The sequence below is a fragment of the Eschrichtius robustus genome, chromosome 11 (genome assembly GCF_028021215.1).
Source record: "Eschrichtius robustus isolate mEscRob2 chromosome 11, mEscRob2.pri, whole genome shotgun sequence".
NCBI lineage: Eukaryota > Metazoa > Chordata > Mammalia > Artiodactyla > Eschrichtiidae > Eschrichtius > Eschrichtius robustus.
Window position 1 is genome coordinate 88,989,486 of NC_090834.1, and position 121,896 is coordinate 89,111,381.

Below are 121,896 nucleotides of genomic sequence, written 5' to 3' on the forward strand. Positions count from 1 at the left end.
GCTCTCTCTCTTTCCAATGAGTCACCATGAATAAGACATATTGCCTCTCTGTGTCTTTCTGAAAACTAGAAAAAAAAAAATCTTAATTTTGCATACAAGGTTCCTTTGTGGATCTGAAGTGAGAGTTATTCCACAACATTTACTGAGCTCTTCCAATAGACTTGACAGTGCCCATTACATTGTCAGCTCGTTGAGAACAAACTTTTTGTACTATCACATTTTCTAAAGTTCCAAAATTATTTATTGAATGAATAAATGGTGACAGATCCTAGTGACACAAAGACGAATAGAGAACTGATTTCTGAAAAGTTCAAAGTTAATGGTAAAGAATGTGTACAAAACTACAAAGTGGTATACAAGATTTTTTTTTTTACTATTTTACCTTTTAAATACAGTGATTCACTAATTCATTAATTAGATTTGCTAACTCTTCCCACCTCATTCCCAAGGGGATGTGCAGATGCTTTAAAAAATCATCAAATATAAAAGGATAAAATATAGATAAGAAAATTAGGGCAAAGGGAGAATAAAGGTCAGAACAATGATTTATTAAACTATAACTTAATTGCAGCATACCTTGGCTTTTTAAAGCTGGTATCTTCACTTAAGGTAATTAATCTATCACTGCCAAGATTTCTAGAAGCAATAAAATCTGTTAACTTAGTCACCTGTAGTTTTGCCATAAATAAGTTCACTCAGATTTCACTCTACATATCAGTTGGTAAGAAAGGTCCTGGAAACCGCACCTCCTCCAATTAAGTTAAGTTGGCCAGTTCAGTCTAGGAATGTAGCCACTCTGTATATGGTGATCAGGTGGGAAGCAGTGGAGACCAGCAGGTAAAAACTGGAAAGCGGCTAGTAGCTAAAAAACAAACTTCAGGCTCATGACTCTATCACTTACTAGATATATGACCTTGAGCAGGTCATCTTTCTTAGCCTCAGTTTCCTTATCAATAAAATGGGTGAATAATAATACTGGCAACACATGTAAAAATGCTCATCATCACTAATTATTAGAGAAATGCAAATCAAAACTACAATGAGATAATACCTCATACAGGCCAGAATGGCCATCATTAAAAAGTCTACAAATAATAAATGCTGGAGAGGGTGTGGAGAAAAGGGAACCCACCTACACCGTTGGTAGAAATGTAAATTGGTGCAGCCACTATGGAAAACAGCATGGAGATTCCTCAAAAACTAAAAATAGAGTTGCCATATGATCCAGCAATCCCACCCCGGTCATATACCCAGACAAAACTCTAATTCAAAAAGATACAGGACTTCCCTTGTGGTGCAGTAGTTAAGAATCTGCCTGCCAGTGCAGGGGACACGGGTTCGATCCCTGGTCCGGGAAGATCCCACATGCCACAGAACAACTAAGCCCATGCGCCACAACTCCTGAGCCTGCTCTCTAGAGCCCACAAGCCACAACTACTGAGCCCACATGCTACAACTACTGAAGACCACGCGCCTAGAGCCTGTGCTCCGCAACAAGAGAAGCCACCGCAGTGAGAAGCCCGCGCACAGCAATGAAGACCCAACACAGCCAAAAATAAATAAATAAATAAATAAATTTATTTTTAAAAAAAACAAAAAGAAAAGATACATGCATCCCTATGTTCACAGCAGCACTATTTACAATAGCCAAGACATGGAAACAACCTAAAAGTCAGAAAGAGAAAGACAAATACCATATGATATCATTTATATGTGGAATCTAAAATACAACACAAATGAACCTATTTATGAAACAGAAACAGACTCACAGACATAGAGAACAGACTTGTGGTTGCCAGGGGTGGGGGTGGGGAGGATTGGAAGTTTGGGATTAGTAGATGCAAACTATTATACATAAGATGGATAAACAACAAGGTCCTACTGTATAGCACAGGGAACTACATTCAATATCCTGTGATAAACCATAATGGAAAAGAATATGAAAAAGCATATATATATGTATAACTGAGTCATTTTGCTATACAGCAGAAATTAATACAACATTGTAAATCAACTATACTTTAATAAAATTAAAAAAAAAATAGTACTGGCCACATAGGGCTGTTGGGAGAATTAAATGAGATAATCTGCATAGCACATAGTACATTTTCCTAAGTGTTAGCTATTATCACCATTGTAGTGAAGAGAAGATGGACTGTGGGAGGGAGAGGGTCTCTGGATCTTTGGCAGGTGTAATTTTATTGTAAGTCTGAGTAAGTGGGTATTAATTAGGACACCTTGGTGGCAAGTGGAATGTAGGTAATACTGATAGTTTGAAAATTATTAATGTGCTTTTACATTTAGTTTGTCAGAGTACACGATCTTCACCTTAGTCTTCCTGAGGCATCCTTCTGCCTAGGGAGATTAAAAGTGTTGCAGAGGAATGCAGAGACAAAAACCAGCTCTGGCACTCGAAAATAGGATTTCTCTGCACTACTCTAGCTTTGCAAGTCAGGCTATTAAGAGAGGATTGCATACCTTCCTTTACCTCCATTTTATTTAACAAGGTCTCGGCTTGTTGAGTTCCAAGGAAGAAGAAGAAGGGAAAGCCTGCCCTTTCTTGGCCCCAGAAGTGTTATTAGAGGGAGGATAAAGAATAGGAAGCAAACCAAGTGTTTAAACGTGGGGTCCAGTTTTCCCTCTCTGGGCTTCAGCAAGAGTGTTTCGCCCTGCTGTCCGTTTGGGGCTCTGGGAAGGAGGCACCTTGACAGCTGTTCTAAAGCAACTAGGAGAGCGGTCACATCACATCCACTAAATTTGGTAGCTCAGCTGGGTCAGACAGAGGCAGTCTGGAAGTGTAGGTTTTCTGAGTTGCTCTCAAGCATCAAGGGGCTGCGGTAAGCCTGCTCTGCTGGAGCAAGGCCATTCCCCCCATCCCAGAAGCTGGTGGGACACCAGAGGGAGTGGACCACTGACTGGGGGCCAAATGGAGGCTGAGACAGAAGCTCATGGGTCTGCAGCCAGGAATGATGAGAAGAGGCCACGACAGCAAAGAGGAGGCCTGACTGTATCCTCCACTACAACCCCCCTCACCTCCCCCCAGTAATGTTGTTGAAAGAAGTTTGTTCTGTATGACCTTAACCCCTTAACCACTCTGGGCATCCAGCTCCTCATCTATAAAATGAAGAGGTAGTTGGTATAATCTCCAAAGCTCCCTATAAGTCATGAAATTCCATGATTCTACCATTTAAATCAATGTCAAATCTTCTCCTAATGCATACAGTTTGTAATATTAAGACAACCTAATCAAAGTCACAGACTAAACCTGGTATCCCATGAAAAGGAGTTATAAGGCCTCATACTTAATAAATTTCAGACATACTATTAATACCTTGATAAAAATATCCTCTGTTATTATATTCAAGTGAAAGATTAAACAGAATTAACGAGCTTCAATTTTATTAATTTCAAGGTCAGATGTTAAAACTCTATATTCCTTACTACTCAGCAATAAAATGCAGCAAACTATTGATACATAGAACAACATGGATGAATCTCAAAATAATTATTGAGTGAAGGAAGCCAAACACAAAAGAGTATGTACTGTCTGATTCCATTTGTATTAAACTTTCTGTCCATAATGACAGAAGGCAGATCAGTGGTTGCTTGGGAGGGGGGTTCACAGAGGGGATTACAAAAAGGGCTTGAGGAAACTTCTGGCGGTGGTAGATGTGTTCACTATCTTGATTATTGGTGATGATTTCATGAGTGTATGTATATGTTAACTTAGGAAATTGTACGCTTCAAATATGTGCAGATTATTGTATGTCGTTCATACTTCAGTAAGTCTGTTTTTAAAAAGATTACACTTTACAAAGCAAAAGAAACTTTATATTATTCCTTCATTTGTCAATCTCAGTAAGAAATATATGCTGTAATAAAAATTTTAACTCTTAACTATTATATATGAGGAGAAAAAAGAAAACAGTGAAAGAGAGTATATGAATATAATATAATATATATACACAATACATAATGTGTATGATTACATGGACTCCAAATAAGTTCTCACCCTTTAATGGGTCGCAACACTGAAATCAGATTAGCTAGACTTGACTAGAAAGTGGTCATCCCACAAAGTAATAAAATATTAAATCATAAGATGCCATGCAGGGGGCTTCCCTGGTGGCACAGTGGTTAAGAATCCGCCTGCCAATGCAGGGGACACAGGTTCGAGCCCTGGTCTGGGAAGATCGCACATGCCGCGGAGCAACTGGGCCCATGAGCCACAACTACTGAGCCTGCGCATCTGGAGCCTGTGCTCCACAACAAGAGAGGCCGCGATAGTGAGAGGCCCGCGCACCGCGATGAAGAGTGGCCCCCGCTCATCGCAACTAGAGAACGCCCTTGCACAGAAACGAAGACCCAACACAGCCAAAAATAAATTAAAAAAAAAAAAAAAAGATGCCATGCCTTTCTGAAGTATATATGGTCCAAGATACTTAAACTTCAAGGATTTAAATAACCATGTTGTCATTTGCTTAGGTTATGCTTAATCAGTACTGAGATGATGTTCACTTCCTTTTGGATGCTTTGCCTGCAACTATAGTAGGTTTTCACCAGTGAGCAGTTATGTATCAGGTATAGTCACCAGGTGTAAATGGCAGGTCTTCCACCTCAGATGTGGGTAACTGAGAGAGAGCAGCAGAAACGAGCACTCACCTTTAAAAGACTAAATGAGAACTCTTTAAAATGACATTTATCAATATTGGTCATGTTCATTTGTTTTAATTTTAAAAGCAATTTTAGAAATCAATATTGAAGAATAATTTGATTCTTTTCTTGCAAATTCCTAATTGTTACAACTTTTGGTCCTCTTCTTTGGAAAGAAAATCTTTTAAGAAGCAAGCACTGCAACTCACAGAGAGAGCATGAGAAAAGTGTGTCAGAGTCACGAAATACACAAGTCCCTTGTTCTGAAGAAATGTGTGGATTTGAAAAGATTAGCAGAAGACCAGCTCAATTCATGTAATGGCATACACATTCTTAGTAAAAAATTCAAAATGCTTTTTTTTTTTTTAACATCTTTATTGGAGTATAGTTGCTTTACAATAGTGTGTTAGTTTCTGCTGTATAACAAAGTGAGTCAGCTATGCGTATACATATATCCTCATATCCCCTCTCTCTTGCGTCTCCCTCCCACCCTCCCTATCCCACCCCTCTGGGTGGTCACAAAGCCCTGAGCTGATCTCCCTGTGCTATGCGGCTGCTTCCCACTAGCTATCTGTTTTATATTTGGTAGTGTATATATGTCCATGCCACGCTCTCACTTCGTCCCAGCTTACCCTTCCCCCTCCCTGTGTCCTCAAGTCCATTCTCTACGTCTGCGTCTTTATTCCTGTCCTGCTTTGTGTTTTCAGGGTGCTAAGCTAGTGTGCAACAAGATTAAGGCCATATCCATTAGACTTTGCATGTCTGGAGTCTAAAGTTGATTTTAGATTCTACAGTTTTCTTCTTTTATAGGCAGTGAGATTTTCAAAGCTGTGTTTCAGGGCATGTGGTAACTCAGTTTTTGTAGGGATGGGTCAACAATTCCAGCTATATTTCGATTCACTGAAGGACCCCTTCATTCTGGAGTAGTTGATAACTTAAAACTCGCAAGGTCAGGACTATCCATATCTCATCATCCTGTCATTAGATGAATAGCAATGGAGAATGAGCCAGACTACCAGCGAGGGAGAAGAGTTTGCTGGAATATGGATGAGAGAGAAAAAACATATGAAGTTACCCTATTTGGGAAGGTGGGTGGGAACTCTTGGGAGGCTAGGACAAAGTGTTTAGTGGCCATTTCCTCTGCTGGTAACAGCCCTCAGGTTTTACTTGTAGGGAAGTACCCCTCCCCCATTATCAGTTGTGTGGTTTGGGTGGGACTGACCCCAGCTCCAATTCTAGGATGGATTATAATTGGCTTAAGCCACCCTATGTGCCTTGGTCACCATGGTCTTTCCAAAATAGGCACACAATGCAATCTTTTTTTTTTTTAAATTTAAAAATGCCAGCTTTTAATTGTTCATGCTAATACATAGGAATATAATTGATTTTTCTGATTGAACTTATATCCTGTGACCTTGATAAACATGCTTATTGTTAGTTCCTGTATTTTTTTTTTATACAACATGTTCTTATTAGTCATCAATTTCATACACATCAGTGTATACATGTCAATCCCAATCGCACAATTCATCACACCACCATCACCATCCCCCCCGCCGCTTTCCCCCCTTGGTGTCCATACGTTTGTTCTCTACATCTGTGTCTCAATTTCTGGCCTGCAAACTGGTTCATCTGTACCATTTTTCTAGGTTCCACATATATGCGTTAATATACAATATTTGTTTTTCTCTTTCTGACTTACTTCACTCTTTATGACAGTCTCTAGATCCATCCACGTCTCAACAAATGACCCAATTTCATTCCTTTTTATGGCTGAGTAATATTCCATCGTATATATATACCACATCTTCTTTAGCCATTCGTCTGTCGATGGGCATTTAGGTTGCTTCCATGACCTGACTATTGTAAATAGTGCTGCAATGAACATTGGGGTGCATGTGTCTTTTTTTTTTTTTGCATGTGTCTTTTTGAATTACGGTTTTCTCAGGGTATATGCCCAGTAGTGGGATTGCTGGGTCATATGGTAATTCTATTTTTACTTTTTTAAGGAACCTCCATACTGTTCTCCATAGTGGCTGTATCAATTTATATTCCCACCAACGTGCCAGAGGGTTCCCTTTTCTGCACACCCTCTCCAGCATTTGTTGTTTGTAGATTTTCTGATGGTGCCCATTCTAACTGGTGTGAGGTGATACCTCGTTGTAGTTTTGATTTGTATTTCTCTAATAATTAGTGATGTTGAGCAGCTTTTCATGTGCTTCTTGGCCATCTGTATGTTTTCTTTGGAGAAATGTCTATTTAAGTTTTCTGCCCATTTTTGGATTGGGTTGTTTGTTTTTTTAATATTGAACTGCATGAGCTGTTTATATATTTTGGAGATTAATCCCTTGTCCGTTGATTCATTTGCAAATATTTTCTCCCATTCTGAGGGTTGTCTTTTCGTCTTGTTTATGGTTTCCTTTGCTGTGTAAAAGCTTTTAAGTTTCATTAGGTCCCATTTGTTTATTTTTGTTTTTATTTCCATTACTCTAGGAGGTGGATGCAAAAAAATCTTGCTGTGGCTTATGTCAAAGAGTGTTCTTCCTATTATTTCCTCTAAGAGTTTTATAGTGTCTGGTCTTACATTTAGGTCTCTAATCCATTTTGAGTTTATTTTTTTGTATGGTGTTAGGGAGTGTTCTAATTTTATTCTTTTCCATGTAGCTGTCCAGTTTTCCCAGCACCACTTATTGAAGAGACTGTCTTTTCTCCATTGTATATCTTTGCCTCCTTTGTCATAGATTAGTTAACCATAGGTGCATGGGTTTATCTCTGGGCTTTCTATCTTGTTCCATTCATCTATGTTTCTGGGCTTTTTATCTTGTTCCATTGATCTAGGTTTCTGTTTTTGTGCCAGTACCATATTGTTTTGATTACTGTAGCTTTGTAGTATAGTCTGAAGTCAGGGAGTCTGATTTCTCCAGCTCTGCTTTTTTCCCTCAAGACTGCTTTGGCTATTCGGGGTCTTTTTTGTCTCCATACAAATTTTAAGATTTTTTGTTCTAGTTCTGTAAAAAATGCCATTGGTAATTTGATAGGGATTGCATTGAACCTGTAGATTGCTTTGGGTAGTATAGTCATTCCCACAATATTGATTCTTCCAATCCAAGAACATGGTATATCTCTCCATCTGTTGGTATCATCTTTAATTTCTTTCATCAGTGTCTTATAGTTTTCTGCATACAGGTCTTTTGTCTCCCTAGGTAGGTTTATTCCTAGGTATTTTATTCTTTTTGTTGCAGTGGTAAATGGGAGTGTTTCCTTAATTTCTCTTTCAGATTTTTCATCATTAATATATAGGAATGTAAGAGATTTCTGTGCATTAATTTTGTATCCTGCAACTTTACCAAATTCATTGATTAGCTCTAGTAGTTTTCCCGTGGCATCTTTAGGATTCTCTATGCATAGTATCATGTCATCTGCAAACAGTGACAGTTTTACTTCTTCTTTTCCAATTTGTATTCCTTTTATTTCTTTTTCTTCTCTGATTGCTGTGGCTAGGACTTCCAAAACTATGTTGAATAAGGGTGACGAGAGTGGACATCCTTGTCTTGTTCCTGATCTTAGAGGAAATGCTTTCAGCTTTTCACCATTGAGAATGATGTTTGCTGTGGGTTTGTCGTATATGGCTTTTATTATGTTGAGGTAGGTTCCCTCTATGCCCACTTTCTGGAGAGATTTTATCATAAATGGGTGTTGAATTTTGTCAAAAGCTTTTTCTGCATCTATTGAGATGATCCTATGGTTTTTATTCTTCAATTTGTTAATATGGTGTATCACATTGATTGATTTGCGTATATTGAACAATCCTTGCATCCCTGGGATAAATCCCACTTGATCGTGGTGTATGATCCTTTTAATGTGTTGTTGGATTCTGTTTGCTAGGATTTTGTTGAGGATTTTTGCATCTATGTTCATCAGTGATATTGGTCTGTAATTTTCTTTTTTTGTAGTATCTTTGTCTGGTTTTGGTATCAGGGTGATGGTGGCCTCATAGAATGAGTTTGGGAGTGTTCCTTCCTCTGCAATTTTTTGGAAGAGTTTGAGAAGGATGGGTGTTAGCTCTTCTCTAAATGTTTGATAGAATTCACCTGTGAAGCCATCTGGTCCTGGACTTTTGTTTGTTGGAAGATTTTGAATCACAATTTCAATTTCATTACTTGTGATTGGTCTGTTCATATTTTCTATCTCTTCCTGGTTCGGTCTTGGAAGGTTATACCTTTCTAATAATTTGTCCATTTCTTCCAGGTTGTCCATTTTATTGGCATGGAGTTGCTTGTAGTAGTCTCTTAGGATGCTTTGTATTTCTGCAGTGTCTGTTGTAACTTCTCCTTTTTCATTTCTAATTTTATTGATTTGAGTCCTCTCTCTTCTTTTCTTGATGAGTCTGGCTAATGGTTTATCAATTTTGTTTATCTTCTCAAAGAACCAGCTTTTAGTTTTATTGATCTTTGCTATTGTTTTCTTTGTTTCTATGTCATTTATTTCTGCTCTGATCTTTATGATTTCTTTCCTTCTGCTAACTTTGGGTTTTGTTTGTTCTTCTTTCTCTAGTTTCTTTAGGTGTAAGGTTAGATTGTTTATTTGAGATGTTTCTTGTTTCTTGAGGTAGGCTTGTATAGCTATAAACTTCCCTCTTAGAACTGCTTTTGCTGCATCCCATAGGTTTTGGATCATCGTGTTTTCATTGTCATTTGTCTCTAAGTATTTTTTGATTTCTTCTTTGATTTCTTCAGTGATCTCTTGGTTATTTAGTAACGTATTGTTTAGCCTCCATGTGTTTGTGTTTTTTACGTTTTTTTCCCTGTAATTGATTTCTAATCTCATAGCATTGTTGTCAGAAAAGATGCTTGATATGATTTCAATTTTCTTATATTTACTGAGGCTTGATTTGTGACCCAAGATGTGATCTATCCTGGAGAATGTTCCATGTGCACTTGAGAAGAAAGTGTAATCTGCTGTTTTTGGATGGAATGTCCTATAAATATCAGTTAAATCTATCTGGTCTATTGTGTCATTTAAAGCTTCTGTTTCCTTATTTATTTTCACTTTGGATGATCTGTCCATTGGTGTAAGTGAGGTGTTAAAGTCCCCCACTATTATTGTGTTACTGTCGATTTCCTCTTTTATAGCTGTTAGCAGTTGCCTTATGTATTGAGGTCCTCCTATGTTGGGTGCATATGTATTTATAATTGTTATATCTTCTTCTTGGATTGATCCCTTGATAATTATGTAGTGTCTTTCCTTGTCTCTTGTAACATTCTTTATTTTAAAGTCTTTTGTATCTGATATGAGTATTGCTACTCCAGGTTTATTTTGATTTCCATTTGCATGGAATAACTTTTTCCATCCCTCACTTTCAGTCTGTATGTGTCCCTAGGTCTGAAGTGGGTCTCTTGTAGACAGCATATATAAGGGTCTTGTTTTTGTATGCATTCAGCAAGCCTGTGTCTTTTGGTTGGAACATTTAATCCATTCATGTTTAAGGTAATTATCGATATGTATGTTCCTATTACCATTTTCTTTATTGTTTTGGGTTTGTTTTTGTAGGTCCTTTTCTTCTCTTGTATTTCCCACTTAGAGAAGTTCCTTTAGCATTTGTTGTAGAGCTGGTTTGGTGGTGCTGAATTCTCTTAGCTTTTGCTTGTCTGTAAAGCTTTTGATTTCTCCATCGAATCTGAATGAAATCCTTGCCGGGTGGAGTAATCTTGGTTGTAGGTTTTTCCCTTTCATCACTTTAAGTATATCATGCCACTCCCTTCTGGCTTGCAGAGTTTCTGCTGAGAAATCAGCTGTTAACCTTATGGGCGTTCCCTTGTATATTATTTGTCATTTTTCCCTTGCTGCTTTCAGTAATTTTTCTTTGTCTTTAATTTTTGCCAATTTGATTACTATGTGTCTCGGTGTGCTTCTCCTTGGGTTTATCCTGTATGGGACTCTCTGTGCTTCCTGGACTTGGGTGGCTATTTCCTTTCTCATGTTAGGGAAGTTTTCAACTATAATCTCTTCAAATATTTTCTCGGGTCCTTTCTCTCTCTCTTTTCCTTCTGGGACCCCTATAATGTGAATGTTGTTGCGTTTAATGTTGCTCCAGAGGTCTCTTAGGCTGTCTTCATTTCTTTTCATTCTTTTTTCTTTATTCTGTTCTGCAGTAGTGAATTCCACCATTCTGTCTTCCAGGTCACTTATCCATTCTTCTGCCTCAGTTATTCTGCTATTGATTCCTTCTAGTGTAGTTTTCATTTCAGTTATTGTATTGTTCATCTCTGTTTGTTCTTTAATTCTTCTAGGTCTTTCTTAAACATATCTTGCATCTTCTCGATCTTTGCCTCCATTCTTTTTCCGAGGTCCTGGATCATCTTCACTATCATTATTCTGAATTCTTTTTCTGGAAGGTTGCCTATTTCCACTTCATTTAGTTGTTTTTCTGGGGTTTTATCTTGTTCCTTCATCTGGTACATAGCCCTCTGCCTTTTCATCTTGTCTATCTTTTTGTGAATGTGGTTTTTGTTCCACAGGCTGCAGGACTGTAGTTCTTCTTGCTTCTGCCGTCTGCCCTCAAGTTCAGATTTTGTTGCTGCTTGATCTTTCACTCAGTCTTGAATTGTATCTGCTAATTTAGGAGGGTCTCCTGTGGAGGCAGGGGTGGCTGTGGCTCACTGCGGGGGCAAGGACACAGGCAGCAGAAGTTCTGGGACATATTCCTTGGTGTGAGCCCTCCCAGAGTCCGCCGTTAGCCCGACCAAAGAGATTGTAGGCTCACACAATGCAATCTTAGACTAGATGCAAGGAGACCTTGTGATGGGGGGAGGGGAAAGGGGGGAAGGAGGGGATGGAGGGGAGGGGAGTTTCCCTCTCATCATTGGGAACTCTCTTTCCCTGAAGAGTGATTATAAAAACTAGAGGCCTGGCCTTCTTGGTAATCAGTAACAAAATGTTACTGAGCGTTGGGGGCCCAGAGCTGCCAGGAATCCACTTTGTGGAGGATAAAGCCAGCCCAGCAGAGGGCAGAGGAAAAGCGCGGAGTGAAACAAGTCCTTAGTTGAAGTCACTTGAGCTACTGGATCAAAATATACCCCAAATCAGGGAATTTCCTGGCGGTCCAGTGGTTAGGACTCCGTGCTTTCACTGCTGAGGGCCCAATCCCTGGTCTGATAACAAAGATCCCGCAAGCTGCACAGCATGGCCAAAACAGAAAATTTAATTTAAAAAAAAAATATATATATATATGTTTATATATACCCAAAATCAGATACCACTGTACTTTCAGTTAAATACACCAATAAATACCCTTTATTACTTAAATGAATTTTCTGTTACTTGAAATATAAAGAGTCCTAACTAATCACTGATCATTTTGCATGGTTTGTGGATAGCCCTAAAATATGCCTAAGATTAAAATGGTTAAACTGGTAAACTGTATGTTATGTATATTTTGTCATAATTTTTTAAATGCTGCAACATCTGGAAAAAAATGCCCAAGCGTATGAGTCTAGAGCTTCTGAGTAGCCATAAAATCCCTGGAAAGGTCACCCAGTTGTTCAAAATTTACCTTTGCCGAAGTCCTCTATGAAGGCTTTTTTTTTTTTTTTCTGCAGGTCTGTATAGGCATCCCCTAGATGGTAGCAGCTTTTTTTTAAACCATTTTTAAAAACTGAAGTATAGTTAATTTACAATGTTGTGTTAGTTTCAAATGTACAGCAAAGTGATTGTTATACATATATATTTTTTTTTTCAGATTCTTTTCCATTATAGGTTATTACAAGACACTGTATTGAATATAGTTCCCTGTGCTATACAGTAGGTCCTTGTTGTTTATCTATTTCATATATAGTAATGTGTATATGTTAATCCCAAACTCCTAATTTATCTCTCCCCCCTCCCCAGTATCCCCTTTCGTAACCATAAGTTTGTTTTCTATGTCTGTGAGTCTATTTCTGTTTTGTAAATAAGTTCATTTATATCATTTTTTTAGATTCCACATATAAGTGATATTATATGATATTTGTCTTTCTCTGGCTTACTTAATATGATAATCTCTAAGTCCATCCATGTTGCTGCAAATGGCATTATTTCATTCTTTTTTATGGCTGTGTAATATTCCATCATATATATATATATATCACATCTTCTTTATCCATTCCTCTTTCAATGGACATTTAGGTTGTTTCCATGTCATGGCTATTGTAAATAATACTGCTATGAACATTGGGGTGCATGAATCTTTTCAAATTACAGTTTTCTCCAGATATATGCCCAGGAGTGGGACTGCAGAATCATATGGTAACTGTAATTTTAGTTTTTTGAGGAACCTCCATACTGTTCTCCATAGTGGTACATCTGTTATTCTTTTATGATTTCCAGACCATCTGGGCCCTAGTAAAACAACAACAACAACAACAAAACTAGAACTAGCTCTCAGTTGGGTGCTTGTTCTGTACAAGTACTGTGCGGAGTAATTTATGTGTATCATCTAATTTTCTTTTAGTAGCTATTATTCTTATTATCATACCTATTTTATAGATGGAGAAACTGAGGTTTGGAGGCGTTAAGAAACTTGCCCATGCTTACACAGGAAGCAAGTGAAAAGGTCAGGACTTGAACTCTTTCAGGGCCACGTTGAAGGGTAAAGGCTCCCCATAATAATGTTAGTTACCAGTGGAAGAAGCCAAAGAGCCTGGTCCAAAGCCTCTGAGGCATAGAAAAGCTCTAGCCAATGTTTCCTCCTCTCCAGGCAACAAAAGCAGAAAAACAAACATTGGTTAGCAGCACACATACTTCTGCATCAATTATATGAAACCCCAGGATCATTTATTTCTGATCAGAAGTTTCCCAACAAGCTCTACTTTGAGGAGGAAAAGAACTGAAATGTCTTCTGCCTTTGCTACTTTTGTACAGTCAGTGTATATGCTAGATTTGTAGTCAGCTGTGGGGTAAAGAGGATGGGAGTGGGGCAGGACAAGAGCTAGAAAGAGAGACTGAAGAGAAATTTGAAGGGTCCTGAATGACTTGCCAAGGTTGTGGATTTCGAGCAAGGTAGTGACTTAGACAATTGCCCGAGGACAAAGGTGAATCTGAGATGTTGCATGAGTTGGATTCCAAGGAGATGAACTAGGGATGCCCCAAATTCTAAAATGGGCAGATTCTATAGCGGAGACTGGGCAGACTGGTATCCAGGTCTCCAAGTAGGAATGCACTCCAATAGGAGTGCACTATTGGAATGTCCAGGCTGGGATCGATGTCCAAATGTCCAGTCCAGGAAAAAGAACAAGGAGGAGCAGTTGTTTGAATGTGGCTAAACCTGGGCACAAGGGAATGTTAATAACACCTAACATTTGAGTGATCATTTGGTGTCCGGCACCTTGCAGGCTTTACTTACACTATCTCATTTAATCCTCATCTGTGAGGTAGGTGTAGATGAGGAAAGTGAAATTTAGAAAGCCATTTAACTCACCAAGTTAACTCAGTTAACTCACCAATATGCCCCATCTGTCTAGCTACAGACACCTGGTCCTTGACATAGCCTCCCTCAGTAAGGAACTGAGGAAAGGCCTTGGGACTGGGAAGAGCATCTTGGCTATTGGTCTAGGGATAAAAGCTTGAGACCATGCTCTGGTTTCCAGCTAATTAGAGTAAGTCAGACTCTGGAGGTCCTGATAATGGCAAAAGCAGAATTGATTCTCTGAGTAGCCATAACTTTCATAATTTGATCAAAAAGGAATTGCTGAGCTGTATCATAGCCCATTATCATAGATGACAGTGCTTTGAAATTTTCCATCTCTTGCATCATATGCTGACATATTGATTCATTCGGCAAACATGTACTGATGTCCTACTATGAGCTGGGCACTGTCCTGGGAGCTGGGGTTATAAAGATTAACAAGACTCAGCCCCTGTCTTCAAGTTTATAGTCTATTGAAGAAAATAATATTGGAGAAAATAAAATACTATGTGCTAAGTGCTACAATAGAGGTATTTGAATAACTCTGCCGAAGAAGCTTCAAAAAGATAATATTAGAGCTGGGTCTTAAAGAAAAAGTAGGAATTCTTCAAGGACATTACAGGAAGGAAAGATTCTAGGCAGAGAGGAATTGGGGTCTGCAAGGGTGTGGAAGAACACAGTCTGTCTATAGATCAGCATCATAATTTGTGAGACTAGAGTACAGGTTATATCAAGAAGGATTTGGTGGGGGAGGGGTAGTATGGAGGAAGTAAAACTCCAGGGCAATTCAGATGTCAAACAGGTATTAAAGTGCACCTCACACCAGTCAGAATGGCCATCGTCAAAAAAATCTACAAACAATAAATGCTGAAGAGGGCGTAGAGAAAAGGAACCCTCATACACTGTTGGTGGGAATGTAAATTGATACAGCCACTACGGAAAACAGTATGGAGGTTCCTTAAAAAACTAAAAATATAACTACCATATGACCCAACAATCCCACTACTGGGCATATACCCAGAGAAAACCATAATTCAAAAAAACACATGCACCCCAATGTTCATAGCAGGACTATTTACAATAGCCAGGACATGGAAGCAACCTAAATGCCCATCGACAGATGATTGGATAAAGAAGATGTGGCACATATATACAATGGAATATTACTCAGCCATGAAAAGGAATGAAATTGGGTCCTTTGTAGAGATGTGGGTGGACCTAGAGAGTGTCATACAGAGTGAAGTATGTTAGAAAGAGAAAAGCAAATATCGTATAATAACTCATATATGTGGAATCTAGAAAAATGGTATAGATGATCTTATTTGCGAAGCAGAAATAGAGACACAGACCTGGAGAACAAATGTATGGATACCAAGGGGGAAAGGGGTGGGGAGGGAGGAATTGGGAGACTGGGATTGGTACATATACATTATTGGTACTATATATAAAATAGACAACTGATGGGAACATACTGTATAGCACAGGGAACTCTACCTAATGCACTGTGGTAATCTAAATGGGAGGGAAGTCCAAAAGGGAGGGGATATCTGTATGTGTATGGCTGATTAATTTTGCTGTGCAGTGAAGGCTAACACAACATTGTAAAGCAACCATACTCCAATAAAAATTAATTTTAAAAAATGCAATGTATGTGTTTATCCTTTTTGAGTTGGTTGAGAGGTAAGATAGCAGGGTATAAGTTATGATGTGTACCAAGGTATATCAGTCCGGGTGTAATCAGAGGAGATAAACCATAGAGTAATTGTAGCAGGGAAAGTTTAATATAAAAAATTATTAACTATAACAAGGGTTTGGAGTGATGAGGATTGGATAGTAAGAATTAAAGGGAACTCTAAAGAATATAGCGATAGAAGATATAATATATAACAGCAGGTCTGTTGTGTAATATCTAATAGCCCTCACCCCTAGGATTGAGTTAGAACACTGAAGGCAGAGCCCCCAGGGCCACTAAGGTTGAGATCCACACTGTGCTGGAGAGGGCATGGCCATGGCTCCCTGGCTGGCATAGGAGGTGCCGTGGTGCTGCACCAGTAGAACGTACCAGCTATGTCAGATCATTATGCTGGACACCTTAAACCCATACAGTGCTGTACGTTGATTATATCTCAATAAGGCTGGAAGAAAAAAATGAAATGGAAAAAAACGTGTCTTGAAGTAAAAAATAAATAGATTGATAGATAGATGGATAGACAGATAGATAGATAAAAGCCTCTTCGAGGACACTAATTATTTGTTGGCTAGGCCAGAAATAGAATTCTGGTCTCAAGTTTTAGTTGAATATTCTTTCTAATAAATACTGAAGTGTGAAGAATGGTCATTAACTCATATTAAGTGTGAGTTTTTTAATGATCAAGGAGGGTAGTTTTGCTTGAAAAGGACAGTTCACAGTTACTTGGGCTTTAAATTAATATTCAATTTATTTAAATTGTATATTTACTACCGAGCCTGCACTCTAGAGCCCGCAAGCCACAACTACTGAGCCTGCACACCACAACTACTGAAGCCCACGTGCCTTAGAGCCCGCGTGCTGCAACTACTGAGCCCGTGTGCTGCAACTATGGAAGCCTGTGCACATAGAGCCTGTGCTCCGCAACAAGAGAAGCCACTGCAATGAGAAGCCCACACACCGCAACAAAGAGTAGCCCCTGCTCGCCGCAACTAGAGAAAGTCCGTGTGCAGCAACAAAGACCCAACACAGCCAAAAAGAATAAATAAAATTTTTTTAAAAATTGTATATTTAAAACATGTTTTCTTAGGTTTTTTAAGTTTACCTTATAAGTGTTTATTTAGTTACAAATCTAGTAATGTTTTTTGACATTCAATTACTTTAACAGGTTAAATTCTCCCAAATAACTAGTCTCAAATTTACAAATGTAATGAATACATTTAAAGATTTTAAACGGAATTTGCATAATACCTCCCAAGCACTTCAAATAATTTATAGGAAAGACAACCTTATTTGCAAAATCTTTTTAAGCACTTAAGCATTTCTTACAAATGTAATAAATCAAATGCATTAATGTAGTAAATCAGTTTCTCTTGCAGAGAGTCTAATTCTGTTAGTAATTATCTTATATCCTTCAGGTTAAAATTACAAGTCTAAAATAAATTATATATTTCAGATAAAATAAGCTGTCTGATTATCTGATATGCCAGATTCTCTCAAATATTAGGCACTGTATCAGTCAGGATATCCTGTAGGTTATTACACAGTAACAAACAATTCCAAAAATCTTAGTGGCTTAAAACAACAATTTGATTTCTCACTCATACTACATGTTCACTTTGTGTTAACTGAGGGTCTGGTCCAGGCCCTACTCACTCTGGGACACAGGCTGATGGAGAAGGCACTAAATGGAGTGTTGCTGGTGGCAGAAAGAAAGAGAGGAAGTGGCAAATCATGTACTACTTCTTAAAACACTCACGCCAAAGTGACACATGTTATCTCTGCTCACATTTGCTTGGATAAACAAGTTACTTGGCCACCCCTAACTCCAAGGAGGCAAGAAAGTACAATCTTCACCATATTTTTCTGCTCATAAAGTGAAGAGCTGGAAATACTTCATAAGAATAGCACCAATGGTCATCAAAGATGCTCTAAATAGGAAATGTACATGTGATCCTAATGGCTAAAAGCCATAATACTAAACTTAACTTGTTGTTATTGGTTTGACTAGTCTGTTGGAGAAGCCAGCTTGTACCCACTTATTAGCGCTGATTGTTAAATTTGTAGGAAATGTGCAAACCAGTAAAATAATCATTATTAAAAATTAAATTATATAAACCTACCAATAAATAAATTATATTTAAAACAAGTAATAAATACTCAAAATGCATTATTTTCTAATTATTTTCCACATTTTAATATTATCTCTTTTCTTGAGGTTTTTTACATCTACTGTACTTGTAATGGTAGAAATAATTTATAATGGTATTTTATGGTGCATCCCTTTCCAACTCTGCATTCAGTAACATCTCATTGTTAGATTACAATTGGCCATGTTGGGAGTATATACACCACAGAAGTTAACAAACACTGTAAATCAGGGTTTGATTTATTATTTTGTCAATTATCTAGACTTAAGATAATGATGGAACTAATATTAGTAACACAGTTTAAACTTAAAAGTGTGTGGTGTCTGTAACCATGACACTGTAAATAGCACAAAAAAATTGAAGAAATATTCTTCCAGTGTTTTAAAACCATTATCTCATTTAGTAAAGAAGTCAATCACGTTATTGATAAATAAGGGAAGTACTGACACACATCTTCATTGTTTGATTTTCGTCTTACCAGCTAATGTGAAAGAAAATATTTACCAACATTTATGTTGGAACTACACTTGTTTGTCAGTTGCAACCCTTGGTTGGCTATGGATGTAAGATTTAGGTAAAAATCAACCAAAGCATTTCGTGACAATTGTTACATAGAATTTAAAATAAGTATTATATATCTTATTTGTATGTTATCTTCTAGTCTTTTATAGCAATAATATATATATATGTATGTATATAACATACACACATTTATGCACACGCAGGTACACACTTTCCCACCAGAGAGCTGGTTGTTGATAATTCGGCAGCACCATTGGGCTTACCTCCTCTCAATATACCTTCCTGAACTTGCAATCTTCTGGAAAAGGTCAAGTCCTCAATCCTTTGACCCTGAAATTGGAAGTCACTCAAATCTACCAGGGTGGATTTAGGTGATCCTTGGGTTCTTGTGATAGGAAACACACACACACACACACACAAAGTCACTGTGATAAAACTCCCCATGAGGAAAGAAAGAGCCTGGATCAGTGGGCTCACTTCTGCGTCATGCAAAGGAAAATGAAAGTCCTGAGTCTATGAGAAGGCCCTGACTCAACCTCCTAAAAAGGCAGACTTTAAGAGAACAATGGTGTGGATGACGCTGAGTTGCTGTGGCACAGGGAATTCGGGGTGATCTTGGCTTAGAGCACCTTGGGGGTAAAGACCAGCAACCCCAGCCCTGACTCTGACCTGCCAAGGTTTCAGAGAGCAGTGAGACCTAACCCCATGGCGACAGTATTGAGCAGAAACTTCTCTACACACAGCACGGGTTTTGATGCTGAAATTTCGGCCTCTGTGCATTGGTGCTGAATCAAATCTCAGAAACAGAGTTTTGGGTGAAGTAGAAAAGAATAGCTTTATTGCTTTGCCAGGCAAAGCAGGACACAGCAGGCTCGTACCCCTCAAAAACTATGTGTCCCAACCCGGGAGTATTTGATGAGAAGTTTTATAGTAACGGTTCAAGGTTGGGGTTGCTGGTAAGATGAGGGTGTGTGCAGGGCCTGCACGCCTTTAATCTTGTCCCAGGTGGTCAGTCTCCTAATCTTGATTAGTTTCTCTGGTTCCTTTAGTCTGGCCTCAGGTGGTTTCTTGGCTGCTCCTCCCTTGTCTCCACATCCCCTCCCTTCCCTGACTAGCAACTGTTCAAATCTGCCCTTTGGAACACAGGGAAGGTCATGGAGGCTGGGGTCTGTTCCCTACAAACAAGAAACGGGGGATAGAATTGCCTCTGTGCCCAGGAGCCCCACAGGATCCTATTTGGTTTCAGTTTCAACTGCGTGAGCAGACAGCATCCAGGAGCAAATGTAGAAAACTTCAGGCTCAAGCAGGTCAGTCTGACTTTCAACTCCGAAACTTCGGAAGCCAAGCTATGCTAATGCCCCAAGTCTTGAAGGTTTTTGGCTCTGAGTAGAGTTTTTGTGTCATATGACATTTTTTTTTTGTCTAGAGAAGTAGTAGAAGATTGATTTTGAAAAGGAAGAGGGGAGGAGAAAAGAGGAAGAAGAGAAGGAGAAGGATGAAAAAGACTGGTTGCCTGGTCTTTAAGACCAACATGAAGTTGGGATTCAAATCTAGCACCATGGCAAAGGGCAGGACATTCACCCTTAAAGCGGAAGTGGAATGGGAGTGAGGGTTCTCACATAGACAAATCTTGGTAGGTTGCCAAAGGGTAATGTCCCAGCCTACAGGAGAGATTGCCACCAAAGCCAGAAGTACAGAGATAAAGGCAGAGAATGTTTCCTAAAGAAAGAAGTACTTTAAAATAGACAGTCTTTTTAAATAACTGTTTTCTTGCCCTCTAAATTTTAGGCCCAACATCAGACAAAGAAAGCCTCAGTTACTCTGACCTAAATTATAGCTCTAGATCTTAGCTAAATCATTTAAACTCTCTGATTCTCCATTCTCTCATATTGGTAGAAGCACACCCACCTCACTGGATTATTGTGCAGATTAAGTGAGAACACATATGAAGTGCTTGGCACATAGTAAGTGGCCAGGAAACGGTAGCCATGATTATTTCTATTTAGGCCTTTCAATCAGAATTAGACTAGCGATACTTCATACTAGATTTTTTTTTTTTAAGTCTGAGAAAGTACTTGACTTTACTTAGGACTTATTTTTTAATTATTTCCTTAAAATTAGTAATTGTTTCATTAATGATTTCTTTAAAAAAGTGGACTTCCTGGTGGCGTGATGGTTAAGAATCTACCTGACAATGCCGGGGACACAGCTTCGATCCCTGGTCCGGGAAGATCCCACATGCTGCGGAGCACCTAAGCCCGTGCGCCACAACTACTGAGCCTGTGCTCTAGAGCCTGTGAGCCACAACTACTGAGCCCTCGTGCCACAACTACTGAAGCCCGCGTGCCTAGAGCCCGTGCTCCTCAACGAGAAGCCACCGCAATGAGAAGCACGCGCACCGCAACAAAGAATAGCCCTCGGCTCACCGCAACTAGAGAAAGCCTGATTGCCACAACTAGAGAAAGCCCGTGTGCAGCAACGAAGACCCAAAGCAGCCAAAAATAAAAATAAATTTTAAAAAATGAATTTATAAAACACACAAAAAATAAAGTTATTAAGAATGTTTGATTAGAGAAGGTTACCTGGGACTTGGGAAAAACAATCCAATTTGACATGTAATCCTATACAGGTACCATCACTCATCTTATTTTATGTTACCTAAATTTCAGGTATAGTGTATAAAAAGCAAGAAGTAGCCTCTAAAGTACTATGAAAGCAAACTCATAAAGACGTGTGTATTTTGGGAAAAAAAGTACCCCTGGTTATTCTGTTGTGTACTCATAAATATTAATTTGAATGAATGGATTTCCAATCCCCTAAACTGCACAGTGGAGAACCTCTGGGAGCAAATTCAAATTCTGTTGCCAAGTTGTGCTTACTTGCCCTCATTTCCAGTTAACTTTAGCTTGCCCAGAGGGTACATGGCACAGCAGTTCAGAACCTTTAAAGACTTACCAGACAGATATTTCACTTCCTGGTAGGTCCCTGGCTCTGTAAGTGTTTGCCCTGCCCTTGCCCAGAGCCAGAGTACACAAAGGTACTTAGGAGTGGCTCCCTTCTTTCCCACAGTCAGTTAAAGGGAAGGGCCCAATATGAATCCAGTCTCAGGACTTCCCTGGTGGTCCAGTGATTAAGACTCCGTGCTTCCACTTCAGGGGGCTCGGGTTTGATCCCTGGTCAGGGAACTAGGATCCCATATGCCGCGAGGTGCAGCCAAAAAAATAAATAAGGAAAATAAAGAAAACAAAAAAATCCTGTCTCATCTTGAGAAGTTACAGAAGTGGGGTTAGTTTTTCTCTTTTCATGAGGACTAACAGGCTAAGTTAGTGTAACTTTGGGTCATCAGCCTCCTCTAAAGACCCTATAGACTTCTTTGTACCTCTCTAGGACACTGGTGCCTGAGGGGGGGAATTCTATCTGCAATCCCCAGAGAGTCAGTTGGGCTCTGACTCAGAATGCCACTCCTTTCTCTACTATACTTCCTGCATTGTGTTCAGACTAAACTTCCAGCATTATTTTGACTCACATTCTAGTGTTTCTGCTTGAAAGAACTCACATGACTTCTCCCTCTACCAGCAGACTAGGAGCAAATGATGGCCAGGAGTGATTCATGGACATGTGTAATTTTCCCTGGGAACATCACAAATGTTAGGAGAGAGGGAAATCTGAGAGATACCATACCGTCTTCATATCAACTAAGTCAGGGTTTGGAGCTTTGAGATTCTGCAGTTTACGTTCAGAAATGTTGCCAGAACTCAAGCCAAGTGTCAATGAGGTTACTCTTATATGAATATCCCAAATTTCAGTTCTCCAATCCCCCCCAGATATTTTCAGGAAAAATCTTAGAAACTATTTGAATCCCTGCTAGTCAATTAGGTAAGGTCTGGAAGCATCAAGATTAGGGTTATTGGTGTAATCGTGACTCCATTTACATAATCCAGCTTGTGAAGTCTGAGACCTAAGAGTTATCAGCAGTCCTTGGTTGCTGGCAGTACTTGGTTGCTTCAGGCACGATCACTGTTTCTCAGTGGAGCCAGACGCCTGATTAGATCACTGCTGAGACTCCACAATACCAGCCCCAACAGTTCCACTGGGATGCAGCTTTAGGCCAGCCTCTAATTCTAATGGATTTAGTATAAATCTCCTTCAATTTTTTAGGTAGCACTGCTCTGTGCTAAGCTCCTGAGGGGGATGGTCCATACTAAAGATTTCATAATAAAGATTCACCGCCCCCATGCTGAATGTGCTAAGGCCACTGGTGTCAAAACAATACTGTCTAGAGTGAATGGCGCCAAGCCCTCTGTCCATTAGCTCAGAAACTGACATCCTCCAGGAAGCGGTTGGGACTAATCTACTCTGCACTCTCATCCCTGTTCTCATTGCCGCATTAATCACTGGTCTTCCATTATATCCACAGTCTGAAAGTGTGGTCCTTGGACCAGAACATCCACATCACTTGGGAACTTGTAGTGCAAATTCTCAGGCCCAACCCAGAATCTACTCAATCAGAAACTCTGGGAGTGGGGCCTAGCAATCTGTATTTTAACAAGCCCTCCCCGTGATTCTGATGCACTGGAAAGTTTGAGAATGACTGCACTATACCATCACCCCCATAATCCTCCCTATTTCCTCTTCCTGTTTTGGTTCCCCACTGTTCTAATACACACCTCCCCACCCCAGCTCTCCGGTGTGCCCTCTGGAGCACTTGCTCTGTGATCAGCAAATTCCCCTGTATCTACTACACCTTCCAGGAATGTTCTCCATATCTCCTTGCATTAATTGAAACCCACTCCCTTCTACAGCAGCCCTCTGGGATGGTGGATCTGTACTCACATCTATTTACTGCGGGACAGGTTCTCATCCTCCTCTCCATCACTATTTCTAGACCATTACTTCTACCCCACCCTCTTGTAAAAAATCCTCTTCCTTTGAGACTCATGCCCTGTGGTTATACCACCATTCCCCCTCCTCATCATTCAAGTCTTTTGTACCAGGCTCATCCTGGGTCACTTCAAAGTCCAGAGTGATGGCTTACACCCAAGCCTCTCAATTTCTTGACCATCTTATCTCCACCGACCTTCTCCTTTGTCCTCTACTTTGCCCTTTGAAATTGCTTTTCCTCCCGTATCACAAATATAAGCCTCCCATTCCCCAACCACAGATTCTTGCATTACAGTTTGCTTGGTCAGCTGTTTCCATTATGTTCATTCTCCAACCTCTTTGGGATACCTAGGCCCAAAAGTGCCCCCGTAACTCTCCTTACATTGTCATCTCCTTGGTTTCTTACCCAACTTTGATTGGACGGTCAATCATTTCACTCAGTCTTTTGCAAATATCTTCATTTACTTTGTCCTTCTGATCTTTTGTCACTACTCTGGCCAAACCCAACATGGTTGACATCAACCATCAATAAATCACATATTGAATAAGCATCAACATTGTGATGGGTGTTTTTATAGGTACTGAAGATACAAAATGAACAAGACAGATCATGGCCCTGACCTTGTGGAGTTTATATCCTGCAGGGGTGGGAGGGGGTGCTCGTGGTGACAGAAAATAGACATATAGAGATTTAATACGTGTTAGCTCACGATAAGTGCTTTGAGGAAAAATAAGTGCTGGGAAAGGGGACAGAAAGTAACAAGGGTGGGAGGGCAGTGCTATTTTAGATGCAATAGTCTGGAAAAGAATCACCAAAGAGGTGGCTTCTGAGCAGAGACCTGAAATGAGGTAAGAACCATGGCATGGGAGGACATTCCCAAGAAGAGCAGATGCAAAGACCTTGGAGTGGGAGTGTGCTTTGCCTGTCAGAAGAAGAGCAAGCTGACAGCATGGCTGGAATGCAGAGAATGGTAGAAGATGAGGCTGGAAAGATATCCAGAGGCCACATCATGAAGGCGTTATAGACCCAGATGAGGACTTGGGACTTGGTTTGTCCAAAGAAGCCATTGAAGAGTTTTGAGCAGCTAATTGAAATAGTTCGACTTTCTTTTGAAAAAATTACTATGTAGAAAATATACTGTGGGGAAGGCACAGCTGGAGCTGGGACATAGTGATGGAAATGCCACTGTGGTCCAACTGGGAGATGAAGGTGTTCAACTGGGCAGGTAACCATACGCTTTCTCTGTACTTTTCTCTGAAAGTGCAGTCCCTGAACCAGCATCATCCATCTCCCCTGGAAACTTCTAATGCAAATTCCCACAGCCCCCGCCCGCCCCCCTGCCACTCATCTACCTACATTTATTAAACTTCTGATCCCTTACGTCTCCCCTCATTCTCAGTAAATAACCCTCACTTTCTGCTTCATGGGAAAAAAAGAAAAGAATCCATCATGCAAGAATTCCTTCAATTTTGGGCTACCATATCTATAAAATTATTTCCTTCCAGTCTATCCATACTAAACATGTATCCCTCCTTCTAACTGTAGCCTTTCCTTCTATCTGTGAATGGCATTCATGCAGGCTCATCTCTGCCAACATGTTAAAAGTAAATAATTTTCCCCACTTCCACCTCCAGCCATCAGTCTGTCTATCCCAAAGCCAAACATCTTGGGGACTTCCCTGGTGGCGCAGTGGTTGAGAATCCACCTGCCAATGCAGGGGACACAGGTTCAATCCCTGGTCTGGGAAGATCCCACATGCCGCGGAGCAACTAAGCCCGTGTGCCACCCCCTCATGTTGAATCAATTACCACATTCTACTTATCCTCCCTCTGACATACATGGAATATATATTAAATCCATTCCCTCCATATTCCCCTGCCAGTGTCTCGTTCAAGCCATGATCACCTGTCGCCTCACTGATTAAAGTGGCCTCTTGTATTCCTGCATCCATATTTGCCTCCCTCCAATCCATTTTCTATAAAACAGCCGGAGTGATCTTTTAAAAATGCAGATCTGATTAAACCAATATATCTTGTTTCACTCCCCTGGGGTTCAAAATCAGGTCACATTCCTCTTAAATGTTCAAATCAGGTGACTTGGAGCCTTCAACTTGTCTCCCTTGTGTGATAACTTCACATTCCAAAGGTTCAGATTGTCTTAATAAATGGAACTGGAAAACCTGCTCATATTCTTTTTGACTGCTGTGACTGTCGGTAAAACACCAGACTTCACTGGTCCTCTGTCCTTGGGTAGTCCTTATCCATTGCTGTATGATCTGCAATGACCAGGCACAAATGTCCACCAAATAGCCCCGGGTAATCCTTATTCAGGGAAAGAAAGTGTTTCGATGATCTAGGCTCCACAGTATTTCAGTTCTGGAAGTAGGGGGAAAAAATCTTTCTTTCCAAGGGTTATATTCATCTATGATGGCTCAATGCCATGGTGAGCCTGTGACACAAATGTTCAAGCTCTTCCCTTACACAGCACATTTAGTTCACGCACATGGATAAGGAGTGCTGGTAGGTGTCAGAATCTGCTTACATTTCCCAAGGCAAAGCCTTAATGTCTTTGTGAATTAGTGTGTGCAAATTGATTTGTTCCTGTCCAAGTTTATTCCTGCAGCATTTAAGGCTTAAATGCAAGGGGTGTCACCAGAGGCCAGCAGCATGGGGCCCAACACTAACCAGGATGCACTTGAAGCCTAAGGAGTTAGTTAATGGTCTACTTCTTTCTGAGAAAGAAGTTCATTTTTTTCCTTCCAGTTTTATTGAGATATAATTGACGTACAGTACTGTATAAGTTTAAAGTGTACAGCTTAATGATTTGGCTTACATACATCATGAAATGATTACCACAGTACTTTTAGTGAATATCATCTCATGTAGATACAAAATTAAAGAAATAGAAAAAAAATTTTTTTTCCTTGTGATGAGGACTCAGGATTTACTCTCTTATAACTCTCATGTGTAACATACAGCAGTGTTATGTTTATCATGTTGTACCTTACATCCCTAGTACTTATAACTGGAAGTTTATACCTTTTGACTGCCTTCATCTAATTCCCTCTCCCCGCAACCCTCTGCCTCTGGTAACCATAAATTTGATGACTCTTTCTACAAGTTTGTTTGTTTTTGAAGTATAATTGACCTACAACACCGTATTAATTCCTGTACACAACATAGTGATTCAATATTTCTATACCTTTCAAAATGATCACCAAGAAATTCATTTTTAACCAAAATCTTCCTGACACCCTCTAGCTCCTGTCTTTGGTAGGCTGTCTAATGACTAACTCAAGCTGGAAACACAGGAGAATCCCAGAAGCTACCACTCCCTCAACCCTCATATCTAATCAGCCACCAATCCTTGATGACCCTACCTATGAATATCCTTAGAATTCAGCTCTGGCACTGTTTTAGTTCAAGCTCTATCTGGTCTCTTGCTGTTCTAATCAGTTCCTACAGGTCACCCTGGCTCAACTTCCAATCCAACCTCCATGTTGCATTCACTGAGCTTTCTAAAATATAAATCTGATCCTGCCTCTGTTCTGAGATGCATGAAGCAGGAGTCCAAATTGACAGGCATCAGAGGAATTGTGGATTATATGCAGATTTTATATGTGCATTTTTCCAATGAGATGGCCTATTTTATTCAGAACTTCAGGGGAATATATTTCCATAGAAAAGCTAAGATCTACAGTTTGAGCTCAAGTTGTTTATCTGGGATGAAAGGGATTTTTCATGACCTGGCCACCGTTTATCTGGCCAGTCATATCGTCTGCATCTCCCTCCCTGCCATCCCTCCCCAATTAACACTCCAACAATATAGAACTGCTTATGATTCCTAAAATATGCCATATAATTGTATGCCTCCATGTGCTTTTGAGCATGTTGCTCCCTTTGCAATGCCTTTCCTCTTTCCTTTACTCACTTTTGTCTGCTTGTAAAATTTATCTTTCAAAATCCCGCTCCGGCAGCATCTCCAGAGAGCCTTCCCTGGTTCCCTCCCATAAAGAGTTAACCAATCTCATTTATGAGCCACCTCTCTTTCTTATATAGGCTTCTGGTTTGCCCGTATTTTTGCTCATAAAAAACTGAAATATTTGCCCATTTAAAAAAGTCTCATAGTCTTGTATCTAGCTTCTTCGATTCAACATTCTGGGTGTTAGACTCGTCCATGTTGTTTCTAGTAATGGTGGTTTGTTGATTTGCAGGGCTGTATAGTATTCCTTTGTGTGACTACACCACTTATGTATCCTTTTTCACTACTGATAGACATTTGAATTGTTTCCATTTTTAGTTACTAAGAACAAAGTTGTTTTGAACATTCTTGGCTATGTCTTTCAGTTACCATGTATATGCATTTCTATGACGTATTATATGTCCCAAAGTGAAATTTCTCCATTATAGGGTATGTGAATATTCAGCATTAGGAGACACTGCCAAATACTGTTATAAAGCGGTTGGGTCACTTTATACTCCCATTAATAGTGTATGAGAGTTCCAGTTGCTCTATATTCTCACCATTACTCATCCATTTCAGTTTCCAAATTTTAGCTACTTTGGTGACAGTGTAATAGTACCTCCCTGAGGTATATTACACCGAATTTTATTTCTGTCTACCCTTCTCAATACTGCTTTCCTTGAGGCCATGAGACTATGTCTCATTCATCATCGTGTGTCAACATGGATAGTATCTGGCACACACAGGGTGCTAAGAAAATGTTTTTTGAGTGAACACACTGTTGGAGAAGTAATAAGGGGCTAAGAAGTCTTCCTAATGCCAAAATCAAGCTGTTTAGGTAAGTGACCATCTACATTGCCTAAGTTTAAGTCCTAATCATCAGACATGTTTGAGTGTCCACCTACTGCCAGTATTATTCTTCTGGTATTTTCTCAAGGACTCACTAGCTAGATACTTCATAGCATTGACCAGGAATGTATACACCAGAGCTGTGACAATTCTAACCACAGAGTTAAAAGAGAGCGTGAAATACAATTGTATACCTCCTGCTTTCTGACAAAATCTAAGCCATCCAAAGCAGGGAAGAAGCTAATCCTTATTTAAAGATACCCAGTGATACAAATCAAACCCACAATGAGATACCATTTCTCACTGAGACACATTTACTAGGATGGCTATAATCAAAAAGATGGATAAAAAACAAGTGTTGGTGAGGATGTGGAGAAAATGGAAATTGCATATATGGCTGGTATGAGTATAAAATTGTGTAGCTGTTTTGGAAATCAGTTTGGCAGTTGCTCAAAAAGTTAAAGGTTGAGTTACTGGGGCTTCCCTGGTGGCGCAGTCGTTAAGAATCCGCCTGCTAGTGCAGGGGACACAGGTTCGAGTCCTGGTCCGGGAAGATCCCACATGCCGTGAAGCAACTAGGCCCGTGTGCCACAACTACTGAGCCTGCGCTCTAGAGTCTGCATGCCACAACTACTGAGCCCGCGTGCCACAACTACTGAAGCCCATGTGCCTGGAGCCCGAGCTCCACAACAAGAGAAGCCACTGCAATGAGAAGCCCATGTTCTACCACAACGAAGAGTAGCCCCAACTTGACACAACTAGAGAAAAGCCCAAGCATAGCAACAAAGACCCAGCGCAGCCAAAGATAAAATTTTTTAAAAATAATAAGGTAGAGTTACCAAAAGACACAGAAATTCTACTCTAGGTATATACCTAGAGAAATGAAAATTTGTTCACCTAAAAACTTGTACATGAATGTTCACAGCAGCATTGTTCATGATAACCAAAAAGTGGAAATAAGCCAAATGTCCATCAGCTGATGAGTGGATAAACTGTTATGTATACATACAATGGAATATTATTCAGCCGTAAAAAGGAGTGATACAACATGGGTGAATCTTGAAAGTATTATGCTAAGTGACATAAGTGAGACAGACACAAAGTGAGACACATTCCATCTATACAGAATGTCCAGAATAGGCAAATCCATAGAAACAGTAATTAGATTAGTAGTAGCCAGGGGCTGGAAGAAGGGATAAATGGGGATTGATGGATGATGGGTGCATGTTATCTTTGGGGTGATAAAGGTATACTAAAATTAGATAATGGCAATGATCGCATTACTCTGTGACTACTCTAAAAACCACTGTACACTTTTAAAGTGTGAATTTTATGGTATGTAAGTTATATCTCAGTAAAGCTGTTATACAACACTTTAAAGTGTTAAATTTTACTTTTCTGCATACTTCTTATTTGAATTATTTGCAGTAAGCATGTATTACTCCTGCAATTTCAAAAAAAACTGAAGTTTTTTGTTTTTTGTGGTTTTTTTGCCATGTGGCATGTGGGATCTTAGTTCCCCTGACCAGGGATTGAACCGGCACCTCCTCCAGTGGAAGAGTGAAGTCTTAACCACTGGACCACCATGGAAGTCCCCCAAAACCAAAGTTTTTATTTTTTTAAATAAATTTATTTATTTATTTTTGACTGTGTTGGGTCTCCGTTGCAGTGCATGGGCTTCTCATTGCAGTGGCTTCTCTTGTTGCAGAGCATAGGCTCTAGGCGCGCGAGCTTCAGTACTTGTGGCTCGCAGGCTCTGGAGCACAGGCTCAGCAGTTGTGGCGCACAGGCTTAGTTGCTCCGCATCATGTGGGATCTTCCCGGACCAGGGCTCGAACCCATGTTCCCTGCATTGGCAGGTGGATTCTTAACCACTGCACCACCAGGGAAGCCCAAAACCAAAGTTTTAAAAAATACGTTTATGATTTGTATTTTTTTTTTCTTGTGAAGATGTTGCACAAACATATTTCTTGTCACATTAACACCTCTCCTTTTTCTCTCATTAACCCAGCCTGGTGTCCTAAAGAACTGGTGTCTTTCTTCTTTAGGTGGATGTTAGCCCAGCGTTCATGAAGGGAAGCGTAACCAGCTCTAACCAGAAGAATGCCAAGGAATATGATCTTGCAGTAGGACAGGGTTTTGAGGGGCATTTGGTTTATCTAAGAAGAGCCTAGAGGAAAGGTGGCTGGTTCCTTCCCTCACTGTCCTCTGGAACAACCTCTTAATGAAGTTTGACAAGCCTGTCCAATATCCTCATCTATTTTTTCTTTTCTGGCCTCTTGAAGAGGAAAATACAAAACAAGTAGCAGCATAAACCACGATATTCTAATATACTACTGTCATCATTGGTTACTTTTAAACGTTTCTTCTCCCCTTAGTTTTTTTCCTTGCTCCAATCGTTTAAAATAAATCTCTCTAATCCGGTGCTTCTCAAAACGTGGTTTCCAGACCAGCAGCATCAACATCACTTGAGGACTTGCTGGAAAAGTAAAATATCTTCCCGTCCCGCATCTGCACGAGGCGTCTGACACTCTGGGGGTGGGGCCCCGCCAGCAGGGCGTTAACAAGCCCTCCAGGTGATTCTGAGGCACAGCCCCTGTTTTAGCACCGCTAAACAGTGCTTTTTCTTAGCCAGCAGCTTTTCAGTATAATATACAGTAGTAGGCGCTACAGATTTGCTGAGTCACCTTCCTTTCCCTTAACCCTAACCGTCCATTCACCACTCTGGATTCTTTCCCCAGCCTGTAGCCTCAACATCTTCTCTCCCATCTTGGAATCCGATTGCTCCTTTCCGATTAGCAACTCAGGTGTGTGGCCCTTTTCAATGTGTCTGGCGATTGCCAATAATACCCTATGGAAGAGATCCTCACGGCACTTTCTGGGAAGAAAGATAAGAGGATATCATGAAAAGAGCTATTTTTGTTTAAACATTTATGGCACTTATTATTGTGAAAATAAATGCCCCACTTTTATTCACAAACTTGAATGTGCAAAGAGGAATTTGATTTTTAAAACACATATTCCTAGGTCTCAGATTCTGATTTGTAGATGCAACATCTGGGGTGGAGTCTGGTCGTCCTCATTCTCACAAGCGCCCCAGGTGATTCTGAAGGTGGTGGGCTTGCTTCCTTTGAGAAACACTGCACAAAGCTGGAGAACTAGGGTGGGGCTTGCAGACCTCTCCCCTTTGCAAAGTCGACACTCACTGGAAAATGTATACAATTAAAAAAAAAAAGTAACACGGGACCTACACCTTTCTGGAACATTTTTCATGTCTTTAATTTAGTGGCTTAGTGCTTAGGAAATCTTTAAATCAAGTTCTTAGACTCTCAAGATTTAAAAAAAAATGTTATTAACACCTGAAGGGTAAACCATTAATGTAGGGGGAGTTGTTCTTTTAGATGTGAAAGTTATTCTTGAACAATACATATCCTGACTAGTTGTAGAAACAGTCCTGAATAAAGTACCTTTATAATATACTTATATTCTCCTAGTATGTAACTTTGAGATATATAAAGTTTTATTCCTTCTAAAGTTTGTGAGGCAGTTGTCACTTTGAAGGAAATTCTTTTTCTTCGATTATTGTTTGAAGTGGACTGCACGTATTAGTGGATGAAATGAATATATATACTATATATTGCCTGAAAGAGACCATGACCGTGCATCAGTTGCTAGGATGCAAGATGATTATCTGTTCCTAGTTCAGTGTTACGTCCTGTCACACTTTCTAAGGATTGTTTTTTCTGCCAGTGTCATCTCAATATTTTTACTTGTGAAGTGCTGGAACAAATGACTATATTTTTGGTCTCATAAAATAAAACAGAGTTGCCCAACCTCAGCATTATTGGCATTTCGGCCTTAATAATTCTGTGTTGTCCTGTGCATTGCAGGATGTTTAGAAGCATCCTTGGCCTCCACCCACTAGATGTCAGTAGCACCTCCCCCTCAAGTTGTGACAATTTATAAATACCTCCAAACAAGTGAATGTCAACTTGGGAGATTAGTGTTATTAAAATATCAATATATTGGGTATAACTTTAATACCAAGGTTTTTGGAGAAAGTGTTTTCCACTTACATATTCTGCTCTCCCACTGGTTTGCTGGGAAAACACTTTAATTTTCCTATTTCTTCAGTGATACAGTGACCCCAAGTACCACATGGCTTTGTAGTGGAAAAAAAAGGCAAAAAGAGAAAGTATTAAAAATTCACATAAACATAGCTTTAGTCGCCTTTTTGTCAGATGGGAAATAGACAAATTTGGTTTGCTGGGACCATGGCACAGGGCTGGGCAGAAGTTAAAGACACTGCTTTGCCTTAAATTTGTTGTCTTCCTGGACCTGTTGACCTGAATAAACAACTACAAGAATGTCAGAAAACCAAGGACATGGGATTGGGATAACATATTGTAGGAAGTGAGAGCACAACAGCTATGTATGTCCACCAAGTATTTCTTGTTCACCTGGTTCCCTTCCAGGCATCTGATAGGATAGCATCTCTTGGTTGGATGGGGCCATGTGACTCTTCATGGCTAATGAGGTGCGAGCACACAGACACAAGTCTACCCTGTCTGGATTATTAAATTGACTACTTGAGAAACCCTCGAGTTCTTTTTCCTCGTGGCATAGTAATCAGCAACACTTGAGATATGGTTTTTCCATCAGCCTGAATCTGAGTGCTGTGAGCAGAGCCCTCTGCTGAAACATGATGGATGTGTATCATTTGTTTTAAGCCAGGGATTGGCAAACTTCTTCTGTAAAGGGTGAGATAGTATTTTAGGTTTTGCCCATCATAATGTCTCTATCACTACTACTCAACTTTGCTGTCCTGTGGCATGAAATCGGCCATAAAAAAATATGTACATGAATGGATGTAGCTGTATCCCCCCCCCATCCCCAAACTATTTACAAAAGCAGACAGAGGGCCACTTGGCCCAGAGACTATATTTTGCAGATCCCTACTTGAAGTCAGAGAGCTTTCAGGATTGTTACTGCAGCATAACCTAGCCTATCTTGATATACTGTCAGCTGTGAGATGAACCCCCAAATGAGTCTCCATCATCTGTGTTGTCATCTATCCTGCTCCCTCTCAACAACGCACTTTCTCTTTTCTTCAAGCCTAATTTAACTGTCCAGAATCTTTGTTTCAGTAACTACTATTTCATAATGTGCGAAAGGCAGGCAGAAAAGGCCTTTCCTTCTTAACACCTAATCACAAGGCCTCTTCAGCTCAAACCTGAATCACCAAAGGTCGCCAAGTCATTGGTTCTCATATTTTAGCAGGCATCAGAATCACCCAGAGGGCACAGGTTGCTGGGTTTTACCCTCAGAGTTTTTGATTCTATAGGTTTGGGAAGAATTTGTCTAGTAGTGTAGTTCATGTCTGATCTTAAAGACACTGATCAAGTTCTAATAAAGCAGTAATTTTTTCCCCCCCAAACTTCACCAGGCATACAAATTGGCTGAGCTTGTTAAAATGCAGATTTACCTCAGTAGATTTGAGGTGGGGCCTGAGATTTTTTTTCAATTTATTTAATTAATTAATTATTTTTTTTGGCTACATTGGGTCTTCATCGCTGTGCTCAGGCATTTTCTAGTTGCAGCGAGCAGGGGCTACCCTTGGTTGCAGTGTGTGGGCTTCTCATTGCGGTGGCTTCTCCTGTTGCGGAGCACGCGCTCTAGGCGCGCGGGCTTCAGTAGTTGTGGCACGTAGGCTCAGTAGTTGTGGCTTGTGGGCTCTAGAGCGCAGGCTCAGTAGTTGTGGCGCATGGGCCTAGTTGTTCCACAGCATGTGGGATCTTCCCGGACCAGGGATCGAAACCATGTTTCCTGCAGTGGCAGGCGGATTCTTAACCACTGCGCCACCGAGGAAGCCCTGGGGCCTGAGATTTTGATAGTGATTAGTGGTCAGGCTAAGTACACTAATTGCTGCTAGGAGCTGAAGGATTCTAATCTCCCTTTTTAGCCCTAGGCTTAGCATAGTGTTTAGCTTAGTGCCAAGCACAGTTCATGTGCTTAAGTCTTGAATAACCTCAGGTCCACTTCGACTTCACTCACACCTAACTGGTTAGCAAACCCTTTTGGTTCTACTATCATAACTTATAAAGCATCCAACCACTTGTCACCACCTTTACTGTAACACCCTGACCTTGGCCACCACCATCTCTGGGCTGGATTATTTCAACAGCCTCCTAATTGGGCTCCCAGCTTCTGCTCTTGCTCCACCCTCCCTCTCACTTCTAATACACACTTACTGTAAATTCTTTATATAGCAGCAAGAGGGATTAAGACACAGGTTGATCACGTTACTCCTCTGCTTAAGACTATGCACGCAGTGACTCCCCATTTCACTCAGTAAAAGCCAAAGTCCTTACAATGGCCTATCAGGTTTTACCTGACTGGCCCTCTTTTATGTCTTTGCCATCATCTACTCTGCTCTAGCCACTGTGGCCTCCTTGCTGTCCCTTGAACCCACCAAGCACACTCCCATCTCAGATCCTGGGCACTTGGTTTTCCCTCTACCTGGAAAAATCTTCCTCCAAGATAAGTGTGTGACCTTCTTCCTCACTTCCTTCAGTGTTGGCTCAAATGTCACTCAGTAAGGCTCTTCCTGACCACCCTATTTTTTTTCTCTACCTCTTCACTATTTACTTTTCTCCCCACTTAAAATGTAAGCTCCATGAATACAGAAATTTTTGTTTTGTTCACAATCCCTAGCATTACAGAGTTCCTAAGACATAGTTAGGTACTCTATAAATATTTGAATGAATAGATAACAGACTGCAGTTAACTGGAATATCTTGAGGGTGGAGGCTGCTGCTATTTCTCTAGGCTCCCTCAGGATACGCTGTGCTAACCAGTATTACTCATTTTATTCCCCAGGGAACAGTGGTTTGGTAGAATCCTTTTCTAAATCCCCTTTTCAGGAAATTTAAATTATAAATTGGTCATTTACTGTTGTCGTACAACATTATGTTGCTGACTTGTCCACTGATTATATTCCTTTTAATACATTGTCTTCCAGCACTTGGCCTCTTTCTTGTTCACCGTCCACAGCCTTAGTACAAGGCTGTAATAATTCTCTTGGAGAAAAAAAAAAAAAAAAAAGTCTCGTGTTTCATTTAACATTCTCTTAAAAGTTTTAGGTAAATCTAAAACAAAAGGAAAAAAGTCTGATTCGTAATACTCAGGCCTGTTGGGTACATGTCATCTTAAGAGAGCTGAATATTATTTTTCACGAGTCCAGAGTTTTAAGACTTAAAAAAAAAAATCCATCTTGCTCATTTCAAACGCGTTCTACAGAGACCTCCTAGGTTACCAGGTGATTGTTTTGTGGGGGAAGCGGCAACTTGTCTTTAGACCTTTCGGGGTGTGGGAGTTTGCTTGCTCTGCATACAGAAGGAATTCTAGAAGGTGGGACTGCACCACCCACCCCACGCACCCCGCACTTGCAGAAACCTTTGCCCCCCCCCCGCTCCGACCCCTCCAACCCCCACCCAATAAGGGCTCTTCGCAGGGCAGTCGCCAGCTCCAGATCCAACGGCTTGACACCTAGTGTCCCCGTTTGGACGTCAAGCGACTTCGCCTGAAGGACCCTAGCTTCAATTTCGCCCAAAACTGCAGGCACCGCTCTGGCAGCCTCCCGGGGGCCGTGCCGAGCTGCACCGGGCGGCCGCGCCCCAGGCCAGGGGCTTGGGCAGGCCGGGCGGGAGGCCGAGCCGGCCCTTCCCCGCAGGCGTTCGCGCCGGGCAGCCCGAGCGGCCGCGAAGGCCCCCACCCGCCGCTTCTCCCGCCCCCTCCGCCCCAGAGGGCTGGTTGCCTAAGTCCCTCCCGCTCCCGGCTCTCCGGCTCACTAGCAGCGGCTCTCGGTGCATCGGGGACCGGGCGCAGCGGCCTGTGCCCAAGGAGCGCACGACACTGCTCGGAACGCACCGTCACCCTTGCCCCCTCAGCCGCCCACTCGGGATCTCCAGCGGCCTCCGCGCGCGCACGGTGAGCGCCACCCCGGACCAAGGCGCTGAAGGGGAAGCGGGCCGCTGCCCGGAGTGTCCTTTACCTCCGGATCGCCTGGATCTTCGCGAGGGGCTCGCTCCTCAAGTCTCCCCACCCCCGGTCATTTCCAGTGCCCTTCTTCACCCTTCTCCGCCCCTCAGCCCCGACCTCTCTCTTCCCTCCCTTCCTCGCAGGGCGGCGAGAGCCGGCCCTCCCCGGTGGGGACCGTTGCTTTGGCCGTTGGCGGCCGGTGCTGCGAGGCCCCGCCCCCGGCGCGAGCCTCAGTGCCCTGGGGCGGGTAGGCCGAGCCGGCTGCCCGCGCGGGGGAGGGGCGGGGGGCGGGGCGAGGCCCGTCCGGGCGCCCCGCTGGCGGGTGGCGCGCGCGCCCGCGGCCCCTTCCTGCCCCGGCGGCGCGCGCCGGCCCCGGCCCCGGCCCCGCCCCCACCCGCTCGCGCAAGCTCCCGCCCGCTGCGCGTTTTGTCCCGCGTCTCGCCCCGTCCGCCGCCTGACTCGCCGCTCTTGTCCTTCCTCCCGCTTTTTCTTCTCTCTCCTCACGGTCTCAAGATGCCCTCGGCCACCAGCCACAGCGGAAGCGGCAGCAAGTCGTCCGGACCGCCACCTCCTTCGGGTTCCACCGGGAGTGAGGCTGGGGCCGGGGCCGCCGCGCCGGCTTCTCAGCACCCCACGACCGGCACCGGCGCTGTCCAGACCGAGGCCATGAAGCAGATTCTCGGGGTGATCGACAAGAAACTTCGGAACCTGGAGAAGAAAAAGGTGCCAGGAGTTGGCGGGGAAGGGAGGGTTTGATGCTCCGACCCTGACTGCCGCAGCCTTCACTCTCCCCGTCTCGGACGCTTCCCCTCCACCCGGCCCCCAGCCCCCAAGCCCGGCCTCCCCAGCAAACCGGAGCTTCGTGCGCAGAGAGCGGGCTCCGCGGGGAGGTGCTTGTCACCTGACCCTGACCCGGACGCGGCGCTGGCCCCCAGGTCTCTTTATGACTCTCCTCGTGCTGGGGACCAGGCCCTTGGCCTTTGGGACTGGGTTGTGTGAGGGTGGGGGCCTGTGCCGTCGCCGGGCGTAACTGTGCGATGGATGCCCCTCTCTCCGTGGCCGAGGCCCCATTTCTTCGAGGGGGTCAGCGGGGGGAAATGAAGAGGTCCTGGGGTGGGGGGCGTTCAGGGTCCACCCGACTGCCTCGTGGAGTTGGGGCGGCCTACGTCCTGTAGCCTCGGGGCTTGTTCGCTCCGTTACCAGGTGCTTGAGGCCTGCGCCGTGGCCCCTCTTCTCCGTTGGGAGGGAAGTGGACGGAGGATGGCTTCTCCATCCGGCCCCTTTAGAGGAGGTCTTCGATTTGCTACTCCCGCCCCCATCTGACCGGCGCCCTTACGTTGCCTTCTTTGTTTCAATTGTCTGGGTGTCCCCGCGAGGCTCACGCTCCACTCGATCCCGGGAAGATTTTTTGCAGCGGCTTTTTTGTCCCTCTGGGACACGATAAAGAGGGATAGGAGGGCGACCGTACCGATCGGGACTCGGGGGAGGGGGGGGTGGGTCCGGGTTAGACGGAGGGGCTCGCTGGGTCTCGGCACATGGAGAGCGCGTCTAACATGGCGGCGGCTGCGGGGAGAGGGAAGAGCTTTACAGGAGCTGCATTGTGAGCACAAAGCGAAAGCAGAGGGGGAGGGCAGAGACCAGGCAGCCGCCCCAACTGGCCTCCCTCAACCCCCCACCAAAAAGAAAAATCGAGCCACACCCACAGTTTTTCGGATTCAGTGTTCAGCCAGTCTAGGTCACACAGTGAGGTTTGTCTTCAAGTTGGCCTTTTGTTTTATGCTTTCAGCGCAGGACTGTGCCAGCTCTGTTTAGAGGGACACGTGTGTGTGTGTGTGCTCCTGTGTGTGTGTTTGTATGTGTAGAGAAAGGGTCTTGGCAGAGTGGATAATTCAACCTTCAGTAAGGTTGGAGGTGGAAAGGGAAAACGAATCAGTAGTACAAAAATGGGGTAATTACATCTGTGACTATTAGGCAAACTTTTGCATTTTACCTTAAGAAAATAACTTTCATTTAATAGCTTCTGCTTGTCTGCCTCTAGTAAAACATTTATTATAGCATCTTGAATTTTGAAGAAGTCATTTTAAAATGTTTAATTAGCCAGACACCTAATAGTGTTACTTAAGATGTTGAGATAGTAACTACTTGGCTAAAATTTGGGCTCTGGGAAATAACTTGAAGAACACTGGTGATATTTAGGCCTTAATTATTTTAATTGCGTGTTTAATGATTCATTTTACATTTTGGGGGGAGTTTTAAAACATTTTTAGAGTTTTAAAATTCTGTCTTTTGTGTGGTTTATTATAAATGAGTTAAATAATAGATTTATCAGTATTAACAAAGCAACAAAAGCATTTTAATTGTGAAGGAGCTGCATTTAAATATGTAATAGGGAAAGCACGCCCAAGACCAGTGTCTTCTGAGTCTGCCATCTGATTTAGTTTTTGTAATCTGTATTTGAAATTGAGACTTAGGTACCTTTTAAAAACATCTTAATGCAGCAAATAATCCTCTCAATCTGGTTGTTGCTTGAATGGTTTTCGTTTTCAGAATTCCTAAGAAATCTGTTTTCTTCTAGGATGGGAATCAGAAGATAAATATTAATGATGTAATATTTTAAGTGTGGACATCTAAATATAGGTATTTATATTTTAATGGCTGAAAAATGATTCTTGTAAGATGTTTATAATAAAAATCAAGCACTGATCAGCAGGTACCTTAGTTGTGAGGTGGCTGTTAGATTCTAGTATGCATCTGAAAAAATTAGAAATCTAGTTTCATAAGCCCTGTGAGGCCCTGAACCATGGCAGGTCATTCACATGTATAGGTTTGTATTACTGTATATTGCCTACCCCCCCCCCCCCAATTATAGAGGAGAAAGTAATGTAATTATTATTGCAGAGATTATAGACTAGGCTAGTAAATACTGAAAAATTCCCTTGTAATGATGGAGATTTAACATACTACACAAAGTAAGAAATGAATTTCGTATCTTTTTTTCTATCTTCTCAGTGTTTGGTTGCTAGATAGCGGAAAGGTCAAATTACAGTTAAGTGAGGCTTTTTGATAACTCATAGACTGAGCCCCTTACTTGTTAAATAGTTGAGTTGGCAGTACTGATGTTGTGACTTAATTACAATTAAAACTATAGGTTTTACTTTTTGAGAAACTCGAGGCATTTGGGTTTTCCTCTAATTAGAGCACATCTAGTTCCTAGTTTAAATGGAGTTTTTTCTATATCTAGATGATATACTGTATGAAAGGATTTAACTGTGCTTCATTTTTTAACAGTGAGCATTTCTAATACACCTAAAGTAGTATTTACTTTACAAAGCAGTTTTGAACCTTTTTAGAAACGCTTGTGGAGTAAAGGAAGAGACTATTTATAACTGGATTCCTTTTTACTTCAGTTCCTTAAGCAAGTTATATTTGAGTTGTATTTTAGTTTTGACCTTTTCATAGGAGCCTTCTGGACAAAATGCCTTTTTCCAGGGATTCTAAAATCAAGTATTCTGATAAAAATTATTGTTTGATAAGGAACATCACAACGAGACATAGAGAATTGGAATAATTTTATTGTACTTCATTGAATAAACAAAGTTATTTGTTAATTTTTTAGTAAGTTGAGCCGTTAGAGGAAAGCTAAGCATCTGTCCAGTGAGAATGCATGCTTAACTTTCATGAAATATGATCCTATTATGTAATGCAACTAAATGGCATGGTGGTTTTTTGAATTTGGGCTTATAAATACTCCATGAGTGTTTAGCATAGAGAAGAAATGCAGCTATAATAAAAAGAGTCAAGTGTAAACCTCCATTCACCAATCTTTCAACTGATTAAAGGACAAGTAATGAATTGAGTGATTGCCTAGTTTTCTTCATCAGTTTCTTGGCATAGAACTGGGCCCTAGGCTATGCAAGATGATATTTTGAAACCAAGTCTTAATTTTAACTCAAGAGAGAGCTCATTTATATGGTAAGATGTAATCAGTTTTGATGTAGTATAAAGGACGTTTTAGTAGATGACATTTAAAATTGTTAATACTCTTTGCAAATATATTAAGTTCAGACAATAGTGACTTTGGTAGGTGAAAGATTAATCAGTGTTGTCTAACAAAATGGCCTGGCAGTTTTGTAACCAATAGGTGACCAGAAATGATAGCCAAAGTGTACTGTTTTTCATACTTACTTCCTAAAGTCTTTTTGCTCTTTATATCTTTGCAGTTAACATTATTCTGAAAAAGGATGCTATCTGTGTTAGAAAGGATAACATTTCTTTCCAGAGCAATGCAGTATGCCTCTATTTACAATTTTCAATGCAGCTGTTGTACAGAATTCTTTTACGTATTTTGAATAAAAACATTCATAATTGTTTTATAAGCAAAATCTTTTCTTGGGAATAACATCTGAAGTTTTTGTTGACAGTTAAAATCTCTGATGTGTTGGTTTCTCCATTGGTTGCATGAACTATTCCTCTGCAATGCAGAGGGCAAGATTACTTTGTTTTGCATTCACCTTGTCACAGAAAAAAAAAGTATAATGCTTAATTTGTTTCTCTCTGCCGTCTGGGTGTGCTCTGTGAGTGTGTGGCACAGAGAAGTGTTTAAAATTTGAATTTGGAAAGGAAAAGGTGTGAATTCCGTCACGTGATAACATCACTGACTTTTCCTAGAATGAGAGTAGAATCCTAAGCATGATAATGAGAATGTATTGTCTTAACCTGGCCATATTATTTTACTCTAGGATCATTCCCATGTGGCAGATATTTCGATCAGAATACATTTTGTGTGACTTAGAGATTAAGCATACAATTTGTCATAATTTTACGTAATTAATTTCTTAGTTTACATTTAGAACTAGATGAGGATTAGCCTAGTACTACTACATCTTTTAAAAAAATTAACAAATACTTGCAAAAGTTTAAACTTACAACAATATGGCCTTAATTTTATTATCATACTATTACAGAATCTAAGATATTTTAAGAGCTTAAAGCCATCTGAGAATTTATTCCAATTTATTTTACAGAAGAGGAAATTGAGATGCTCATGTAAAATGACCCAGGTTGAAATGGGTGAATTCCAAGGTCTCTTGTAATGTTTTAGAGGGATAATTAGAATTTGTAATGCTCTGCAACGTAAGTGTAATTTTTCATGTTTAAGCTGATCCTGTAGAACCAAGTAAAGCCTTTTACTTCAAATACTTTAATGTTAGAGCTCCTAGGTTCAAAAAAGCTGAAAGCAAAAGAAAAAAGCTTTTTATTTTTTCTTTGATAGACCTTTATTAACGTCTCATTGTTAAATTTGTGTTTGTAGGCTGTCTAGGTAATGGGCTCCAGCAACTAGCAGTACAGGTGAAGTCCCGTTGTACCAGGTATCATTGGGACATCCTTATTGTTGTAATGAAATGAACTCTTAAAGTTTAAACTCTGAAGTTTCTCTTTATGCTTAGGTAAGCCCCAAATACACATTTGCCAGTCTCTACTCAAATTTGGTATGTTATAGACCAGAAGATTTGGGGATAGCATCACCAGTAGAGAGATATCAGAGGTGTGTCAACCTTTACATCTTAATTCTTGTCTTCCAAGCTTCTGGATATTTTTTTAATAATTGGTTTCTTTTGGGGGAGGAAATGAATAGTATGTATGCAGTAGAGAAGAATGAGAGGAGTAGCAGAAGAGAAGGTCAGCCAAAGTTGGAATTGTAAGGTGCCTGACTTCTCATCTTTTTATTTCTCCCACTAGCTATATACCAGTGCTTTTGTTGGATAGAGCATGAGTGTAAAAACATAGATGAAAGAGACCTTATTGAGCAGAGTTCAGAATTGGTATTTCCTGGGGAAAGGGGAAGGTACGCTTCTTGACCATGCAGTCTGCTTCCTTTAACTTCTGTGCTACCCATTGTTTGTACACTTCCTTTACATTTTTATATTGCCTTATGTTCTTACCTTATGTATTTTTCTAAACAGGTGGTAAGCTCCTGGAGGGGCAGAGACTATTACTAACATCACACCATGCCTTGCATAGGGCATATGCTAAATCAGTATTTGCTAGTTTGGGTAAATCATTACATAGAAGTATTTGTAGCTTCATCAGTAAAACCCTGTTAAAATGGATTAATCTATGAGGGGGAAAATGCTTTTTGTACAGAGCTGTTTACTTGCACTGTTTTTTATTGAAATGGGATTTTTCCTGAAGGATTTTCTTTTCTTTTTTTAAGTGAGTAGAGTTGATGAGTAGGCAAATAGAACACTTATTTTAGAATGTAGGTAGTGTAAGCAAGGTTTGTTAATAGTCTTAGGAAGGAGGACAGATGATTGTTGGTTGGTATTTGAACCATTGTAAATTATTAGAAATTTCATTGCATTCCCGTTAATACTCTTATCCACACATAGAAATAGCTAAAATATACTTTAATCATTGGGAAAAAATCTTTGGTCTCCATTTTAAATGAATTACAGTTCACATCTTTCTACATTTATATACTCCCAGCAGAGTATATAAACCAGTTGTACCGACTCATCCTAATGCGTAGTTTGATTAAAGCAACTAATAATTTTCAAAAGACACTTGTTAAGATTGTCTATGATCATTTGTTTTTCTCTTCTTTTTTTTTGATCATTTGTTTTTCAAATGCACAAGCTTTATTTAGACTTTATAAGAATATAATTCAAAGTAGGTGATGCTGAAACTCTTTAAACTTTTTCATTTTCCTGCTAGGGTCAGGTGCTTCCATTCATTCAGACTTAACTACATATTTACTGCCATGGACAAGGAATGAAGGTTTTTACAGGATCTTTTTTTTTTTTTCTCTTTTCAGTTGGACAAAAATCTTGTCAAATTAAGCTCCGTGTTAGTTATCTGCCTGAAAAATTATCTTACGGTGGGACCTTAGATAATATCTAGTTTAGCATCCTTTTTCTGTTCTTCAGTATTCAGGAATCCTGCAGTCTTGACATGTATTCATTGAGCTTCTGCATTAATCATTCTTCTAGGGCCTGGTAGAATGCTCATTTTTCAGTGAAAGTCTATTTCATTTTTGGACAACTCTTTAAGTTCATGATGTTAGAGTTACATCCCTGCCACCACTGTTTAATACCTACTGTGTTTTCTGTAACAACTCAAGACTTCTGCATGTGAAGGCTTCCAGCATTTGAAGAGAGCTGTTATGAACCATCAATGGATTGTACTGTATGTTCTCTCTACCTCCCTTTAAAAATTGAAGAAACTTGATTGTTACTACCTTTCCTGTCTCCTATGAATTTTACTAACAACTAAGTCTCAGTTGAATTGGTGGAAGGTGAATTGGAGGCAGGGTCAGCTGCCTACCACTGTGTGGGCAAAGTCAGAACTGATGTTTCTAGGTGAAGAACAGGAATGCAGGGATTGGGGGCTTGAAATAATGTGTAGAAGGGCCACTGAAGATTATGAAAAGATGAGAGGAAGAGAAATCTTTGTCTTTTCTGTGTTTCCATTTGTCATTCTACAGGTTCTTTCAGTACTACAGACGTGATTTATTTGGCCTGGAGACGTAAAATAATTTAAGATATAGCTAGGCGTTCTTACCACTTTTGTTATTTTAGACTTCATTTTTAAGTATTCTGCCTCAGTTTGGAGATCCCCTTAATTGAGAACAAGAGTTACATAGTTTCCCAGATAGTGGAGCGAAAGATGTTGTCTCTCCTAATCTTTTTTGTTGTGACTGTTTACAGTTGTCTAGTTGAAGAATTTTTGGTTTTTTGGAGTCTGTCATCTCTTTTGCCATTTCTTTTTAACTGTTTAATTAAAAAATATTTTAAAAATTATTCATCTGTGTAATTTGTTGGTTATCACAGGAAGGAAGGAAATCTCTGGAGAAAAGCTATTTTGGATATTTATCTTCTGGCACCCTCATGGCACTGTAGTGAACTTTTAAAAAACATTTCAATAAAGTAACTTTGGTAGTGATGAAAAAATGTTTGGGAAGAATGGAAGATCTGGGTGTACTGTGATTCTGGAGAAAGAAAAGGAGGAAAACAGCAGGAGGGCAGCAATGAAATGTAGCGGTGGCTGGAATACAGAGTGGGCAAGTGTTGAGGCACACATAATTTTTCTGGGATATATGACCTTAGGCAAGTTATTTAATTGCCCTTTCTTTCAGTTTCCATTCAGATGAAATATGATTGATAATAGTGCCTCCCTGATATTTTAAATTTGAATGTGGTCTGTCAGATAACCAATACTGTCAACTATTATAGGCAACAAAGAAACAGGAGAGTAGGACTGGACAGCACTTGTTGGGATAATTATTTCTCAGTACTACATGACTATATAGTCTTTTGACATTTACTGGGTAATGTCTGTCCCACTGCTATCCCATGGTTCTGCTTTAGAGACTCTGAGTAATCTGGAGAATGGCCTGATTTTTTATCTTGCTCATATGTGGTGCTATAAATGAATTTTTAATACATTCAGGATGCTCAGTAGTTGAAAAAGGAACCCTAAATTGAATTTTCAATATAGATATTTCAAGATAGAATCTAAGAGGGCAGGTTTCAGTTATATCAATATTGTGGTAGGCTTTCTGATTAAGATATCTGATGCTAGAAAAACGACTACATTCTCCTGAAAAAAAAAGTACTTAATATTCATTTTATGTGGATGATATGAGTAGTTAACAAATTTGTCTTTACTACTTTCTAAGTTAGGAACCATGTTCTAGCTTAGGGGAGAAAAAAAGCTGTGTTTGTCTGGAGTCCTTTACTCCTGTTGCCTCTCTGTTTTTGTTGGGGTTAATGTTGGATCTGTCAGTTTGACAAGCAAGTCCTTATTTATGTAGTGACTAAGTTCATACTACCAATTTTAACCCCAAATGAACAATTTTTCTACTTGTATTTAATGCATAGATCCTTATTTTGGCTGCACAGAGGTCTTTTTGCACCCTTTTTTGATGACAGTATTCCATGAAGATGTGTACTGTGAAGCTGAGTTTCACAAAGTAGCTGCTTTCTCTGTTTATTTACCCCTTAACCTTCCAGTTATTGCTGTGTGACAGATTACTCTAACACTTACCTCATCACATCATGAGCACAGAAGATGCCTGTCAGGGATTCAGACAGGGCATGCAGTGGGGTTGACCTGCTCTATGATGCCTGGGGCCGCAGCTGGGAAGACTCAGCCTTGTTTACTCACATGTCTGATGCCTGGGCTAGGATGACTTAACACTAGGATTGCTGACCAGAATTCTTACATGAGACCTGTCTTCATAGCTTAGCTTCCTCATAGCATGGCAGCCTCGGGGTTATTGAACTTCTTATATGATGGCTCAGGGTTCCAAACATGATTGGTTTTAGTGACCAGCAAACAGGGCAGAGACGCAGTGCTGTTAATGACTCAACCCTGGAAGTCATACGGGATTACTTCCACTGTACACTGTTGGTTGGCGCCCACTCAATAAAATGGCAGAGGAATTGGATTAGTTCTTAATGGGGCAGTGCCAAGGTCACATTGTAGAACAGTATGTGGGAGCCGTCTTTAGAAAATGTAATCTGCCATAGGTCTCTGGGTTAGATGAATAGTAAATTTCCTATTGTGTAGAAAATTGGAGCTTTTCTGCTATAGGGTATCTTGTCCTAGGATAATATAGATTCATACTCAAGGATTATTATAGGTGAAAGTCCTGACAATATCCTGAAATCTAACAATCTTAACATCTTTTATATAGCACAAGATTTTAATTTTTTATTATATAAACTATATGTCTATTGCAGAATATCTAAGTGTACAAAAAAAAAAAAGGTTCCACCTATAATTGTACCACTCAGGTACCATTCTTAACATTTAAAAAAATCTTTTTGTTTTTCATACATATATGTGTGTATATATATATGAACATTTTTCAGGAGTTTTAAGTTCTCAAGACATTAAATGACAAAGTTAAAGCTAGGTATAGGGCTTCCCTGGTGGAGCAGTGTTTAAGAATCTGCCTGCCAATGCAGGGGACATGGGTTTGAGCCCCGGTCCGGAAAGATCCCGCATGCCACGGAGTAACCAAGCCTGGGCACCACAACTACTGAGCCTGCGCTCTAGAGCCGGTGAGCCACAGCTACTGAAGCCAGTGTGCCTAGAGCCCGTGCTCCGCAACAAGAGAAGCCACCGCAATGAGAAGCCCGCGCACCGCAAGGAAAAGTAGCCCCCGCTCGCCACAGCTAGAGAAAGCCTGCATACAGCAATGAAGACCCAACGCAGCCAAAAATAAATAAATTTATTTTTTTTTAAAAAAGCTAGGTATATAAAACTATCCCTTGTGGGATATGTAGGACATTCACTGTGTATTAATGTCCTGATCTAGCAACAGTTTCCTTGAAAAATGTATAATACCGTAAAAAGGGAAGATAATAAATGCAAGGTATAAGCTAATAGTAGTTTTTCTTTTGCCTAGTTGCTAGAATTTTAACTGTGTACTGACACTAAATTTCAGGCCCCCCTTCTGTTTGCATATCTTCTATTTGTATATTTCTAAATAGTGGAATGCAGATTATAATGCTGTTATTGCATCCTAAATCATAATTAAAAGCAAATCTTAACTTGTTTTTTATTTCTTAAAGAAAAAGTAGCCTACCCTTTTAAAAAAATGAATGAACTGTCTTTGTTCCATCCTCAGAGTGTTTGAGGCAGTTGAGCTTATCTTTTGCACATGGGGTTAGGCCTGTCATATCAGTGTAAAAATCTTGATTTTCATCTGGTAGACTTGAATTTTATATGTGTTTAGTTGGAAGCTTGTTGATTGTGTAAATAGTTCACCTAAATAAAATTGGATAGTTTCATCATCCTTTAATGTTTTAATGATTGTATTGATTTTATTTACCTTCAGTATAACTAAGGAATTGTGATAGGCTGTTTCATTTAGGATAGAATGGCTGTGAAAGTTGACTACTGTCTTTTCTGCCATAAAGAAAATGGATCATTTGACCTAAAACACCTTTCTAGCATTGCTTTTAAACTTGTTTCTGTGCCTCTGAATTTTATCAGACCCTTACTTTGTATTTGGTTTCATTATTTTATTATTGCTAAGGGTAAAGTATTACATATGTTTGTAATTTATTGTGATTATTTTAAAAACTTTTTTTTTTTTTTTAATTTTTAACTTTTATTTTTTAAAAAAATATTTATTTATTTGGCTGTGCTGGTTCTTAGTTGTTACACGTGAGATCTTTGTCGTTGTGTGCAGGATCTAGGTCGCTTGCCAGGGACGGCACCCGGGGCCCCTGCATTGGGAGCACAGAGTCTTAACCACTGGACCACCAGGGAATTCCGCCCGCCCCCGCCCCCGCCACTTAATTTAGATTTCAACTTATTAAAACAATACCTGAATTTTTAACTGTACTTCAGTACCTGAGTATCTCCGCGGGGGGCGGGCAGGGGGTGCTTATCTAATAGTAGTAGCCTAGGAAACCTCCAAAGTTTTCAACTTAGTGGTGGGGGTGGGGGGTGGGGGGGGAGATGACCTTGAACCAGAGGCTTAACTTTTTCCCCCCACTTTTGCACATTAATTACATTTGTGAGAAAATAACAAAAGCAAAGCTGTTGACTAGTGTACTGTGCCTGTAGGTGATATGATAGCTTGAAATTATTTCACTTCAAGGGAAATGAATGAGGCACATCAAAGACAATATGCATGTATGTTTATTCAGGAAAAATAAACTCTTTTATGTCACTTACATGAATTTTTTAAAATTAATTAATTAGTTAATTTATTTTGGCTGTGTTGGGTCTTTGTTTCTGTGCGAGGGCCTTCTCCAGTTGCGGCGAGCGGGGGCCACTGTTCATCGCGGTGTGCGGGCCTCTCATTGTCGTGACCTCTCTTGTTGCGGAGCACAGGCTCCAGACGCGCAGGCTCAGTAGTTGTGGCTCACGGGCCTAGCCGCTCCGCGGCATGTGGGATCTTCCCAGACCATGGCTCGAACTTGTGTCCCCTGCATTGGCAGGCAGATTCTCAACCACTGCGCCACCAGGGAAGCCCACTTACGTGAATTCTTTGGCAGGGGTAGGGAGAGACAAAAATTTAACACTTAATAATATGTCTGATGTGCTCACTTCGGTGTAACTGGGATTTTAACCAAATTGTGGCCCTCACTCATGTGGATGAGTATTATATGCCTGGGCCATCTGATGCATATCTTTTCTGAGAAACCTAAAATATAAGCAGCGTTTCTTCATTGGCTTATAATATCAGTATTTGGTATCATTCAGCATGGCTGGAGTATTTAAATTCATTTTTTAACTCACAATTAAAGCTATTTTATATACTAACTTAAACTGTAGTATATCTAAAAAGTATATTTATGGCAAGATTTGAGACAAACTTAGAGAATTATGTGGGTTTGTTATTTTAGCATGGTTAAGCTGGTATATACTTTCAGTATGGAATATAATTATTTTTTTTCTTTTAATATAGGGCAAGCTTGATGATTATCAGGAACGAATGAACAAAGGGGAAAGGCTTAATCAAGATCAGCTGGTAAAGATGTTATATTTTTATTAAGATTTTATGCTCATTAATTTTAATAGGAAAATTTTGTGTTTCTTTGTGTTTCCAGTAAAGTCGGGTTCTTTCTTTGTTATTTTAGGATGCTGTATCTAAGTACCAGGAAGTCACAAATAACTTGGAGTTTGCAAAAGAATTACAGAGGAGTTTCATGGCATTAAGCCAAGATGTAAGTAAAAAATAGCATATATGTTTATGAAATATTAAAAATGAGGGCAGAAAATTTTATTTGTCTCTTTGAGTTTTAGTTCTTGCATTACTGTTGATAAGCTCTCTGCAAGGGGGAGAGGATTGGATCCAATTATATCTAAGATGCTTTCCAATTCTGTAAAGTTTAGTGTAACACCTGAAAGTGCCTTTTAAAAGGACTGAGTTTCATATATGACAGACATGTATCGTTGGTTTAAAAAATTATCTATGCAAATATAACAGTCAGCCTTCTGTATATGCGGGATCTTCATCCAAGGATCGAAATCCTAGGTTGGTTGAATCTGCAGATACAGAGTGCGGACTGTAAGGGACTTGGAACATCCATGGATTTTGGTATCCACGGGGGGTGGGGTGGGGGTGGTCCTGGAATCGATTCCCCTTGGCTACAGAGAGATAACTGTATAAACGTGATAGACATTTATCTTCCATGTATTCCTTTATGCCTCATGACTATGTTGCAATCCCATTAACTATCAGAAAATAAAGACGCCTGTTGATATAATGGGTAACTACTTTCTCCATAGAGATCTTAAGGGATGTGGCCGACTAATATATTGCATTTGTATCAACTCTTGATCCAACAAAGTGGTGTGTTTTTCCCCAAACATCTTTTGATGTGACAGAAGCCTTTGGGAACAGGATAAAATTAAATACGAGCAAAGTCAAATAATTGGTTGAAAGTTGAGACCAGAAAATTAATATCCTTCTGAATTAGTATTAGCTTATTTGGAGAAAGGCTTATAACAACGTTGAAATTTAAAGTTGCCTCTGATTTGGTGAAATGAATAAACAAAACCGTTTATTATGTGATGAGAGACAATGCAGTACAGAGATGAAGAGTTCTGATTGGAACCAAACTGCCTGATTTGAATCCTGATTCTACCACTTTTACTTAATAGCTGTATGACTTTGAAAGAGTTATTTAACTTCTCTATACCTGTATCGGTCAGGGTTTTCCAGAGAAACAGCCAGTAGGGTAGAAAGGAAAGGGTGGGAGAAAAAGGGAGAGGGGAGAGGCAGTAATAGTGCCTCATTATAGGGTTGTGCTTATAACAGTAAAAATGGCAGTAATAGTGCCTACTTCATTATAGGGTTATGCTTATGACAGTATTTGACGTATAACTAATCTATTTCATGCACTTAATATTATTGTTACTTATTAAATTTGATTAAAGGTGGAAAATATTGATACCCCTTAAAACAGAGTAAGGGAAATTTAATTTACACCCAAGTAGGGATTTGTTCCACTTAGCTTAGATCAGAGCCTCAGGCTTGATGAACCCTGCCCAGTTTCTTGTTTCTGATTTAAAAAAAAAATATGGGTCACAGAAGTAGAATTGCTATATACAATTTAATATAGAATCTATTTTTGAAGCTACTGTCACTATGTAAATGAAAATACCTGTATCCTCCTTTGATTCTTTTTTTAACACTGGTGTTTTCAGGAACTTTTCACTGGGCCTTTAACTTCATTGGCAGTCCTTTTATTTAACTCTGATCCTTTGTTGCCCTTTCCACAGTTATTAAACACTTCTTTTGTTTTGCATTCAAGAGCTTCTTTAACCTAGTTCCAGCCTACCTTTTCTAGTCTTCATAGTCTTCCCTACTTGAACTCCTCATCCAAAGTGGCTTTCTTTATTATCTTACTTCTTTTGCTTTCTTGACTTATTTTCTCCTTTCTGCCTTTCTTCCTAGAATGGAAGTGGTGGATTGTTTGGGATGAGAAGGTAGTAGTGGGTTTGACATCTTCTTGCGAGTCAATAGTAGGCAATTGGAATTAGTATTTTGAACCATTTTTTCATAGAGATAGACATAGATAAGATTTTTTTTTTTATTGTGGCTGTGGTTGGGTTTCTTTTTTAATTGTCTTAGAACCTTAATTAAAATGTTTAGTTTTTATACTTTTTATTATGGAAAATTTAAAAACTAAAGAAAAGACTATAATGAACTCACATTTACCTATACCTAGCTTTTACAGTTACCATGATTTCATGGGCAATTATATTTCGTCTATACTCACACCTACTCCCTTGCTGCCTGCCTGCTAGATTATTTTGAAGCAAATCCCCAATATATTGTTTCATTGATACCATTTCCATAGTGTAATACCTTCTAGGAAAAGATGTATTTTGAATTTCTAACAGCTACTGAAAACAGATTATTTATTAAACTGTTTTTAAGTTGGGAGTCATTCTTTTGTATATCAAGGTCACATTTAACTCAATGAATGAAATATGTCTTATTTACACTGGACCTGAAATTGATGTAAAGGAGTTTCGTAAAACTTATTTCTACGTCTATGTTTATATTCTTATGCAGATTCAGAAAACAATAAAGAAGACAGCACGTCGGGAGCAGCTTATGAGAGAAGAAGCTGAACAGAAACGTTTAAAAACTGTGCTTGAGCTGCAGTATGTTTTGGACAAATTGGGAGACGACGAAGTGAGAACTGACCTGAAGCAAGGTTTGAATGGAGTGCCAATATTGTCTGAAGAGGAACTGTCGTTGTTGGATGAGTTCTACAAATTAGCAGACCCTGAACGGGACATGAGCTTGAGGTATAGTGGTATTTGATAATAGAAATTTCTAAATGTTGTGTTGAGTAGACAACCGAAAGGTAATTAACTAGCTGTTTTATTATTATAAGGTTGAATGAGCAGTATGAACATGCCTCCATTCACCTGTGGGACTTGCTGGAAGGGAAGGAAAAACCTGTATGTGGAACAACCTGTGAGTATCACTGACAACTTTTGATTTTGTGACTAAGAATCTTTAAAATTTAATGTAAAATAGATAGCTAGTGGGAAGCAGCTGCATAGCACAGGGTGATCAGCTCCATGCTTTGTGACCACCTACAGGGGTGGGATAGGGAGGGTAGGAGGGAGACGCAAGAGGGAGGAGGTATGGGGATATATAGCTGATTCACTTTGTTATACAGCAGAAACTAACACAAGATTGTAAAGCAATTATACTGCAATAAAGATGTTAAAAAAAAAAAAGTCAAATTCATAGAATCAAAGAAGGAAATGGTATTTTCCAGGGGCTGGGGGGAGGGGGAATGGGGACTTACTAATCACTGGGCATAAAGTTTCATTCAAGCAAGATGAACAAATTCTAGAGGTCTGCTGTACAACATTGTACCTGTAGTCAACAATAATATATGGTACACTTAAATTTTGTTGGAAAAAAAAATTTGTTAAAAGGTAGATCTCATGCTAAGTGTTCTTTCCACAATAAAATAAAATAAAAATAAGTATTAAAGAAATTTTAGAACTGTGTAAATAACGTTAATCCACTGTTTACTTTTTGGTTTATTTCCTTTTTGTATCTTTTTGTTTGTTTATTTTTTGCAATTTTTTTGTGTGTAAGTCAAAACACCAGCATCAACCGACCAAAAATCTATAAAGATGGGAGTCCTAAATTAACATGGTTTTGTTCATAACTTATTCTGCTTGAGGTGGACAGATTAACACCAAATTGACTTTCATTGTTTTTGGTATTAGATGGGGACTGGTTTTTCCTTACAGATGAAATTTTGTGAAAAACATTTACTGCACCCCATACATTCTGCTCATGGTCATTGCCTTAGTCTATCTATCTTTAGTTTTTCTTAGACTTCTGCTAATTTGGGACATTCATTTTTTTCTATGTTTTTTAAAAAGCTAATATCTAGGCCAGTATTCTATATGTGAACTCCTTAACTGTAAATATGCAGTTGTATGTTGATTTTTTTTTTAAAATAAGGATATTTTTAAGTTACACTACCTCAGTAAATTAGGAATTTTAGATTTTAACCTCTTAGTAAATCAGGGAATAGATTCTTAGCTATTTTTAATGTCGATTTAGGGAAGTAGATTTTTGAACATATTAAGGCAAAAATATCTGTTTATACCCTATTTTTAGCTATTTGGTTGAAATGAGCTTATACTCTTTTTGGCACAACTGTATGATGTAATTTGGAGTGTATTTGCTTTAAGGAGATGGGTAAATCAAATATGAGGAACCATTGCTTTTGTGTCTTTTCATGTAAGAAATCATTTTCTTGGTTTGTTAACTTGTGTTGTCTGTATTTCTTCATTAAAAAAAAACTTTGGCTTCTTGATTTTAGTTCTGCTACAAATATATACTGAATTCCCCACTTGAAGTTTGATTAGAAAGCAGTTGACACGTGTATAAACTTGTTAGCTTCAAAAAGTAGCTTTAGGTCAAGCCTGATAAAATTTTCATGAGCACTATTGAGGAGTAACAAGGGTTAAACGGTAAGCCGTGGCTTGTTTTGGTGTTACTTTCTACCTGGCCTCATTCCTGCATCTGAGGAATGTAATATCTTTATAGTTAATGGAAAGATATAATTTAATCATATTAGTGTTTTTATGTGCATTCAGTTTTCATAAGTTTTTTTAAAGTAGTTCTGAGGCAGGAGATTCTGAAGCAGGGGGAAGGAAAACATGTGAAGTGTTCAGCATTCAAAAGTTAATAGTTATTGGGACTTCCCTGGTGGTCCAGTGGTTAAGAATCCGCCTTCTAATGCAGGGGACGCAAGTTTGATCCCTGGTCGGGGAACTAAGATCCCACATGCCGCTGGGCAACTGAGCCCGTGCGCCACAACTAGAGAGAAGCCTGCATGCCGCAACTAGAGAAGAGTGAAATATCCTGCATGCCGCAACAAAGATCCCGCGTGCTGCAGCTAAGACCCGACACAGCCAAATAAATAAATAAATAAACGTGTGTGTGTGTGTATATATTTAAAACGTTAATATTTATTTATTTATTTGGCTGTGCTGTGCAGCTTGTGGGGTTTTAGTTCCCTGACCAGGGCTTGAAGCGGGCCCTCAGCAGTGAGAGCACAGTCCTAACCACTGGACTGCCAGGGAATTCCCGATAGCTTAACTTTTTTTTTTTTTTTTTAAATATTTATTTATTTGGTTGCATCGTGTCTTAGTTGCAGCTCTCGGGCTCCTTAGTTGTGTCATGTGAACTCTTAGTTGCGGCATGCGTATGGGATTTAGTTCCCAGACCAGGGATCGAATCTGGGCCCCCTGCACTGGGAGTGTGGAGTCTTAACCACTGCGACACTAGGGAAGTCCCCCTATAGTTTTACTTTTAATAGCATTAATTTTATAATACTTTGATATAACGTCCCTGAAGTTTCATTTTTCTGTATAGTGACCTATTAATAGTCTTGCTCTACATCTACTATACAAGGCCAGGAAATGGAGATTAACTCCTGACACAAACCTTCCCCCACCACCCTGTCCCCTTTACGTACCAAATTCTGACAATTTTATTTGCCTTTTAAATATCTTTTGAATCTACTTCTCTTTCTCTACTTTTCTGCTTTTCTGTTGTCTAATGCAGTCTCTTAACTGAATTCACCATCCATTCCTCTTTAAAATCTTTTAATGGTTTTATTTTAATCACATTTTATATACATTTGCCCTTAGTTTGTAAGACCTTGCATATTCTGGCTCTTACCAGTCTCTCCAGACTCATCTTTCCTTATGCTTTTTCTTACTCCCTATGCTCCAGCCACAATGCATACTTTAATTTTCTTGCATTTGGCACCCTGTGTACAGGGCTTTGTAAATGCTGTTGCCTCTGCCTTGAAACACTTGTTTCCTCTCTACTACTCATCTTTCAGATCCCAGCTCTTGCAGCCCTTACACCAGAAAAGCCTCTCATGGTCTCTCCCTGATTAGGTCCAGTCCATTGTACTTCTGTGTAGTACTTTTCACAGATGTAATGTTACTGTTTTTGTGAGTATTTGATAACTCTTCTTTATTGGACTGTTCGCTTAGTGAAGGCAGATACTGTATCTTTTACATACCTCTCTGTAGCCCCAGTGCCTAGTTCATTGCTTAACATACAGTTAGGTGCTAAATAAATGTTTATTGAATGAATAAATGATAATTGTCAGGGTTTTTTTGGACTAACTTAATTTAAAATACTTAAAAATTTAATACAAATAATTTCTTGTTCCCTATTATTCTGTAATAAATTTCTGTTGGAATTTAATGGTTTTATGTTTTTAAGTAACAGTTGATGGGGTTGTTTTTCTTACCACTATATTTTGTAGAACGTTGAATCTTTTAAGTCAGGCATCCTCAGATAGTCCAAGACTATAATTAATATTCTGTTTTTAGATAAAGCTCTAAAGGAAATTGTTGAGCGTGTTTTCCAGTCAAACTACTTTGACAGCACTCACAACCACCAGAATGGGCTGTGTGAGGAAGAAGAGGCAGCCTCAGCACCTGCAGTTGAAGACCAGGTAGCTGAAGCTGGTGAGTACTCAGGTGGATATGAACTTTAGTTTAGGGTCTTGGTTTTACTTTCCTTTGCCACAAGTTCAAGCTATACATTTATTTAGTTGTATTTGTACACTTAGATTTTTAAAGAAACTTTAAGCATGACCAAATATTAAGACAAAGCATAAGAGTAATTCCCAGAGGCATTAAATATCAGTTGTTTATCTTATTTTTTAGTTTTATTTTTAAAATTATTTTATTTTTGGCTGCGTTGGGTCTTTGTTGCTGTGCACGGGCTCTTCTCTAGTTGCGGCGAGCGGGGGCTGCTCTTCGTTGTGGTGCGCAGGCTTCTCATTGCGGTGGCTTCTCTTGTTGTGGAGCACGGGCTCTAGGTGTGTGGGCTTCAGTAGTTGTGGCACACGGGCTCAGTAGTTGTGGCTCGCGGGCTCTAGAGCGCAGGCTCAGTAGTTGTGGCGCACAGGCTTAGTTGCTCCACGGCATGTGTGATCTTCCCGGACCAGGGCTCGAACCTATGTCCCCTGCATCAGCAGGCGGATTCTTAACCACCGTGCCACCAGGGAAGCCCCTATCTTGTTTATGTTGATCACTGTTACAGACTGGTATTTCTGTTGCTGCAGTATTGCTAGGCTGGAGTATGGATGAGGGAGCAACTGTTGTAAGGTTTTTCAAATAGATTTTTGGCTGATGTACGCAGATTTATTGCTGCTTACAATGCCAGTATATGAGGTGAATGGTATGAGGTTTTGTTCTGTTTTTTTTTATGACGGAGTGATTATAACTCCATTATCTTGAACTATAAATTCCTCAGTCACCAGAGATCTATTCTGGCACCTAGCACATCACTAATAGGTAGGTAAGCACTTACTGTGAGGACTTTTATGATAACGTAAGATGATGAATAAAATTTTGAATACTATAGGGAGCATTGTTGGAGCATATATTTTATAATGGGTAAAAGCATGGATTCCAGAATCAGACTGCCTGGATAAAATCTTGGCTACAACACGTATTAGCTATGTAACTTTGGGCAACTTACCGAACTTCTCTGTACCTCAGGTTCTTCATTTAGGAAGTAATATGTAAAGTATGTATACAGTGCCTGGCACATGGTAAGCATTAGGTTGAAACCAGAAGGGAACATTACACGTCAATGGAATTTATGGTTGCAGATCAATATAAGGCAGTAAGGCAGTCTTTTTTTTTTTTTGGCTGTGCTGTGAGGCTTGTGGGATCTTAGTTCCCCAACTAGGGATCGAACCCAGGCCCAGGCAGTGAAAGTGCCGAGTCCTAATCACTGGACTGCCAGGGAATTCCCAAGACATTTTTTTCCCCCCTTACCACTTTTACCAAGTAGATTAAAATGGAGACTAGGATGCTGCTTTGTTGGCATTATACTTGATCCAGAATAATTACTATTGAAACTAAAATAATTGTGGAATAAATGGTAAAGAAAACAACTTTCTGAGTATTTTGTTGTAAGAATAATAAAATACAGAAACATACTGTTAACTATAACTTTGTAAATAAATTCAGACTATGTGATGGTGAGCTGTTTACTTATTTGGATTTAAATGAATTGTTAACTTTAAAAAAGTTTTCTTACACTCTTTTGTATCATTTTTTAACCTGTTAGAACCTGAGCCTGCAGAAGAATACACTGAACAAAGTGAAGTTGAATCAACAGAGGTATGATTTTTATTTAATGCTAGCTTTCCCTTTCTGCCTTTCAAACAGAGGTCTCAAACATTTACTTTGCTTTGCAGTATGTAAATAGACAATTTATGGCAGAAACACAGTTCAGCAGTGGTGAAAAGGAGCAGGTAGATGAGTGGACAGTTGAAACAGTTGAGGTAAGAGTTCTCTGTTACAAGGTTGATGTCTTTTGTCTTTAATTAGTAATTCTTATCTCTCCTAAGAACAAATTTAGATTGTTAAGTCTTTTGCATTCTTAGTACATTTATTAGAATAACAAACTCATTATGTAAGGCTGTTCTGTTTAAAAGGTGATTTGTTTGTCTTTGTGGATATTTAATATAATCACTGCTTTGCTGATCCAATTACAAAAAAATATACAAATATCAATTTATAATTTATGGGGTTAATCTGTCTATTAAAGTACATGATTTGTCTGTTATCAGGTTGCTCTATAAAAATCTGGGCTCCCACATGGATAGCCTTCAGAAAGACTACCTTACAGGGGTACGTTGGAGTGTCATCTTAGACTTCTCCTTCACCCTAGTGCTGTTTGGTTACCAGGCTCTGTTAACTCAGTATTGCTTACAAAGGAAATAAGGTTGTGACTTGCCCAGGCTTAACAGATATGACTTGCCCAGGCTTAAAAGCCAGACAGAGGAATATAAATTTGATGTAATAAAAATTAGTGATATTTCTCAGCAGAGCAGGGAATTACTAAAAACAATAATTAGGAGAAATTATTAGAGCTAGAAAAATGACAGGTAGAGTGAGCTTTGGCTTTTGTAGCAGTTTTGATGAGGTGATAGAGCTTGATCCTGTGGTATTGCCAGAGAGAATGAAATGATAGGAACTCAAAGCTTGATGATAATAATAGCTAACATTTCTTGAATGCTCATTATATATCAGGTACTGAGATAGATATATATTTGATACAGATATATAGGTTTGCTTAATAGAGAAAGCTTAACAGTTTAAGCAGAACACATGATTTTAGGAAGTTATCACAGGTAGTCTTTCTTGAAAGCAGTTTACAAGGTAAATCTGAAACGCTACATGGTGACCCTTTGGAATTGGGAACACCGTAGAAGTGATAGCATTGATCAGAATGTTAAATTTGGCATAATTTGGTCATGTTGAATACGTTCAAGTCTGCTATTCTGTTTACAGTGTAGGTGGCATATGTAATTTGGGGACCAGTCATGATGATAATGAGTGGAGCTCTTGTCATTCTACCAACCTGGTCCCCTCTCCTTCTCTCCCACTTTAGGTGGTAAATTCACTCCAGCAGCAACCTCAGGCTGCATCTCCTTCAGTACCAGAGCCCCACTCTTTGACCCCAGTGGCTCAGGCAGATCCCCTCGTGAGAAGACAGCGAGTACAGGACCTTATGGCGCAAATGCAGGGGCCCTATAATTTCATACAGGTAGGTGCAGTTTAGTCAAACACTATGACAGAAGGGTAAAGTGTTTACATTATTTAACTTAATTCCATTATATTCTACCTAAACTTATAGGATTCAATGCTGGATTTTGAAAACCAGACCCTTGATCCTGCCATTGTATCTGCACAGCCTATGAATCCAGCACAGAACATGGACATACCCCAGCTGGTTTGCCCTCCAGGTTAGTAATGATACATGTTTATGTGAGAAATAAAGTATAGAGCCAATGCTTTCAGTTTTTGTAAAGTTTATGAAAATTAATTTTTTTCTTTTTAATGCTTAACTTTTAGATCTTGTATCTTTTATTTTAAAATATTTATTTATTTATTTGTTTGTTTGTTTACTTTGGCTGCGCCGGGTCTTAGTTGTGGCACGCGGGATCTTCGCTGTGGCATGCGGGATCCTTTTTTTTTTTTTAGTTGTGGCATGCGGGCTTCTTAGTTGCGGCATGCGGACTCCCAGTTGCGGCATGTGTGCGGGATCCAGCTCCCCGACCAGGGACCGAACCTGGGCCCCCTGCATTGGGAGCGTGGAGTCCTACCCACTGGACCACGAGGGAAGTCTCTATCTTTTAATTCGATGAGAAATGTTACTGTTCTTTCCTGTAATATGAATAATAACTGTAGTTCCATCGTTGGTGGTGGTGGATTTTTTTTTTTTTGTAACTTTATTGGCGTACAGACATACAGAAAAGTACATGCAAATTTATAGCACAGTGAGATTTCACAAACTTGAACACGCCAGCACCCAAAAGTGGAACTTTACCAGTACCCCAGAAGCCTACTTGTGTTCCCTTTTAGTCAGTAGTTACCTCTCTCCTTGCCCCGTTAGTAACAACTTCTGACTTGTAAAACTGTAGACCTGTTTTGCTTGTTTTTGTGTATAAATGAAATTTTGCTTGGCTATTTAAATTTCAAAATTAATCTAAGAATAAATCTAGTATTAACAGGTGTCTTTCTCTGAAGGATGATTGCAGCTTTTTAGGAGAATTTCTGAACATTTTATTACTTAAATAAAAAATGAGATGCACTAGTGGAGTGGGTAAGGGAATGCTCAAGAGGAAAGTGGAAGAGATAGTAAGTTTCAAACTCTTACTAGTCTTACACCATTATTTGAAACAGCAGCATACTAAATACGGTTGGTGCCTTTGTATCAGCTTAAGTGGAGCATCTCTTTAGGACTATTAGTAATTTTGAGTCTTGTTTTTTTCCTACAGCATGTCAGCATTAAGGGCATAAAAGTGGAACCATGTAAAGTAACACATTTAATGTTGTTAATCTTAAGTGTCATAAAAGGAGTTGCTGGTAATAGCATGTTTAGTGAACACAGCCAATATGGTTAAGGTAGTTAGGATTTCTCTAAAGTAAAGGGAGCTCATATCTCTACCAAGAGTTAGAAAACAGATCAGTGTTCATTTTTTGAGCTCTGCCAGAGGAAGAAAATACATAGTTTTCTTAGCTGCGCCAGTCAACACATGCAGCACTGATGTAACCTGTAAAGCTGTTTAGATGTTCAGGTAAGGCTGAGTTCACTAGACTCTCCAGTGAAAACAGATGATTTCCAAATGGCTAACGAAAAATACTGTATTTTTGATTATCTGTCTAACGGTGATTTGGGAGAGTAGTGGAAGGGTGGTGAGGGTTGGCAATAATATGCACATTGAATTGAATATAGGCTTTTTAAAGGTATGTTTTTATTTTTTCCAGTGGAAACATTTGAAATTATATTGAAAGTTGATAATATTAAAATGTTACTGAATATTATCTAAAAGTTTTGAGTAAGAGTAATGCTACTTTATGGTTACTGCTTTAAAAGGCTCTTCGTGGGTAACATTAGCATTGATTCTTACCATTCTGCTCTATACCTCTTCATTAGTACTGTCTCACTAACACTTTGCAAAACAAAGTGAAGGCCATTGTGACAGTTGACTTACAATGACTATCAATTAATCGAAAATGCTCACTTGAAAGCTAAAATCCTGCCTATACTTCCCCATTTATTTTCATGATTGCTAAAAAGTTTATATAGGATTTGGCTATAGAAAAATGACTTTAAAGAGCAAGTAAAGGTATTTAGACATCTCTGAAGAAATTTGATTTTGTATGACAGTATTTTTTGATCAATTTTGCAGTTCATTCTGAATCTAGACTTGCTCAACCTAATCAAGTTTCTGTACAACCAGAAGCTACACAGGTAAGAGTGATACGAATATTTTTGCAGGTTTTTGTTTTTAATCACTTCTTGGGTCTCTTTCTTAGTTAGCTTATGAAAACCAGGTAGGAATTTGATAAGTGTCTTAAGTCTGGCATGGGTAGCTATCAGCCTTTATTTCCATCTTTACATTTATTTTTCTTTTGATGAACTAAAAAAATTTTTTTGTTAATCCTTGTGTTTTATAATTATAATGAAGGAAGAAGGTTTTTAATGTTGAACTGAGAATTTGAGAAATATTTTAGATTTCATAATTTTTTAAAAATTTAGTGTAGATGTTATCTACGATTGTGGGGAGCTTCATAACTGGACTAGGGTTTATTTAACTTTGAGCTTTAATAATATATATATTTTTGCAGTTGTTAGGTTTTATAGTCTCTTTATCGTATCTGTTTCTTAGCCCTGTATGTATTAAAGGTGGTTTATAACAGAATGAAGCTTTGATTTCTTTACTTCTTTGTAGGTTCCTTTGGTTTCATCCACAAGTGAGGGATATACAGCATCTCAACCCTTGTACCAGCCTGCTCATGCTACCGAGCAACGACCACAAAAGGAACCAATTGACCAGATTCAGGCAAGTTGTTTTACCAGGTCATGTAAACTTGGTGAGGCAGTTATACATGAATTGGGTGGAGGTAAATAACTGTTACTGTAGTGTCTCTTCGTTTTGGCCCCAATGCATGCACTGTAGTATTTTTGTTTCATAAAATAGTTGAGCTTGTTAACATACGTATGGGTAGTAGACTTGGCTTAGTTTACCACTAAAGTGTGATTATTCACTTTGTGTTTAGGCAACAATCTCTTTAAATACAGACCAGACTACAGCATCATCATCCCTTCCTGCTGCTTCTCAGCCTCAGGTGTTCCAGGCTGGGACAAGCAAACCTTTACATAGCAGTGGAATCAATGTAAATGCAGCTCCATTCCAATCCATGCAAACGGTAAGCAAATTAATTCAACTAACATTAAGTGCCTGGTGTGTACTATCTTCATGCTAGAGTCTCCACAGAAAGTCTTTATTTAACTTTGTGCTTGAGTCTGCATCTACCCTAACTGTAGGGTATATTTAATTGAACACAAACTCTCATTTTTTTCTGTTCCCAGAGATAAATTTGAGTCTTAAGAGTTATATGCCCACATCTTCTTGTTTTGTAGTTTCACCCTTTTGATTTGATTAACAAAATTTTAAACATGAAAAAAGTAGACTAGTATAACATCTATTATATATATAGATCATTACCTAGATTTAACAGCTGTTTACACTTTGCCATATTTGCTTAATATTTTATTTTACTGAAGTATATATCTCAAAGTAAAGTAATGGACATTATGATACTTCACCCTGGTTCTTCAGTAAGCATCTCTAAATTGCAGAATTTCTAGAAAATAATGATAATGAAAATACTGTGATTGATGGGATACAGCCAAAACAGTGCTCACAGGAAAATTCAGAGTTAAATGCTTAAGATACAATTTTTGATTAAAATATCAATAAAAATAAAATAATTATTTAAAGTTCTTAGATTTAATTTCTGTAAGTGATATTTTATCAGGGGTTTGCATCTTTTAAAAAGATTTCTCATTTATAATAGCATTTCCAAGGCTTCTGATTATATGTCTTTTTAGATTTTTAATCCCCATTTATACTCTGCTTTAAGTGCTGTATGGTATATATGTATTTTCGACATTGAGGTGCATGAACTGAGGGTTGTGTGTGTGTGTGTGTATGAGAGAGAGAGAGAGAGATGTCTGAGACTTCTGTAATGGTCTTTCTTACGTTTCAGGTAAAACCAGAATTGAGATCTGCCATGTTAAAAGTAGGGAAATGATTAGCATAAAGGGAAGAACTAATCATTTACTTTATTTACTTATAGGTGTTCAATATGAATGCCCCAGTTCCTCCTGTTAATGAACCAGAAACTTTAAAACAGCAAAATCAGTACCAGACCAGTTATAACCAGAGCTTTTCCAGTCAGCCTCACCAAGTAGAACAAACAGAGCTTCAGCAAGAACAGCTTCAAACAGGTAGGAAAACCAGTGTCACCTCCTTGGCTACTTGCTTTGCAGTGCAGTTATTGACAGTGTTAGGAGAGTTTGGACTTTTGAGTGGCAGTGTCCAAGAGTTTTTGTTTTGGTAGTAGACCATATGAATTTTTCATTGTTGATCCTGAGTAAAATCAAGCCCATATTTGCTGTATGTGAATTATGTGCAGTTTTTGGAGGCTTTATGCCCATTTTCCCTTGGTTAGTGAGTTTTCATAATATCCTATCCTATTTCATTATGTGATTTTAGTGGAATTAAACTTGCTATTCAAATTGTGACCAACTTTGCTCTTAATTGCTAATTATTTGAAGCCTGCTGGCATGATACCTGGCAGCAAGTTGGTTATACAAAATTAAGCAGTAAAGGAGTTGGTGTGGCTGCATTTGGTGGACTAGGTTGAAACAAGGTCCTTGTTGGCAAGTAAGGTCATAATTTGGCCAGTTGTCATACCTATCACAATAATAATGTGGATAGAGATATTTTAGATTTCTTATATTTGTAAGACATAAATAGCTTTTTAAGGTCTTTGGTTATCTAATTCTTAAGAGATTTAATTGGAATCCCACAACAAGCTAGCAAACCCTATTAAGAATCATAGGAGTTAATACTTTAATTTTACTGGACTGACTGATGTGAGTAACTGGACTGACTGATGTGAGTAACTATCTCTAATTGTCTAATTTCTTGACAGACCTGGGTCAACATTGATTTTTCTTATATATCACTGTAGTATTCAGCATCACTAATCAGGGAGGTTGAATCAACCACAGTCTGACAGAAATTTGGCAGTTATGCTATCTGTGTTTCTGAATGATAAAACTGGACTTCTTGTTCTCAGGCTCCTTTAATTATTCATTGCCATGTACAGGCGTACCTTGAGGATATTGCAGGTTCGGTTCCAGACCACTGCAATAAAGCAAATATCTCAAAGTGAGTCACGCGAAATTTTTGGTTTCCTAGTGCATATAAAAATTCTGTTCACACTATACTATAGCCTATTAAGTGCGCAATAATAGCATTATGTCTAAAAAAACAGTGTACATGACTTAATTAAAAAATACTTTATTGCCAAAAAATGCTAACCATCCTCTGCGACCTCACTGAGTCATAGTAGTAACGTCAAAGATCACTGATTACAGATCACCATAACAAATCTAGTAATGAAACAGTTTGAAATATTGCAAGAAATACCAGAATGTGACCCAGAGACACGAAGTGAGCAAGTGCTGTTGGAAAAATGGTACTAATAAACTTGCTCTACACAAGGTTGCCACAAACCTTCAATTTGTAAAAACAAAACAAAACAAAACAAAAAAAACGCAGTATCTGTGAAGAGCAATAAAAGAGAAGCACACTAAAACAAGGCATGCCTGTATTCATAAGTTGGTTGTGGAGCGGATATATTTGGTGCCTTTAGACATTATGCTAACATGCTTGCTGTTTTACCTTTTTTTCAGATGGTGTAATGAAATTAAAAATTACTATATATCATTTGATTTGGTTAGTTTGGCCCTTTGTGCCAGTTGATTTCAAGCTATCTTGTTCTTATATTCTACTTGACATTACTAATTGACTATGAAGCACTGGACTAGATAACCTTTTGTTACCATTTCAAAATACACATTATTTATGAAACTTTAACTTCATAACATTTACAGATATTTTCAGTAAAAAATCAGATCAGCCCGTATGCTTTGCTCAGACACCTCCACCCTACCACTCTGATCTAGGCAGCCATCAGCTCTTATCTGGAATATTGCAGTTGTCTCCCTTGACGCTTATTTTAGTCCAGTCTTTTCTCCACACAGTAGCCAGAGTGATTATTTTAAAATGTAAATCAGATGTCTCTCTCCTGTTCAGAACCTCCCAGTGACTGCCAATTACATTTAGAAAAGAAATCCAAAGTCTTTACCTTGGTTTATAAGATCCATGATCTGGCCCCTGCCTTGATTCTGTTGTATATCCTATATTTTCTTCCTTATGTGCCCATACCAGCCACAAACACAAATTCTCTCCTTTCTCAGGGCCTTTACACTTTCTTTTCTTTTTGCCTGAACCTTTTCTTCCACTGATGTTTGCATGGCTTGCTTCTTGACTTTTACGTCTATGCTCAGATATCACCTCACAGAGACCTCCCTTCATTGCCTTGTCCAAATGTAATGTGCTCACTTTGGTCACTCATTTATCCTACTTGGTGTTTTCCTTAATCACTTATTACCTGATAGTATAGATGTTTTTACTTGTATGTATATTTTATTTACTTATTATTTCCCATTATTGAAACTTCATTATGGGCAAAGATTATGTGTTGGCAGCTAACTCATCCCTTGTGTCTAGGACCAGGCCTGGCAGGTTGAGGGCATTCTGATATTTGTTGAACAAGGCAGTGTATCCCATCATTCCAGAAGTTTTGTTTTAATCTGAATTAGTATCTAGTCAGGAACAACATGAAAAAAGGATCTGGCAAGGATCTTTGGCTATTTTTTATGGACTAGTGTTTATGCTTTACACGCACTCAAATAGGAATTCTGGTATTTTTAAATAAAGATCACCCCTTAATTGTTCTACTTTGAGTTTCTTGCAGTGAGATTTGACCAAAAAGCATAATAAAATTCTTATTGATAAAAAGTGAGTCGAAAATTCAGTTCTTCTACTTTTTACTTGCATATGAATGAATCTTTTTATTTTTTATTTTTATTTTTAAAAAATTTTTATTATTTTTTGGCCATGGCACATGGCATGTGGAATCTTAGTTCCCCCACCAGGGATTGAATCCGTGCCCCCTGCAGTGAAAAGTGCGGAGTCCTAACCACTGGACCACCAGGGAGTTCCCTGAATGAATCTTTTTAGATAGAAAATGTTACTGGTACTTGTGATATCTGCTTATAAATTTAAATTTTGGGAATATAGTAAAAGGTAATTTATGTAGAAAGAGCACACTGTGAATAGTGTATCTGGTCCATTACATAGTTCAAAAAGGAGCCATGACCCCTTCTGTTCCTAGGCATTCTCTAGCTTTTTCATTGCAAAATATCATTCTAAGAACTAATAAATGTGGGTTTCTTGAGGTTATAAAATAGCTCAGCTAAATATTTTCAAGACTCACATCACCTTTTCTCTCTGCCCAAACACGGGAGATCTGGGCTGACTAGAGGCTGCTGACTGTTTTTGTTCATGGGGTGTGGGCCTTCCTTTGGTCTGTACCTTCCTCACCTCCCAAAGATACTGTTAGCACTGTTTTTTCTTCCCTGTAAATTATGAACATTGGGGTAATACCTGAAATGTACCTTGGTATTTCATTTTTGAAGGTTTCTAGATTTTAGACTTCTCCCCATTGTGGAAGGAGGAGGGGTATAAGGTAGTGTGGACCTTCTAGAACCTTCCCTTCACTCCAGGGGGTTGAGTGCCAGTGTGAGTACCATTTAACTCTCTTCTAAATTGGCTGCACTTTAAAAGTACTTGAAATGTACTCAAGTATTAGGGCGGGGTGTAAGTTGAAGGCCTCTGCTGATTTATCTTTGTAATTGAGTATTCTAGCATATAGCTGCTTAGCTATGGGAGAGTATGTTTTTGTATGTTTTAATAAGTATCAAGGAAAATTTAAAAGAATAAGAAAACTACCAGTAGGAGCTTTATAATGAAATAATTAAATGGTACAAGATGGTAAGTGTTTCAGTACGTAAGATCTTTTGACTGTTGCGGGTCTCTTGTGCTATAAGCAGATGCCTCTCAGAAGATGTTTAATAATATAGCCTTTCAAGTCATTTGGAAGGATAGAATCGTGTGCTCTCACACAATGTGCGCTTTCAAAGGTTTGGAATTTGTTGGAGAATTTTATTGCCTTTAGTGTAATACAGGAGAAGGACAGGGACTTCATTAATGTGTAGTTTTCCCTATTAATATGAAAATTTAAAGACAGAATTAAACTTTGAGGAAACTGTGTAAGACATTTCTTAAACCAGAAAGCATGTAGGAAATCAGACAAATTGTAATGAGCTGTGTGTGTGTGTGTATATACATATGTATGTATGTATGTTTTTCTTTTATAGTGGTTGGCACTTACCATGGTTCCCAGGACCAGACCCATCAAGTGACTGGTAACCACCAGCAGCCTCCCCAGCAGAACACTGGATTTCCACGTAGCAGTCAGCCCTATTACAACAGTCGTGGTGTGTCTCGTGGAGGCTCCCGTGGTGCTAGAGGCTTGATGAATGGATACAGGGGACCTGCTAATGGATTCAGAGGTAAAAACAAAAACAAAAAGACCCCAGAAAGCAAGTTCATGTTCTTTTCTGACTTGCATAATATATAGAAATATGTCATATGATTTTTAGGAAAAATATGTATCTCTCTGCATTAGCTTCTTATGTACAACATAAACATTTTTAGTATGTGTTGATACCGTCATTTAAATTGGCAAAATTGGGACTCAGTTTTTTTGTATGTATTAAACCCATGTCTACCACTGTCCTGTAGGGGATATTGCTTTCTATAAATTGTCAGACCTTATGGAGATTCTTTGTTATTTTTTTGTGTGTATGTGCATGGATGGGTGAAAATTTCATCTTCTAAGGCAGTTAATGTATAAACAGATTGGATCAGGATAAGAAATTAGTTTGAATAACTAGCATAGCTTACAATTTTTCAGTTTTTCCCTTGGTCAGTAATGAGAAAGTAAAAATTCCCTTTGAAGATAAGAAAGTTGTTTTTTATTCTTGTCCTAAATTTTAGGAGGATATGATGGTTACCGCGCTTCATTCTCTAACACTCCAAACAGTGGATATACACAGTCTCAGTTCAGTGCTCCCCGGGACTACTCTGGCTATCAGCGGGTAGGTAAAATTGTTATAAAATACAAACCTGACCTAAATACCCCGATGAAAGGGACTAATGTAGTTGCTTGATGCACTTGAGCAGCTAAGTAATTTGGGGCTAATTTTGTACCTTGTACAAGATACTTCCTTGTGGAGAATGTGATGACTTTTGCTTTTCTTAGCACTCAATATAGGTATTCATTTAATAGAGGCTGGTAAAAACAGTGATTTTTAAGAGCTGAGAAATATATCTCATTGATCTTGAGAATAGAAGTACGATTAAAGAATAACTTGTAGTAATGCTATATTTAAATGTCTAAAAGAATAAGAATTCTGTATTCTATAAGTGTTAGACTGTAAGAATAGAGATAGATGGGTAAGCATTAGAAAACTGCCTTTTCTTCAGTACTAACTAGCTTGTCTTTTAGGATGGATATCAGCAGAATTTCAAGCGAGGCTCTGGGCAGAGTGGACCACGGGGAGCCCCACGAGGTAATATTTTGTGGTGGTGATCCTAGCTCCTAAGTGGAGCTTCTGTTCTGGCCTTGGAAGAGCTGTTCATAGTCTGCATGTAGGTTACATGTTAGGAATACATTTATCATTTCCAGACTTGTTGCTAGGGATTAAATGAAATGCTCTGTTTCTAAAACTTATCTTGAACCCAAATTTAATTTTTTGAATGACTTTCCCTGTTACTATATAAACTGTCTTGAAAACTAGAACATTTCTCCTCCTCAGAAAAAGTGTTTTTCCAACTGCAAATTATTTTTCAGGTCCTAAAACCTGCTAAATGTTTTTAGGAAGTACTTACCAAAACATTTTTGTAAGACATTTTTGGAATGAGATTAAACATTTATATAAATTTATTATTCCTCTTTCATTTTTGAAACATGCATATTATATTTTAGGGCCAGAAACCCTTTAATGGCCGGATAAGCCATAGTTACATTTAGGGAACCATTTAGAAGTAATAGAACTAATTGAAATTTCAATGCCTTTTGGACCATTATTAGTGATATAAATGTCAAATTATTTCTGACTTTGAAACAAAACCTCCAAAATCCTAACTAACTAACAGAACTATACTTAAAAATTATAGGTTTTGAGAGGTTTTGGTTTTTGTCTTTTACCATAGGAAAACTACTTACTATTTGGGTAGGAAGTCAATCTAACAATTAGAGGTATCGTTTCATATGATCTGAAGTTCTAAATGGTTCTCTGATTGGAGGGAAGTAAAATTGAATAGATTTCCTCTAGATATTGGCCATAACATGTATAAAGTGTATGTTAAGGAGGAATTACAAAGTACTTTGATTTCAATGCTAGTAGCAACTGGCCAGCAAAAAAGGTGCATTTTTTTTTTTTAAATTATGGATCATTTGAGAATTACTGACTTGAAGTATCAAAGGATATTTGCATGTGAATGTGGGTTATGTTCTTCTTTCTCACCTTGTAGCATATTCTATGAAAGTTGAGTTGACTGGTAGCTAAAAATCTGTTTTAACAGCATGTAAAAAGTTACTTTATCTGTTACAAGTCAATATACAATTTTGAATGTTATGTAGTTTCTTTTTAACAGTTTAGGTAATAAGGTCTGTTTTTCATTCTGGTGCTTTTATTAATTTTGATAGTATGATGTTACTTACTTACTGAAATGTAAGCTAGAGTGTACACTAGAATGTAAGCTCCATGAGAGCAGGTACCTTGTCTGTCTTCACTGCTGTATCTATTTCCAACGCCTGATGACAGTGCCTGGCACATAGTAGGCACTCAATAAATACTTGTTGAATGAATGAATGAATGAGTACTGGTGGAATACTCCATTAGCTCTACTCTTCTTTTAGCTAGAGAACATGAGCAAATTTACGCATGACAACTTCCAGGACAGGTGAAACTTGAACACTGAAGAATTGACCTCTTAAACCTAATAATGTGGTGACAAGCTGCCCACATGCTTCTTGACTTCAGATGAAAATCTGCTTGAAGGCAAAATAAATAATATTTGAAAGAAAAACCAAATGCCATTTTTGTCTTCTAGGTCGTGGAGGGCCCCCAAGACCCAACAGAGGGATGCCGCAAATGAACACTCAGCAAGTGAATTAATCTGATTCACAGGATTATGTTTAATCGCCAAAAACACACTGGCCAGTGTACCATAATATGTAACCAGAAGAGTTATTATCTATTTGTTCTCCCTTTCAGGAAACTTATTGTAAAGGGACTGTTTTCATCCCATAAAGACAGGACTACAATTGTCAGCTTTATATTACCTGGATATGGAAGGAAACAATTTTTACTCTGCATGTTCTGTCCTAAACGTCATCTTGAGTCTTGCACATGATACTCAGATTCCTCACCCTTGCTTAGGAGTAAAACATCATATACTTTAACGGGGTGGTATCTCCATAGTTATTTTAAGTGGCTTGGAAAAAGCAAGATTGACTTGACTTTGGATAAAATCTACAAATCAGCCCTATTATTCAGTGGTAATTGACAAAACTAAAATATTTCCCTTGAAAGGAAGATGGAAGGAGTGGAGTGTGGTTTGGCATTAACAACTGCATTTCACAGCTTTTCCAGTTAAATTGGAGCACTGAACATTTAGATGCATACCAAATTATGCATGGGTCCTTAATCACACATATAAGGCTGGCTACCAGCCTTAGGGTTTGACACAGCACTGTTCATTCTCTGGCCAGACGACTGTGGTTAAAAACACATGTAAATTGCTTTTTAACAGCTGATACTGTATAAGACAAAGCCAAAATGCAAAATTAGGCTTTGATTGGCACTTTTTGAAAAATATGCAACAAATAAGGGATATAATCTGGATGGCCGCTTCTGTACTTAATGTGAAATATTTAGATACCTTTCTGAACACTTAACAGTTTCTTTGACAATGACTTTTGTAAGGATTGGTACTATATATCATTCCTTATGATGTACATTGTCTCACTAATCCTTGGATCTTGCTGTATTGTCACCTAAATTGGTACAGGTACTGATGAAAATCTCTAATGGATAATCATAACAACCTTGGTCACATGTTTTTCCTGCAGCCTGAAAGTTTTTAAAAGAAAAAGATATCAAATGCCTGCTGCTACCACCCTTTTAAATTGCTATCTTTTGAAAAGCACCAGTATGTGTTTTAGATTGATATCCCTATTTTAGGGAAATGACAGTCAGTAGTTTCAGTTCTGATGGTATAAGCAAACAAATAAAACATGTTTGTAAAAGTTGTATCTTGAAACACTGGTGTTCAACAGCTAGCAGCTTATGTGGTTCACCCCATGCAGTTAGTGTTCCAAATTTTATGGTTATCTCCAGCAGCTATTTCTATAGTACTTGCACTTATCTTTTGTCTAACCCTAATTGAATTATCCATTTCTCATGGAGGTATTTGTATTCAAAGTGGTGATTCCTTCCCATAGATGTATAGGGAGAGTCCCAAGTTTGATGAAGAGGACAGTTTAGTAATTCATGTACTATGTTGAAATTTGTGCTAGCAGTTGGAGCACTAGTTCTGTGTGCCTATGAACTTAATGCTGCTTGTTGTATCCCACTTGGACTTCATGGAGAATTAATCCCACCTATTAAGCAAAGGCTACTAAGTTAATGGTATTTTCTGTGCAGAAATTGAATTTAGTTTTCAGCCTTTAGCCAAGGAATTTTTCCAGTAGGTGCTCAGCTACTTTTAAAAAAAGAAAAACAAAAAACCCCACAAAACCATTCTCAAACGTTCATCATTAGACAACTGGAGTTTTTGCTGGTTTTGTAACCTACTAAAATGGTTAGGCTATTGAACATTCCACATTCAGAAGATTTGTAGGGTGGTGGGGAAGCGGGGGGGAATCTTCAATGTTTATTTTAAAATAAAAGAAGTTCTTTTCTCATGTGTGGTTGTGGTACATCATATTGGAAGGGTTATCTGTTTACTTTTACAAATAAGTATTTCTTCTGCTAGCACCTCCCCTTGTGTGCTTTAAATGACGTCTGCCTGGGATGTACCACAACCATATGTTTGCTGTATTTTAGGGGGATAGATAAAATATTCGTGATTTACTGGGTAATCCCTATAGATGATGTATGCTTACAATCCTTCTATATATAAAACTAAATTTGCTATCTGTGTAGAAAATAATTTCATGAAATTTAAAATCAAAATTGAAGTAAGCAAGTTATTTATACAGTGATCTCTATGAATCAGTTCAGAGATGGGATGGAGGAGAAATGCTTTCTAGGTTTCAAACGTCTATGCATTAGTGCAGATGCTGTGAATATGTAAAGGTGTTAGTAGTTTGATTATTTCTATGTATGTTTTTAAAAGAATCGTTTGTTCCTTTTGAGATACTATGCTTTTTTTTCTTTTTTTTTTTTGGCATTCTACCATTGTAGTCTAAAGCTTTTATGCCTCAATTCAGACTGTATTTTTTAAAGCAGTGCCTCATTATGGGGCAGAGAACTTTTTAAAAAGTCCCATTAAGATCTGAGTCTTGGTACTAGGTGTTCTGTATAATATGTGAATACTTGTCCTACCTGCAGAAGGCCTTGTTTGGGCAAATGCATATTCTAGCAGAGCTGAAAGAAAATGATTGCCACACGTGGCATTGTAGCTTCTTGGTATAGCAAGACTCCATATATAAAGTACTTTCAAGTAAATGCACAGTATCAGTCATCTCATGTGGACAATGAGACTTCTATTTTAAAGCTTTACGGTAGAGTGTCATTGATTACCTTCGTTAGGGCATTTTTTTTTCATATCCTAATATCCCTAAAGAATATGAAAGTTTTTCTGATCATCGTATCTTGATATTAAAACGAAATCCGTTAAATATTTTTAATCAGTTAGCTTCTGCAGTTCTTTTGTCTCCTATGTATATGACTCTGTTATGTGGGAGACTTCACTTAGAGACATGAGAATGTGTGTTTATTCTCAGAAGGCTAATGAACTGAGATGCTCTTGTCAACAAGCAGTTCATAAAATGTAGAAGGTAGTTGAGTAGTCAGCCTCCTAAGTGTCTTAGGAAATTTGTATTGTTCATTATATTTTCAGTAATATATCTTATTAGGGGAAATGGGATACAGGTAAGCACAGAGTTAAAACCCTTCATTTCATCTTTAAGCTTCTGAATCCCCATCCCACTTGAGTTCTTATTAAGAACTCTGAAGTTTTACTGACTATAAGTTATACCAAAAGAATCAGTATTGCCCTTGAGCTTATCCCTTCTAAAGAGTTAATGGGGAGGGAGACCCCTCAGGAATATGAAAGTAATTTGTTAAGCCTCATCTCTATACCCTTTCCCATTTTGAATTCTACAAAACTACTGGTAAAGACTAGTGAATGTTTTAAATTACATTAGATTAAATTATATTAAAACCTGATACCTTATTGTCCTTGAGTGAAGTTTGCTTTAGTTGTTTATACCACCAAGCAAAGCTCTAAGTGAAGAAGTGCTACTTGTGAGAGGAGAGGAAAAAATTTAAATCTCTGGTAGCCTTGCCTTACTTGTTAGACTACTACATTCTTCTCAATTGGGATTTCAGTACCTTACTTTAACAGCTGTTCTGAAGCCTAATCCAGTCCCATGCAGAAGACTGGCTCCTTAAGTTTGTAAGTAGTGAAAGACCACCTGATTTAGTAAAGACGATTTTTAGTGTTGTGTTCTTAACTTGTAATACTGGTTTTCTTTAAGTATGGTGTTTTTATTAGGGAGCCACTGTATTAAGTCAGTAAACTAACGCTTCATTCAGCAAATTTGGGTACTCTTTGCCAGGCCACCATTCCAAGCACTAAGCATTCAGTGGTGACAAAATCACTGTGGTTCCTGCTTTCATTGAACAGTCTAATCAAAGATACTGATGTGATGACACTGAAGTATAGCAAAAGCCATGATGGAACAACATGGTTGATGATAGATATTAAGGCCATGATAGGATAAGACCCAGTTAAAATGATCAGGGAAGACTTTTGAGAGGAATAATTAAGACTTGAAGGATGAGGAGCAGTAAACTAGTAAAGAAGGGGAGAGAACTGCGTGTGCCAAGTCCAGTCTCCAGTGACTGAGAAAGGCTCTCTGGCTCAAGTGAAAAGAGTACAGATTTAGTAGAGCTAGAAAGAGGCTGAAGCAACAGTAAGGGCTACTAAGAATAGCTTTGTAAGTTCTATTCCATGTTAAGTTTTGTCTCTAAAAGTTGGAAACAAGATTTCTAAGCTGTGTGTATAGGGGGTGGGGTTGGGGGGGAGGATGGTGGGTCACCTAATAAAATTGCCATTTAAGAACACTCAGTGCATGGAATTCCACTGTGGTCCAGTGGTTAGGACTCTGCGCTTTCACTGCTGTGGGCCCGGGTTCAGTCCCTGGTTGGGGAACTAAGATCTTGCAAGCCTCGTGGAGCAGCAAAAACAAAGCAACAAGACAAAACAAAACCCCCAAAACAGTGCAGTGTTGAGAACAAAATATATGGTGCAAGAGATGGCTATTGGAGTAGCCCATGTAAGAAACGATTACAACATAAAGTGGAGGGTGGTAGTAAATGGGATTCTACATATTTCCTATCTAACTGGCCACTGCTCAGTATCCTTTGCTGAGTTCTCCAGGCCTTGGTTACAGACTTCATCCCTAGCTAACATTCTTCCCTAGGTGATCTTATCCAATCCCACGACTTTGACTACAATCAGCATTTTAGTCACTCATAAGTATTTCTAGGTCCCAAACTCCCCAAAACAAACTCCTACTTAATATCTTGCTTTCAATGTCATGAGTATTGGAAATTGATTTCTTGATGAACCTACATCCAGTTGCTCATATCTTTGATTTCCTTTCATACTTTGTATCTATAGTCCTTCAGCAAATCTACATGTGGTTCTACCTTGAAAATATATCCTGAGTCAACTAGCACTTGTGACCACCACATCAGAACAGGTAGCTACAGTGGCTTATAACGGTTCTCTGTGTTTCTACTCTTGCTCTCCTGTAGTATAGTTTTTTGCATAGCAGCCAGATTGAGCCTTTTAAGAGGGCAAATCAGATTTTGTCACTTCCCTGTTACTCAGACCCCAGTGGTTTCCCATCACACGTAGAATTCAAATCTGTGGCCCACATGCCCTTCAATTATCTGGTCTAGTTTCCTACCATTTTTCCCTTTGCTCACTGTACTCTGGCCACACTGGCTGCTTTGCTGAGACTTTTACCATCTTGGAGTCTTCATGTGTTACACTTAACTAATGGGAAAGCTTTTCACTCCACTGTTCTTAAGGCTCATTCTTCCTAAATTCAGGTCTTAACTCCAAGTCACCACTTCAGAGTCCTTCCAAGTCCACGTCTAAAGCAGTGCCTTATTTTTTACTCACTGGATACTTTTTTCTTAACACTTTTCTTACCTAGACTGTAAGTTTCACAGGAGATAGGACTGTTTTGGTCACTTTATCTCTTGTGTCTAGCATATTGACATTTTTGTTGAGGGAATTATAAAAAAATACGATGGGTGGTGCTGCTGATTACATTAGATTTGGAGGTAGAGAATTACATTCTGCTTTGAGTAAGGAGTTTAAGGAAGAAAGGCAAATGAATTCGGCTTCAACTTTCTGATTGAGGCATTGAGAAATGTTAAGCAAGCAGTTGGATTTGTTAAATTCAACGATCTGGCCCAAAAAACCGTAACTACATAGGTGGCTCTTCAACCGCTTGACCGAGTTCGTCCGAGACTGGGGTGGGGGAGAGGAAGTAACTAAACGAAAGCAGAGCCCCAAAGCTGGTTTTCAGAAGAACGCCAGCATTTGACAGCCAGATACAGGCCTAAAGGGAGCCTGCCAAAGTACAGGAGCAGCAATAGTGGGTAGAAAATCTACGGAATGCCAGAGAGGTCTACAAGGTCATTACTGAGGATGGGGAGGGTCAAGTGAGCTGAATGAGACAGGTCTGCTGATCGAGTTTCCCCATCTTATCACATTAAAATAGTTATTTTAAGTAAGAGGAGTGTCAAAATTACGCAAGATCCCCGGAGCCAGTCATCTCGCATAACCAGGCTAACACTGAAAACCCCAGACCACTTACCGTGTGCTGCCCCGGACCTGTCTGGGCACCCGAGCTAGCCCCAGCGCACTGACAGGCCCTGCGGGTGCGGGCATCTGCTTATTCTGCCCTCCGTAGTCACGGTCTCTTAATTTTGATACGAAGAGGCAACTTAGAACGGGCACCACAGCTACGGCGGGCAGAGACTAAACCGCGCAGCCGCAGTTGCTGCAGCTCCGCCTCCCGGGCCCATGACGTCATCACGCAGGGACAGGGGTGAAAAAGGTCCCCTCTCACTCGCCGTCGCCGCTCCGTTAGTTCGCCAGCGCACGCACCGTCTACCAGCGCCTGAGCTGGACGCGCGTCGCCGAGGGAGGCAAATTGTGAGAGTCGGCGACCAGGCATCCGCTAGGGGCAGCCCGTTGCGCCCGCTTCTCCCGCAGAAGTTCGGTGCCCCCCACGTGCTTCCCCTTCGCTGCTGGCTGGAGTCCGCCCGGCTCGGGGCGCAGGTACCCATCACGGGATGGCTGGGGATGGGTGCCGAGGTCGGTGTCTGTGTCCTTCTTGGGCCCGGAGGAGACTGGCCCCAGGACGAAGGCTCTGCATCCGTGCTGATGCCCGGCCCATGCCGACTGCCGCCCCACCCGGGCGCTCCTAGATAACAGGACCCTCTTCCCCAGTAGGCGGCCACTCTCGGGAGCGCTTCTCGAGAGCTCTTGGCGGGTTGCGTGGCTTGATCTCCATCCTCTAGGGGCTCTGGGGGTGGGGTGGGGTGAGTGGGTGGGTGACAACACGTTTGCTTTCCGCGGAGCTTGCCCACAGTTCCTGATTGCAGCACCTGGCACTGAACTGAGGCAGTCTGATTTCATCTAGATCCTCCCACGCTCTTAGCTACTTCACTCTGCTCATTCGTTTATACTCCGTATTCAGCAGGCACATTCAGGACTTTGTTTTGTTTGCCAGTGCACCTGGAATGGTGCCTGGCACATAGATGCTATGTATATTTGTTAGACTAATAGATGAATGAAAAATAATCATCTTTCTCTTCCTTCAAGGCCCTCCTCATCCATTAAGCCTTCCACGGCAACTCCAGCCCACAGTAATCTCAGACTTTCATCAGACCACTGTAGCAATTAGTTTTACATCTAATTTATCTGTCTTTAGACAGATTGTCCCTCATTTCTTTCTCTTAAATATTTTCTTTAAGGAAAATGAAAGCTCCTCGAAGTCAAGGCTTTATCTGGTACTACTTCTGGGGCTCCCACAGTAACTAGAACAAAAAGCAATAATTAGTTGTTGATTGGTTGTGGGGTCTTTGTGTGGCCCGCAACTCAGCTGACAAGCTGGTCAGGTTGGTGAACTGGAAAGGGTTCAGGCTTTGGAATCAAGGGAGGCCTGAATGTGAATCCTGTCTCCGTCACTTTTCTTCCTTGGGGTACTTGAGTATTTATACTTGGTCCTTTCTTTATAAAATAGGAGCCATTGATTATGACATAGTGTTTTTTTTTTTTAAACATCTTTATTGGAGTATAATTGCTTTACAATGTTGTGTTAGTTTCTGCTTTATAACAAAGTGAATCAATCAGTTATACATATACATATGTTCCCATGATGACATAGTGTTTTACAGTTAAGATCGAACTGCTAAAATCCATGTTTGGATTGAGAGGTTAGAAAGACAATTAAGGCAGGGTTAAGGTTCAGTTAATGAGCTTTAGGTGTAGAATGCAGCAAGCACTGAAGTTTCTAAGTAACACGTTATTTTTCCTTTTACATTGTAGAAGCATAATTGATATTTTTGATGTTTCTTTCGTGTATTTATTATAATGATACAATGTTCTATCATATGTAATCATAATAACTTTTGAAATCTCTCTGTACAGGCTTCAGTATAGTTTTCCCTCCTTTGAGGAAACAGATGGCCACATTCCATCATAGTAATAGTCAATTGATTACTGACTTTGTTAGTAATATATGTGAATTAAAAAAAAAAAACACAAAACTCCAAAAAAACAAAAGAACAAAATAAGAATCATCTGTTATCTCACCATCCATAAATAACTACTTTACATTTTGGTGTTTTCTTCCAATCTTTTTTTTTCTATATACATATTATGTACATGCATATCCTGCCATGTTATCCTCTAATAAGCATCTGTATCCATATCCTTAGATAATATTTGAAAATGATTTTGAACAAATTTTTTTGAAAACCGCTTTATTTTCCCATAGATATATCATACATTTTAATCATTCTTTTTTTGAACATTGTTTCCTATTTTTGAAAAACTCCTCTATAAGGGTGTGAATTACAGCTTCCCCGTTGACTTCCCATGCCAAGGGAACATTTTCTTCACCTTTCCAGCCTAAGTTTCGTAATTTAAAAAATGAGGCTGATGTCTTCCCTAGGGAGCTGTTTGAGGGTTCAATAAGATGATACTTATAAATGTGCCTAGCTCAGTCCCCCAGCCCCACAGGAGGCAGCCAGCTAATGTTCCTCACCCAGAACCTGGATGTTCATGTCCAGTTGTGTCCTTTCCTTCTGTTTCAGTGATAGTTTTTCACCATGCATCGGAAGAAAGTGGATAACCGAATCCGGATCCTCATTGAGAATGGGGTAGCTGAGCGGCAGAGGTCTCTCTTTGTTGTGGTCGGAGATCGAGGAAAGGATCAGGTAAGGCCTGGTAAATGCTTCCTGACTTACTTTGTATCCTGTCCCAAAGAGTCAGCATGTTACAGACACTCGGGGGTTTCACACATAATGACTGGTTTTCTTTAAGTGAAATGCCTAGTGGGATCATTCCTTTACTTATTGGAAGTGATAAATACTCAATATTTAGAATTATTAACAGACAGGTTAACAGCTTTTGATATGTGGGGTGGTGGACTGAGCACAAGGGTAAGTGTATGTGAGCTGGCTTCTAGTCCCCGCCTGGGCACTGCTGGCCTTGTGGTTTCGGGCCTGGCTGTCCCGGAGGTCTCTTTTGGTCCTGAGATGCTATGGCTTTTTTCTTTGGCAGGTGGTCATACTCCATCACATGTTGTCCAGAGCAACTGTGAAGGCTCGGCCTTCTGTGCTGTGGTGTTATAAGAAAGAGCTGGGGTTTAGCAGGTAAGCCGTGCCCTTTGAGCGTCCCATCCCACTTCCCATCCCTGCTCGTTAGTTAAATGTTAGGAAATGATTCTTTGGCATGGTTTTTCAGGGATTCTTAGTGAAGGTGCTATCTCTGAGGACACTCCCAGTAGAGAAAAATAATAGAGCTGATGCCCTTTCTTCATTCCTGACAATACATTTCAGATCCTTTTCATGCTCTTTTAAGTCCCCAGCCCAATTCCTTGCTTTCTGCACACGAGTTTTCTTCTTAGTTTTCTCAGCTGATCAAGCCCCTCTAATAACGCAGTTTCCTTCAGTTGCTCTTGGAAGTTACCAACGACCTGATGCCTAATGCAACAACTTTTCCCCCTCTTTCTCCTTTTTTTTTAGAGCTCTTCCTCTAGTAGTCCACTGCTGTTTTTGACAATTGGCTGTTCTTATTTTTTGAAGTTGTGGACTTAAGACTTCTTATATAGTAAAGAGCAGACCTCCAATACAAACACACTTAGGCACAAGGGGAATTTACTGAAGTACAGTTGACTCTGAAACAATGTGGATTAGAACTGCAGGGCTCCACTTATACCCGAATGTTTTTCAGTAGTAAATACTACAGTACTACGTGGTCCGTGGTTGGTTGAATCCTCTCATGTGGAGGAGCTGCGGTTACGGAGGGGCCAACTCTTAAGTTAGACGCAGGTTAACCCCCAGGTTTTTCAAGGGTCAGCAGTATACGGGCTACCTCCTGAAGCCTACGGGGATGAGATTTCAGCTCTTCCGCGGGGGTGGTATAGAGCCGCAGTGCTTACGCTCCAGTCCTTGCTCAGTCTCTCATCTCTGCGTGTCTGCTCTGTTCTTTTCCCACTTCAAGGCAGCTTTCTGCCTTCTATGGTTCCCATCGCAGAAACACCGCTTGAGTTTTACGTGGTTTGGGTCCAACGACACAGAAATCAGTCTTCCTCCCAAATTCTTTTGGAAAGACATCCACCCCTGGGCCAGAGGAGGTGGGGTGGGTCACCTAGTAGGAACCTGGCAATTCTGCCTACGACTGTGTGTGTGGAGGAGTTTGGGGTGTGGGGTGCTGTTCCTTGGCAGATAAACCATTATAAGGTCACCTCGGAAATGCTCTCCTTTCTTTGCTACTGTGACACTCAGACCACCTTCCTGAGCTCTTCTCTCTCCCCGAGCTCATCTCCTTCCCTAAACCCAGCTCACCTGTGTGGTTCTGTCCTTGGGCCTCTTCTCCCTCCTTTATCCCTCAATATATGTGTCTCTGGGGTAGACTCTGCTGTGGGGAAACCCCCTGCGAAATTGGGCAGTTTACAGTGTTTTGGGCAGATTTGCCTTTCAAACTTAACCCACCTGCTTTCACTTTTAAAAATCTCTTCTGTGCCTCTTACAGCTCTCCTACCCCTGTCTTGAGCATTAGGTTAAGGCTGATGCTAAGTCATGGGCTGAGGAAGTGGGGCCCCAGGGGGAAGGCCTTGGCTCTACTATTCAGTTAGAGAACTATGATAAAATTTTGGTTTGCTGTAACCCTTGATTCTGGAGTTTTCTTGTTCTCTCCTTTCTCTAAAAGAAAGAGTTAATTGACAGTTAGGTATTCAGAGTTTTTTAAGACAAAAGAAAAGTTCAGGGATTTCTGGGAGATGTCCAGATTCCGTTCCAACCCTTATATCCTCTATCAGTATTGTCTTAGATTAGAGCTGCCCTTGAGGACTTGATCCCACCATCTGGGAAGGAAGTGGATGAATTCATTTAGGAAAAATGAATAAAGTAACCCGCCATCACAGTGCCTCTCCCAGGTTCTCTGGGAAGCGGTGCTGTGTGGTTGAAGCATTGGCTTGAGACTGAGGTAGTGAGGCCACTAAGGTTTGCTTTCAGGCTCTGGCTGAACGTGAGGTTTAGGGACTCCCATTACCCTTTTTGTAAAGTGAAGTATCAAAACGGCAGGGTTCTCACACAGACTTACACTGTCTCCCTCCGAAGCCCGTCTGCTCTAACGCCTCTTTCGTTTCCTGCAGCTTTAAAGTGAGGGGATGAGCACTACGATTTCCAAGTTCCCTTCTAGCTCTGAGGGTCTAAGTGGGTGATCGTTGAGCCTGTCCCCTGCTCCCAACTCTAGCCTCTCTGGTTAACTGGCTTTCATGGGATGGGGGGTGATTGCAGTCATCGGAAGAAAAGAATGCGACAGCTGCAGAAAAAAATAAAGAGCGGGACGCTGAACATAAAGCAAGATGACCCCTTTGAACTCTTCGTAGCTGCCACAAACATTCGCTACTGCTACTACAATGAGACCCACAAGATCCTGGGCAATACGTTTGGCATGTGTGTTCTCCAGGTGGGTGACTTGCCCCAGCCCGTGACTGGAGTCAGAGTGCTAGGGAGTGCCTGGGCTGCCTGGTCACCCGCAAGGACAGGTGTACAGAGAGGAGAGGAGTCACGTGTACTCCCTCCCCCAGAGCTTCCTTCGTGGAGGCCTTGGCCACTTTCCACAGGAACTTGATAACTCACCAACAGAAAAAGAGCATTTTCTACCAAAAGCAGCACTGGTCTAGAGATACCCAAACTGGCAGTGGCGCTCCATCACAACTGGGTCTAACCAGCTTGGTAAAGCACTGAACTTTGAGTGACCCTAGGACCCCAGATCCCTATTAGAACTAACTGAAGACTTTTGTGACCAGAGAGCAGTGGGACTTGTTTTAACTAACTAGGTACAGACCCGAGTACTCGGACGTCCTATCCAGAGTGCTTGACTGAATGACAGGGTCACCGCCCTTCTAGTCCTTAAAGTCTCCTAGCTTTCCCCGCCTCAGAGAAGTAGCTGGTGAGTTTCTTCACTGGTATGTATTTTCTCTTGCCAGGCAAGTTAATAGATTAAGTTTCACATTTTTCTTTGTTTTGAGCTCTCGTGGTCTTTGTTTTGTTCTTTGATTCTTTGGCACCTGTGACTCCATCCGCCTCCCCCCCCCCCCACCACACCCACCAAAGAAAACATTTAAGCACAAATCCTCACATTTAAGCACAGGTTCCCACAGTTTGATATGTATTTATTATATGCATGCACTACTATGATTACGTGCATCATAAAACATACCTTATAAAATATAAATTAAGAAATGAGGTGGGAAATTTTGAATAGAACTTCTAGTTTTTCCTTTCTGCATTCCAGTGGGCTGTCCATACACTGCTGGCTTACATCCCACCTTGGAGGCTGAAAAGAGCGTTTTGCCTGTTCTCACCCCATCACTGACTGGTAGGGAGCTGCTTTTGCTCACCAGTTACCAGGCGAAGTGATGGTGGCTCCTTTAGGCAGCGGCTCCCCCATGTGGTGAAGTTGAGTTTTGTCAGACAGTTTCCATCTATGAACAGAGCAGAAAATGAGTGTGAGGTATTTCTGAAATTCAAGTGTGAATCAATGCAGATTGGAGGACTTCTTTCCAAATAAGATTTTATGAGGGATTACGGGAAACACTTTGACATGTAAAACCGGGTATACCTCTTCTCCAGGGCTGGGCTCTCTTCTGTGTCCCCTAAGTAAGGGACTGTGTGTGTGTGCGCGTGTGTGTGTGTCCTGGTGAGTCAGGTAGGGGGTATGGTCTTGAGTTTTACTCTGAAGCCCTCCTTGTACCTTATCGCCTGGCCCCTGGTTAAGCTTCCCAGCGGGTGCTCTTTGCAGCCAGTTCTAAGGTTTCCTTTTTCCAGGATTTTGAAGCTTTGACTCCAAACTTGCTGGCCAGGACTGTAGAAACAGTGGAAGGTGGTGGGTTGGTGGTTATCCTCCTACGGACCATGAACTCACTCAAGCAGTTGTACACGATGACCATGGTAAGTGTCTGTTTTTGTCTTTAACTTGATTGTGGCGGTTCAAATCAATCTGTGTTTTTGCTGCTTTCTTTTAAGAACTCCTGCTGAGCAACTCCAGTGAGCGGTCAGTATAATTTCTAGGCTGGGAGCTCTTTGACTGGAGCTAATGAGGAAGTTTCTGCAGAGAAGCCTCAGCGGCCCTGGGTGTGCTTAGGAATCTGTGAATTTTGCCTTTGCTTTCAGGCATTTGCAGATTCTACACCAGTGAGATTCGGACATGATGCAGCTGTTGTGTAGTTAAATTTCTAAAACAGTATTCCACAGAGAGCCACGCCAGTGCCTACATTTGTGTGCTACAAGAAGGGGACCACGCACAGGCGTCCTCACCTGCCCTCACCCTAATGGGTCGTGGAGGGGCATTGCCATCCCGCTCCCGGACTGGCAGAAACTTTGACTCCAGGGGGTGGGGGGGGTATGTTTTTTCTCCCCAGGCTGAGGGAGTGGCCGGAAGTGTTTCCCTGGACGCAGAGCTGGCTCTGCCACGTGGGTGTGCTGAGCCGCAGGCTTGCGGAGTCATTCATTGTCCATTGCCAGCTGCTCGGCAACTGTTAGGCTTGGCCTCAGGGTTTCACGAGCTGCGTTCGCCTGGTGAAGTGGACTTCCATCAGATCTCAGAGCCTGCTTCCTGTCGCCCCACCCCCCACCCCCTCGCCTCACCCCAGCCCCTCCGGCCTCCTCGGAGGTCTTCAGGTGCGCCCTCTCCTCTCAGCACACTCTCGCCTGAGGGCCTTCGCGCTGTTCCCACGGAGTGTCTGCTGGCTCACTGCGTTCCAGTCCCTGCCCAGATACCACTTCCTCAGTGCGGCCTCTCTCACACCCTGTGTAGAATATGTGGTTGGCCTGTCACTCCTCAACCTGTTTTGTTTTGCTTCAAAGCATGGTACAGCCACCTCAAGTTAGACATTTATTTGTTTACTGTCTGGCTTCCTGTGCCAGTCTCCAAACTTTATGGGAGCAGGGACTTTGTTTTCCTCCCTGGTATATTCCTTGATCCTGGAAGGGTGCCTGGCCTTTAGTAAGCCCTCCTGAAATATCTGCGAACGAGCGAATGTCTGTGCCCACGTCACTTTGTTTGTTCTTCCTCCCTCTCTTACTTGGCTGCCTGCTTACCACCTCAGAGGGCCTTCCCTCTCTACCCTATATAAGTTGCCCCTCCCCACCCCCCCCATTGGCTGTCACTGCATCCTGTTTCTCATTCAAAGCATTTGCCAAAATTTGTATCTATTTACTTGTTTGTCTCCGTCCAACCATTTGACTATAAGCTTCAGGAGAATAGGTTTCATGCTTTACTAAACACCGGTGTGTACCCAGCTTGTCTGGCGTTGGCATGTGCATTTTATTGAACGAGTGAATATGTTTTGTGCTGCTGGATAAAATGTGGGAACAGTCAAAGGTGAGGTGAGGGGACATTTGTTGTGATAAGAAACATTGCATTTAGTGTCTGAGTCCAGCTACAGCAGATCGCATCCGGCCAGTTTCGCATGGCAGGTTAGGTAGGAGTAGATTTTGTTTCTAGCAGCATCACTGGTGCCTCTTTTACCCCAGGGTTGTTTGCTGGAACTTCTTCACACTTGGACGCTGAACCTCAGCGCTATCTGGGTGCCTCTGTTAATGGATGTTGTCTCTTTTAGGACGTGCATTCAAGATACAGGACGGAGGCCCATCAGGATGTGGTGGGAAGATTTAATGAGAGGTAGGTCTGGAGCACATTTCTCACTTCCTCAACTGTGGGAGGCACAGTGGGAGGAACATTTTCATCTTGGGCCCAACTGAAAGCTGTGCTCTGTCTCAGGGAAGGTAGTACAGGAGCCCCAAATGGTGAAATTCCCAACAGCAGCGGTAGTTGTGCAGCTAACTGAAAGCAATAAAAGTGAGTGGAAGGCTGGGGCCTGGATTCTGTCTTGCTTCTGGCCCTTACCAAGTCTCTCTCCCGCTCTGGCTTTTAGCCTACGCATCTGTCAAAGGGGTGATTTGTCTGGACCACTCTTCCCAAATGTGTTTCACAGAACACTGATGTTTAAGAGGGACCTTATGACAAAAGGGTTCTCTGGTCCAATATGTCTGGGAAATGCTGATATGGTTTTTCCTTTGTGAGGATTCACGTGAGCCTGTTGTAGCTTCTGAAAAGTCTCACAGCACCAGGGACCCCAATTTATTTGACCACAGAGCCCTTTTTAGGGAACGCCAGTTAGCAACACGTGAAACGCCTTAAGAAGAAAGAAGCCATGTCGTAGGTCAGTGGTTCTCAACCGGAGCAGTTTTGCCCCTGGGGAGACTTGGCAGTGTCTGGAGACGCTTTGATGGTCGTGACCTGGGGTGAGGGCGGGAGGCTGGAGGCAGTAGAGGCCAAGGGTGCTCGCTGAACGGCTTAAAAGGCACTGAAAAGCCCCTCCAACAAAGAATTATCTGGTCCAGAATCTCAGTAGTGCTGAGGTTTAGGAATCCTGGCCTGGGTGAACTGTGCGACCTAATTTCAATCGCCTCTGAGGCTGCTCAGTAGGAGTGGGCCTGGAGGTCGCCCAGCGCTACCGGCTGGAAGGGAAGCCTGTGAAAGTAGTGCGGGAGGCCCTTTTCTTGCAGTTGTGGGAGAAGCTTGGATTTTATAGCCAAACACATGTTTTGCTACACGCAAAAATGTTTGTATTATAGTGCTAGAGGGAGCTTTCCCCTCCACCCTTTCCTTTATTTTCTCCTCCTTGTGGCAGAAGGTCAGTCCATTTGTGTATGCGTTTGTTTCCCTGTGTGGCTGGTGAGCACATGTGGGGTGGCTTTGGCGTTCCCCATTCAAGGAGACACCTAGTGCTAACGGGTGAGCCTGGGAGGATGGGGGAAGGGCCGGGGCACCCTGGAGCAGCGGGCTTCTGCACAGTAGGAGCCCTCGTAATCAGTCTCTTGAGGGAGTTCCCCGTTTGCTTGTTTGCTCTATAAAGCATGTTCGGGCCTCGTAAAGGAGGCTGGGAATCATCCGGCACTGCCCTCCAGATGATGGTGTTGGCTTTCTCCAGCTTTCTTAGAGACGTGGGGCTAGATGATTTTCCTGAAGAAAAGCCCTTCCCTTGTTGTGCAGACATTGCCCTCAGCACCTCACGACTGTGGTTTTGTTCCTCAGGTTTATTCTTTCTCTGGCCTCGTGTAAGAAGTGTCTTGCCATCGATGACCAGCTCAACATCCTGCCCATCTCCTCCCATGCCGCCAGCATTGAGGCCCTACCTCCCCAGACCCCGGTGAGCTGCCGGGGGCCGGGAACATGGGGCAGGCTCCGTTTTCTGTGCTGGCTCTCCCGGCATGGCGGCAAACCTTCTCCTCCTCTCCTCTCTGGTAGGAGGAGAGTCTTGGGCCTTCTGATCTGGAGCTGAAGGAGCTGAAGGAGAGCTTGCAGGACACCCAGCCTGTGGGCGTGTTGGTGGACTGCTGCAAGACCCTAGACCAGGTGAGCGTGTGTTCGGAACATCCCCAGCCCAGTCTGCACGGCGCGGAGGGGAGAGACAGCAGGCGGAGAGTGACAGACGCCAAGTTAGAACAAGGCTTGGCTCCTCCGTGGGCGAGGGCCCTTTTCTGTTGCTCACACTCAGGCACGCAGCAACAGCATGTATTCACGACAGGGGTCCAGGATGAGCTCCCCCTTCCCCACGTTAACAGTTCAGGGAGCTGGGGGTTGAGGGGAGATGGGTTACATTTATGGAGGAACGCCACAGGCACAGGGTGATGGACCTGTGTCCTTTCATTTTCATTAAGTTTTTTTTTTTTTTAATTAATTTATTTATTTTTGGCTGCGTTGGGTCTTTGCTGTCGCGCGCGCGGGCTTTCTCTAGTTGCGGCGAGCGGGGGCTACTCTTCGTTGCAGTGCGCAGGCTTCTCACTGCGGTGGCTTCTCTTGTTGTAGAACACGGCCTCTAGGCTCACGGGCTTCAGTACTTGTGGCTCGCGGGCTCTAGAGCACAGGCTCAGTAGTTGTGGCACACGGGCTTAGTTGCTCCGTGGCATGTGGGATCTTCCCGGACCAGGGCTCGAACCCGTGTCCCCTGCATTGGCAGGTGGATTCTTAACCACTGTACCACCAGGGAAGCCCCCATTTTCATTAAGTTTTGATGACATAAAGGATTTTGCTTATGCCTTGTTCGTAAGTGAGGAGAGCTGGAGGCTCCAGTGTGAGGGCTGATGAGGGCCCTGTGGTGAGGGTCCTCTGTGTACCTGATCTCTGGGTACAGACAGCAGGCTGGGTGGGAGCTGCCAGGATGCATTTCTGTGCTCCCTGAAGTGGCCAGGGCCGGTAAACTTGGCTTCTCCGGTGGTTCCTGGGCGGTGATGGGAGCTGAATGCATGTGGCCCAGAGGCCTGCAAGCTGTCGGGTGTGTTCAGGGTTCTGGTCCAGCCTGAGCCAGCCAAGCAGCACAGGCCTCTCTCAGCACTGGGCTTTTCCCTCCTGATGGAAAACAGCTGCAGTGATGCCGCCCACTTGGGGCTGAGTCCCAGTAGGGTCGTTTCCCTTTCCATGCTGGAAGCAGAATCACCAACCGCGCAGCTCTCTCTGCAGCACAGGCTGCAGGCTCTGGGTTGCTTTCAACCACTTCCTGGTAACTTCTTTATCACCAGAGAGAGGGAGTGAGAGAGAGGATGGGGAAAGGGCAGAAGAGGGAGAAACTATAATACAATAGGATTGTTGTAAGAAAATAAATGACCCATGGCAAAATAATTTAAAAAATCAGTAAGTAGGAAAGTGTGCATTAAAAATGGAAAGTGGTGTTTCTCCTTGGCTGTCCTGCTCTGCAGAGACAGCTGCTGTTAATGGTTTATTGTGTGTCCTTTTGGATCTTTTTCTGTGCATATAAATGGGTATTTTTAAAGTGTGCAAAGGGAAGGTGGTCCCCATTAGACATGTGGCTTGATTCCAGCTTTTTTGCTATTATAAGTAATGCTGTTAGGACACTCTTACAGATACATTTGTGGGCACTGTCTCTAGGCTAATTTAACAGGAGAATTGCCGGGGTAGAGTATGTGTGCATTAAAACGGGTGTCATGCCAGGTTATGGAACCTGCACTGTGTATGAAAAGGCCTTTTTCTCTGCAGTCTTGCCAACACTGGGTACTGTTAAATTCGTATGTCTTTATGAATCTGATATGGGAACGTAGGATCATTGTTTCAATTTGTTGTTACTTTAGTTATGAGAGAAGCAGGCACTGTTTTCATATAATTACTGGTTGTTTTGTTTGTTTTTATAAACCACTCTGCTTTTTTGTATTGGTTTTTCATTTTAGAATATTATTTTAGAGTGCATTTTTAGTCCAGATTTCATACCCTTTTATTATGTTTGTGGATTTTGCCACTTATGTTTTATCAGAGTTCTTCACTTTTCTACTCTAAAGCAAACAGCAAGAGGATAAAATACAGTGTTCAGCCAAGGCCAAGTTAAGGCGAGTAGGACCTGGATCCCCTCTGAGTGTTTCCATCTGGAGAGACTCTGGCTTCCTGAAGCCCCTCCCCTTCCTTCCCTTCCTTCCGCCTGGGACTGCGTCTTATCAGTATCTTCTGAGTGTCCATGCCCAGTCATGTAAGGCAGCTTCTTCAGGACCAGGCAGGCCAGGCTGGACCATCCAGCCTTCTTCCCAGTCTCAGTGGCCTGTTCCCCCGTGGGGAGCAGAGGCTGGCCCCTGAGTAGTGTTGTGGTCCCTCTTCTCATTAAGTGCCACTGACACTCCTCTAGGCAGAGGCTCAGCAGTAAACAAGAGGGACACACCTGCTTTATGGGGCTTACATTCTGGTGGGATGAGGAAGACGGGGAATCAAGGAAATAAGCAAACCACGTATTATAGTAGAAGGTGCTGCGTAGGTGGGGAAACATGAAGAGCAGCGAGGAGGGATGGGGAGTGCCAGGAGGAGGGAGGGGTGCTGCGGGTCTCCGTGTCGTGGTCAGAGGGGGCCTGGTTGAGCAGGTGCCCTTTGCGTGGGCTTGAAGGAGTTGAGAAAACGAGCCACGTGGCTCTCTGCAGGGAGAGTACTCCCGGCGGAGGGTCACCAGGTACACAGGCCTAAGGTAGGTTCTCCTGGTGCGCTCGGGGACTCACAAGGAGGCTGAGTGGGCTGAAGCAGAGCGAGTGGGTGAGGGTAGGAGGAGACGACAGAGGTCAGACCGTGCAGGCCATGCAGGCCCCTGGGAGGGCTTGGCACTTATTCTGTTAGCAGTGGGGGCCAGCAGAGAGTTTTATGCTTATGGTCTCCGCACAGCTGTCAGAGGGATCCCCAGGCTTGCTTTATTTATTTAATCCCAGTTATCATGTTTTTTCTTTTTTAAAAAAAATTTATTTATTTATTTATTTATTTATTTATGGCTGTGTTGTGTCCTCGTTTCTGTGCGAGGGCTTTCTCTAGTTGCGGCAAGCGGGGGCCACTCTTCATCGCGGTGCGCGGGCCTCTCACTATCGCGGCCTCTCTTGTTGCGGAGCACAGGCTCCAGACGCGCAGGCTCAGTAGCTGTGGCTCACGGGCCCAGTTGCTCCGTGGCACGTGGGATCTTCCCAGACCAGGGCTTGAACCCGTGTCCCCTGCATTGACAGGCGGATTCTCAACCACTGCGCCACCAGGGAAGCCCTCATGTTTTTTCTTTTTAAACAAATACACAAATTATTTATCCAATTGACGGAATTCTTGTGCTTCTGGAAGCCAGCCTTAATTTTAACAGGATCGCCTTGTGCTGTGTTGAGTCTAGGTTGTAGGGGAACGAAGGTGGGAGCAGGACTGATTAGGAGGCTCCTGTAATAATGGCGGCGGGACAGGGTGGTGGCTTTGACCAGAGTGGTGGAGGAGGAGGATGGTGAGGAATGTAGAATTTTTACGTTTTGAAGGACGTATGGACAGGATTTGCTGATGAATCAGGTATGGGAGAAAATGGAGAAGATTTTTGGCCTAAACAATTGGACAGTTAGCTGAGCTGGGGAAGATCGTAGATGGGGGAGGATTGGGGGGGATGTTAGGTGTTCAGTGTGAGATTCTATTAGATGTACAGGTGGAAGGCAGAGCAGGGGCAGTTGCGTGTATAGAAGAGTCTGGTGTGCGGGGAAGAGGTCTGGATGGAGGTGTGAACTTGGGGGTTATCAGCACCTAGTTGGTGTTTAAAGCCTTGAGACCCAGACGAGACGATTAAGGGAGTGAGAGTCCAGGTGCTGGGCCTTGCTTTCTGGCCAGTAAGAACTCCCCTGCAGCCCCTCCGCCCCCGAGTTAGCCTAGGCATCAGCCTGAATTCTCCGCGGCGATGGTGGTAGATGGCTGGACCTTGGCCTTTCTCAAAGCTCACCTAATATGTTTCTCTTTCCACAGGCCAAAGCTGTCTTGAAATTCATTGAGGGGATCTCGGAAAAGACCCTGAGGAGTACTGTTGTGCTCACAGCTGCCCGAGGAAGGGGAAAATCTGCAGCCCTGGGATTGGCTATTGCTGGGGCGGTGGCTTTTGGGTAAGGGGGTCCCCATGTTTAGGCACTGTGAGCTCTGAGGGAGCAGTGTGCAGGAGTAAGGGGTCAGGGGACAGGGAAGCTGGGTCTCCTGGGTCTGAGCGGGCTCCTGTGTGATTTCTCTAGATCTTGGGTTCCTGTCTAGAAAGAGCAATGCTGTTTCCCCCAAACCCCCAAAGGTGCACATATATGTGTGCATGCACACACAGACACACACCAGGGCCAACTCACTATTTAGAGTTGAACAAACACACAAGAGCAAAGAAATGGGGGTAAGAAACTTAAAAACTCTCAGGAGATGAGCATGTATATGACCAGCTCTGCTGACTTAGAAAAGTACAAGTTTGACGTTTTAATGATTTTGATCAGTAGAAGATCTTGTTTGCTTCTGAGGAGCTGCCTTTGAGTGTGACGTTCCTTTGCATTCTTTTGTCCTGGGCGGAAGACTTCTGCAACTGCCAGGAGAGCATGCACTTCCAGCCTCACAGACATAAAGGATGGACCTAGAATTTACCATGTCCTATATGCATTATCTTCCTTGGTGCTCCTAATTAACAATGTTAGCGTTTCATAGATGGATAAACCCAGGCTCAGGGAGTTTCAGTGGCTCACCCAAGACCCCCCGCCAAGTCAGTGCTGCTAGTGCTGGGGCTGAACTCGGCTCCTGACTCCTAGTCCTTTGTTTCTCTTGCTGCTCCAGCAGTACCACTCAGCCCCGCCACCATTAGCGTCCTTTACATTGAACAAGGATCCCTCAGAGGTTAACTGTGGCCTTAGCCTGAGCGCAGCTGAGCACTTTGGCTTCACGGTTTGAAACCCTCGCAGCACAGCTAGTGATGAGAGTGAAGCCCTCTCTCGTCCCAGGGCGCAGGACTGGGGAGCCGCGTGCCGGCCCTGGCGCTGAGGGAGCGGTCCCCACAGTGCCCTCAGCAGGGTGCTTTCACAGATGCTGGTAGCTGATTGCTGGGATGTGCTGCCTTCAAACTGGTAATGCGTTTTCATTAGGTTGGGAGGAAGAATACCCTCAGGTCTGGAGTTGCTTTACTTTTCCTCCCCAAAACATGTGTCCTGATTTTTTTTCTGCCACCGTCTCTGGTTATCCCCTGTGTAACAGGGGCAAACAAAAATGTTTTCTTTTTTTAAGTTCTCTAAACATTTCTTAGATTTCCTAATTACTTTAAAAAAAAAAAAATCCTCCTTTTGTTCAACAGGTACTCCAATATCTTTGTTACCTCTCCGAGCCCGGATAACCTCCACACTCTGTTTGAATTTGTATTTAAAGGATTTGATGCTCTGCAGTATCAGGTAGGAAATTAGGATAAGAGCTTATTTTGATTCCATGCTGAGTATAAATCCAGGTGAAGTCTTTAGAATGCAAACTTTCTTAATATTTAGTTTCTAAAGCCTGTTTCTGACGTTTGGCATTGGTTTGGCTCTTTCCCTATTAGGAGCATCTGGATTATGAGATCATTCAGTCTCTAAATCCTGAATTTAACAAAGCAGTGATCAGAGTGAACATATTCCGGGAACACAGACAGACCATTCAGGTGAGGCTTGTTCTAAAACCCTGCCACGTGGGGCCAGTGTCCTGCTGTATATAAATGCTCTAAGACGTCTCCTTTTATAGTTGTTTTATGTGCTGTGTAATTGCATATCTTTTAGACAGCATTGTTGTTTTACGGTAAACGTGTTCCAGATTTTCAGCCTCTTCTAAAGAAAAACATTCAAGCAGACTACCAAGTGTATGTAGCCAGATGGGAAAGTTGTAGTTTTGTCCCTTGAAAATTGAGTGAGTAGGATTGTAAGTATGCTAATCAGCTAAGAGAAATAAAATCATTTTTTCCGACATCATTTCTAATTTTGCTTAGTTACAGCAGGTTTTGAAATGATGCATCTGTAGCGAGGACAATAACCTCACCATTTAAAAGAAGAAAAGTTCTTCGTAAAATGTACTCTGAATCTTTGTGGTTTAGCCAGTGGCCTATTTTCCTTTTTAAACAGTGTTTCCCCGAAAGCTCTGTGAATCTCCAGTGCTCTGTAAGCCTGAATGGTCTGTATTTGTCCAAAGGCTACAATTTTGTTAAATCATGACAGGCTTGCAGAAGGGATGGAGGCCCGTGGGCTCCTAATGGAGCAGGTTATTGATCACTTTTGGAGTTGGGTTGGGGTGGGAAGTGGGCCAGGTCAACTTGGCACTTTACGCCCTTGACCTTTATGCCTGTGAGGCATTTGTATATGTCTGTCAAGGAGGTATACCTTTTGTCAAGGATCCAGGTTATAAATAAGGTTCAGTGTTTGTGCCTTTTTCCCTCAAGGACCTTAATTTTTTTCTAGCTAGGTCTCTTTCTAGACTCTCTTCTTTCTGTGCGTTTCTTCCTACTTTGGCCTGGTTCTCTCAGCTGCGGGGAAGAAAGTCCAATGTTGGGGTAGGGCGGGGTGAGGGGCAGGCTGCAGGCCGTGAGAATACAGAGATCTGTTAAAACTCAAGAAAAATACACAAGCCAAAGAGGGAAAACCTTTCCGTGAAATGCCTGGCTCAGCCCTCGCCGCTCCTTGGATCTGTCATCAGAGACCTTCTCGTATTACCAGAGTCCTTTTGTCTCCAGACTGGAGTTGAAGTGCAGAAGAGGTGACCTGACTTTATGAGGCTACATTTGTGTCCCTTTGAGACCTCTTCTTTCTTGCTGGAAATTGCGATATAGAAGAGTATTAAATTAAAGTTGGCTGTGCCTCTCCAGGGGCCTGCTTTCTGCTGCTTTTATGAGGTGCTTGTTTAGTTTTTCTCTGTAAGGATCCAAGATGTGGGGCCCTACTGAGAACATGTATCCTGCTGTTGGAAATGAGTGGCGTCTCTGCCTCCTGACCCATCAGCTTCCAGCAAAGCAGTTAAAAAATCTCACCTGTAATGGAATACTTGAAAACTACAGGAAAGCACAGAGACCAATATAAGATAACACTCAAGTGCCCAGCACTCAGGCTTAAGAAATGCTGATGTTTTGCTGTTTGCTGTGTTTGTTTCATGTTTAAAAAGCCACTCATGTTTTTGTTTTAAAGATCTGAAACCTCACAGACACGGTTGAAGTCCCTCTTGCACCCTTCCCCATCCATTCCCTTCTGTCACTCCCCATACTGTGCTCTGAGATTGGTGTGTTTCCTTTCTTTTTCTTTTTTTTTTTTATAAATTTATTTATTTATTTTTGGCTGGGCTGGGTCTTCATCGCTGCACGCAGGCTTTCTCTAGTTGTGGCGAGCGGGCTTCCCATTGCAGTGCACGGGCTTCTCATTGCAGTGGCTTATCTTGTTGCGGAGCACAGACTCTAGGCGCGCGGGCTTCAGTAGTTGTGGCTCGCGGGCTCTGGGGCGCAGGCTCAGTAGTTGTGGCGCATGGGCTTAGTTGCTCCGCGGCATGTGGGATCTTCCTGGACCAGGGCTCGAACCCGTGTCCCCTGCATTGGCAGGCGGATTCTTAACCACTGTGCCACCAGGGAGGTCCCTGGTGTGTTTCATTTCAATTCATGCGTTTATATTTCACTACATAATTATGTATCCATAAATGGTAACATACTATACTTGCCTTTTTTCAGCTTGCCTTTTTTCACTCAACATTTGTTTTCAAGTTCGTCCAGACTGAAGCTTGTAGATCTGGTTGATTCATTTTTAAGCACTATATGAGCACATTACAGTTTATTTATATGTTTCTAGAATTGGAATTGTTGGGTCTTAGGGTATGCGTAGATTTCCATCTTTCTCGGATTTTGCGAAATTCTCCTTTAAGGTGTTTGTACATATTTACCTTCACCCCAGCACTTTCTTGAGTTTTTGTTTCCCCGCGTCCTCACGAACACTGGGTGTTTTACTGCTATTTAAGTTTTGCCTGTCTGCGTGTGAAGTGGGGGTCTCCTTGTTGTCTTCAGCATTGTGCTGATTACTAGTGAGGTTGAGTACCTTTGTTTATGTTAGTTGGCTATTCAGGTTTCCTCTCCTGTAAAAATACCTCTTCATAGACTTTTGCAAACTTTAAAAAGAGCAGGAACCCCTGTAGGAACTGAAAGGGTTGTTTATACGCACAAGGGTGCCAAGCTCATGGCAAGTTTGTGACATTAGATGGCCCAGCTAATAATATAAATAAGGATGTGTGAGCACTAAGAAGGTTATAAGTCTTAGAAGTGTCCCCACCAGTGCAGGGGGACCTGGGCTTTATATTGACGTTGTCAAAGCAGGACACACAGTACCCAGAGTGTAGGAGATGCTTGAGAAACCTGACATCCTCCCCTTTAGCCATTGCTGGGGCCAAGCTTGCCTCTGGCCCACTGGCCAGAGTGAGGCTGGGGAGAAGCCTGAGAAGGGAGAGAGGAGAGAAAGGGAGGCACCACCTATCACTCAGCCAGGTCCCAGGTAGGGCATTTTTACAGGTTTACCTAATTTTTTTCTCAAGCAGCCATCAGGTATTTCCTCCGTTTTCTGGAGAGGAATCTGAGGTGCTGAGATGAAGTGACCTGCCCAGGGCCACACAGTCAGTGGTCGACCTGTTTGGACCCAGGCGTCTGACTCTAAGCCCATCCCCGCTTTGCCCTGCCAGGGAAGAGCGAGAAGGAGGAACGAGAGAAAGAAGAAATGGGACAGGGGAGAGACAGTAAAGAGAGGCCTTTATGGTGACTCACTAGTGATCACAGCCATGGTATCAGGTGGCCAAGCTAATAATATAAATTTTTCTTTCCGGCAGTATATACATCCTGCAGATGCTGTGAAACTGGGCCAGGCTGAACTTGTTGTGATCGATGAAGCTGCTGCCATCCCCCTCCCCCTGGTGAAGAGCCTTCTGGGCCCCTACCTTGTGTTCATGGCATCCACCATCAACGGGTGAGGCACCTCGGGCAGGAGCCGTTGCTCCCATTGTAGGTTTTGCCAGTTAGATAGCATTTAACGAATGTGACCTGGGCCTGGGTGGGTAGGGCTGATTCCTGAAGTTTGAGTCTTTGGGGCTCTGCTGCACTCTCTCCTCGGCCTTCTCCTTGGCAGCTGGCCCCTTCATAGTAAACTATAGCTCACTTCTGGTCTGAGCTACGGCCCACCAGAACAGGCAGCACCAGACTGAAGAACTTCATAACCCAGCTGATGAGTGTCTCCTTCTGTCCGTAGGCCTGATGAAGTTCTAAAGGGCACATGGATGGCAATACCGGTGTCTTATCTCTGAGGGTTATGTGCAAATATAGTATTAAAGTAACTGTATAGCTATCATAAGAAAGCAGGCTCGAGAGCTTTTTTAAAATTTTGAAATATTTAGTTCTTGTTTGCTATAGAGAAGCTAGAAAGGTAAGGTAAGCAAAAAGAAAAATCACCGGTGATCTGACCATATAGAGACAGCTTCTGTTAGAATTTTGGTGTACATTTTCTGTGCATTTATTTAACTTTTTCATTTTGAATAAGAACATAAAGATAGTTTTCATAATGTTTTGAATTTGCTTTTTTATGTAAAGAATATACTGGGAATTCCCTGGCAGTCCAGCGGTTAGGACTCCGAGCTTCCACTTCTGGGGGCCTGGGTTTGATCCCTGGTTGGGGAACTAAGATCCCGCAAGCCGTGCAGCATGGCCAAAAAAAAAAAAAAAAAGAATATACTGGCAAATCTTTCCTGGTCAGTATATACATATCTTCAATAATGAAAAGATTTCTATATGGAAGTCACATCTTGAAGAGATAATTCTATATTATAGATTTATTATTTGACTGCTTTGCTTATACTGAAAACAGTTAAATAAAATGGGTTTTACTTTTTTGTGATAACTGCTTTACTGAGATATATTTAAAGTGTATAATTCAGTGATTTTTAGTATATTCATAGAGTTGTGCAACCATCACCACAGTCAGTTTTAAAACATTTTCATTACCCCAGAAAGAAACCCCATATCCTTTAATTAACATCCTCCAATTCCTTCCTATCCCCCAGTTCTAGGCAACCACTAATCAACTTTCTGTATCTATGGATTTGCCTATTCTGGGCACTTTATATAAGTGGAATCTTGGAATGTGTGGTCTTTTGTGACTGGCTTCTTTCACTAACCATAATGTTTTCAAGGTTCATCCGTGTAGCTTGTATCAGTACTTCATTCCTTTTTATGGCCAAATAATATTCCATTGTATGTTTATGCACATTTTGTTTTTCCATTCATCTTTTTGATGGTCATTTGGGTTGTTTCTCTCTTTTGGCTAGTAGCAGTAATGCTGCTGTCAACATTCAGGTACAGGTTTTTGTGCAGACATGTTTTCTGTTCTCTCGGGTGTATACCTAGAAGTGGAACTAGTGGGTCAAATGATAACTTTCTGTTTAACTGTTAGGGAACTGCCAGATTGTTTTCCTAAGCAGCTGTACCATTTTACATTCCTATCGCAGTGCCTGAGGGTTCCAGTTTTTCCATATCCTTGCTAGCATTTATGTCTTTTTGATTATAGCCATCCTAATGAGTATGAAATGGTATCTCATGTGGTCTTCATTTGCATTTCCCTGATGGCTGATGATGTGGGGCATCTTATATGCTTATTGGCCATTATTTCTCTTCTATTCTATTCAGTATCTATTCAGATCCTCTGCTCATTTTTCTAATTGAGTTGTCTTACTTATTATTGAGTTGTATGGAAGGGTTCCTTATATAGTCTAGATACAAGTCTCATATACATGATTTACAAAAATTTTCTCCCACTCAAAAACTTTCTCCCACTCAAGAAATTCCACCTTCTTGATAATGTTTTTTGAAGCACAAATATTTTTTTAGCTTTGTTGCTTGTGCTTACTCTTTTTTTTTTTTTTTTTAAATAAGTAAATGGAATTCCTTTGAGAATGCTTTGTTATATGGGGCAGGCAGGAGGAATAAAGCACTTCAAAATTTAATTTTTTGATCATTCTTTAAAAGTAGTATTTGAGTTAGAGGAAGTATTTATACAGTATCCTCATTTATGATAATGAATACTATGAAACAGTGTAAAACTGAAAATTAAAAAAACCCGCTGAGCAGTCTGCACCCTGTGGTCACGTGTGCTTGTGACCAAAGACAAGGAGGAAATAACAATTGAAAAGAGCTGGTTCAGTGATCAGATTATAGATGATTTCTTTTCCCCAAATTTTTTGTTACTTCTTTACGTCATCTTTTAAATGAAAGTAGTAATGAGAAAAGTTACTTGGGTGGTGGATTTGTTTAATCTTAATTTTTCCAAACTGGAAATGCTCTCTGTTCATTTTTTCAAGCATGGAACTTCTAATAGCAGCTTTTATTAATTGGCCATTTACCTGTGTTCCAGTTCCATTATGCTAAATGCTTTAGTCACATCATCTTCTCAGTCCTTATTTTTTAGTTCACAGTACAGTCCTGTGAGATGTGTGAAATAGTCCCCTTTTGAGGAGGAGGCTAAAAGGGGTTGGGTTCCTTGTCCAGAGGTACTAAATGGACATGCCAGGACTTGAGCCCAGGCCCAGAGGTGAGCCACCATGCAGCCCTGCCTCCTTTGGGCATGGAAGTTCAGAAGTGACAGGGCTGTCCTTGGCCAACAGGAGTCTGGCGTTTCATTAGGATGAGGAAAGTAGTTCTCTGTCCCCTCCTAGAGAGTTGATTTGGGACCTCATGCCTGATTGCCTTTGCTTTTGCTCCTAGCTACGAGGGCACTGGCCGGTCTCTGTCCCTCAAGCTAATTCAGCAGCTCCGTCAACAGAGTGCCCAGAGCCAGGTCAGCACCACCGCTGAGAACAAGACCACGACGACCGCCAGACTGGCATCAGGTACCCCTGGAGCTCTGAACGCGCCTGCAGTGCACAGCAAGTCACTTCACACTCTCCTGCGGGACCCTTCCCCTCATGACCTCATGGGTGGTAACAGACCATCTGACCATCAGGCAGAGAGGTTGAGTCCCCAAGAGGTGAAGTTGCTTTTCTCTGAGGAACAGCAAACCAGTGACCAGATGGGAGGCTGACCTGGGCCTTCTGGTGGCTAGACTCCTGTTTGTCACCATCTCAGGGCATTGGTTGCATTGACTTAGAGAGATCCCCTTGGGATTGGTGTCGAGGCAAGTTGAACATCCACCAGAACAATTTAAAACCACTCGCTTTAAATTCTTGAGCCATATTTTGTGAGCACCATGTGACAGAGATAAAGTAGAACATTTGCCTTGCTCTTCTGGACAAAAAGTATTTACTAGTTGTTCCTCACTGTGTGTGTGTGTTTTGCGGGGAACAGCGCGAACCCTGCATGAGGTTTCCCTGCACGAGTCGATCCGATACGCCCCTGGGGACGCAGTAGAGAAGTGGCTGAACGACCTGCTGTGCCTGGATTGCCTCAACATCACTCGGATCATCTCTGGCTGCCCCTTGCCTGAAGCCTGTGAGCTGTATCCTCCTGGGTTCCATTTGCCCTGTGAAAGGGAGAGGGGGCAATGGAAGGGTTGAACAAAGGGTTTTGGCCCTTTGGTTCATAGGCTGCTGCTCTAGGGAGAGGGGAACGTTGAATGTTGTTGATTTCCCTTCTTTTCCTCCCTAATGTGTTTCTGCTCAGAACCAGGGGCTCCTCTTCCCAGGCTGAGGGAAACCCGCATATCCAGGTGACCCTTGGAAGTAGTGTGTCCTGTTTTGGCTTCTCTTTGATTTGCTTTGGTTGCTTAACTCCAGATCCAGCTACTATGTTAATAGAGATACGCTCTTTTGCTACCACAAAGCCTCTGAGGTTTTCCTCCAACGGCTTATGGCCCTCTACGTGGCTTCTCATTACAAGGTAACTGCATCTAGCCCTCGGGTGAACTTGAGCAGTGAATTCCAGCACTGGGCAGTGCCTTTTGACTTGGCTTTTTGCGTGTTTTGTTACCCAGTGGCTCAGGTGACCATTCCACTGGGACTTGAACGTCCTGATGTTGGCAAGGTCCAGGGGTCCTGCTGGAGGGGTTGCATTTCCCATTTTTGTTCAGGCTTGTTGTGGGCTCCAGCTTTGCATACAGAGTGTGAGATTTCTGCATGTAGCTCCATGTGTGGTAGCTGGAGAGGGTGGAAAGTTTTGCCCATTTAAAAGGGGTACTTATATTTCTTGCCTGGTGGCTAAATGGATGGGCTGAGATGACGTAGCAGTTGTAATCCGGGGGCTGCTGTTTGACCTGAGACCAGCCTTATACCCCTGGGCTGTTTTTAAGGAGCAGTGAATGAGAATTTGGAATATTTGAAAGTCTTAAAAAGGCACATTGGAAAGGACACTTTTTGAGTGTCTAGGTAGCTTTTCTATGAACACCCTTTAAACGGAAAGCTGCAGGGTTGGTGTTAGAAGTGGTGAGAGGTTTTCTTGAAATAGCAGCCTCTTATCACGAAGAAGTTCGCTTCCCAGCTGTGAAGTATATAGCACTAACTAAGCAGGTCTCTGCTCCGGCTCTGCAGCCTCAGCACTCGTGGTGAGGTGACAGCAAACGTTGGAGGCTCAAGTCCCACTTAAGCCCTTATGGAGGGTCTCAGGCTGGCTGGCCAAGGTGCCGGAAAGGCGCTTTGACGGGTTTCAGCACATCACTTGGCTCTGGGGAAGGCAGTTCTCCAGTCATGACTGTGGAGTAGCCTCTCGAGTAAGGACGGGATGAGCAGTGCTTCTCACTGACCGTGTTGGTGCCCCACAGAACTCTCCCAGCGATCTCCAGATGCTTTCTGATGCACCTGCTCACCACCTCTTCTGCCTCCTGCCTCCCGTGCCCCCCACCCAGAATGCCCTTCCTGAAGTGCTTGCTGTCATCCAGGTACAGAAGCTGAGGTGTCCTTGTGGCATTGATTTTGGGACCCACATAGGCATCAAGGATTAGTGGCTTGGTAACCGCAGCGCAGAAGGGGAAGCTGTTGATTCCTGGTCTCAAGCCTAGTGACTGGGCGTATCCAGGCAGGCGATTAGCGTGCATCAAAGGAAACTACCACCCAGACAGAAACCCAAAGCCCCAGTGTTCATGGATGGGTGAAAATCAGAACTGGCCACTTGTATTTTGACTTTCAGCTCCTAAAACAGAACTTTGTTTTCCTCCTTTATTACTAAAGCAATACATGCTACTTGTAAAATTAGAAGACACAGATTGGGAAGATGTTTTTAATGCCTAGCCTGTATTTATGCATTTCTTTATCATTTTTCCTGTTCATAAACATGCGATCATAGTATTTGGTAATCTGGTTTTTTTTTCCAATGTGTCAGATAATCATAATCTGCATAATTTTTAAGGCTGCATTGTATTTCATGACATGCACGTACGGTACTGTGTTTAACCATCCTTCTGTTAGACCCTGGAGTCACTGACTGCACAGTTCTGTAGAGAGCCGCGTGAGCATCCTGAGTCTTAATTGATGAGCTCACATGTACACCATGTGTGGAGACCCTCTTCTAGTGTGGTTTTGCTCTCTGGGCCAGGAGGATGTCAGTATTCTGCCTTCTTAGTGACGGTGTCAGGATGCCCAGGGGACACAGTCATGAAACTTCTCTTGGAAACGGATGAGTCGGTTACAGGGTTAAGCGTGCGCTGGAGTGGAAACAGCCAGCCTAGTCAGAGCAAGGGCAGAGTGCTGGTGAGGTTCTGGGAGTGGCTCTGAGCCTGGAGCCGGCCTTTCTGTCTGCACTGTCCTGCTTCCCCAACAGGTGTGCCTCGAGGGGGAGATTTCTCGCCAGTCCATCTTGAACAGCCTGTCTCGAGGCAAGAAGGCTTCAGGGGACCTGATTCCATGGACAGTGTCGGAACAGGTGATGTGCTTTTTCCTGGTGTGACTGAGCGAGTGAAGCTGGCGGTGCTGGAGGCTGTCTTTTGTTGCTTAGTTACCGGCTTGTGTCTCCCCCCACAGTTCCAAGACCCAGACTTTGGCGGCCTTTCGGGTGGAAGAGTGGTTCGCATTGCTGTTCACCCGGATTATCAAGCGGTAACGTGTCCTCGTGTGTGCTGTAATTAGCTGCGGCCGTGTAGCTGGCCGCTCGTTAGGGCAGGTGTCCGCGGTTGTTTAAATAGGAAGCTGGTCAAGGAGTAGCAGATCCAGGTCCCCCTCTGCTGTGGACGGTTTGCCCGGGGCTGGGGGTGGGCGGGCAGGGTGATTGTATGTGCTCACTCTTTGTGAGGACAGGGGACTTGTGAACCAGATCTGCTTCCCGTAGTTACCTCCCGTCTTAGAAGTCCTCACCGAGGAGTTAGCTGTAGAGTCATCGGTTCCGAGCTCACTGATCTGTGGACCAGAAAGCATGCTCAGCCATCCTCACGTTCTTGACGGGCTGGACAGTGCGAGAGTGAGGGTCATGCCACGCTAGGTCTTAAGGGTCTCTGCTTTGACCTTGTTGAGAGGTTTCATTGGTTCTCTTTGCGAAGTGCAGTTTGACCTGGAGTGAAGGCTTTCTAGAAGCAATACAGGGGCGTAGAAGTGGTGTAGACACTGAGGACATCTCTCTTCCCTTTGCCTGTTTCCCTCTGTGTTTGCTCACAGATGGGCTATGGCAGCCGAGCCCTGCAGCTGCTGCAGATGTACTATGAGGGCAGATTCCCTTGTCTCGAGGAAAAGGTCCTGGAGCCCTCACAAGAAATTCACACTGTCAGCAGTGAGGTAAGCATCTTCTGGCCGAGCTCCTGGTTCCGGGGAGGGCCACTCTCTGGGTCTTCAGGAGTATCACCAAGAGCTGTCTTGTGGTCTGGGCTCTCTGAGCAGTAGCAGCAGAGTTCCTCTCTGGTTTTGGAGAAGCTTCTCTTTCTCCAGCTGACACTGAGGCCCTCGGATCAGCAGCATCCGCCTCACCTGGAGACTCTTGACCGCTGCCCCAGACCTCCTGAATCCCAGGCTTGGGGTGGGGCCCAGGAAGCTGTCTTAGCTCCCAGGTGATGCTGACCCACATGGCAGCTTAAAGCCACTGCTGTGCACTCTCCTTCTCTTAGTACTGAACCCACACTCAGGGAAGCTCTTTCCTTCTGGGTAAGAATGCTTAACGCTAGGAACTGGGACAGCTTTTCACACGGGCTCATTTGATTTTTCACAGTGTGCCTGTTCAGGAGGTGGGAGGTGGGAAGGGGCTTATACTTAAGGTTGGGCTCAGAGGTTTGTCACTTCCCAAGACACAGAGCCATCCGGTGACAGACCTGCATCTTCAGCCCCCATCTTCAGAACCTTACCTCTGTCTCTTCGTAAATGCGTTTGGCATTTCTAAACCGTGTGGCTGTTTCCTGAATTCTGGGTTTTGAGCAGTGTGAGTCCGTGCTTGTCTAGGGGTTTGGTATCCTTAGGAATGATGACTGGACTTAGTGGTGATTTTACATTTTAAAAACCAAGACACCTGTCCCGGTTTTTGCTGTGTTCGTCCAGAGCTTGGTGTGGCAGGGGTGCTTGGGACTGTCACTAACCTTCCTCTCTCTCCGCTGGGTGGACGTGCTCTCCTCTCTGGCATCCAGGCTGTCAGCTTGCTGGAAGAGGTCGTCACTCCCCGGAAGGACCTGCCTCCCTTACTGCTCAAACTGAACGAGAGGCCTGCCGAGCACCTGGACTACCTGGGGGTGTCCTACGGCTTGACCCCCAGGCTCCTCAAGTAAGCGTCTGCCTGCCCTTCCTCCCGCAGCGTCCCTTTGGCCTCGGTGTCCTGAGAATGAGAGTCCTGTGGGCTGCGTGTCTGCCTTTGCAGTGGTGTCAGCTGTCCCTGACGCCCCCACACCGCTGCCTCACCCCCCGCCCTTCCCAGCTCTGTGTGTCAGCCGCTCCTAGAAGGTACACGTGGTGACCTGCTCTCTGTATCCTTTGCAGGTTCTGGAAGCGAGCTGGCTTTGTTCCTGTTTATCTGAGACAGACCCCGGTGAGTGAGGCGTCTGGCAGAGGAGGGGGGTGACAGGTGTGTCCTTGCAGAGCCCTGGTGCCTCGCGGTGTGCCTGTGCTGCCAGGAGGCCGCTCTGAATGCCCCCAGAGCAGCCGCCCTTACGGAGGGCCACGCGGTCACTCTCCCCACTGTGCACTGTAGCGACTTCGTGCTCCACGCTGAGGTGGCGGAAGTGCACGTGGGCTTGTTCACCACGTTCTGGAATCCTGTCACTGGGGGCCTCCTCGAATTTGTATTTTTTAAAAATAGGAAGAAAAGTGGTTTTAGGGGAGGAGTGCATACTATAAGCTGGTATCTGAAGGAGGGATGTGCTTGTGTGGACAACAGAGCCATAGAGGATAAAATGGAAGATGAGAGAGTTAGTGGCTGTCAGTTCATTAAAAAAAAATTTATTTAGCACGTGCACTGAATCAAGCAGTGAGCAAGACAAGCCGTGAAGCTTATTTTCTAATGAGTAGAAATAGGCAGCAAAAAAGTGAGCAAACAAGAAGTATTCAGATAGTGACAGTGTAATGAGTGGTCAGGCTTCCGAGGAGTGACCTTTCAAACTGCAACCTGAATGATCAGAGTGGACCAGCCACGTGACAGTCCTGCCTGCAGAAAAGTGAGCGTATTCAAGCAGAGGGCACAGCAAATGTGAGGACCCGAGGCAGAAAGGAAGTTGGTGATTTGAAGGAAACAAAAGGCCAGTGTGGCTGGAGGGCCCTTGAAAGGAAAGGGTGGTGATTCACGGCGGGGCAGGTGGGTCTGGGCAGGGACTCTGCGCTCCCTCCCCGTTCAGGTGGAGGGAGGGGTTAGAGGGAAGGTGCTGGGGCTGCCGTGTAGACGATGGATGGTGGCCCATGAGTAGAGGTGGGGAGATGAGCAGCTTGGCTGGGGAGGACGTGGTGAGGGGAGAGAAGGGCCAGATGCCAGGGGTGTTTGGGAGGTGAACTGAGAAGAGTTGAAGGATGGGGGTGTGGAAGGTAAGTGAACAGAAGTATCAAGGGTAGTTCTTTGGTTTTTGGCTGGAGAGACTGGCTGAGAAACTGGGTGTTGGAGGTTCTGTTTCCTGAGATGACTCAATGGGGGGCTTCCCTGGTGGCGCAGCGGTTAAGAACCCGCCTGCCAGTGCAGGGGACATGGGTTCGAACCCTGGTCTGGGAAGATCCCACATGCCGCGGAGGAGCTAAGCCAGTGCGCCACAACTACTGAGCCTGTGCTCTAGAGCCCATGCGCCACAACTACTGAGCCTTCGCTCTAGAGCCCGTGCGCCCCAACAACTGAGCCTTCGCTCTAGAGCCCGCGAGCCACAACTACTGAGCCCGTGTGCCACAACTACTGAAGCCCACGTGCCTAGAGCCCATGCTCCGCAGCAAGAGACACCACCACAATGAGAAGCCCGCGCACCTCAACGAAGAGTGGCCCCCACTCGCCGCAACTAGAGAAAGCCCGTGAGCAGCAACGAAGACCCAACGCAGCCAAAAAATAATAATAATAAAATAAAATAATAAATAAATTAAAAAAGAAAAGACTCAATGGGGTAGGACCAGATTTGGAGGTGGAAGTGGGAATTGTTTTTGGCATAGTAAGTGTGTGATGCCTATTAGACAGCCAAGTGTGGAAGTATGGAATAGGCAGTTGACTACAGGAGTCTGGAGATCAAGGAAGAGGTCGGGGCTGGAGACAGATTTGAGAGCCATCAGCATACTCTTAATAGAATATACTCTCGGGGTCAAGGATTTTTTTGGTGCGGGGGGGGGGGTGTCTGTTTTCTTCACAGCTGTAACCCCCGCACTTAATAGCATCTGCTATGTATAGTACATGTTCAGTAAGCACTTTTGTTCAGTGAATAAGAATTTAAAGCTGTTGAAAGTAGGGGCTGAGCATAAAGAGGGTGAGTCCTTAGGCTCTGCAGCATTTAGAGGAATGAGTCAGGAAACACAGCAAGGGAGGCTGAGGAGTAGCCATGATCTGTAGGAGAAGGGCAGGGGCTGTGGTGTCAGAATCCAAGAATAACGAGCGTTCCAGGAAGGGGAGTCATTGCTGTCAGAGAACAAGTAAGGTTAGGACAGTTGACCACTGGATTTGTCGGTGTTGGTGATCTGAATAAAGGCAGCTTCAGTGGAGTGGCGGGATCAACCTGACGGGAGAGAATGGGAGGTGAGGAAATAGACTGAATACACGATTCCTACACCAGCCAAAGGGAGCAGAGGAATAAGGTAGCTGGGGGGAGATTGGAGTCAGGGCGGGTTTGTCAGCCGGGAGATTCCAGAACATGTTTGTTTGCTGCAGGGTATGATCCTGTAGAGATCATGCAGATGCAGGTGAGGGGGGCTGATTGCAGGACTACAGGCCCAGAAGAGGCAGGAGGGTAGGACCTGGAGTGCAGGGGCAGAGGTGGCCACCGCATCCCTCACAACAGGAGGGAAGCAAACAGTGGGCACAGAAGGTATTGGTCAGCTGGTGGAGTTGGTGCTGGGAGCATGAAGAAGTTCTCCTGATTGCTTCTGTTTTCCCAGAGAGGGGAGGCCAGCAGCTGAGAGGGAGTGTTGGAGGTTTGGTTTTGGAGAGCTCAAGGTCAATATCCAAGGGTGGCACCCATCTGAGAGTTCAAAGCTGGACTGATGAGGACCACTGGGTGTGTGGCTGCTTCCACGTGGGCAGGAGCAGCTGTAGAGGGGCTGGGTCCTTGTCAACGACCCTGGTCAAAGCTGGAATGTAAGTTTGGTGGTCGACTGCAAGGAACACACAACCAGTGAGTTCAGCGTGGACCACGGTATGTCCCTGTGGTCTTGTACTGTGCACTGCTTGTTTGTGACTTGGTGGTGGCGTTTTGTTACTTGAATGCCCTTCAGTTGAAATCCATTAGATATTTTTATGGTGTTGGGCTTCGTGGTTGTTGTGTAGTAGAAATTTTAAAACCTGTGGTTACTGCTTTAGTACCTAAAGGAGCCTGCACTTGCAAACCTGTTGCCAGCAGGGGAACTCTTGCCATGCTGTTTTTTGGCCATGCAGTTTTTGCTGCGAGCACCCAAAACACGTTGATTGGGTCATGTGGAGTTTAAGCTGTGATGCCTCTCGGTTCAGAATCTGACCTGATGTGAGCAAGGGGCTCACAGCAGAAGACATGCTCCGAAGGTCTGAGCAGCTTTGCGCCATCGCTGGGGCACCTGCTCAGAAGTTGCAGGGCAAAGTGGTCTCTGGAAGCTGTCGTGTAGGCAGTGGGCCCTGCGAGAATGAAGGCGAGGCCGCCTCTCCTGCTGGGGAGGAAGCAAGGGCCCGTGTGAGCGTGCTTGCCCTTCAGCAGTGACAGGTCCTTCATAAAAGGGGGTCTTGGTGCCAGTTAGGGATTTGTGTTTCCCAGAATGACCTGACCGGAGAACACTCGTGCATCATGCTGAAGACGTTGATGGACGAGGATGAGGCCGACCAGGGCGCCTGGCTCTCTGCCTTTTGGAAAGGTGAGTGGGAGTGGAGGTGGAGGGTGGCCAGGTGCAGGCACAGGGGCCTGCAGACCTCTGACACTGTGTGGTTGAACCCCGCAGATTTCCGAAGGCGATTCCTAGCCCTGCTGTCCTACCAGTTCAGCACCTTCTCTCCTTCCCTGGCTCTGAACATCCTTCAGAACAGGAACATCGGGAAACCCGTGCAGCCGGGTGAGCTGGTGGGGCGGCCAGAGGGCTGGCGGGGCTTGGTTGTGTGGAACAGGAGGTGGGCATGTGGTCCAGGAAGAGGGCTGGAGTAGGAATGGAGGGGCTGGTTCCAGGCCTGCATCTCCCCGACCCGCCTCTGCTCAGCAGGCCCTGCTCCGCCTCAGGGCCGCTATCATACACTGTGCCTGTCGCCTTCATGACAGGACTTGCAAGGTAGGACTTGGCTTTAGAGGTGTAAGTAGGCCTACAGCTGGTCAGTTATGGAACCTGATCTAAATCCTGTGAGCTAGGGTAACTAGCTCAATTCTGAGGCTCAGTTTCCTCATTCATGAAATTGTAATAAGAATATGCTGTCAACCTTCTGTGGCCAACACACAGAAGTGCTTTGGGCATGTAGATTCTGTCTGAATATTTAAGATACCAAAAAAGGTGCAAGGGATCATTAGTGTTAACAGCTGTGGGGTATTTTTTCCCTCTTGCTAGTTACGTGTATGTATACCCTTTTTTTGGGCCAATTATATTTTGGTGTAAAAATCTGTTTGTCGAGCTGGGTGGAGCATGCCTGTTTCCTGTGAAGCTGCGTCCTGAGAAGTGACGAAGTGGGGAAAGTGTTGCATTCCTCTAACCCCAGGGCACGGGAGCCTTTCTTGGTCTGATGTGTTGGCGTGGAACTCTGAGCAAGGGTGACACACCGTCTGTCCCCCTCCCTGCGTGGACCAAGCTGCCTCCCCTTTGCAGGAGGAGGGTCAGGGCGGCCCAGGGTGGGCAGGCACTTTCAGGTGGCTCCTCTCCGGTTCCTGCTGAAGGCCCGGTGGAGGAGCAGCTGTTGGGTGCCACCTGGGACCGTGTTGTGAGTGCCATCTGGGAATCTCGTCGGACCCTGCAAGGGCGTTGGGCTCACCTGACTGGTCTGGCTCTGTCGTATGTCCAGCCCTGTGCCGGGAGGAGCTGGAAGCACTCTTCCTCCCCTATGACCTCAAGAGGCTGGAGATGTATTCACGGAACATGGTTGACTATCACCTCATCATGGACATGATCCCGGCCATCTCCCGGATGTATTTCCTGAACCAGCTGGGGGACCTGGCCCTGTCTGCTGCTCAGTCGGTAGGTTACCTGCTGCTCGTGTGCTGGTTTTGTGGAGCAGTTTATATGCTGGGTGTTGGTCGGATGCTTTGACATAACTTTGTGCATTTAATTCTTCGTGGTGCTGTTGGGCGGGTAGTGGTCTCACCTTTTACACGTGGGGACTCTTGGGCTTTCCAGTCGAGCTGTGTGCCCAGCAGTACAGTAAGTAAGTAGAAGTGCTGCAGTCTGGACCCACGTTCTTCCACCCCACCACGTTGCCTTGATTCTTACTCTGCTTCATCAGAGGTCTAGGAGCACCTTGTACTTGTAGCGTAGCCATAAGGCAGCTGTTTGCCGGGATAAGAAGTTAGTTTGGAGATTTCAGGAGGAGGGAGTTTTCCTGGTGGTTTCAGTAACAGGATGAATGGGAAGATTCCACAATCGTGTCAGTCAGTGTTTTGGTCGAGAGAGAGTAACTCTGGTTCTTGGTGTCATTTTAATGGGCAAAAGCCTGTCCTGGCAGCCACTCCAACAGATTCTCCGTCCCCCAGGCTCTTCTCTTGGGGATTGGCCTGCAGCACAAGTCTGTGGACCAGCTGGAAAAGGAGATCGAGCTGCCCTCAGGCCAGTTGATGGGACTTTTCAACCGGATCATCCGCAAGGTTGTGAAGGTAACCTCACTCAGCTGAGGGCAGGGCTTTGGCTTGTTTTGAAAAATGTGTCAAACCCACTCCCTGCCCCAGGATGCAGAAATGTTAACATTTGGCTGTGTTTGCTGCAGATCTTCACACACACACACACACACACACACACACACACACACACACACACACACACACACACACACACACACACACACACACACACACACACACACACACACACACACACACACACACACACACACACACACACACACACACACACACACACACACACACACACACACACACACCCCTTCAGCTGTAACGTTCCGTGTTGTTTCCCAGAGGCACGCCTGATAGGAGTCTGACACCTCTCCAGGATGCAGAAATGTTAACATTTGGCTGTGTTTGCTGCAGATCTTCACACACACACACACACACACACACACACACACACACACACACACACACCCCTTCAGCTGGATCTGTAACGTTCCGTGTTGTTTCCCAGAGGCACGCCTGATAGGAGTCTGACACCTCTCCAGGATGCAGAAATGTTAACATTTGGCTGTGTTTGCTGCAGATCTTCACACACACACACACACACACACACACACACACACACACACACACACACACACACACACACACCCCTTCAGCTGGATCTGTAACGTTCCGTGTTGTTTCCCAGAGGCACGCCTGATAGGAGTCTGACACCTCTCCAGTCGGTGATTTCCTGCTCCTCCCGTGAGCGTGTGTACTCCTAAACCGTGCAGAGCGCGCGCTAAGTGACTTAGTGACGAGTGACTGGGTCTCTGCTGCTCCTTCATCTTCTGCTTCTCGGCCTTGGTCTTTTGTAGCTGTTTAATGAAGTGCAGGAGAAGGCCATCGAGGAGCAAATGGTGGCAGTGAAGGCCGTGGTTATGGAGCCCACGATGAAGACGCTGAGTGATGACCTGGTAGGAACACCGAACATCTGCCCCCTCCCCTGTAGGAAGAGTCCCCGGCGCTAGTGTTCTGGGGGTGTGGGGAGCGCGCTCCCCGAGCCTCCCTGCCCCTCGCGTGCACACCCGGTCCTTGACGAGGCCCCCAGCTGAGTGCGTGTGTGAGCTGGCAGTCCGGCAGCTGCTGTTGTGAACTACTTGTTTGATCTTATAGGTTTTCAGAAGGCACGTTTTATATTCATACACACTTTAGTAAGAGCTGCCTCTAACGCTGTGGGGGGAAACGTGCAGAAGGAGAGGCCTGCTGGTCGTCGCGGTCACGTTCTGCCCCCTGGCCTTTCCCTGGGATTTGTCCCCTGCCTGACTCTGACCTACTCTCTGTATGGGACTTCGACCACAGGATGAAGCAGCAAAGGAGTTCCAGGAGAAACACAAGAAAGAAGTGGGCAAGCTGAAGAACCTGGACCTCGCTCAGTAAGGCCCCTCGTGGGAAGCACGGAGCCTCTGCTGGTTGCTTCTAATTCGCTTCCTGGGTGCCCTGGAAGCTGTGTTTCATGGGATCATTTTTAGAAGCACTAGCAGCTAAAAACCTCCTAATTGGCTAATTGCATAATTTTGAAGGCTTTGTTTTCCCCAGATGAGCTCTGCCGCTTTGTAAGTCATGCCTTGCGGGTCGTGCTCCTGAGATCCCTTGGGTCCCATGTCATGCCCCGGGCCCCCAGGGAAGGGGCATGCTGATCCATGAGCATCCACTTTCAGTGGCCGCTTTTTAGTATTTGGTTTTTGATGTGAATTTGTTTGAAGAAAGGATCCTACCGCCAACGAACCAACAAAACCCCTTGTTCTAGAACCCTCCATGCCCTGGAGATTGCAGTCCTCTTTGAGCTGCAGCTATAATGGTGGTACCCGCCCGGTAGATGGATGTGAATAACCGCTCCAGACTTGGTGGCCTCTGAGCCTCTTTGACCTGTAGTCCCGTTGCTGAGTCATTAGTGATGGTGGTTGTTGGATGTGAGATGGAGGCGGCCAGGAGGTCCGTGGGCAAAGTATTGAGCTCTGCCCACAGCTTTGCGGCATCAAAGCCTTGACTTGTCAGGACTGCTAGATCCCAGAGAGGTGGGGCGAGGTGGGGCAGACAGGGCCCAGTCCGAGGGCGTGTGGGCTGTGGAGGTGGCGGTGAGCAAGGAGATGCTGGGGGTGACAGGCTCCTCTGGTGGGTGGTTGCTGAGAGTCAGGTGGGAGAAGTCGGGCAGCTGCCTTCTGTGCGGATCGACCCCTGCTAGCAGGCCTGACCGTGCTTGTTCCGGTGAAGTTCCTGTCCCCTGGAGCTCAGCTGCACGCCTGTCCCCTGCTCTCTGCTGTTCAAACGCTGGTGCAGCTCAGCCTGGCTTACGTGGTAGGACGTGTGTGATGAAAACGTTGTCACTCTCTTACTTTCTTTTAAGCGGCCTTCTCTTCTTTTGAGCAGGCTTTGATATTTCCTTTTATTTTTTAGATACATAATCCGTGGGGACGATGAAGAATGGAATGAAGTTTTGAACAAAGCCGGGCAGAATGCCTCAGTTGTCAGCCTGAAAAGGTGAGGGGCTGGCATACATCAGGCAGGGGAGGCATTCTGGCCTGTCTGCTTCGCTGGTAACTTTCACTAGGAAATAGGAGGTTGGAGCAAAAACTTTGAGGAAAGTCACTATTCTTTCCTTTGAGGGATGCTATTTTTGTATCATAGCTCCCACTGATCAGGCAGGGCCGTTGCTTAGGCCTGGATCTCTGCATCCCTCGTATTCTCAGACATGCCAGGGAGACAGGCTTGAGAACAGCCCTGGAGTTGCCGCTAACTGAGCACTTCCTGGGGGCTTTAATGCAGCATCCCCTTCATGCTCAAAACAGAGGTGGCTTTTTTCTTACATCACTGCTTTATTTATTTATTTTTATTGACGTATGATTGATTTATAATGTGTTAATTACTGCTGTACAGCAAAGTGACTCAGTTATACATATTTATACATTCTTCTTCATATTCTTTCCTAATACGGTTTATCACGGGACCTTGTTGTTCATCCATTCTGTATGTAATGGTTTGCATCTGCTAATCACAAACTCCCAATCCATTCCTCTCCCACCCACCTCCCCCTTGGCAACCCCCAGTCTGTTCTCTATCTCTGAGATTCTGTTTCTGTTTTTTTTGGTTTTTTTTCAGGCTTATTAAGCTTGACCTCTCTAAACTCACCCTTGCACTCTACCCCCTCAAACCTGGTTATTATTTTGCTTTTTTAATAGGGTTTTATGTGTGTTATACACAAATATAGTTCAATTCGTGTATGTCTTTTTTGAAACTTTCCTTGATAAAACACACAGCTTCTTCGTTATTTGTGCTTCTTTAAATTGCTGTGGCCCTGTCTTTTTCCCAGATTTGCTCTATTGATCTCTCTTTTTTGTTTCCCCCTTAATATTTATTTATTTATTTATTTATTTTGGCTGTGCTGGGTCTTAGTTGTGGCATGTGGGATCTTCCTTGCGGCATGCAAGATCTTTTAGTTGTGGCATGCGGACCTCTTAGTAGTGGCATGCAGGACTCTTAGTGCGGCACACACGCCAGATCTAGTTCCCTGGCCAGGGATCGAACCCGGGCCCCCTACGTCGGGGGTGTGGAGTCCTACCCACTGGACCACCAGGGAAGTCCCTGTTTCTGTTTCATAGATAGGTTCAATTTGTGTCGTTTTTAGATTCCACACATAAGTGCTATCATACAGTATTTGTCTTTCTCTTTCTGACTTATTTCACTTAGTATGATAAACTCTAGTTGCATCCATGTTGCTGCAAATGGCATTATTTTGTTCTTTTTTACAGCTGAGTAGTATCCCATTGTATATCTGTACCACATCTTCTTTATCCATTCCTCTGTTGATGGACATGTAGGTTGTTTCCATGTCTTGGCTATTGTGAATAGTGCTGCTGTGAACATAAGGGTGCATGTACTTTTTGAATTATAGTTTTGTCTGGATATATGCCCAGGAGTGGGATTGCTGGATTATATGGTAATTCTATTTTTAGTTTTCTGAGGAACCTCCATACTGTTTTTCACAGTGGCTTCACCAACTTACATTCCCACCAGCAGTGTAGGAAGGTTCCCTTTTCTCCACACCCTCTCCAGCATTTGTTATTTGTAGACTTTTTAATGATGGCCATTCTGACCCGTGTGAGATGGTACCTCATTGTAGTTTTGATTTGCATTTCTCTGATAATTAGCAATGATGAGCATCTTTTCACGTGCCTATTGGCCATCTGTATGTCTTTGGAGAAATGTCTCTTCAGGTCTTCTATCCATTTTTCAATTGGGTTGTTTTCTTTTGTTTTTAAGTTGTACGAGCTGTTTGTATAATTTGGAAATTAAGCCCTTGTCCATCACATCATTTGCAGATATTTTCTCCCATTCTGTAGGTTGTCTTTTCATTTTGTTTATGGTTTCCTTTGCTGTGCAAAAGCTTGTAAGTTTGATTAGGTCCCATTTGTTATTTTTCTTTTTATTTCTTTCTATTGCCTTGGGAGCCTGACCTAAGAAAACGTTGGTGTGATTTATGTCAGAGAATGTTTTGCCAATATTCTCTTCTAGGAGTTTTATGGGTATATCACTGCTTTAAAGATGAAGTAACCGAGGCTCTCAGGTGTTAAGTGACTTCCCAAGAAGCATATAGCTAGTAAGAGGCAGAGCCAGAATCAGGATGAGGTTTGTCCATTGCAAAGCCCAGAGTTTTACCTGTTATACTCTCCTTCCTCTAAGCCAGCGGTTCTCAAAGTTTTGGATCTCAGAGTTCCTTTATATCATAAAAATTATTGCGGACCCCAAAGGGCTTTTGTGCATGTGGGTTTTATCTATCAATATTTCCCATTTTTTAGAGACACAGATGTAGAGAACAAACGTGTGGACACCAAGGGGGGAAAGTGGAAGTGGGGGGAGGTGGTGGTGGTGGGATGAACTGGGAGATCGGGATTGACATGTATACACTAATATGTGTGAAATAGATAACTAATAAGAACCTGCTGTATAAAAAAATTAAATTAAATTAAAAAAAATTTCCCATTTTAGAAATGAAAAACTGAGAAATTTTAAAAAATGTTCATTCAGAATTAACAGTCATGGACTCTACGGGTTTTTTGTTTTTAAAAATACCTTTTTCATAAAAATCTCAGTGAGAAGAGTGGCATTGTTTTACATTTACATTTTTGCGGATCTTTTTAATATCTGGCATACTAGAAAGCAGCTGGATTCTCCTGTCTGTTTCTGCATTCAATCTGTTGTGCTATCACACATCTTGTAGCCTCTGGAAAACAAAACAATTGGGAGAGAATGAAAGTGGAAGAGGCAAATAATGTATTAGGATTATTATGAAAATAGTTTTGACTTTGGGGCCCACCAGGAGGGGTCCTGGGGGACTCCAGGACTCCCTGGACTACTCTTTGAAAACCTTCGCCCTCAGCTGCTTCTCTGCAGAGCGGTGTGTTTGTAGATGACAGTGGTTCCGTGGGGCGGCACCTTCACTGGAGTTTCCCTTGGGAAGATAGTGAGGCCTCCCCTGTCCTGGGCCTCTGGAGATGAGGCTTCCACAGCTGGTTTGGGGGTTTGTGGGGGTGGTGAGTTCTTGGCATTGCCATAAACAGGGTCCCCTGAAGAGTTTATTTGGAAAGAGGAAATCTTGTGACTCTAGGAGCCATAGTTCCCAGAAATCAGATATTCTCTTCTGCTGTCTCCATGAATCACTGTGCTACCTGGAAGATTCCAGCATCGGTGCTAGCCTCATTTTCCTGATGGTCTCTGATGTGGCACAAAAGCCCGCTGTCAGTGTGTCCTGACTTCTGGTTTGGACAATACGGCAGATGCGGCCCAGGGCCCGTGATGGCCGCGTATTGAGTGTGGCGGCTTTGAACAAGGCCGGCTCTGGGCCTGGTGTGGAGACGGCCTGCTTCAGTGCTCCGCAGAGCTCGGTCTCTCCCGCTGTTGGTTTGGCTGTCACTGCCCCTGAGGAGCCATCTGCATTACCCAGTCTGTGTGGCCATTCATGCGCTTGAGGGGTCTGGGGAAACGTGAAAGCTTGCCCTTTTGGAGGTAAAAATGCTGATAACTGTCGTTCCGAATTCTTTGAGGCCTTTCTTCTGTCTTCTGAGCAGTCACTTCATTCAGGTGATGTTAGGTCTCAGGACAGAATTGCTCACCCTCCCCTTACAGGGAGGTGTTTGTTTCCAGGGCAGAATGACACTGGAGAGAATCCTTAACCTATAAGGGGAAAGGAAGGTGGCCATTTGCTGAGCTATTCTCATGTTAATCTATCTGTGAGGAACCTGCCGGCCAGCTGAAATGTGTACCCGAGTTACTATCCCTTTGGGTTTTCTTCTCATTTAGGAAAAATAAAATAACACATCAAAAAGTATTGTATGGTTTTCCTGGGAGTTTCGTGCTTTGTATTAGGGACTATCCTCAGAGTCATTGGGATAATATGTCTGGTTTCCAGCGTAATCCTTAGTGGTAAGTGGTGGGAAGGAATTTTCCTTCTAACGCCTTAGATTTTCCTTAAAGTCTTGGGAGGGGGAAACGTACAGATTTCAGGAGTTAAGGCGTAGATTTGTTTCTCCACAGACTGAGAGCTTGGTCAGGGCAGGAGCTGGGTTGGTGTGGTGTACCCCCAGACCCCAGCACAATGCCCTGTAGGCCTGCGGAGGACATTGCTGTGTGACTGCACGTTCTTACATCACGTTTCAGATGGCGGAAACCCTTTTTCAGACAAAGCAAAGCAAGCTTAAAGCAAAGCAGCCTGAAAGGTTACAGATCCAGGCATGCTTCATTCTTTCTCTTTCTACTCCTGTTTTTTCTTCTCCAGTGACAAGAAAAGGAAGTTGGAAGCCAAACCAGAACCCAAACAGAACAAAAAGTTGAAGAAAAACAGAGATGTGAAGAACAAAAAAGATACAAAACTGAAGTGGAAGAAATAGTGGAGAGTAACTTGGGTGTCGGTGGCTGACTCGTAAGGAGATACCCTGACTTTCTGAACTGTCTCTGGCTGGACTGAGTGGCAGCTGACTAGACTATTAAAAGCAGTCGCTTCTGAATGGGTCTGCTTAGAACTCGATGGTTGGCAAACCTCCGGCACCGTCCCTCCTCCCCCCAGTCCAGGCCTGCCTTTCCCATTCGTTCATATTTTGCTTTGAGCCCAGGTTTTTCGGTTCCTTCTCGCACGTGTAGAAGCCACGCTGGCTCTTGTCCCTCCTCGGGCGTCAAGTACACGGTCTTCTGGGGATGTTCAGGAGGCTGCTGGGGGAGCACCGGGGCCTCTTGTTATGAACTTGTCCAAACTCCCTGGGGCCTGGAGCTGCAGAGGCTCTAGCGCAGCCAGGACTGGCATCCTGGGACCCACATTGCCACGTGCCGTTCCTCTCCTGGCCCTGGCAGTGGCCCAGAAAAGCCTGAGTTCTTAGGATAGGAAGGATATGACATCTGAGTCCCCAATACCTGTGATTTCATCCATTTGGGAAAAAATGTTGGGAAAGACCCTTTTGCTGGCAGGGGTGAGGGGGTTAGAGAATCTATTTTTAATAAATTACATCCTAGAAAGATCAGCTGCCTGTGTGCTCGTCAACTGAACGTAGGTGGAAGTTGCACTTTGCTCATTTCTTTTGGTGGATCTTGGCTGCCGGTACACTTGGGAGGGTGCTGGCATCAAGGCCGAGGGTGGGCAGCGTGGCCAGGGCTTACTGACCCAGGAGCCCATGGGAGAAGTGGCCGTGCTGACCGGTGCTCGCTGTGGTGGTTCCGAGGGACTTGGGATGGCACCTGGAGGCCAGCTAGCTGGGCCTCTTCTGCCTAGCTCCTGTCAGGTCGTTTGGTCCTCTCCACAGAAATTATGTGGTGGCTTCATGTGTATTTTGGAATGCTTGATGGTGTCTGCTTTCCAGTCCCGAATCTGATACCATTGTCATTGAAACCTTGACCCTGCATCCCCAACCAGGGATCGAACCAGGGCCCCCTGCAGTGGAAGTGTAGAGTCCTAGCCACTGGACGGCCAAGGAATTTCCGCTCTGCGGGTGCTATAGGATTGTTCCTCATCCACGTCACCAGGTGCAAGGAGAGCTCAGAGTGGTAGTCAGTTCCGTCGTGCTCTGGTTCTGATCCGCCTTTCTCCCCGCCTCCGCGTGTGGGTTAATGGCGATCCTTCGGAGCTCGCTGACCGTGTCGGATTTCAGCTTCTGTATTTTTCCTTATTTTAAAAAAACTCATGTGGTGGCCTTGGTTACTGATCTTCCTTGGTTTTTGATAGACTTTTAAAAGGACTGGGCCTCTGTGAGTCCAAATAGATCCTTTCCTCAGCCCTGATAGGTAATCTGGTTCCTAGAAGTCTGGCGTGTGGACGGGGAAGGAAAGGGAGGGAGCTTCTGGACCAAAGAGGGTTAAATGTGCACCTCCCAGGACAGATGGCCACGGGGAGACAAGCAGATTCTGACTGCGTACCTGGGACCACTGTGCCTTGTCCCTGTAGGTGTAGGGCCTTTTGTCTCCTGGAGCTGCAGACCCCCTATTAAGTCTGAAGGAAAGTTTAATGAGATGAAAAAATTTTTTGATCCATTTTTCTCAGGTGAGTGCCTGTGCCTGCCTTTCAAAGACGATTTTCTTAAGGAGAGCGGCTAAAAAGCAGAGTCACAGCCCCAAATGGTCTGAGCTGAATGGCATCTTAAACCTCTCCAGCCACGTCGTCCCACAGGTGCAGGACCCAGATCGGCCGAGCCCTTGCTTGGCCCCTCTAGCCCCAAAGCCCGTCCTCTGATCTGCTCCAGGGAGCCTTCCTGGCCTTGACACTGGCTCTGCCTGGCCCTTGCTGTGACCTGGGGCACACCTCGTAACCCAGGTCCACATCTTTGTAAACCGTAGGTGGTCATGACAGCACCTCCCTCACGGGGCTGCCGCGAGGAGCTGAGAACAGTGCCTGGCGTGCAGCAGGCACTCACCAAGCCTCTCTGGGTTCTGTGGCATGTGCCAGTGTAACCCGGGGAGCTGCTCCATTACCCACGAGCGCTAAGAGGGGCTGAATGAGGACTGGCTGGCTTTGTTGTAAACCACAGGCTGTGCTCGAAGAGGCCCACCAGGGCAGCTGGGAGCGTGCGCTTTGTAGTCAGACCAGTGCAGCTCTGTGTTCTCTGACAAGCCTCTTGACTGACAGCCTTTCCCTTTGCGCGTGAAAAGGAAGTGAGCATTTCGCCTACTCTGTAGTCTTGGCCTTTTTATGTGCAAAGCGTGTGTTCCTAAACAGGTCTCTGCACTTGGTGGTTGTGATCTTGGGTTCTCCTCCAAACCTGAAAAAGCACGCCTCCCCCAGACCTCACCATCTGGCCTCCAGACAGAGTGACATCTGTAAAGCTCGCTGTCTCAGGAAATCTCACTTGCAAAATGAATTCAGATAGGCTGCCTATGAATGCTGTCACCAGCCTGGGGAAGGGGCTGAAGAAGCCTGAACAAAGAAGAGTCCTCAATGGTCTCCACCCCCCGCCCCCCCCCCCCCACCGAGCTGGGAGGGGGGGCCAGTACTGGCCGGCTTCAGCGCTTCCAGTGCTCGTCTGTCCCCCACAGTCCCGGAGGACTCCGGGGTGACCAGGAGATGACACAAAGGGGGCTGTTGAGGCTGGGGGAGGGGAGGAAATCGGTGACCGTCACCTTGGACAAATGTAGACTCATTATCAGAGGCCATTACACCAGCCGCAGGTCCGAAGGCCTGGAGGGGGCGGGGTTGGCATCCCCAGGGCCTGAATAGGCAGTTCAGACTCCAGACGGCTGCCCTCCACTCTGTAAACAACTGGTGAAAGTTGAAAGGGGGTGCGGATTCTGCAGAAGGGTGGGGCGGCAGGACAGGGAGATGCTGAAGCTTTTCTTGCGTTGCTTGCAGTGGTTCTGCTGAGGAGGAAGCTGTGATAATCCCGGCATCTGGATGCTATCGGGCAACCGGCAGGAGCAGAAAGGAAAGGGAAGTATGGGGAGGAGGAAAGCAGGGGGCCGGACGCTGCTGAGGAGGGCACGCTCGGTGTCAGCCTTGGCGGCCCGGGCTGGACTCGGGCTCCCTCTCCTCTGGATGGGTTTCCTGGGGAGATTCCGGCTGAGTTAGCCCAGCTTCTCACTGCCTGCGGGGCAGCTAGAGTAGAACGAAGTCCCCCTTGCTTTTCAGGGACTCCTGCTAAGGAGAAGTCCACTGTCTTCTTCCCGGCCTGCCTCTGGCTGCCGACAGCCTGAAGCAGGCAGCGGACGAGAGATGCCCCCATGCTCTGGAGCAGTGGCCCGACGAGGAGGCCCGGCCGCCGGGGCAAGTAAGGTGACCAGACACACCCCCGTTTCCATTCTAGTCCTCCTGGCCCCTTGGAGAATGTCGGATTTTTTTTCTAATTATTTAAGTGCTTGCTTTAGAGCGTGTTTCTGCTACACGCAGGCTCAAAACGGCCCCACCCCTCCCTTATCTCACCTTCCCTTCAACCGTCTGCCCCCCAAAAAGAGAAAATATGGCTGAGCTCCCGTCTAGAGCCAGGTGCTGACTAGATCTTGCCTCTTAGGCTGCGTGCTTGACTGAGGCACGTCCTGCAGGGCTGGGGGACTTGTGGGGAGGGTGGACACGGACCTCTGTGGGGGATCCCCTGCAGGTGGCGAGTGCTGGGGAGGGACCACCCCCCAAGCTCCCTCAGGGGCCTCGGACCAGGAGGATGGTGCCGAGGGGTGCGCCTCCTCCCCAAGGCCCCCAGAGGGCGCCATGGTCCGTGCTGAGCCCTCTCCCCACGGAGGCCAGGGCCCCAGGCTGCCTTGCCTGGGCTCCACCAAGCAAAGCCCACAGCAGGCCTTTCCTGGGACTGACCCCGTGCGGTCTTCACGTTGTCCCCCAGCTCCCGAGTCCTGGCCTGTCGGTCACCGAACCACAGCCACTCCAGTGTTCCTAGCGGCCTTAGGAATTTCTCTGCCTGCTTCAGGCAGGAAACATTTTTCAAAGCCTTTATTTCTGCCTGGACTTCGCACCTAAGACAAACTACAGCCGACCCCAGAAAACCCTCGGGCCTGAGTCACCGGCTTCCGGTCCTCCCTGCATTAACAGGTGACACAGCCAGCTTGGGCTCAGCAGGGCCTGAAGGCAGCAGCCACCAAAGGGCGGGGGCCCCTCCTCAGGCCCCCCTCTTCCTGTGCTGGGCCACACAGATTTTGACTGTGCGAGGGAGGGTTTGCAAACAACTATCCCAGTAGCCCCTGCATCAGGGGTGTGGGGAACCTGGGCTCGGGCAAAGCAGGAAAGCCCCTGGCGGCTGTCTTTCTAAACACTTTTAAGTATAGTTGATTTACAATGTTAATTTCTGCTCTACAGCAAAGTGATTCAGTTTTATATACATATATATATATATATATATATATATATATATATATATATATATATATGTATATATGTCCTTTTTTGTATTTTCCATTATGGTTTATCATAGGATATTGAATCTAGTTCCTGTGCTATACAGTAGGACCTAGTTGTTGATGCCTTCTGTATATAATGCTGTGTCTGCTAATCCCAAACTCCCAGTCTACCCCTCCCCCACCACCCTCCCCCTTGGCAACCACAGGTCTGTGCTCTGTCTGTGAGTCTGTTTCTGTTTCATAGATATGCTCATTTGTGTCGTATTTTAGATTCCACATATAAGTGATATCATATGGTATTTGTCCTTCTCTGTCTGACTTCACTTAGTACGATAATCTCTAGGTCCATCCGTGTTGCTGAGTTCTTTTTCGTGGCTGAGTAATATTCCATTGTATGTATGTTCCACATGTTCTTTATCCATCTGTCAATGGACATTTAGGGTTGTTTCCATGTCTTGGCTATTGTAAATAGTGCTGCTGTGAACATGGGGGGGGGGGTGCATGTATCTTTTTGAATTATAGTTTTGTTTGGATATATACCCAGGAATGGGATTGCTGGGTCGTATGGCAACTCTATTTTTAGTTTTTGAGGAACCTCCATACTGTTCTCCATAGTGACTGCACCAATTTACATTCCCACCAACAGTGTAGGAGGGTTCCCTTTTCTCCACACCCTCTGCAGCATTTATTATTTGTGGACTTTTTGACGATGGCCATTCTGACCGGGGTGAGGTGGTACCTCATTGTAGTTTTGATTTGCATTTCTCTAATAATTAGCATATTTTCATGTGCCTATTGGCCATTTGTATGTCTTCTTTGGAGAAATGTCTCTTCATGTCTTCTGCCCATTTTTCGACTGGGTTGTTTGTTTGTTTTTTGATATTGAGCTGTATGAGCTGTTTGTATATTTTGGAAATTAAGCCCTTGTTGGTCACATCATTTGTGAATATTTTCTCCCAGTCTGTAGGTTGTTTCATCGATGGTTTCCTTTACTTTGCAAAAGCTTATTAAGTTTGATTAGGTCCCATTTGTTTATTTTTGCTTTTATTTCTGTTGCCTTAGGAGACTGACCTAAGAAAACATTGGTATGATTTATGTCAGAGAATGTTTTGCCTATGTTCTCTTTTAAGAGTTGTATGGTATCATGTCTTATATTTAACTCTTTAAGCCATTTTGAGTTTATTTTTGGGTATGGTGTGAGGGTGTGTTCTAACTTCATTGATTTGCATGTGCCTGTCCAGCTTTCCCAACACCACTTGCTGAAGAGATTGTCTTTTTTCCATTGTATATTCCTGCCTCCTTTGTTGAAGATTAATTGACCATAGGTGAGTGGGTTTATTTCTGGGCTGTCTGTTCTGTTGCACTGATCCATATGTCTGTTTCTGTGCCAATACCGTGTTGTTTTAATTACTGTAGCTTTGTAGTATTGTCTGAAGTCTGGGAGGGTTAGGCCTCCTGCTTTCTTTTTCCTCAGGATGGCTTTGGCAATTCTGGGTCTTTTGTGGTTCCATATAAATTTTAGGATTGTTTGTTCCAGTTCTGTGAAGAATCTGACAGCTGTCTCATTGCTGGCATTGTGTTCCCGTCCTTCCAGTCCAGCTCAGTGGCACGTAAGTGCTCAACGAATGGGAACACACCTACCCCACTGGACAGAACAGGAAAACTAAGTCCCAGCGAGGGCTGGACTGAGGCTGAGGTACTAAGTGGGGTAGGGCAGGGGTTGGCAGGTGGCCACAGCACAGCTTCCAGCAGGGGTTCTTTCCCTCTGAGACATGGGTGCCCCAAGTAACCAGGGAATCAGCTCTGGGTTCTCTTCCTGGTCCTAAATGGGCTCCTCCCCAGCTCTGAACTTTGGATAACCCTCTGTCAGGAGCCATGAGGCCAAGGTCATTGTTAACAAGTGTTTATTGTTAATAAAACCATAGCACATTTACAATAAGTGACAACATTAATGTATAGTTACAGTATCGTACAATATTACAGCAATAAAATAACGCCTATTCCTTTGTACATCCAGCTCCCGCAGCTAGTTGAAAATATTTTCCAGGGTTGCAAGCCCCCAGGGGTTTTTCAAGGTGACCGAAGTGACACCTCCTAAAGTGCCTGGGGCTTCTGGTGAATAAATAGTTTCTAAGGTACGGCCAGACAGCTGAAGGCGACATCCAGCACAAGCTGTCCAGAAGGTTCCCCCAGTGTCTGGCCCATAAATACGACAAGGGTCTAGGCCCAGCGCTGTGTCTCCACCCCAGGAGAGCCTGGAGCCTAGAGAATGTCTGTCAGCGGCAGGTAGTGGGGAAGAAGTAGAAGGGCCTCCTCTCCCAGTCCTTGCCTTCCACCCATGCCCCGTCCTTTAATTCCCCAAGACCCGCAGTTCCCAATGGGAAGTGTGGGCCCTGCTCTCCAATCCAAATTAAAGGACTTTTCCACTGGAGAAACTGGACCAGGGGGGCCGTTTAGGGCTCTGCCTCCGGAGCCCACAGAGGCAGCCTGATTCTAGGCTTGGGATTTCAGCATCGACCCTGAAAACAGCAGCAGCAACAAAAGCTGAGGCCACCAGGCTCCTCCGCTGTACCC

The 121,896-nt window shown here is 42.9% G+C and overlaps 2 protein-coding genes across 2 annotated transcripts; both read left to right on the plus strand.

Annotated features, from left to right (window-relative positions):
* The first annotated feature begins 35,953 nt into the window (after positions 1 to 35,953).
* Positions 35,954 to 71,282, plus strand: CAPRIN1 (cell cycle associated protein 1). The gene is made up of 19 exons (XM_068556340.1): positions 35,954 to 36,137; positions 36,702 to 36,911; positions 48,619 to 48,681; positions 48,791 to 48,877; positions 51,238 to 51,476; positions 51,566 to 51,648; positions 55,062 to 55,199; positions 56,818 to 56,870; positions 56,948 to 57,034; positions 58,147 to 58,302; positions 58,393 to 58,501; positions 60,452 to 60,513; positions 60,995 to 61,105; positions 61,323 to 61,472; positions 62,406 to 62,556; positions 66,625 to 66,819; positions 67,307 to 67,407; positions 67,818 to 67,881; positions 69,428 to 71,282. The coding sequence occupies exons 2-19, from the start codon at positions 36,702 to 36,704 to the stop codon at positions 69,490 to 69,492; spliced, it is 2,124 nt and encodes a 707-aa protein (XP_068412441.1). The 5' UTR covers positions 35,954 to 36,137; the 3' UTR covers positions 69,493 to 71,282.
* A 4,414-nt stretch (positions 71,283 to 75,696) lies between these two features.
* NAT10 (N-acetyltransferase 10) lies at positions 75,697 to 115,517 on the plus strand. Its single transcript, XM_068556475.1, has 29 exons — positions 75,697 to 75,910; positions 77,953 to 78,075; positions 78,422 to 78,513; positions 80,662 to 80,833; positions 82,198 to 82,320; positions 83,991 to 84,052; positions 85,469 to 85,583; positions 85,682 to 85,789; positions 89,672 to 89,805; positions 91,014 to 91,107; positions 91,251 to 91,349; positions 94,526 to 94,662; positions 97,446 to 97,570; positions 98,025 to 98,175; positions 98,459 to 98,555; positions 99,433 to 99,549; positions 100,428 to 100,529; positions 100,628 to 100,702; positions 101,255 to 101,371; positions 102,208 to 102,341; positions 102,554 to 102,602; positions 105,970 to 106,066; positions 106,151 to 106,261; positions 107,190 to 107,362; positions 107,875 to 107,994; positions 108,828 to 108,926; positions 109,312 to 109,385; positions 110,407 to 110,490; positions 114,782 to 115,517. Exons 2-29 carry the CDS (start codon positions 77,968 to 77,970, stop codon positions 114,891 to 114,893), a joined length of 3,081 nt encoding a protein of 1,026 aa, XP_068412576.1. The 5' UTR covers positions 75,697 to 75,910; positions 77,953 to 77,967; the 3' UTR covers positions 114,894 to 115,517.
* The last annotated feature ends 6,379 nt before the right edge of the window (positions 115,518 to 121,896 follow it).

Excerpts from the sequence above, each read along its gene's own strand:
- CAPRIN1 (XM_068556340.1), top strand. The coding sequence starts at position 36,702 with ATGCCCTCGGCCACCAGCCACAGCGGAAGCGGCAGCAAGTCGTCCGGA. Across the intron at positions 48,878-51,237 it reads TCATGGCATTAAGCCAAGAT|ATTCAGAAAACAATAAAGAA; the intron begins GTAAGTAAAAAA and ends ATTCTTATGCAG. Across the intron at positions 67,882-69,427 it reads ACCACGGGGAGCCCCACGAG|GTCGTGGAGGGCCCCCAAGA; the intron begins GTAATATTTTGT and ends TTTGTCTTCTAG.
- NAT10 (XM_068556475.1), top strand. The coding sequence starts at position 77,968 with ATGCATCGGAAGAAAGTGGATAACCGAATCCGGATCCTCATTGAGAAT. Across the intron at positions 100,703-101,254 it reads TTCACCCGGATTATCAAGCG|ATGGGCTATGGCAGCCGAGC; the intron begins GTAACGTGTCCT and ends GTTTGCTCACAG. Across the intron at positions 107,995-108,827 it reads TCATCCGCAAGGTTGTGAAG|CTGTTTAATGAAGTGCAGGA; the intron begins GTAACCTCACTC and ends GGTCTTTTGTAG.